General features: G+C 41.7%; 1 long non-coding RNA gene and 1 other non-coding gene across 2 annotated transcripts; one reads left to right on the top strand and one right to left on the bottom strand.

Moving 5' to 3' along the window:
* The first annotated feature begins 34,870 nt into the window (after positions 1 to 34,870).
* Trnam-cau (transfer RNA methionine (anticodon CAU)) lies at positions 34,871 to 34,943 on the top strand. The gene has a single exon. It is a non-coding gene; the product is annotated as a tRNA-Met (tRNA).
* Positions 34,944 to 57,730: 22,787 nt separating this feature from the next.
* Positions 57,731 to 118,849, bottom strand: LOC139706011 (uncharacterized). The gene is made up of 3 exons (XR_011707686.1): positions 118,650 to 118,849; positions 115,405 to 115,635; positions 57,731 to 58,222 (listed from the first exon to the last, which is right to left on the bottom strand). It is a non-coding gene; the product is annotated as an uncharacterized lncRNA (long non-coding RNA).
* Positions 118,850 to 144,179: the final 25,330 nt, after the last annotated feature.

The following is a 144,179-nucleotide window of genomic DNA, read 5'->3' as shown; positions in this document are numbered from 1 at the left end:
TTGTTCTAGATACAAAGGTAAGGCAGGATCACTCTCTGATCCTGAGAATTTTGGTTCTATTACAAGCTACAAATAAAGCAGCACTTAGGGCAAGGGAGGTAAGAGATAGCTTCTGGGCTAAGTGGAATTGCTATAAAAAGAAGTTCTAGAAGAAGTGGGTGCCATAGTCTTGCAGCATCAAAAAGGCTCTCCTGAAGAAGTGACATCTGAGAGAGCATCTGATGGTTGAGTAGAGGTCCAGGAAATGAGATTGTGGGAGGAAGGGAGACAGAAGGAGTGACCCAGGTGGGGGGCGGGGAGGTAGGACTCAATGTGGCTGCAGTATCTAGAGTACAAGAGCAAAACTAAGGCCCAAGAAGCCAGTAGAGATCCCTTAATCTCTAAATTGAGTTGGAGAAATGCAGATATGTACAGAGAGATGATCAAAGCAAATATAAACAATCGTGTCCAATGCAAGAAAGACCCATGGAGGAGGCTCTGCGGGAGCACCAAGGTCGGAGACTGGCTTTCCTGGGAAGAAGCCACTCTGGAGGTGGGAGTTCGGTCGTGTTTTGGAGGAGAGGTGTTGACCACACAGAGTTGCCCTGTGAAGCTGCCATGAGCGATTGGTCACTGGTGTAGTACGTGGTGTGAGGAGAGAAAGATGGGAGATGAGGCCACAGGGCAGAGACATCCTGGTGTTGAAAGGGTGGCTGGATGTGGAGAGGGATTTTAACTTCATTCTGGGGAAATTAGAGACCAACAAAGGATTTTAAGCTCACACACAACATTTCTGCTTTCTATTCCTGCATAACAAAACACTTCAAAATTCAGGAGCTAAAAATAACAGCAATGTCTAATCTATAATGATTTCATGGTCAACAAAGAAGTTCTCCCCGGGGGTTCGGCTGGGGTCTCTCATGCAGCTGCATCCAACTGGGAAATCAGGAGGGGCTGGAAATCCAAGAGGCCTCACTGGAGCTTGGGGCCTGCATGCTGACTGTTGGCCACAGTGTCTGTTCCCCACATGACCCCTCTTCCTCCAACTGTGAACTCTAGGCCGTCCTCTTTACAGTATGGTGGCAGGATTCCAAAAGGGAAGTTTCTAGGAGAGAAACCCAGATGTGCTAGCACTTAATCTCCGGCTGCTCCGTGATTGCTGATATATGCCTGGTCAATCCCAGAGTCGATGTCAGTCATGAAGATTCAAGGCATGAATACCGGGGGACATGACATATTGAGCTGCCGACGTGAAGCCTACAAGATACCTTACCACACTGTGGAGGGCCTTATGGAAGGGTCAAGAAGGATATTATTTAATAACTGTTATTATATTCCAGGAAAAGGGTAAAGAGGAAGCATATTCAAACATAGAATAATATGGACTAGAACCATTGCCACGGTCAAATAAATAAAACTTGGCGAGGGGTTAGGGAGCACCAGACAGATTGAGGATAAACAGGGATAGAAAAATTATACATATCAGTCTAGGGCATTTCAAAAATAGAGGTGATGTTTGGGGAATGACAGATAAAGGCAGGGTGATACATTAGATTAGTAAAACAAAAGCAAAATAATCATCCAAATCGGTTAGTGTGAATAATTAGAAACATAAAAACCAAATGAAATAGTCTCATTTGGGAACTCTGAATATGATCAAGAAACTGAAAAACCAGTATTGTTAAATTTGAGGTCAAGTAAAATAAAGATGAAGATTTGCCATTGAGATTGGTAATCGGGAGGTCAATGATAGTCTTTGGATTTGAGTTTTGGGGGATGGTAACAAATTACAAGGAACTGGAATGACTGGGATGTAATGAAGTAGAAATGCTGCTTCTCTGACTTTTTTTTAAGATTCTCCGACCCCAGCAGCCTCTGGTATACAAGTTATTACTGTCCATGTGGCTCTGTGAACACTGAGACGGATGGAGCTACCCACCTAGAACTGGTGTCCTGCTGGTTAGGATGCTGTCCCAAGGTCACATGCCCAGCCAGGCATCTGGGAGCTGGAGGATAAGCTTCCATGCTGGTTATAACCCCTATCCCAAGAAACCACTTATTATTCTAGACAGCTATAGTTCAAGGGGGAGTTGTGGGGAGGAGAAGAGAGAGTGAGAAATAGGGTTGTTTTTTTTTTTTAAGAAAAAGTCAAGGACTCTGCAAGATGGATGGATTTTATAAATTACTTGTGCCATTTATATTATATGTTCTATATTATGTTGCCATTTACAGCTAAAATCCAGGTTGATCATTATGAAACAATGTTTAGTTTAGAAACTGACTCTATATTAGGGTTATATCATAAGGAAGACATATTGCCATATTTAAAAAAAACAAATTTCCAGTCACCTAAAAAGTTATTCCAAATGAGACCAATATTCTGCTCAGGAGTCGAGTGTGCTATGTTTTATGTTACACACAGAAGTCATAAAGTCACACAAACTCAGACCCCAGGCCATGAAACAAGGAGTCCTTTTTCCTCCTCCTTTTATCTTAAACATTGCCAACCCCTAAACAAAATGAGCTCAGGGATGTGATTCCAGCGTCTCTGGGGCCTCCCCACCCTCTGATCCAGGCAGTCTGGCCTCTAGGTTTCCCACTCGGGCACGGACTCCACTGCCTGAGGCCTCCCTTGTATTTCCCAGAATCCACCAAGCAAGGAGACGGGAAGGTAGACCCTCTATGAATCCTGTGCCCCGCTGGGCTTCTGCTGCTTCTGTGATCTGCTCTGCTCTGATTGACACCAGGGTTTCATTCAGCCACTTGGTAGTTCTCAAGTCCCTCAACTCACACAAAGCCCAGTAAGAAGATGCCTTCGTTAAGAGTACCAGGGCAAGACAGGAAGGACTGTTCTCAGGGTTTCTTTACTTGGTTCTCTGTCTTCTTCCCTCATGCTCGTCTTCTCCCTTTGTTCTGGGAGGTGACACCAATCTATTTCATGCAGGAGCCGCTTCCCTGATGTCTCAGTTTTTTCTCACCTCCTCGGGGACGATCCATGCTAAAAGTTTCCCAAGAAAGATGCAAAGGCGAAGGCTGATGCCAGCTACTAACGTACCCCAGTCCTATTACATAATGAAGAATACTCATTCAAGGTCTGGTGGTTTATCCAGGGCAACTGTAAATGTTATGCCATATTATTATTTTTAATAAATATGATTCATTCAAATATTAAAAATAATTAAATGTAATATCCTTCTATAACATTCTATAACTATATGATGTAAAATTAAGAGACTTATAGTCACATATGTAGACATGTCTGTATATATAACTTTAAAAATCTGAAAACATAATTTATTAGATTATGCATTCAGTTTTTGTTATTTGGAAAAACTGGACATTGTGTTGGTAGGAACCATGCCTTGAATATGTGTGAAAAACAGATTAGAAGTCTATTCAATTACATATACCCATTTCAATTTTTGCAGAGAGAAACTAGGAAGATAGAGATAGGGTTTCTACAACCAGTAGCCATAACGTGCCTGGTCTCCAGATGGACACCTGTCTAGAGCCACAGAGCCAATGTCAATGGTCCCTAATTTATGATGGTCTCACCTAATGACTTTTCAACTTTTTGATGGTGGCAGAAGCACACCTACACAATGACCCAGTCCTGTTTTTCACTGTCAGTTCAGTATTCAAATTTAGGAGATATTCGACACTTGATTATCAAATAGGCTTGTGTTAGATAATTTTGCCCAACTTTAGGCTAACGTAAGTTTCCTAAGCATTTTAAAGGTGGGCTCAGTTAAACATAATGTTTGGAAGGCAAGGTTTATTAAATGCATTTACGACTTAGTATTTTCAATTTACGAAGGGTTTATCAGGATGTGACCTTGACATAAGTCAAGGAGCACCTCTGCTGCTTTGGATGTTTACCAAGATAAGCCTTCACGGTTCCACACACAAAGGTACCAAAGAATCTCAGAAAGACTGTCAAAGGCACTTCTCTACAATTTCTGGAATCCAGTGCAGTTCAAGGGGTCTGGATTAAGAAGGGAAAGGCATCAGGGCTGACTCTTGTATTTATGTGATGCATCTAACTTTGGGGAAATATGTTGACTTTCATGTGCCCCAGTCCTCCTATCTGGGGAATAACAAAATCATCTCCCTTCTCTGCTCATTGTGGTTCTAAATGAGTCAGTACATGTGAAGGTCCTGGAAGAATGTTTGGCAATAATAAGCACTCATTGAACTCCAACTGTTGGAATCATTTGCAGACTTCAAGGAAGGGAATTTTTAAAAAGCAACATCTGAAAATACTTTTTGGTCTCTCACAGTAAAGTATAGATAAGATTCTATGTAGTAACATCCATTTGATTAACATTTGATCATTCCTTTGATATTTCATTTATTACTTTCTGCCAGCAGCATAAGACCTCATAACCAAAGGGTTCTGAGGTCTCTGCCCTAGTCCTCCCCAGCCCTTTCCAGGTGTCCTGAACCTGAAGAGCAGCCATGGTCACCTGCAGCCATGGTCTCCTCCCTGAGGGCATTTGTTTTCTGGTCATCAAAGGGTACATCAGATTGGAGGGTTTTGCTGACAACCTCAGAATTGAAATCGAGTATCACCTCAGAGCAATATTTCAGCATGTTTTCCCCCGAAGTAGTATTCAGAATAAACCAAGTTTTCACACTGGTTTTGAAAAAATGTTGCTCACTCGGCCCTCTAAAGTGAATTATTCTTTGTGATAGAGTACCTTATAATTGGGATTATATTTGTATATTCTTGTTTTTAATAGATATTACAAAGTTCTTGATGTTAATTATAAAATGTAACTTACAATGAACAGCAAAACTAAAGATAAAAATGACCAAACCAACCAAAGATAATCGCAGTTGAATTTGGGACAAGAATTAAGTCTTGTACCATCTGCATTCACAAATACATACTCTCACAAACATGAAATTATATAAAAGTAATATTTTGTCACTGGATGTCTTAATTAGCACACTTCCATGACCACAAGTAGGGGTCTTCATTATTTGCTGTATATTCTGAGTGATAAAAACAAATCCCTTCTTGAACACTTAGATTTCTTTCCACACAGGATTATAAAAACTGCTAACATATTACTCTGAACATAGATACCGAAGTAAATAGGAGGAAAGAAAAGACTTAAAAGAATAGACTGAAAATTACAAACATTTATATGTTGAGGTTTGCTCCTAAAATTATACACATGGGTGTGTCTTTTGCTCTAAGTGAGAAGTTATATATATGGGTCCAATTCAGCCATACATTTAATTTATGCAATCAATACACATGAATCCCTTAAGCTTTGTAAACTCTCTGTAGAGTAGGTTGTTCCTTTTCAGAGTTTAATAATGGAGCATTTGGGAAGTTTCACTGAATTCTACAATAATCCATCTCCACAACTCCCTCCGCATAATATTAAAGCATCTTCAGTCGTATTTTTTTTTTCTTGCTCTAAAAAAACAACCTTCTGAAAGGTGCCAAGCTCATGTACCACCTCTAACACCAACATTTCCCTGGCCAGGTCAGCATGAAACTCTTAATCCAAACCTAACAGGGACCCAGAGAGGTTGCTAGAATATCTATGATGAAAAGGGTTGCATGTATAAAGGAATTTATTCTCAGCCCTGTGTGTGTATCCCAACATACTCATGCACATGTACGAGCACACACACACTCACACACACACACTACCCAAAATCCCAAGACTTTAACCAGCTTCTTCATTATTTTGACAATTGTTTGTTGAGAAATTTAACTAAATTCATCAAAGACATATAGCCTAGAACAACAACAAATTCTTTTTTTTTTTTTTGAGACTCAACTAATAATAGCTTATATTCAGTGCAGCAACTTCACCCAGAAAGATCCCCAAGCGCTCGATAGAATATATACATAGAATTAGCATCACTCACCCAGTGGAGGGAAGCAGTGGGATCCAGTAGCCATTCTTCACCTGCCACGGTACAAAGCCCAGCACAGTAGGATTTAAGAGCATGATCAAAGAGTAACTTTTCTAACTGAATCTCCAGGGGAACATAGGGTGACAGTATAATTATCCCAGTTAGAATTTAACCAGCCACAGAATTAATACTACCACTACTCTTGTAGGAAACAAAGAGACAGGAGAGGACTCAAAGGTCTTTAATGGCCCAAAGAGGTCAAGCCCTCAGTTTTATATCTCACCCCAGAGACACATGAAATATTTCCCCCATGACCAGGATGCTGTCCAAATCTGTCCCTTCTATTTTTTTTTTTAACTAGACTAAAGAAAATAGTCATTATTTTAATAGCTTTTCTGTTGCTAAGGTTACCTGGAGACCCTAAAGCCCAAGGCCTCTGCAGGTGCCGCAGTCCGGCTGCAGCAAAATAACCCGGCGGGTGACGAGCAACTTGTGTAGATTGATACAGCAGGAGTGGGAGCCCTTTATTGTAGGACAACAGAGGTATTTATACATTCCACACAGCTTATCTTAACTAACATAAACTAGATACAGCAGTCAACCAATAAGGAATCTCCACACTTAATGGCTCGCTGGCGTTACTTCACAAACCACTCCCTCTGGCAAAATGCCAGGCGCCATCCAGACTTGTTTACAGACTCTAACATTTGCCAGGTGCCATCCTGACTTGTTTACAGACTCTAACATGCAGGTAATCACAGTGGAAGACAGCTTGGTCCCCCTGTCATGGTCATGGGAAGAGCCCATGGGAAGCATTGGTCCGCAGAAGGGCTGCCATGTTTAAAGCAGAAAGACATACAGGATACAGGAATGTCCTTGGAAGGTGAGGACTTGACTCCTCTGGTTGCTATTCCATCAACTAAAACCTTTGGCAGGGGGAGTCTTGGTATGTTGTGATGGGATAGTCCCCGAGATCATCCTTAGTCTCAGTCACAACAGCAGCAGTCACTGGAGGGCAGGCCGGGCATTTCTTCCTGCTTTGCACATTCTTGTCCTAGATACTCCCACATCTTGGGTTCCCGAAAATCACTGTGAGGGTCTGAAGGCCAGAGAAGCTATGAAGACAGCCCCACGCCTCCCTCAGAGGAGCAGCTCCAGGCCCACAGGAAATGCCCCGCTACAACTATTTTGTAAGCTGCTTTATGAAAGTTGATCAAAAGTTTTCAAGTATTCGCACATCCTTAATTAGTAGCTTAGTGGGTACTTCCACCAAGATGCAGGAGGCACCCATGCCCTCAAGAGAAGCAGGCTAGATCTGGGCATTTTCTTCCTTTATGCCGGGAAGGTTGGAAGAATAATTTTACAATTAGATGACATTAAGGATGATGAAAGCCAGAGAGCGGAAAGCAGCCAGAATTAATTACTTACTTGAGGGTCTGCTCAGGCCTCTTTGGCAGTGTTCATGCTGATTTTATGATGGCAAATTAACCCGTGGTGTCCAGCTTGGAGAGAGCTCAGAGCTGCTGGAGGCTCCAAGACACCTTGGGGGTGGAGGGCTGAGGGTCCCCATGCCCCCTCCTCCTCCGCCCCAGCCCGGCTTCCCTCTGCATCCTTTGTACCCTCTCGCTAACTTCATGTGTTTGGTCACTAAGTGGACATGAATTTCTAGAAATAAAACTCCCTTTGAAGAATAGTATGGTTATACCCTCCAGCTCTCCAGCCCACCTCAGCTGCCTGAGGCCAGCTCACATGTCTACTTACAATGGACAGATGAGCATCAGAATAAATGAATAAATGACATACAAAAATCAAGCTCCTGGGGCTAGGGCTGTAGCTCAGTGGCAGAGCGCTTGCCAATGTGTAAGGCACTGGGTTCAATCCTTAGCACCACATTAAAAATAAACACATAAAATAAAGGCAGGCTGTCCATCTACAACTACAAAAACATTTTTTTTTAAAGTCAAGCTCCTGTGACTCCTTTGCCCAACACATATTTAACCAATGTTGACTAAATGCTTTACGATAGACACAGGGAGCTCCTTAGGGAATAGGAGAAATATAAAGAAGTGCAATATGTGGCTATGACATGAAAACACACAAATGTGAATTTAAACAAGAACATAAATGCCATGCCTTCAGAAATAGCGTAAAACTATACACCATATTGAAAAATTCTGCTCCAAGTATAAATACTGCCATATAGTCAAGGTAAAAAGTAATTATTTAGAGAAACACAGGAGAATAATTACTTCAGTGCCTGTGTTTTGTATAAAAGTCATTTTGGGATTAAATCCATCCAATAAGACTAAATGTGTTTTAACGATGCCAGGACACTAATGAAATTTCTAGCATCCTCATGAGTTGGGTCAGAAGCAGCATTAACCATATTCAAATAGAAAGAAGCTGAGAAAAGTGCCATTTATTTTCAAAACAAATTTGAAGCTTCTTAAATTGAAGTAAGTATACAATAAAACCATAATTATTTAATAGAAAAACAGAAAAGCGTATAGTAACACATATATCAGAAATATAGGAAAAAACATGATTTCTGTGATTAAGCATTAAATAAAGCACTTAATTCTCTCTGTCCAAAGCAAAATTGGAAATGTGATAAGAATACAATTCCCTTTTCATAATGGAATGTCTCGTATTAATTATTTAGGTGTGATAAAATTTCCTTCTACAAGAAACTGTATTTGAACAATATAAAGGATATAGTTTAAATGATTTTTTGAAGTGTGTAGGAATTTTCATATAGTTTTTCCTACCTCAAGTCTTAATCAACATTTGGAAAGTGGCAACAATTCAATAACAATGGGCAAAACACATGAACAGAGATTTCCTCAAAGAACATGTACAAATGTAAATAAGCTCCTGAGAAGACATTTAACATCATTAGTAATCAAGGAAGCGCAAATGTAAGCCTCAGTGAAATCCTGCTATACATCCATCCCAAAGGTTTAAAGTAAAGACTGAAGTTCCAAAGATAGGCAGGAATGCGACAACTTGAACTCTCATGCCTTGCTAGTAGGAATGCAAAATGGTAGAAGAACTTTGGAAAACAGTTTGATGCTTCCTTATAATTTTAAATACCCTTACCATGTGACAGAGAAATTCCATTCCTGGGTATTTACCCAAGAGAAATGAAAAATTAGGCCTATGTAAAGACCTGTTCATAAACGTTGTTACTAACTTTGTAACAGAACCCAAAAATGGATAAAATGAAACTGTCCATCAACTGTTAAAGGGATAAATAAATGGTTCAACATCTATCCAATGGTAGGCAGAATTAATATTGTCAAAATGACCATACTACCAAAAGCACTATCCAGATTTAATACAATTCCAATCAAAATCCTAATGACATTTCTCATAGAAAAAAAAGGCAGTCAGAAAATTCATCTGGAAAAATAAGAGACCCAGAATAGCCAAAGCAATCCTTAGTAAGAAGAGTGAAGCAGGTGACTCACTATACCAGACCTTAAACTATAATACAGCGCAATAGTAACAAAAACAGCATGGTATTGGCACCAAAATAGACTGGTAGGCCAATGGTACAGAATAGAGGACACAGAGACTAATCTACATAATTACAGTTATATTATATTAGACAAAGGTGCCAAAAACATACATTGGAGAAAAGATAGCCTCTTCAACAAATGATACTAGAAAAACTGGAAATCCATATGCAACAAAATGAAATTTATCTCTCACCATGCACAAAACTCAACTCAAAGTGGATCAAAGACCTAGGAATTAAACCAGAGCTACTGTGTCTATTAGAAGAAAAAGTAGGTCCAAATCTCCATCATGTCAGAATAGGTCCCAAATTCCTTAGTAAGACTCCTGTAGCACAAGAATTAATATCAAGAATCAATAAATGAGATGGATTCAAACTATAAAGCTTCTTCTCATCAAAAGAAACAATCAGTGAGGTAAATAGAGAGTCTACAGCTTGGGAGCAAATTTTTACTACACACACATCAGATAGAACATTAATCTCTAGGGTATATAAAAACTCAAAAATCTTAACCCCAAAAAGCAAATAACCCAATCAATAAATGGGTCAAGGGACTGAACAGACACTCCTCAGAAGATGATATACAATCAATCAACAAATATATGAAAAAATGTTCAACATCTCTAGTAATTAGAGAAATGCAAATCAAAACTACTCTAAGATTTCATCTCACTTCAGTCAGAATGTCAGCTATTATGAAGACAAACAACAATAAGTGCTGGCGAGGATGTGGGGAAAAAGGTACACGCATACATTGCCGGTGGGACTACAAAATGGTGCAGCCAGTATGGAAAGCAGTGTGGAGAATCCTTGGAAAATTGGGAATGGAAACAATATTTGACCCAGCTATCCCCCTCCTCCATCTATACCCAAAGGACTTAAAAACAGCATACTACAGGGACACAGCTACATCAATGTTTATAGCAACACAATTCACAATAGCTAAACTGTGGAACCAACCTAGATGCCCTTCAGTAGATGAATGAATAAAGAAAATGTGCTATATGTACACAATGGGATATTATTCAGCATTAAAAGAGAATAAAATCATGGTATTTGCAGGTAAATGGATGAAGTTTGAGAATATAATCCTAAGTGAAGATAGCCAATCCCAAAAAGACAAATGCCGAATGTTTTCTCTAATTTAAGGCTGCTGATTTATAATATGGTGGTGGTGGAGGGGGCATGGGAGGATTAGATGAACTCTAGATAGGGCAAAAGCAAAAAGGGAAGGGAGGAGAGGGAAGGGGACATAAGGGTAGGAAAGATGGTGGAATGAGATGGACACGTATGAAGACACGAATGGTGTGACTCTACTTTGTGTTGAACTAGAAATATGAAAAATCGTGCTCTATGTGTGTAATATGAATTGTAATGCATTCTGCTGTCATATGTAACAAATTAAAATAAATTTTTTTTAAAGAATCTATCCAGTGGAACATTATTCATAAATAGTTGACAAAAATCATCTCTACCTGCTTGAAGTTCATGTTTTCAAGAGTGAGACAGTGCCGGGCGTGCTGGTGCACATCTGTAATTCCAGCGGCTGGGGAGGCTGAGAGAGGAGGGTCGAGAATTCAAAGCCAGCCTCATCAAAGGCCAGGCACTAAGCAACTCAGTGAGACCCTGTCTCTAAATAAAATACAAAAAAAAAAAGGACTAGGGATGTGGCTCAGTGGTTGAGTGCAGCTGAGCTCAATCCCTGGTACCCACCCACCCCTCAAAAAAAGAGTGAGACAAGTAACTAATAAACATATATGAATATTGGTAGGCAGTAAACTGTATTATAATGATCGTGGCATGGAAAGTTTAGGGTGCAGGCAGGTAAGACATCTTAGGGTGGCTGGTCAGAGGTGACCTGTGAGAAAGTGCTACTGAGCAGGAACATGGAAGAAGAAAAGGAGTAAGTAAACCCAGCAATTTTCTGTGTGTATCTGGGAGAGGAAACAGAAAGTTCAAAGACCCCAAGGAGAGAGCAGCGGGGTGTGCTAGGTGATCAGACAGTCCTCCCGTGTAGAAGCAGGTCGACAGGTCGGGCTAGGCAGGGCTTAGTGAGAAGTAAGGTAGCACATGGACAGACACAAGGTCATCCTCTCTGTGGCGCGCTATAAGTCTCAACCTCCCAATCTTAATTCGATGGCACTAGAATTTATAACAACAATTTATATTTGGACACGATTGCATATAAATGGCAATGTCCTCTTTACTCTTCCCTCAGAGGAACGAGGCGCAAAAGCAGTTTTTGCACCACATTTAGTTTGCTGCTAACAATTAGCAAGTGGTTAGAAAAGCAGCATATATTTTTGAATCTCCAGGAAAACTTTAGAACTGGCTACCACATCTGCAGCAAGCCGGGAGATTTCACATAGGCTGTGCTGTTGCCATGGCAACACGGCACCACTCCCTCCAGCAACTGTAAGAGCAAGGTGTCGACATAACATGCTTTAGTGATTTTACCATCTTCTGATGGAAGGGGGAGTCCAGGGAGATGTTATCTCAAGTAACTGCCGCTTATTCTTAGAAAAACATTCTCAGAGGAATTGTAGTTCCTAAATCAGTCCTTTGTTTTCTCTTACTTAAGGAGCACCCTGGCTATGGAGGTCCCTATCTGGGATCTACCTTGCTTCCTTACTGCTTTCCTCCAATTCATCATTTCCCTGTTATTTATTGACCATCTACTATGTGTTAGAAGGGTGGAAAGTCTTAAGTGCTGGAGATAGCGTGGTGGGTGAAGCCGACTCAATCCCTGATTCATGGGGCTCATGTTCCAATAAGGAAGACCGATAATAAGTTTAAATGAATAAAGAATATAAGTGGAAGTAGTGATGACTGCTATAAAAATATGTTATTATGTTACCAGAGAAAGAGAGAGAGTATAGGTCCCTGTGGTTTTAGCAGGGATGATCAAGGGAGAGTATGAATTGAAGGAATTAAGGAGGTGAGGAATCTCACACTGGGAAGGGAGAACCAGGGCAAGGACTCTGATGTTAAAACGGGTTTGGATAGTTTAAGGAACTAGGGAAATGGAAGTGAGAGGTTCAGTTTAGGGAGGGCCTAGTCATGCATGGAAAGGACCTTGGGTGTTATTTTAATATGACCAGAGGGTGTGAGTAGAGGACTGGACTGCTAACTGGAGAATGTTAAGAACCTTGTATATATTTTTAAAGCATTATTCTTCCTGTGGAGTAGATACTACATAATGAAAATATTGGTGAGAAGAGCCGAGCAGGAAGATTTAGAGGTTTCCTCTCTATTCTAAATTAGAGATGTTGATGACTAGGCTAGGGTGGCTGTCTTCATAAATTATGTAGCATTTGAACACAGCCTTGAAGGATGGGGTGTCTGGGTTATATTCATCTGAATGTAGAAATGAGATTACAAGGACTTAAGTAACCCACCACACAAGAAATGGGATTATTTTTCTGTGAAGTTACAAGTCTGAAGCTCTATAGTGCAGGATTCAAAGAAGTCTCCAAAGACACAGGCTCCTTTTTGTTTCCTACACCCCCGCCTTCAGCACGTGCCTCTCATCCTCTTGGTTGCAAGATGGCAGATCCACCTTCTGACATAGCAACCACGTTCCAGGTGGACAGAATAAGGAAACAATTCAGAAGAAGGAGTGTTGCTTATTGTATTGGAAAAGCAAAATTTCACAGAAATCCCCAAGGATCTTTTGCACCTGAATGATACAACATCACTAATCCAGAGGGCAAGAGATTCTGAGGATGGACATATCTCTAACTGGTCCATTTTTACTACAAAGAAAGTGGGGGCTGTGTTTTAAGAAAGAAGGAAAATAGAAATGATATTTGGTTGATATATGGTTGACCCATGCCAACTATAGATGGGTAGGGCTTACACAGGCATGAATGGGTGGAAAGCAAAATCACTCCAAAGAACAAAGAGAAGACACAAAGGAAACATCAACAAAAACAAAACCACAGGTATTTAAAAAGGAACTGGGGTAGTCAGAGAAGTCTCCCTCATCCAACTGGGTTCAGATCTAGGAGTGGGTCACTGTTAGAAAAATTGAGAAGTGTAGTTGAAGTCAGACTATGTGGGAGTTACAGGCATTTGGATTTTACGCACTAGACAAACTAACACTACTGAAAATTCAAAAGAATTAAAGGAAAATCAATAAATTGTCAGCATAGTAACAATCTCTAACCTCAGGGCCCTCGTGAAGACACACTGAGATAATTTGTGCAAAGTGCTTAGCCCAGTTCCTGGCACAGAGGCGCGAATGCCATTATTATATGATACACTGAGAGGGAGAAGGAATGCAGGTAGGGAGCCCAATTAGGAGGCTTTTGCTGAGTGCAGAGAGGAAAAGCAGGCCGGAAGCAAGCTGGATGAAAGGAAGGTTTTCATCATCTTAACAGCAAACATGTAAGAGCCACCAGACGAGTAAAAGAACGGGCTGCTTTGCACACATGGGAAGGGAGGGGATGGCAGAGCCAATGATGCTCGTTCTGATCATGTCACAGAGAAACGCTGATGTCAGGGTGGCAGGAAACTTCATGAATATATTAATTTGTGTTTTGTTCTAACTTTGGCAGAAACAAGTGAGAGGTGTGTTCCAGCCACCAAAGCAAGAATTCTTTGTGCTCTGAGTCTGGCCTCTCTGAACTTTCATGGGGCAAGTTCACAGCGTTTTGTTGTAGGGCCAAAAGCACAGATTTAGAACACACGGCAGTCTCCCATTCAGGCTGTGGCTTGGGGGAGTTAGGTTTAGGTTGGGTATGGAATGAGATAAAAGGCCAAGAAGAGGAAAAAGGACAGAGGCGGGTTTCCAAGGCCAACTGGGTACTGGTGGTTCTAGGAGGGGTGGCACCTGAGTCCTCCTCCCATAGCCCCAAAAGCTAAAGGGTTTTCTTCTGGGTTGACACAAAATCAGAGACCAAATTGCCCAAACTTGGAGGTGGGGTGCAGAACACAGAGGCCAGGCAGTAGGCTTGGTCCTGGCAGAGAGAGGAGCCATGGGGGAACCCCAATATGACAGATCAGGAAAGACTGTCTAATCCCTGGATCTCCTACACCCCAAGAGTGGGGCCTGGTAGCGGTGCTGTCCCTCCAATTCAGTCCCAATATCCTGGAAACCGCACAGACCCTGGGGAGCGGGAGTAGGGGGTCCCTTTACTGAAAGCCTCATCTCACTGCCTCTGAAGATGGAGAAACCACCTTTACTCGTACATGTCTTGGGAGCCTAAGAGCAACCATTTGCCATTCTTGGAAGTGTCGAAGAGTCCAACAATACAGTGCTGAATGTTAAAGGCTTGATGATTTCCTACCACCAGCAGAACGGAGAAATTAACCATTCTAGCTCCTCACCTTGTGACCCCTCCAAACTTTAAAGATGACGAGAGTGAATGGCCGCCCAATGTCAGGGGCCTGGGGGTCATGTCTGCTTCAATCAACAAAAGCAGATCCATGTTACAGAGTCTAGATTTAAAATGTCATTTTAAGGTTTTATGGTCAGACCATAAAACAAAACAGATTTATGATATAAATAAAAGACAGCTCCTTTCCTTGGAGCCTGATCACAAAAAGCCTTCCTTTTTTTATCCTAGGTGCTTTACTCTTTGGGGCCAGTGCCCTTTGTCGAGGAGGAAAGTGTGTCCCCTCTTGCCCAATGGGAAAAAGCAATAGACTGCCTGCTGGCTCCTCTTTTTTCTATGGAGGTCATCTTAATTGGTCCCAAGCTGATTTAGAGAGAAAGAGACTGGGATCCTCACCTGGAGAATTGACTTCCATTATGATTGAAGAGCTGAGAAATGCTTCAGGGAGGGGAGACGCCTCCCACTCACTGCAGGGAAGAGCTCCCCTTTAACCTGCTTGCCCGGTGCAAGGAACATGCGCTGGAGCAAGGCATTTCTCCTGCAAATCAAAGCGCAGGAGCTGCCACCAGCTGCCCCTCCACTTTGCTCAGTCCATTTTTGGTTAACTAATTGAATTTTCCTTTTATATCCTCCATCCTCGTTTCAGGCTGGCAGACAGCGGTGCCACTGGCAGCTGACTTCCATGTCTGAATTGGCTGCCAGACCTGCCGCAGTCAACTCCTTCTTGAACTCTCTGTGTGCTAGTTCAGAGAGCGCTGTTCTACCATCGTCCCACCATGGCACTTCCAAATGGCTGGATATAATTGGGTTCAGAGGAGTTCAAAGCCATGCTCCAGCATCCTTGTATCAAAGCTCATTGAGCAACAGGGGAACCGTGCACTGAAATGCAGGCATGGGGTGAGGAGAGTTATTAGTGGAATACATTCAAATCTGTCACGCTAGATTCCTGGGTACACAACTGGTTTTTGGTTCAGCTTTTAAGAGTTCAGGTGTGGTCCCCAGGAGATGGCTTCTATAATCGCTGTAAAAATATCTCATTTGTACTAATGCACTTTGCCTATTTCATAGCAGATCCTTTTGAGACTAATTTACATTTTTTTTTAAATGTCAAGCCTTTCTCCAGAGATTGTTCATTCATTATATTTATTTTCTTGGACACGATTTTAACAAACCTTCCCCTGAAGAGCGTGTAGCTATTAACTTTACCGAACGGTCGCTCAAGAGAGAGTTCAAGGAAAATGGTCTGAGGGAGAGGACGGGGCCACAGCACCTCCAGGGCCTTCATCTGCCCCCAAACTCATTTCATTAGCTCTTCATTCAAGGACCAAGAGCCAGGGATAGGAAGGGCCTTCTATCATCCAGTGGGATGGCAGACTACAGCCAGGGCTACATGCTGGCACATTCTGATCCTAGTAGGCCATGCTTTGGGACCCCAAGAACAGAAATCACGTGAAGAGAGTGACATCCAAGGATTCAGGAAAGGAATGAGGGAAACATGAATTATGTGGATGCCAGATGGCCACATTGAACACTCTAATTTATTTCTCATCTTTGCAATAATAAGATCCCTAGACCGCCCTGGGGGAAGTTCCACCTTCCAGAATACATGCTGCCCACCTTCAATAATAGCAATTAAAGTGATCCTAAATATTTCCGGAAAGTACCATGTTCATTGGAGGACTGCCCTCTAGTACTCAACTGATACAGGTCATCCTCCATTTGAATACCTTCAGTGCCTGGAAGTCAGCCTTCTCCTTTGTCAACAGTTATTACACAATTCTTGCTTCCTAGAGTTAAATTCTGTTCCTAGGACTTCATCATTTCAGCATATCATTTAAAGCAAAAGACAATTACTCACTCCTCACAAAAATAGCTCTTCCACTTAGAAAACCAGGCATTTTTATTGCTTACTCATCACACGTACATTCCGCAAATATTTATTGAGCGTTTACATTCGGCCAGATCTAGGCTGGGAGCCGAGCCACAGTGATCGAGATGATGGTGTCCCTATCCTCACAGACCTCAGAATTCAGGGAGGAGAAATGACAACGATGCTAAATATCATATTTCCCTTTATTTGCTCCTCTTGAGATCAACCGTTTCATGTCCTTCAAAGCTTCCTAAATTAAAAAAAAAAGAAAAAAATCCTCCTCGTACCCTCTGCACGACTCTTCTATCATGGTGCCAGTGACAGGCACTACAGAGAGAGAGAGAGCCGGGATCTTTGACATTGTGCCCTGTTGTGCTTCTTCTAGCATTTGCAGGGCACACTATGTCTTCAGATTTCATTTGTGTTTAAGGAAACCCATTTCTTCTTGTTCCTAAATACTAAGAAAGGGAAGGACACAGCCAGGATAGAGGAAGGGCTGGATTTGATTAATACAGTCAATCCCTTTTGCCAATACCACTGGAGGGGGCTAAACTCAGGCACCAGGCAGTTTTGGTGAGAGATCTTTTCAGAAATACTGCTCTCGGCAGGCCTTCGACAAGCCCACTTTGATCTCCTAGGCAATGCTGGCGATATCTGGAAATGGCAGCAGTTGTTTTGTGTTTTGTTTTGTTTTTTCATGCACCTAATTGAGAACATGTTTTATTCAAAATTAAGGGTCCTTGACACATTTACCTAAGTGATTTCAAAGCAGATTTAGCAAGAAAGGAAATAATACAAGTCCCAAAAGTGTCTGGAGCTCCCTTGTATTCACCTTTCTCTTGGGGCCAGCACTACTGAGCCTCTCAGACACATGAGGAACTTCTCCATCTTCAGTCAGGGCTTGTCCTGTTGTCACTGTGAATATCCTTCTGGAATACCTCATCTAAAGTAGTATCTGCCATTAGCATCTTTTCCCTTACCCTGCTTTATTTCTTTTTCTTATTAAAACTAAAGTTATATTGTTAAATATGTATGTATTTGTTTATTGTCCATCTCCTCCAGTGGACCATAAGCTCAAGGAGGCCAACAACTTTGTACCCCCCAAAACCACGCCTTGGATATGTCAGGCACTACATAGATGTTTGTTGAAGGACTGAATGGATGGACAGATGAATGGATGAACTTGTTAAGGGGAAGAAGAAATCCCTACACTGTCTGATCTCAGAACATAGGAGTCTAAGGCAGAAAACTTCTAGATGTCCTGCAGAGCTCTATGCCTCGTGGAAACCAAAATTTGTGACTGCTATGCTTCTTCAGACCAGGCCAGATTGCAACAAATCCTTAAGTGTAGCTCTTCTCTCCTTTCTCTACTCCATCTATTTCTCATTTGACAGTTCTTCCCTACCTTTTTAGGAGCAAAGAAATAAATTCTGCTTTCTGATGCAGAACAAGTAAGAAGTTTCTATCTACTACCGTCTGCCTCCAAATATAGCTGCAGGCCCTTCTTTGTACATGAAGACCAGTCAAAGGTTGAGCCTCCTCCATCATTTCGGCAGCAAAGTCCACACACGCTTCCCCAAGATACCTGTCCTCTGTTATCCAGTCAACCACTCGTGATGGTACTGATGGGAAGAGGTTTTACAGATGTAGATAAAGCCCTGAGTCAGTTGGCCTTACAATGTGGAGGTCATCTGGGGTGTAGGGACCCTGACCTGATGAGGTGAGTCCTTTCAAATCAGAATCGTCTCTCTGGCTCGGAGCAGGAGAGGAAGCCAGTGATTCCAGCACAGAGGAGAGATGACACACTGTTGCTGGCTTGCAGGTGGAATCTCACACATGAGAAGGCGTGCACATGACCTTGAACTGAGAGAGGGCCACTCACAACACACAAGTGGTGTTCATCCTACTAAAACTAAACCAAATCTGGCTGGCACCTGAATGAGCTCATGTGCCAAGACTTCCCTGCAGCCTACAGATAAGAGCTCCGACAGTCCACACCCAGATTTCCACCTTCCAAGACCTTTAGCAGAGAACTCAGCTGAGCCCCACCATATATGTGACCCACACCAGGTGTCTGAGCCACAGAATAGTGAGTAATACATTCATGTGGCTTTAAGTTACTTCATTTGTGATAACTGTTACACAGCAAGAGAAAACTAATACAATTGCCATCACTTTCATCATTACTAAATTCCACACATTGTGTTGAGCCCTTTACATGATCCTCTCATCTAATCCTGGCACCAGCCACAAGTTGGATAATACAAATATTCTGATTCTATAGGCCATGGGGTGAAGTTAATAGAGGATAGATGATACACACACATACACACATCATCATCATCATCATCATCATCTTCTTCTTCTTCTTCTTCTTGATATATATATATATATATATATATATATATATATATATATATATATATCTTGAACAACAACAACAACAACAAAAAACTAAGCAAGAGTTGATCTGGGACAGGCCATGATCCAATTAGGCAATTGGAGGAAAGAAAGAACACTCCCAATACTCTATAGGCCCAGAGATTACAGAGATTGTGTGTGTTTGTGCGTGTGTGTAAAAGATTAATTCAAATCCAGGCAGCCTGACTCTAGGCCAGTCTGGACCCAGATTCTGCCTCCTTCAATCACCCTGCCCCAGGTCCCCCCAGGGATTCTCACACAGCTCCTCCTCTTCGGGTTCTAGCTGGGAGTGTTCTTTCTTTGCTCCAGTTGCCTAATGGGATCATGGCCTTTTCCAGATCAACTCTTGCTTAGTTCTTTCTTGTCCAAGAGCTATAGTCACAATAAACTAGAAAAGAAAGAAAATGTCTGGTGGGAGTGACATCCCTTGATGTGACAGACATTTCTGTATGTCACTCAAAGTCCAGCTTCTCACCTGCTGCCTCACCAGGGAATACCTCTTCCCAGGGATTCGGACATTGACACATTTCAGTCGTATTCAGATCGTGGGCTCACAAGCCTGAGGATCCACTTTCCAGTCTTCAAATTGAAGACCTGACCTCAGCGTGAGGTGCCCACATAGTAGCCATAGGGGAAGCCTGGCTTTAGCTGCCTCTTGAGAAATCTCTCTCTCTCTCTCTCGTGTGTGTGTGTGTGTGTGTGTTAATTAGGAAGACACTATTGCTTTCTGAAGGCTTCCTTCATCCTGGTCTTCACAACCCACACGTAGCCTTCATATTTCAATATCTTAACCTAGAGCTAACCAGAAAGGCTGAGTGCAAAGGGATTTTAAAAGTGCATGCTGTGCTGTCCCTTGAGAATAGAAGTCCCTTAGCTTTTAGATAGTGAATATCCCAGATAGGAAGATACTCTATGGAAAATATGCAAGATTTTGAGAAAAATAGCAGCATTTTTCACTGATAAATTTTTAATAGTAAAAATAAAATATCCTTGTGACTTTAGAAGTTCCTTACCCTTCCTTGATTCAAATAAAGTCAACAGATCACACAGTTTCTTGGAAGTAGGATAACACTCTGAGCAGAGAGCGGGCAAATGCATACAGATGTGGGTTTGGGCAATTCCTTAGTAATGGGAGTGTGGCCCACACCTGCCGCTATCAGGCTCCCCATCAGGGTCGACTTGGGGTCAATTTGAAGTTGTGTTTATAAAACAGAGAAAAGTATTTTCCTTTGGACTTTGGTAGAATTACAACAGAATACCATTTACCTTAGGAACATTCCAGACTTACATGATCTGTCTCAGCAGGCTCCAAACTTAGGTCTGATCCTCAAGAATTTTATGAATCCTATGGATGGGGGGGCGTCATTTTCTTGGGAAAGGGGGTTCATTTCAGTTACATATGATAATACCTGACAATGAGGAGACAACAGTTCATACTCTCACAGGTGTGAGGTATGAGTGAAGGATTCTGGGGACACTGCTAGGTCAAGGAGTCAGATATGTATAGTGGGAAATGTTTGTGACAGAAATCAAGGAATAACAGATCTCACAGTGGGGTCTCTCTTGCCTGGACTTCCAAACCTAGAGTGCAGTTGATTTTTTTTTTAAACTCCAAACATAAAGAAGTGTTGTAAGTAGTTTAAATATCTAGTAATTCTTAACCCTCTTAGAATCTATTCATGTGGAGGGAAATACAGCATGATGTTCAAGCAGGACTGCCATAACAGAATTGGGTTCAAATTTCGACTTCACCACATTGGTATACATCGGCACAAGTAATTTAACTTTTGTGCATCTACTTCTTTTTCTGTACCATGAAGATAAAAGTGTTACAAGACTGAAATGAGGTCATGCATATCCACTTAGAGACACTGAATCACTTCTGACTAGCACTCTTACTATTAAAAGGGGAACAGTCTCTGACATCAAGAAAACAGAGAATTAGCAAGTGATACATGAATCACATACATGGAACACACTGAAAATGAATAAAGAAATAATGAATAAAGAAATAAAATAAAATGAATAAAGAAAGATAATTAGACTGTGATGACTTAAAGGAAATATGGCAACAGAAGAGGTCAGAGGAATGAGAAAGATTGAAAAGAATCATCCTCAGAGTCTCCCACTGAGGCCCAGGTTCTCCTTTCCTGATTCCTCACACACAGGAAATAGAACTGCAGAATCGGCATCCTTCTTCCCAGTTACGAGCATGGCTGGTCAGGAGAAGCCACAAGTCACCCAAACTAGTATCACGTGCTATGTCATTGCACTCTGGCCCTCTTTGGCAACTTACATAATGCTCCCCCACCTTTTCTCCAGAAGTAGGAGCCAGATAGGAATTTCCGGGGTAAAACCTATACCAGAGACCCGTCAGAGACTATATTCAGATTGGAAACTCAGAACTGGAGAAGTCTCCAGTCTATCCAGGCAATACCAGTAAGAGAAAAATGACAGACGAAAACCAAAAGGCAACAAGAGCCTTAAAAATATAAGTTGCAAGACTAAGAACATAAAACATGAAAACTTTAGGTCCACACAGATGTGAGAAAAAAATGCTAAATAAGTTAACAGAAGACCAGGCTAACTTTAGCACTCCAGTCTCAAGAGATGAACAAGAACCAGAGGTGGAAAGCTAGGTTGTCTGGAGTTAGCAGTCCCAGATCTAGCAAATAAAAACACATGACTCAGAGTTAAACATGAATTTCACATCAACTGAAAATATTTTTTAATATCAATATGTCCTGTGCAGTGTTTGGGAAGTATTTATACTGAAAAGATATCTGTAGTACACCTGAAATTCAATTTAATTGGATAGCTTATATTTTACCAGTGACCCTGTCTGGTTAATCCACTAGCCATTTGGTAGTTTGTGGCAACACTAGATTCCTATCAATCAGATGTTAGAAAAAGCAGGGGCTGGGAGGAGTTTGCAGCACCAAAGAAAAAAGTTAAGATTCACTGTGGTTGGACATGCCAAGAGCAAATACCCATGTTAGAGTTGTGAATGTGAAGTGAAAACGAAGACCCAGGAAAAGAAGTTAGAGAACAGGAGATGTTTTCCATCACAAAGTGCCAGAAGGATGTCTCACCCTAAAGCCAGCCAGAGGGTGGCTTTATCTGGAGTTTCTCTTGAAGTTCTGGAACTTTCCACCTTGATTCTCAGCAATCCCCATCCTCCCTCTCCTCCTAACAGGAAATGGACACTTTGATATTTAGATAGTTTTCCCAGTTGGTAAGCTTTGGTGCAACCTACTCTGCAGGTAGCCTTTCTTGATATGGATAGACTAGGTCATGATTTATGCACTGATTCAATAAATATATATGGAGTGCCTGCTATGCATCAGTGTTCTCAGGGCAGACATGCTTATGCTTATCAAATGTATGTTGGACGCAGCCCCCCTGCATCAAATACATTAAAATGGCTTCTTAAAATGCAGACTTCTGGGCACTATACCCGTTATAAGAACCTATAAGGGGCCAGGCACTATGGCATCAGCCTGTAAGCCCAGCAGCTCAGGAGGCTGAGGCAGAAGAATCTCAAGTTTGAAGCTAGCCTTAGCAACTTAGTGAGACCTTGTCTCAAAATAAAAAATGAAAAGAGCTCGGGATATGGCTCAGTGATAGAGCACCCCTGGGTTCAATTCAGGGGCAGGGGGATGGGTGGACCCATAAGGGAATCTGGACATTTGCATTTTCCTAAGTGCTTCAGATGATCCTTAGATTCAGAATCACTGATCTATCAACTGTGTAATGTGAGTAGATATGTCAGTGTCCTTGACTTATGACAAGTAGGAGAAAAGCAACAGGTGACCATGACGTGTAGAACGCTAAATGTGGTTAGGCTGGTACCAGGGAAGGTGAAGGACTTGCCTAAGCCACGTGGCTTGTGGAAGTCTAAGATGGGACATGCATCAGTTTTCTATTTCAAAGTGCAGCTCTCATCCCACTGTAACTTGGTCATTCCAGAACCTCGACCCCCCCCAAACATGAGTGTATGAGTGTACACAGATGTCCGCTTGTGGACACGTGTTTGCTCCACGTACATATGCGCCTGCGCACGTATCCTTCAGCGCTGGGCACCTAGCAGAGACCCTGTGACCACGCAGCTGTGTGATGATGGGCTGAACCTTTCCAGCAGAAAAGAATGCCTATCCATAAGCACGGGTGCTTTATTCTCAGTCTTCTGCGAGCTTGATCTAATGCTGGTGTGTGCCTCTATTTTAAGGCTCATGAGACCTCGCTGCCAACAGAAGGTGCTCTTGATGCCCTGAAGTCGGTGGCACGGTTCCACCCTGACACACCTTGCCACTACACACGGAAGGAAAATCACGCTCCCTTCAACAGCACCTGCGCTGGGAGCTGCTGCCGGCTCTTCACTGGCAACATTTGCTTTTCCCCATCATAACAGAAGCCAGGAGAGGGCTTTATTCCCATTTTGCAGGTAGAAAGACTGAAACAGAGAAAGGATGAGTAAGTTTTCTTTTGAGACACTAGAGATAAACATTAGTCCCAACTGAGAGCAAATCCCCACCTCCTGGCTAACTCCAAGAGTGGAATTCCTGGAATTCATGGGACTCCTTCCTCATTCCCAGCTTTCTCCTTCCTGTGTGAAGCACATTGGACCCTCCTTCCTAACTTCCTCACTTGAGCTCTCAAATCAAGGATGGCAGCAGAATGGAAATCCCAAAGGAAAACATTCAGAAGGAGGTTAGAATGAAGAATGGTCTAATATCTATTTAGTGCTCTGTAGCTTTCAAGGGCCAAGTAGAAAGACAACCCCTGATTGGACTAATCTCTACAATAATCTTACACAATAAATATCTCCAGTATCATCTGTCCCATTTCATCAAAGAGGTCAGGGATGCCCTTGAGATCCAGCAGATGAGAGGGGCCAAACTCTGCTTGATCCCAGAGTTCCCCTCCTGGAATAAGCTTCCCAGTGGTTCTGGAAAAGGTTCTCAGGTTGGAGGGTCCTTCTCTCTTAGTCTCTCAATTATATGAGTTGGATGCTTCTTTTGCAAAACAGCATTTGTCCCTCACCCCCACTGCAGAAGCTTAGCAGGGCCTCACATTTTTTTCATTTAAAATCCCAAATTCCCCCAGTCTGACAGCTACTAAAAAAGTAAAAGAATTATAGTTGAACAGGAACATGAAACACAGCCTATCAAAGATGCCCAGATTATTATAAACCTAGATTATTATAGCTTCCTCAGGTTTTTTATAAGTAGAGCATTTTTAACTCATGAGAAATATTCTTATATATACATATATGTATTTATAGACACTCCCTTATAATAAACACAGAAGCAAGCACACTGTTCCCAGAATCTTTGGCTTGGCTAAAATATGATGATATTCTTAGTTCTTAGTATGGGGGGTGGAAAAAGCCTCTGAACACTCTGGGCTTTTTATAGCTCTGGCTCCTGGGCAGCATTCCCTGCAGTAGCAGCCCCGGATAGCAAAGGAGCCAAATAACGCTAATGGGGCAAACAGAATGTAATTGCTTATGTGTGCTGGTTATATCCTGAAACAAATTGTTTCTTAATGCTGAGGTCAGACAGGGTTTAATTAGGAGAAATACAATTGGTGTAAAATTCTGCAGCAGGCTGCTTGTTTGGTGTCATGCCAAGTCAACATCTAGTCTCTCCAAATGGAAATTTTCATTAGAGGCCATTGGCAGCCCTAGTTAGGCTGAGTTTCAACTTTTCCGAGTCTCCTGGTAGTGCAAACCTGAAACTCAGCATATCCACTGCCTAATAAAGGGCTGTCCCCCTTGCATTCGCAAACATTTGAACATGTGCACACTGTCTTTCTCTGTTTTTCACATATCCAGCTGCCCCAGTTTCCCCATTAGCAAAACACGCATTTCCCACGGGAGCCGGATGAACCGAAGCAATCTTCTGCTTTTTTTGACCATTCTTCCTCCTCCCCTATTCCCATGTTAATTATACTTAATCTTGGATCAGCATATTATTGCTTCAAAAATATTTTCATAGGCATCAATTCATCCAATCTTACCAAGAAACAGAGCGGTGAGTGGTTTGTATATTTACAAGTAGCAGACTCATCGAAGGTCACATCTAGGATTGGCTAAGAATAGATCTCAGACCTCCGGATGGTTGGCCCTGGGTGTGAGCTGAACCACAGAACCTAGTGCTTACACACGCTGAAAAATCTGTATTTGCTCATGTCAGTGAAACACATGCAAACTCGACTCTGTTTCTCCTTTCTTTTTGCAAGAGTGAACGGTGCTATTATTCAAAGCTGCACAAATTTCCCCAAGATTTTGCAAACATTCTTTATTAGATGTGACCTTTCCTTTGTTGTCCCCCGTTTCATGCGTGTCTTCTCGTACACTCAAAGATCTCGATTAATGCCTTCGGCAGTCATACTGCTATTTACATTAATTTTAAGAGCCTAGACCTTCACACCTTCAAGGATAAGCTTTTATCAGTGTTTCTAATATAAATCTTGTGTCTCAAAAGTGTTTAATTTATTTGGAAAATTTTGCTTCCAGGCTGTAGTGGTTTTTTCTCTCTTTCTCACTCTCTTCTTTCTTCCTTCCAGCTGAAGGCAGTTTTCATTATAGTGACAAAGACCCCACTATGTTAAAGAAAATTGCACAGAGAGACCCCAAAAATCCATCTACCCAACAAAAATCTAAGTCATTTTCCCCTGCAGTATCATATCAGCAGTAACCGTCATGGGTTTAAAGACATATGGGACCAAGTTTTCATTTTTATATGTGATTCTGATTTGCAGAGACTCAGGTTCCTTGTGAGTTGAGCTACCTTTCATTGTGGTGCTGGGCCTCTGGGTCCATGGTAATGTGTCTGGTTAGGGTCAAGGGAAAGCTCTGCACAGGGCAAGCAATTATTAAGCAATCCCTTGTCCTCAGCCTTGCTGAGCCGGAAGGCCATGAGATCTCACTGGAAGGAGGGGTCAGGGGTTTCCCAGCTGCCCAGGACTCTGTTCCAGAGTCTGTGAGACGGAGAGTTATGGAGCTCTCTTGCCATAGACATATGACATAGATGCAGATTCCTTGCAACCCTGCCTTCCCACAAACTGACAACCCACTAGAGTCACCTTGGGCTTTAGACCACAGATGCCACCACTACTGTACATCAACCTTATACCAGAGATGCAAAGCACTCTTGAATTTGCATCTACAGGATAGAATTTTCTAGTATTTTAAATTTTTCTTGTGTTACCCTGTGTACCATTGAGCCTTGCATGAATTTGTCCTGAAATGGTAGATTCGTTCCAGCGCAATTGATACACTAGGGAACAAGTTGGGGTCCAATGTGAATTTTCATTTGCTGATGCTCAATTTTGTCTCTAAGAAACAGAAAACTGCATGCAGCTGAGCTGAGCTGCATAAAATACTGATGCCTGATGCAGTGGCGCTTGCCTGTAATCCCAGCGGCTTGGGAGGCCGAGGCATGAGGATGGCAAGTTCAAAGCCAGTCTCAGCCACTTAGCAAAGACCCTAAGCAACTCAGTGAGACCCTGTCTCTAAATAAAAATATCAAAAAAAAAAAAAAAAAAAAAAAGAATATGCACACGCATCCCTCAAATACCCTACTGGCCATTCTGTCTCACAGTATATGCTATACCCGCAATCCTTTCACATTTGTGAACTTTATTATTTAGAAAAAAAAACACAAAAGCAGGACACAACAAATAAACGTACACTCATTCCACATCCCAAAGCTTTCGGTGTGTCCTGGTTCAAGGTGCCAAGCAATGCATGCAAGAAAGAAAGCACTCTGTTCAAAGACCTTCAGTGGATATTGCTATATCCAGCAGCGGTCCCTTTTGATGCTAGTGATGGCTGGTTTGGTGGTTTCAGAAACCCTGCTACAACTTCAAATCCATAAAAGAATTTCCAGCGGTGATACAGAAGTTAATTAAAGAAAGGACATACACAGCATCAAATTTCCAATTTTGATGAAACAGGTATCTGTTATAAAGGCATGCCTTAAAGGACTTTCATCTGAAAGGCAGAAAAATATGCCCCGGGATTTAAGGTTGCAATAGATGGCTCAACTGTGATGTTCAGTGCCAATTCTGAACATAGAACACTGAACCACACTCCAGCACATCTGGTCCTACAATTTTCCAATCAGTTTCAGATAATCCCCTTCCACCCCTTCACGAGAACTCCCAGAAGCAGTGCTTCTGCAGCCCACTCCCACAGGTGAACTACTGGTTATTTCCAGGGCAAAGAGCCATGTTTATTACATGACTGAATTATGTATTCCATAAGCTTTTAACACAAGTTCAACTGTACTTGTAGTTTTGATGTATCCATGAAAACTTTTTTGAGTGTTATCCTTTCCTTAAGCCCTGTGATTTTTATTGTGCAGTTTCACATAGCACAATGATTTTTTTTCTCAGGACACGTATGTTCATTAAAGCAGAATTGACTAGACTTGATTATTATCTAGGGATGGCCATGGTCTTCAAATATTTGGAATACCATAGATTGAGGATTTTACATCTGATGCTCCCAGAACTAAATTTCTAATTATTTCACCATGATTTGTTTCACCACAATTCTTGTCACCTGTGTTCATTGGTGTCTCCATCCTTCCATTTTCTCAGCCTGAAAACCCTGCAATTATCCTCCATTCCTCCTCATCTGACCTCATCTCCTGATGATTACCTTCAAAACACATCCACCTGCCAACGTCTCCACCAGTCCCAAGTCCTGGATTATTCCAATGGCCTCTAAACTCATCCTCTTCCTCTGCTTATCCTGGCCTAAGGCTACTTTAAAACCAGGAGCCTATAACAGCTCCTGTAACAGATCATAGCACTTCTCCTTGCCCCTCCAGTGGCTTCCCACCCATTCTGAGTAAGAGGGACACAGTCTACACAGCCCTCTGCCGACATACCCACCACTCTTCCTCTGGCTCAGGCCACCCAACAGCACTGCCAGGGCCCTGGCCATCCCTCACCTGTGCCACATATTTTCTTTTCTCCCAAAGGTTCTGCTTGAACTGACCCCTTCCCCAAATGGGATTCACCCAGGCACCTGCATGGCTGGCTTATTCTGTCACTCACCCTGGGTCTTTGCTTACATGTCACCTTCTTAGCACACTATTTAAATTTGAGCACCTTCCTCCAGTATTGCCAATCCCCTTGCCTGCCTTATTTTTCTCAATAGCATCATAATGTGTCTTCCTACGTGTTTCTTGCTTTGTTTACCAGCTTCCTCCACTGGAATATGGTCCCTTGAAGACATGGATTTTTTTCCCTTTCCTATTCACTGCTGTAACCCTAGATCCTAGGACAATGCCTGGGATAGAACTTATTGAGTAATAAATATTTGTTGAATAAGTGAAGTAAGGGTTTGGTCTCTTTGTCAAACAGAGGAATAAGAAGTCACAAGGAGGCTCCACTTGAGAAATAGTCAACCAGTCATGCAAGGTGTTTGGGGAGACAGGAAAATTCTCTGTAACTGGAAGTGTTTTGGGGGAGGGGAGTTGCCAACCACAAACAGGTGTTGTGGTGGGGGTACTGGCACATGGTAAAGCACCAAGGATAAATAATACCCAAGGTCCCGTCCTACAATGGAAGTCCACGCTTCCCACTATTTATGTTAGATTTCTCACCATTTGCATTCATTTCTCAGAAAGGACTAGAATGAACCCCATTTTCTTTTGATCACTTAGTAGTACAGGTAATAGGTTATGTTATGATGAAAATGTCCTCTACCACATGAGCTACCTCCTACCTATCCCCCTTGCTTCAAAGGCTGTGGGAACCATCAAGTAAGATACTTATGAAAGCACTTTGAAAGAATAACACGCTCAGCAGAAATGTAACATAGATATGGCATGAAAACCCTCCTATGCAAGGAGCCCTCTGCTCAGCACCTTTTTAAAAAATACACAACCTCTTTATAGCAATACCACAGAATGAGGCCTCCATTTATGAGGCACCAGGGCACAATTGCACTTTTTTTTTATACCAAAGCTATGCTAAAAACAAAGGTTCTGATTTGTTCCCTGGGATGAGGAAAGGGTACAATAGTAGTTCATTGCTGTGGTCATAAACATTGTGACAGTTGAATTAATGTTCCTCAATATCAGATTAATACCAATATACTATCCGTATCAATCTTGAGAAACTATATCAAGATTTTCAAACTTAATTTTACATGGGGGGTGGAATATCTCTCTCTATCTCTCTCTCTCTCTCTCTCTCTCTCTATATATATATATATATATATATATATACACACACACACACATATATATATACACACATATATATATACACATCCACACACACACACATATATATGTATATATGTATATTTTTTCCCCACTGAAATAAACTTCGAGGAGGCAGAATAGCTATTCTGAGACGCACATGCCACCAAATGTAACCAAACCAGGAAACTCTGAGAAACTCTAAGACACAAGTCTGCAAACGCTCTCTCTTCCATCTTGGCCTGCATGGTTTGAAGGAAAAACTCACTCCTGACATTCTATTGCTCTTTGCTGCTTTCTTGTCTTTCTTGTCTACTCTCAGAGACAACTGAGCAGCCAGAGGTGCAGAAAAGCCCCGAGTCTCCAGCTACTTCCAACTGCCTTCACTGGGGTGGGTTCTCCCAGGGGAGGGGCTCCAAGAAAGAAACCACAAATGAGTGCTCACGAGTTGTGGGAACTTTCAACCTCACTTTCCTAATTTTCTAAGGTACAGAGAGCTCATCCTCAGACTTCAGGGTTTTTGAAGACCAGCCTTTGTGGGGGCTGCCCAGACACTTGCTCTTGGCTGGAAGAGGAAATAGGTTTCCCTCTTACAGATGATGCAGAACTAATGAGCGAGGGCATTGTCATGGTGCTGTCCGTTACCAGCCCGCGTGGACAAACCAGGGCATCTGGTGTTCAGCCAGAGGAGGAAGGCCTTCCCTCCTGCATGGACAGAACACAGAGACCCACCAGAGACCACTGCGACTGGACTCTGAGGGCAGCCTGCGGTCATCCCTGGGCCAGTGGCTGAGGACTGACTGTCCTTCAAAAGCCTTCCAGGGAGTGATGAGAAAATCCCCAGGAAGCCTGGGTGAGCCATGGAGCCCTGAGCTGCCTCCTATTTGCATGCAGTTCAGGAGAAGGAGAAGCTGTTAAAGGCAAAGATTTGAGCTGCACTGGGAGCTTTGGCCTTTTCAGTGGAGGGACCCAAGAGACTGCCTGTCAAACAGAAGTCTGTTGCTAAAACCACCTCGCTGAGAAAGCTGAGGGAGTCAGGGGGGCTGAGGCTGGAGAAAGGGGGAGTCGCAGGAAGGTTTGACTCACCTCCACCAAAATACAGCAAGGGGGAGGCAGATGAGGGCAGAGAGGGAAGGAATAAAGGAATTCACGTGGCTCTGTGTCTCCAAAAGCATTTCCCCCTGGACAGCGTGCTGTGGAGATGCATATATATATTTTAAATTCATTAATTCAGTTTTACAAATAAGAAAGTGGGTTTCTTTCATTTCCCCTGATTCCATCTTCCCTGTTCTCCATTCTCCCCGATTCTCTCCATGGTGATCCCGCTGCGAGGCAGGCGTGGGGGAGCAGAGCTGAGAAACGGTGGGGTACGCTGCTACTTCTTTGCTCTCTCTCTCTCTCTCTCTCTCTCCTTTTTAAAAATCGCGTCAAAGCCCCTTTCCTTCAGTAATCCTTGATATTCCCTGAGGAGCTGAGTTAAGATTTAATTGTGAAATTTGCATAGTAACTCAGCAAATAAATTCTCCCGTCTCTCATAGACCTTTCACTGCAGAGGGCCGTTTTAGTTATAAATCACTTATTTCGAGATCTCAACTGCATCAGCATTTTGTGCCCCTGAGGAATGTGGAAAGGGGAAGAAAATCCAATGACATGCAGAGTTAGCGTTTGGCTTTCATTTCTTGGTGTAGGGCAGTGGGAGGCAGAGGCTGGATGGGGACAGAATAACAAGTGCCATCTTTGGACCTGTGGCTCCTCCAAGGAAAACCTGTGTGGGAACAGCCTGGCTCCCCAACACGTCCATCCGAGTCACCCTTCAGCCCACGGCAAGCTGGGAAACCCGAAAAGATTTGCAGAAAGGGCACAAAGGTAGGACAGTGTGCTGGTTCCCTGCCGTTGACCCCTGCTGAAATCACGGACAGCCAGTTGACCCTGGTAAAATGTGTGGTGCTGGATCTGCAAGTACTCCTCCAGGGAGGGTCAGGAAGATCACAGAGGACAGTGTGTCCCAGCCTTGTCTAAGGACAGCTGAGGTCTTGGCTCCCATTTGGGACTCACTCTAGCAATGAGGTTTGTTTTGTTTTGTTTTCTTCCCCCTTTTCTCGGGCTGAAAATATTCTGGATCATTTCAGAATGTTCCAGAATGTAAATATGGTTGTTTGGTTGAATCAAATAAAAACAATTTCACCAGAGCCCAGAAATCTCTTCTATAGCATCTCTGCCTATTTTATGTTGGCATCACAAGGAGCTTCCTCTCTCTGGCATGCATCCAACACAAGCAGGCTTTAGGTTATCGAGGGCGGTCGCAGAGCAAGCCCGGGTTATAACAATGGAGAAGGAAACCCAAGGAAGGTACAAGAAAGTTTAAAGACAGGGGAAGGAGAAGCGGCTTTGATTATTCACCCTGGGAATCCAAACTCTCTGTCCAGAGATAACAAACGTGAGTGGTGCTGAATGGAGATGGCTACTGGACCTGTCTTGTATCTCTTGTCCCTTAGGAAACCCTAGCAATCCTCTTGAGACAAGATCTTGTGTGGATTATCAGAGGTTAAGCTGCTAATCAACCAAGATGTGATCATCTCCCTTTAAAGAATATTGCTACTCTTGAAGAAAAAAAAATTTAAAAAGAGCAAACAGGAATTTTATGCAGATAACTTACATTCACCTAAAAACTTGAAGATTGCTGATCAAACGCAAGCCTGGTAGTCATATTTCCTTCAAACAACTGATTTCAGTTCCTTATTTATTCTGTAGCTGATCAAAACATGGTGCCCTAATTTTCAAGTTATGCTTGTCAGCCCCAGGAGATCAGTGAAAATTTAAATTCCATAGATGAATCAACAAGTCGACGTATCTCTGCAGATGCATATCTTCCCACTGACATGCACCAAGTGGTCCTTCAATATAAGAGTTGCCTTTTCGTCTCCAATTGGAGTCAATGAAGGATTCAATCTAAGCTGCTTTTTTCTCCTGACTCTATAATCACATCAACAATAATGTTCCCCAAGAAAATGTTATCGCAGAAATTATAATGAACATAATGTAGGTGGTTAGATAAACAATACTTATTTTAAACCAACACCTGACTAATGAGTGAAATACTAGTAATGTTACATTACAATCAGGAATAAGAAAGGTACCTAATCTACTGCTAATAATTATTGTTTTGGAAATTATAGCTAATATAATGAAACAGAAAAACTCAAGTAGGTATAAACATCAATAACGGGAGATAATGTCTATAAGTTACAGTTGTACAATTATTAAATGGGAGATTCCAGAAATAAACAATTTATACATTTTCAGTTGCATGCAGTTCTGAGTGGGGTGATGAAATCCTGGGCCTTCCTGCTCCATCCGCCTAGGTTGAGAACCGTCCACCTGTCCCCACCATATACACTATCCTTTCATTAGACAGTCACCACATGTGCTGCTGTTGTATCACAGGGCTTGTGTTCAAGGAGCCTTATTTTTCTGAATAATAACCCCCAAACACAACAGTAGTGTTGCTGGCAACTTGGACACGCCCAGGAAAAATCATGGAGTGCTTAAAGTGAAAACCTGGAAGCTCTTGACTTAAAAAACGACAACAACAACAACAACAACAACAAAAAAAAAACAGTATAAGCTGAAGTTGCTAAGACCTACAGTAAGAACAAATCTTCTAACAGCAATATCGTGAAGAAGCAAAAAGAAATGTATGACAGCATGGTTGACACACCCCATGCCACAAAAATGATGGCCACAGCGTGTGGTAAGTGCTCCGTGTAAAAGGGAAAGGCATTAAGTGGTAGGCTATGGTGCTGCCCACAGTTTCTGGCATCCATTTGCATCTAGATTGTTCCCAGCTGATAAGGGCATACTGTATGTGACTGTACACCAAGGAAATCAAAATGATTCACCCCAAAGCAGTAAAACTAGTGTCACGATGACAAGAAAGTATGATAAAATAAAGCATTCCATTAATTTAGCAGTGAAAGTAAAAGCCTCAGAAAAATAAGATGAAATAGACATAGGCTGGAATAGCAGACAGAGGACAATCTTGCAAAACCCCAGAGCGCCCCACAGTCCCGAACCCCGAGAACAGACTGGGAGATTAGATAAAAGACGATACACAAAACTGGATTTTCTTACCCCTTACTGGTACTCTGGCAAGTGGAATGTCGGACAGCCAGCCATTGAAGTCCACACCTTTGTAAAACCAGAAGACAGAGCTGTAGAAAAGACAGAGGTTTCCAGATAGAAGGAGCCCAGGAGGAGCCCCAACACAATGAATCTCCACAGTCACAGGTAGCCTCGTCTGAACACCAAGGACAAGGAGACCATTCCCGCACCTTCCACGGGGAGAAACACGGGTCACAGAAATGGGAATTAGATGAGTATCTGTTGTCTCACCAGGAACTCTGTGTTCTAAAAGAGTTGTATTTAACCTAGAAGACTATGCCTAAGCACTCAGCCCTTAGCCTTGAGACCTTGTAGAGGGCTGAAGACACACTCTTAGAAGGGGTTTGGAACAATGTTCTCTGGGCTCAGGGACACCAAACACCTCTTGGACCAGGTTTGGGGATCATCTCAGAAATGGGGTTCAAGTGGAAGTTGTACACCAACAACAAGGGTCCCTGCCCCTTCTCTAGATGCCTTCCAGAATACTGGTAGAGAAACTTACTTTGTGCAGGAAGATGACTGGAACGTTCTTCTACAAGGGACTGATGGACCCAAGAAAAAAGACAAGCTAACATTTAGAGTGGCATCCATAGAAAGTTCAGGTCTCTACTCCAGTTCCCCAGGGCCCACCAATCAGCAATTCTGCATTTTTCTGTGCCTCACACTTATAGATAAACAGACACACAGGATAACCTGACATTTGAAGGAAACTACAACAGGAAAGAAAGACAGACACAAAGCCAAACAAGCTGAGAGGGTCTGGACATAAAGACATAATGACTACAGAGAGGAAGAGGGAAAATCTTCCAAAAATATTCTTACCAAGATAAGATATTCACCCATCAAATAAGAATGGGAAGCTCTGAAGTTATTATTCAGTGAGTAAGAAAAATGCATGTGATGTTAAATTATGTTAGAAAATTAGAAAACACATCAATTAGAAGTATGAAAAATTAGCTAAGAAAATCTCACAAAAAGTAAGACAAAAAGACAAGGAAATTACCAACATGAAGAGATATAAAATTAGAAGTCCACAAATCTAAATATTAGAAATTTTAGAAAGAAAGGATAAAGAAAAATCAGGGAAGACATCATAAAAGATCTTGGTATTCATTTCTCCCTTTAGAAATACCATCAGTGTCCATTCCACTAAATTTAAAATAGCCCCACTAATTCATATATTTTAAAATTATTTTAAAAAGAAATCTTAGCAATTTGGTAGGGAGGAGGGAACAAAATAAAAACAGACCAGGAAAAGGCACCTGGAATGTAAAGAGACTGCTGGAAGACCTTGAAGATCTTCCTTCAAACTTCTATGAGAAAGTATTCCTAATGTAGAATTCTGATGCATCCAAAATACCCATCAAGAGGAGTGTAGCATAAACAGATTTTTAGATGATACAAATTTATTAGTAGGATCTTAGTGTGTTCCTAGAACTTGTGCTTTACCAAACAAGAAGTAAAACAAAGGGCTGGGGATATAGCTCAGTTGGTAGAGTGCTTGCCTCATATGTACAAGGCCCTGGGTTCAAACCCCAGCACCACCACCACCTCCAAAAAAAAGAAAGAAAGGAGGACACTGGTGAGATTCAGTCAATGATCAACAGAGGTACCAGGAATTTCCAGACGATATGTTCAAGGAAGACTCAAAAGGACAGCCACACGTCAGGCCCAGGGAACCCTCAGTCCAGACAGACAGGAAGACTTTCTGAGACAGATTGAGGTTTTGAGAAGAGTTCACAGTTGTGTGGATGGTTTAGTGATTAATTGATTAAAAGTTTACAGATAAATACATGAAATAATGTGTAAGATTCAATAGAACAGGAAACCCCAAGTAGAAATTTACCAGGAATTTCGAATCTGGTATTCAATATGAACAATGTTTTACATGAACTCTGATCAACTCCAGGGCCAAAGGCGTGAGTTGTGATTCCATCAGACTCCTCTGAAAGATGTGATGTGTGCTGGAGGGGACAGATTCCTGGAAAAATCATGGATCTCCAGCATAGGAAGATGACCTCAGCATTCAATGTAGAAGAGGCAACTAGCTGCCCCTTTGGTAAGAATGGAGAGGGTGGCTGTTTGTTTACCCTGGTAGAGTGACAGGTGCTACTGAACATAGGTGCCTCCGATTTGTAAACCAAGCATCTATGAATATGACTCTAACTCTGTTTAATAGGTGTCTTCTCAGGTATCTCTGATCTCCCTTCATGAAATAGCAATCCCTCATTCCCCATGCCTCTTTCTCAGCGTGGTTCTGACTTACAAACTGATTGTCCCTGATTGAGAGATCGTTCTGTTCAGTCACTGTCTGAGCCCCTCCATTCCAATCAGGAGTGAATATCTGGAGGTCCAAGACTTGGCTTTTATTTGTGGAGGAACTGCTGGCACTTAGACTCACACCTAGAATAAATAGCAATTAAACAAGGAATCCAAAACATATTCTAAATTGGACATTTTATTATTTATGGGGTTGATATTTGTTTATTTTAGGGTAACTTTTTCCACCTTGACTGAGATACAATTGATAAATTTTGTGAATGATCGAGGTATCTGATGTCATGTAATATGTCCACATCATGAAGGATTGCCACAATCAAATTAATTAACACATGCATCAGCTTACATGGGTTCCAACATTTTGTGTGGTGGGAATACCTCAGATCTGCTTCCTTAGTAAATTTCAAGTAGACAATATAATATTTTTAACAAGAATCCCCACACTGCAAATCCCAGAACCTATTCATCTTATACTCAAAAGTTTGTATTCTTTGTCTGACATCTATTTCCCATCCCCATTCCCTGGCAACCACCATTCTACTCTGCTGCTTCTTCTGTAAGTCCCATTACTGTACATTCTATATTCTGTAAAAGTGACATAATACAGTCTTTGTCCTTCTGTGCCTGCCTCATTTCCCTTAGCATGGTAGGATTTTCTTTTCTTTTTATGGTTGAATAGATTGGATTATATCTAGATACCACTTTTCTTCATCCATTCATCTGTCGATGGACACATTCCTCATTTCCATAATTTGGTGATTGTGAACATGCTGGAATGAAGGTAGAATTGTAGATAGCTCTTGGAGATACTGATTTCACTTCCTCCGGATACACACCCAGAGGTGGGATTGCTGGGTCATATTGCAGTTCATGTTTAATAGGTTGAGTAACCTTCATTCTGTTTTCCATAGATGCTACACCATTTCTCACTCCTACCAAGGGTACACAGGTTTCCTTTTCTCCATATTCTGGATAGAGCTTGCTATCTCTTGTTTTTTTGATCATAGCCACCCCAATGTGTGAAGTGATTTTCATTGTGGTTTTGATTTGCATTTCCCTGATAATTAGTGTTGTTGGGTATTACTTGTTGGCTATTTATGTGTCTCCTTTCTTTTTTTGTTTTGTTGGTGCATTATATGTCTTCTTTTGAGAAATGTCCATTCAGAACTTTTGCCTGTTTTTAAATTAATTATTTGTTCTTAATATTTTTGAGATTTCTTTAACATATATTTGATTATTAACCCCCATAAGACACAGGATGTGGTTTGTGATTTTTTTCTCCCATTCCATAGGTTGCTTTTTCATTTTATTATTTCTTTTGCTGTTCAGAAGTTTTTCAGTTAGATATATATATATATTTTTTAAATCTTTGCTTTTGTTGTCTGTGGTTTTAGTGTCATAATCAAAAACATCATTGCCAAGACCAATGTCAAGAATCTTTATTCCTATCTTTTCGTCTAGGAGTTCTACAGTTTCAGGTCTTACATGTAAATCTTTCATCCATTTTGAGTTCATTTTTGTGTATAGTACAATATAAAAATCCAATTTCATTTTTTTCCTTGTGGATACCCATTTTCCCATTGAAGAGATTGTCCTTTCTCTGTTGTGTATTTTTGGCATCCTTCTCAAAGACTATTTGACCACATATGTGTATTTCTGGGCTCTGTGCTGTATTTTGGTCTATTGGTTTATGTGTCTGTTTTTATACCAGTACTGGAACAGTGTTAATTACAATAGCTTTGAAATATATATGTAATCAGGAAGCCTGGTTTCTCCCACTTGGTTCTTCTCTCTCAAGGTTACTTTGACTATTAAGAATAGTCAAAGTTAGCTTTTGGTTATATATGAATTTTAGGACTTTTTTCCTATTCCCATGAATATGTTATTGGAATTGTAATAGTGATAGCATTTAATCTGCAAATTACTTTGGGAACTTTGGATATTTAAACAATCTTAATCCTTCCAACCCATAAAAACGGGATATTTCCATTTACATATGTCTTTTTCTAATTCTTTTCATCAATATTATAATTTTCAGTATACAACTATTTTATCTCCTTGATTAAATTTATTGCTACATATTTTACTCTTTTTGATATTATTGGAAATGAGACCATGTTTGTAAGTTCTTTTGGGGATAGTTTATTGTTAATGATAGAAACATGGCTAATTTTTGAATGTGTTATTTTATCCTGCAACTTTACTAAATTAGTTTATTTGTTCTAACAGATTTTTATAGAGGTTTTAGTGTTTTCTATACATTAGATCATGTGATCTGCAAACAGAAAAAAGTTAACTATTTCCTGTCTAATGTGAATGCCTTTTATTTCTTTTTCTTGACTAATTGCTAGGTCCTAATGGCTAGGACTTTTTGTACTATGTTAAATAGAAGTGGTAAAAATGGGCATCCTTCTTCCCTTGTTCCTGATCTTAGAGCAAAACTTTAGCTTTTCACTGTTGTATATAGTGTTAGCTGTGGGCTGGTCATATATTGCCCTGTTATGTTGAAGTACATTCCTTCTACGCATTCTTCATTAAAAATTTTTGTGATAAAGGATAATGAGTTCATTCAAATGCTTTTTCTCTATCTATTGAGATACATGAATTTTATTGTTCATCCTATTAATATGGCATATCACATTTATTAATTTTCTTACGTTAAGCTATCTTTGTATCCCAGAGATAAATCCAACTTGATCAGTGCATATGATACTTTTAATGTGCCATTGAACTCAGTTTTCTAGCATTTCATTAAAGATTTTTGTATCTATGATCATTAAGGATTTGGACTCTTAATTTTCTTTTCTCCTGATATCCTTCTCTGATCTTAAATGGGTAAATCTGGCCTTATAAAATAAGTTTGGAAATGCTCTCTCCTCTTCATTATCTTTTTCAGAGTTTGAAGGAACGGTGTTGATTCTTCTTTAAATGTTCGGCAGAATTTACCCATAAAGCCACCTGATCCTGGGCTTTCCATTATTGGGAGGCTTTTGATTGCCAGTTCCATCTTCTTACTCATTACTTTTCTGTTCTGATTTTCTATTTCTTCATTATTCAGTCTTGGAAAGTTGTACTTTTCTAGAAATTTATGTATTTCTTCTAGGTCATCTAATTTGTTGGCTTATAGCTGTTCATAGCAGTTTTATGATTCTTTGTAATTCTGTGTAATCAATTGTAATGTTTCCTCTTTCATTTCTGATTTTAGTCTTCTCTTTTTCTTAGTCTAGCTGAGATTTTATCAATTTTGTTTTGCTTTGCAAAAGCCAACCCTTAGTTTTGCTAATTTCTTCTTTTTATTTCTTGTCTTCATATCATTTTCATCTGCTCTAATATTTATTATTTCCTTCCTTCTGCTTGATTTGGGCTTAGTTCCTATTTTTCTACTTACTTGAAGTATACTATTAGTTGGTTCATTTGAGATCTTTCTTTTTTCTTAATATACATACTTATCACTGTTAAGTTCCCTCTATGAACTGCTTTTGCTATATCCTGTAAGTTTTTGTATATTGGATTTCCATTTTTATTTGTCTCAAGATATATTTTGATTTTCCTGTGGATTTCTTCTCTGACTCATTGGTTGTAAAAGACGTACATTGTTTAAGTTCCATATATTTGTGAATTTCCCAATTATCCCCTTGTTACTGATTTTTAGTTTCCTAACATTGGGAGCAAAAGCAGCTTCATATGATTTTCAATCTTATTAACTTTATTAAGCCTTATTAAGTCTTGTTTGTGATATAATATATTCATATTAGGTCTTAAAGTATACTTTATAAGTTATTACATAAAATTACATTACTATTTTTATTTCTATTGCACTTTTTATTTTTGTCTGTCTTGATGATTTTTGCTTCTAAAACCAGAAGCACTGTGAAATTACAATTTGACAAACTTTGTGCAGCTCTATGTTGTGGAAGAAAGTCATTCAATTCAAAATCTCATAGGACTCCACTATCATGAGATATCTGTCTTTCTAACCAAAACAACAGTGTGTGAACATTGAGAACATGCTCAGACTGTACTCAAACTACAGATTTCTATCGTGAATAATAAATTATGTCAAGGGGCAAAAAATTATTTATGTCTTCTTATGTCAGATTTGTATGTTAAAAAAAATTCTAAATTTATGAGATCCTAGCTCTTGCTTTAAAGATTAAGCTAAGAAAACAAACAAAAGGATTTTGATGAAAGCATTTTGGATTGATGTTGAGGAAAAGATAAGACCCCAAAGAGCACAAATTTGCTCCGCTAACTAATGTGGCATGAGGACTGCTCGCAAATTTCTTGGGGAGGGCAATTCTTTTTGAAATAATTTTCACCCCAAGACCCCAGAATAAATTAAGAACAAAAAGACTGGTTCAGAATGCATGCAAATTTGGGGTGCACATTTGATTATGAATGTGAGCTTAGTTGACTTAAGCAATTCTGCTTTCATATTTCACTAATTAGGTAGGGGACAGTTCTGATTGTGATGAGATTGTCCCACTCAAGCTCAGATTTCCTAGGAGACACATTAATTAAAGCAATTCTCCTTCCTCCTGAACTGAAACTTTACGGAGGCTAAGTGTTCCTCCCCGACCCCCATCCTGTCACATACTCTACACCGTACCTTCCTCTTGAGAAAAAGAGTGACAGCATAAGATAAATAAACAAATAAATAAATAAGAGGCAGAAATAGCATTGCAACCCTGGTAAGTCTGTCTGAACATTTTTAGAATATTTCAAACAGAACAAATACAATCTAAAAGCAATGGCACAGAAAGATGTGACAGGACAGATCTTGTTATAACCACAGGGAGATGAATACCATTAAACCAACACTTTCTAAAGCAAACGTATAAATCTATGCATATGCTTGAGCTAAGTGCCCTATGATAAATGGGCAGAAGAACTGAAACTAGATATATATTATCCCTTACATGTCTACTCACTCATCACTCAAAATAAGGTGCTCCAGTATATCCACATGGAGAATACTAACAAATGTTAGAGAAATCTCTATGGCAATTGGTTGAGAGTCTGATGTAGATAACAACACAGGAAACGCCATGTAGGTCCTATAATCAACTCCTGCAGGTGGTGGGAAAAAACATAGAATCGAAATGGGGAAGAAAGAACTATTCTCTCCTCTCCTTGACTTCCTCTCTTAACTTCCTCCCTGTTCCCACCATTGGCATCACCACCCTTATGGAAATGCATACATATACGTGAGATGTTGGGGTTAGACCAGTAGAGGGACGGCCACCAAGTTGGAGGAGAAGGGACCCTGGAATGATACCAATTTAGACTTGAATCACATTTCCATGGCTTCTTATCTATAATTTCTCAAGTGGTTTCTGACCACACTTCGTTATCTTTAAAACATGAATAATAACATAGACGTCACAGACTTTTGAGCCAATAAGTCCACGGTGTCTACTGTGGCAGCCATTCACTCCCACCAACAACACAGATCAAGAGAGAGTGTTTCCAGGACTGGGGATGTGGCTCAGTGGTAGAGCACTGGCCTTGCATGTGTGAGGCACTGGATTTGATCCTAAGCACCACTTATAAATAAAGGAATTGTGTCCATAAAATTAAAAAAATGCTTCCCTTGATCTACAAATCTGATGATTTAGGAATAAGGATGTATATAGAATGAACAACAACAAAAAAAAAAAAACCCAGAAACTTCCAAATATACCTATTGATCTATCAAAACTGAGCATTTTCAATTAATTTTACAAATATGTATTATCTACTACATGCTAGAAATCATCTCTGTCATTCCTAACCTTATCTAACAAGACTGACATAATAGAGGGCTGACAATTTGCAAGGCTCGTCATCATTTGAATTATTTTGATGTACTTATTAACAGTGTATGTTGAATCGATGTCCATTTAGTTTCTCACTTAGAGAGATATAAAAAGGGAGGGGTGGGAAGAGAGAGTGAAGGAGAGAGGCCAGCCTGTCTATTTAGGGATCTGGAAGCCAAAGCAGCAACAATTCTTCATCTCTGATATGCATCCCCAAGTCCCTAAGAGCATATCTGATTATTAAAAATGAACGTGCAGAAGGCTCTGATAGTCATAAGGGAGTGCAGAATTGTTACAGTTCAGATGAGAACCTCCAAAGAAATCTTTTTGATGGAAGTTGCACATAAAGGAAAAGAAATAAAATAGGTTCTAGGGCCTCACTACCTACTTTCCAGAAATGAGACTTGTGCAGATCCTACTGAGGATCTCCCTGGCTCTTAGTAAGTCCCTCTGAAGCCTCGTTACCCTGCCAATCATGTTGGATCATCACAGTTCTAGAGCTGCCAAGGGACAGTCACCACAAATCCTTCAGAGGGAAACCCAGGGAGACCCATGGTAGGCTCCTAAGGCTCGACGGAGAGGACAGAGTTCTACTCCTCACTATGTTTCTGCAGTGATTTGTGGAGTAAATCCCTTAATTCTCCTAGCCTTGCTTTCTTTTCTTACCTCAATAAAATAAAATTAATTATTCCCATAGACTTGCCTCAGGGAAAATCCCAGGCCTACCATTGCAATCTCACAAGGAGGGTTATTAGCTCGGAAGAAGTAAAGACTGATGGGTGGACAAGGTGTCATCATTGCCATCCCACCTGCGGGGATGGAGGTCCACAGTCAGTCACAGAGGGTCCCAAACCTGTAGGCTACGAGAAAAGGCACACACATCAGTTCATGAATGTTCTGTAGTAAAACCAGGTAAGGATCCAGGACCCCCACACACAGCAGACAGGGCAAGGATCCAGGACCCCCACACATGGCAGACAAGAGGGCAGCTGCTCTTACCAGGACTGTGGGGGTTCCTCTGACTGGAGAAAATGGGAGTCAGAATTGGGGGGGGGGGTTCTCTTGGCATGCCTTAAACAAGGACTGACCAGAGACACTGTACCCAGTTCACTCAGAATCCAGGGAGAACAATGACTCCAGAGAAGCCTTGACAGCAGGTCGAAGGGGTTTCTTATCACATCCTAACCAATTTCCCCACCCCTGCTGCTGACCAGGACCAGTGGGCCACACTTGGTCTCTGTCCCTGGGTTGATCTCTCACTGGAATTGTCTTTTGGCTCCAATTTGAAATCACATTGATGCCTAGAAAGAGGTAATTACTTGTCAGAAAGCCACACGGAGATTGCTTCCAACCTGAATACTTCTTTTTCTAAACCCAGGGACCTGGGTTTGGGTTTGGGTCTTTACATAAAGAGTGACAGAGAGTAGAGATTTACAGACGGACCTGATGCTGCAGAATTTGAAATTATGTAGACGAGGCTTTTCAGAAACCATTTTGAAAGTCTAGTATATCCAACAGTCTAAATACCCTAGATTGCATTTATTTCTAAAGATCTTTGAGAAAAGTGTGGGGCCTGTTAACTGTCTTGTCTCCTTCCTTAGCTCACAATTCAGTAAGGCTTAAATTACCCCCTTAGATGATTGTCACAAAACAGGCCTGTCTTTGCCTTAATTTCTACAATGGGAGGGTCTAGGAATGGAGGGATAATAACTTAGATCCTATAGCACACCTGTGTGAAGTAAGTTCCCAAAATAAAGATGTACTCATTTTTGTATTAGGAAGATTGTGATTGCTTAGGTTGGTGAATTTTCTACCAAGGCCTATTTTTAAAAATTGATAAAGAAAAAATAAGTGTACAAAATAATTTTGGGCCTATCAAGGATTTTAGTGAACTGTTAGGAGAACTAAGCTATTTCATAAAGCAAAGTGTAAAACCCCATTGTGGATCTTTTTGAACTGGTCAAAAAACATAAAATAAAGAGCAGAAGTCAACAGTCATTTCTCAACCTCGGACAAAGTTAATAGTCACTGCCTTAAGAATCTGATTGTAGCAAATCCTCTGATGTTAATTTCCTTCAGTATATTTATTAACAACCCAAGAGTGTAAAATGTGCTGATAAAATATAATTTGCATAGTTTGTCAAAGGTAGGAGAAATTATGAGGAGGGTAGAAATAAGTCACAAATGTGACATAGAACTTAGCTAAGGAGAGAGGGATGCTGCTCTGGGACTCAATTTCAATAATTATCCCCAAATTCTTTAAAGTGAATATGAGTTGTTGGGTAGGTGTCATTATATGTAGGAAAACCACGGTCCACCTTGGTTCCAAGGGCTAAGTTTTAGCTAGTCCAATTTGTATAATACATGGCAGAATTCAGAATTAGCCTGAAAAGGATGACTCATGTAATCATAGAAATAGATGTGCTGTCCTAGGCCGGGGGGAACTGAGCACATCATAAACTCAATACAAAATACCTGACTCCAAAGCAGAGACACTGTGCGTTGCACCTGGAAAGACTCTTCCCAGGTAGAGCTGTTCAGAGGTGATGTCTTCCTGGACTGTGCCTGCAAAATGTTTGCATTGGCTCCAGCCTCTCAGTCAGCAATCAATGGAAAACTCCTGTTCATTAAAAATCAGCCATCAACAGAAGGGACAAAGGGGCACAAGTTGACCAAGGCAGCATTTCCCCCATGTGTTCATCTTATCATTCCTCTACTTACACCTTCTGGTGATTCATATGAGCTCTCAAACAGGACCAAGTTCAAGTGCTCTGCTTTCCTACCAGCCACATATTAATTCCTATAAAATTGAGTTTTCGATCCTCTGACTTTCCAATTAACAAGACTGGGTTGTGGTTTGGGCTTTAGAAAAGAGGAAAAAGAAACAATACATAGAGCTGATCATTTTGCCCCCACATTTGTAGTAAAAAGACAATCAGGGTAAAAAAAAAACCACATGAACCAGTGAATTTCTTTCAAATTTGAATATAGAAATAAGGCCTGAGTAATTGGCTATTTCTGAGAGCACACAGTTCTTCCGTGCATCTTCCGATAGGTTGAAACCCAAAACAATACATCACTACTGATGGAAATATCAAAATAGCACTTAAAGTACTTCAACCACCAGAACCATACATTCCACATTCGCCACAACCATGTATTCCTGTGTTTTTATTTAAGAAAAACAAAACTCTCCACTTGGGAAAATTATTCCAAACTAGAATAGTTCATTTTCTAAAAATATTCTAAGTCTCAAAACAAATACTTAAAGGGAATAGAATTTTAATTGCAAAACAAGTCAGCACTTTCCTATCATATTAAAAAATAGACTCTTCAGTGTTCCCTCTCAAGCCATACCACACTTAGCCAATCTTTTGCTAATTCTGTAAAGGGCCTTCCACGGACCCTCAAAGATTCATGGAGAGGAGACAAGAGGGCAGTGCCGTGTCTCTCAACTCCTAGAAGAGTCAAAACTCTACAAGGGTCAGAGTGTGTTCATGAGTAAGTATGGACTGAGTACCTGTCTGATGAGTTACCATGCCTCAGAACAGAAGCTCATGGCAACAGCCAAAGATAACCTAAGGACATGTGTAGTGGTCAGAAATGAAGAGAAGGAGGCGGAGAAGTTACCAGACAGAGCAGCACAAACAACAACAGCCAGAGCCAGTATAGGTACAAAGCCAGAGTCCTGGAGGTACCCAAGGCATTGGCCCAAGGCTCACACACAAAATGTGGAAGATGCAGGATTCAAATCTATATTGGTCAACCCCCAAAAGAATGTTTGCATATGACAAGATGCTCTGTGCTGTGGAAGGCTGAGGCCCTTTTTTTAAAAAAATTTATTTTTTAGTTGTACACAACATCTTTAGTTTGTTAATTTATTTTTATGTGGTGCTGAGGATCGAACCCAGGGCCTCTCATGTGCTAAGCATGTGCTCTACTGCTGAGCTACAACCCCAGCCCTGAGGCCCTTTTTTGTATGAGAACTTGCTCAGGATATGGAGTTATAATAGCTGTGTCGCTCCTGTTGCAAAGAAAGGGACCAGATGGTTGAAAGTCAACAGCCATCACCTGATGACTTTCCACTGTTGAGCTTAGTACCATAGTAAGTTCTGGGCAGAAACAGAAAAACCAAGAGAAAACTCATCCTCAAGAACAACGTGCTGTACACAGTTGTGCCCAGTAAATATTTGTTGAATTAATGCATAAATGGATAGGTGAATGCCCAAATAAATACGGTGAGTCTTAGACTATCAACACATCTATGGATGGGATCACTAGCATCACTGTTAAAGAAGCAAGCTCTGGTCTCCTTACTAGAGGGTCTCTTCCATTTCTCTCTCTCTCTCTCTCTCTCTCTCTCTCTCTCTCTCTCTCTCTCTCTCTCACACACACACACACACACACACACACACACCCCAAGAGCAAGGTGCTCATCAGTTCCCTTAGACACAAGTCCTACCCCAGACTTGGCAAACTGCCTTTTCTGCCCAACCCACAGGATTGAGAATCTGAAGTGAAGTGGAAAATCAGGGCTGAAATAAAGCCATATTTGGGCACAAACCTTGAGAGATGAAAGAGGAGAGGAAGCACGAGTGCAATTAGAGGGTATTAAATAGGAAGCGTTAGTTATCAGAGGGGAGCTGAGGAGCAGGCTGCAACCTGTCAGCCCAAGTGCGCAGATCCCAGGTGTTCAGTGCCTCCCACCCTCCTCGCCCCCTCCCTCCCTCTCTCTCTCTCTGCTAGATTAATGAGCCTGAGGAGACACCTCCAGATCTTTTCCATGTGTTTGGGTGGGATCACTTGCGACTTTCCGCCTCTGACAGGCTTGCTGCTGCTCAGCAGTGTCGTGCAGGAGATCCGGGACACTCAGATCCATCCCCCTCCACTGCCAGGGTTCTGCCTGTGTGCACATTTTCCTGCACAATAACCACAACCCAGGGAGCCGGAGAATGAGGCCTCCTCATTCAGGGCAGGAAAGATGTTCCAGGGGGTCCACTGAAGGAGTTCTAGGCTGTTGAGGCAAGTGTTGTATTTAACCTTGGCATTCCCTCGTCAAAGATCCGCCAGCCGGGAGGAGGGTCAGAAGAAATGGAGAGAGAAAGGGGAATCAGAAATTCCTCCTGGCACAGGCTCTTGGTGAGAGAGAAGTGAGCGTGCCTTGCACAGAACGAGATCTGGAGGAAAGGCTTCTTATAATTCTGCTGCCCAGTGCTGACAGCCCTTGGCATATTTTCAGCACGAGGTACATTAACAAATAAGGAAAAGCACCCCCCTGGGCCTCTAATAACATTTATTTCATGCATCATTTCCTCGGAGGAATAGTAGGCTGTGTGTTTTTTATTCCTGGTGTGTCCCGTCTCAGAAATAATGGCCATGCTCACCTGTTTACTTCTGCGTGTTTTACAACCCTCCTTAAGCTTTGTTTGTCTTCCTCCAGCTCTTCTTTTTCTTTCTATGTGCCCTGCACCTTGCAGATCTAAGTGAAAGGGATACAACCGCTAATATACAAGGTGGAATATCAGAGTCTGTGGCGTCTTGGGCAAGACATTGCAAATCTTTTATGGAAGGAGGCAGAGTAAGAATCCAGAATAAATAAACCGAATGGCCTAGGCAGTGTAAACTGAGATCAGGATAAATAAGCAAAAACTGGAATGATTCCCAAGCTTCTTCAAGCCTATCAATTCTTGACACAGGCCAGGCCCTCAGGGCTCCTGTGTTGAGCAGGGCTAGCCAGCCTGTGCTATCACAGTTGGCTGCATAGATCACCGGCCATTCAGACGAATTTCCTGGGCCTGGGACGAGGCTGTGTACTCCCAAGGCCCATGCCTGGTGATTCAGGAGCAGCCCCAGGTTTGCAGGGCCTGCCCGCCTCGTGCCCACCAGACCCACCAGCACCACTATCCCTACAAACCCCAGCGAGGCTGTGGCTGGAAAGAAAACGAAGGGGTTGACCTTTCTGCACAATCTCAGTGACCCTCTTCTCCCAGCCCATGATCATACAAGGACCCACCAAGCTCTCCGCCAGAGTGGACTCTATTGACCCCCAACGACAGACTTCACCAGCTCCCACCAGAACCTCCTCAAGGGAAATGACAAAGTCGGGTGCAACCCACACTCCAGCCTGCAAAGCGATGAGCTCTCATAACAACAGAGAAAAATGGATGGAATAAAAATGTTCAACAAAAACCAGAAAGCGGAACTGTGCCGACATGACAGCTATAACCACACAGAAGGTTGTTCATTTGGGTAAAAGAACATAGAACATGAAAGAATGAAAACGGCCATTTATTTCTGTGGTGAATCCGGGGTGAGGTTTTTCTTTCATTTCGATTTTCATTAACATAGAATGTTATTTGTGCAACATGGAAAAACAAATGAGGTGTCCGGTCACGCCGGGCTGCATATTAAAGTGACCAGGGCTGTAAGCTGAACCTGAACTGAAATTTCCTCAAACCCACAGTAATAACCTCTGGAGCACACCGCCAGGCCTGCAGCTGCGCCTGCAGATGTAACTGAATTCAGACCCTCTCCTTCTCTCACGGTCTCTCACCTTGTCCCCAAATTTGTACCAGAACACTTTGTTTGTTGTTTCCCGCAGCCTTTTCAAGCCACCCAGGGAAAGGTCAAGCCTTGGGCAAATGACCGTGTAGTTATGGAGCCACATCTTCATCATTTATTAATCACCTGGCTTACTTAACAGCATATTAAGTTCCATACTGGCAGTTTCCCATCATTCCAGGAGTCCTTGACTATCTTACCAGGTGCTCAGAAGGCTCGGGTACTGCAGGAGACCTGAGAGATAGAAGGAGATGAGTCCCTGCCCTTGGCGATATTCGTCCACTAAGGGGCAGCTCATTGCTGGGAGTGGGGATGGAGAAGCAGCTTTAGAAGATTCAAGGAGGTGAGCTGAGCTGCCAGGACCCAGGTCCTTTCCCATATTGGGTCTCTGTACGCTGAGTCACTTCCGTAATGTAGGAGCCATTCCTTTATGTCATCATTTTTAAGAAGTCTCCAGAACCGGGCTGTAAATCATCCACTGGGCCCCTATTGTGTGGCGAGAAGGGAGAAGGGGGAGGAGAGTAGATGGCAGTATAATATTTATGAAAGGATTTTAAAAAATAAGTAAAACAGAAAGTGAGTAATTAGGTTGAGAGAGATTTTGTATAAAGACAGCCCTGGAAAGATTTACAGTCGTAATCTCTAATTTTTCTCGCCACCGAGGGCCACCTTTATTACGGCTCCCAGTAGGAAGCACATTGTCACAGATTTCTGTCTGCAAACCACACAACATTGATTGCTTGCTGATGAATGTGCTTCGTCGTCTGTGTTCACCGGCAACATACAGGGTGGCCAGAGTTTTTCATCTTGTCGTGAACTAACTTAAATTAGCATAACTGATTTTAAATGATTCCCACTGCCAAAGATGGGGTCTTTGTATTTTGTCCTCATAGCCTCGCTGCGGGCTCCCGTTAAGCTTTGAAAAGTGTTGGAAATAGCGCAAGAGTCCAATCACTACCCAAGTCCCCAGGGGTGCAGGGACACTAGGACAGAAATGCTGGGATGCTCCTAGCAGAGACTGTAGCAGCCACAAATACCCGAGGCGGAGGCCATTGAACGCAGCCTCAGGCCACACCATGCTGGTCTTGAAGGAGGTCATTTTGCTCAGAGGAAGATACTTATGGGTCCCCTGGAAATTCTCACAGTCCCTGTGGGTGTTGGTGGACATGCAGGGGGGCTGAGAAGGTCTACCTGGTTAGAGTAGAGGACCTACCTCTGGGTGCCTGAGCTTCATTTCCAAATTACCACCCACATCTACCGTTCGTGCCTTTCCTACTGTCACTTTAGCCATTCACATTTTAAAGGATGGTGTTTTGATTTCAAAGAAAAGGTGACTTAGCATTTCTCTGGGGATTTAATACAAGATTGTCATTGCTACTTTCTCAGTTTGGACCCTCTCTCTTCCTACCCTGAATTTGATCATACCCTGTGTGCACTATGATGAGAAGAAAATAAGAATGTTTCCTGTCTTCAACCCCCAATAGCCTCACAGACCGGACTGTGGACTCCAGTGGAAGTTAGAATTTGGCGTGGAAAAGAATGGAGACCGCTCCTTGCAGGACCACACCACAGTCCATAGTCTTCGGCCAGCATGGTGAGGAAAGGAAGAGCTCTGCAGAGGACAGGGACAGAGAAGTATGGAGGGGGACAGGCTTCTCCAGGAAAAGCCTGGGTGTGCAGGCTTTTAGGACAGGAACTGGGGTTTCATCTGCATTGCGTCACTGCCCTAGGAGCCAGTGCCCAGGAGAATTCCATGATGTGCTGCAGGGGAAGGCCTGCGGTCAAGGACTGACATCCTCTCACTGTGTTCAACCGAGCAACTCCAAAGGGAACTCAGTCAGTGGAAACCAGAAGCACAGGGTTTAGAATATGGAAGATCCACATGCTGGCCCACTGGCAACCAGAGATTTGGCTTAGGAACTGAGTGTTCATGACTCCACACTGCATCAGGGTACCCAGGATGAAACATAGATACTAAGAAAATGTAGAAGAAAAATTGGATGAGATCAGGAAGTTGAATTCTCATTGCCTTTTGGGTGTCCTCACAAAGAAAGAAGAGAAAAATGGAGAAAAGGAACTGTCCGAGTGTGTATTAGTTTCCTGTGGCTGCTGTAACAAATGACCATAAATTGGATGGCTTAAAAGAAAATAAGAATGTTTCATACCCTTGTGTAGCCAACACCATGTCAGGTGGGGACATTCCAGCTCTCTGCAAGCTCCCCAGGCTGTGCTCCTCCTAACCCAGGCCCTGCCACCCCAGCTATGGGTGAGGTGACGACCATATGCTTTCTATCAGTATTGATTCCATTGATCTTTTCCATCTGTTGTGTGAATGAAATTGTACAGATTGTAGTGCACCTTCAAGCCTGGTTTCTCCCACTTAGCATAATGCTTTGGAGGTCCATCCATGCTGGACGTACGGGTCGGGTCGTCTGCTCTCTAGCTGCGTTGTTGTGCAGCATATAAATGCACCTTGTTTGTTCATCCATTCACCAGCTGATGGGCATTTGAGTGGTTTACGATTTGGGCTATGAATAAAAGCTGCTGTGAATGCGTATTTTAAAGACACATAACTTTTAAGTTTCACCATAAACTCTTTTTTTTTTTCTATTTCAAAATAATCAGGATTCTGAAGCCTCAACCTCTTGGATCCCCTAGGGTATTTCTGAGATGAGACAAATTAGACTATACTACATCACTGAGTTTTCATTTTATCTAAGAGCAAATATTTAAGCCATGTATAGGAGAAAAAAACAACAAACGTGTTTTTGAGAAGAAGCCTACAAATATTATTTTGATCATTTTATTTCTAGCTAACTCTGTCATGTTTTTTATAAATTTGATAATACGTAGATATCTGTGATTGATGTGAAATAGTTTTGAAACTATTTTCTTCTGATTTCTGACTGATTTATTCCTTCCAACAAAAGTTTAAGAAGGTTTCTCTCAGTCTTGGAAACTCCCTCCTCCCTGGCTTCATGACTCTTGCTTGGCTGTGCTTAGATGAGGGCTATGCCTCAGTGCTCCTCATCGGGAGGCAAATGACAGGCTGGATGTGGGGAAGGAGGCCAGGTGTGCTGAAGGAGGCAGGGTGTGCTGAAGGAGGCAGGGTGTGCTGAAGGAGGCAGGGTGTGCTGAAGGAGGCCGGGTGTAGAGGAGAACACTGAACAGAATGTGAGAGACAGAAAGGACGAAGGCAGGGCTTTGTGACTCAGGGAAATGAGCCCAAATCAGAGGACATGTAGAAAGCTTTCTTGCCTACTGAGGGCAGTAGGCCTGGGGAAATATAATCAGATACTCGCAAGTAAAGAAGAAGCATAAATCTAGTCCAATGGATTGTCTCTTTTTTATATTAAAAAGGCTACATGAAATCTATTATAGATGCAAGGCTACATGCATGAAATATAACTTGGGTCATCATTAAGTCATAGAAAGGGAATTTGAAAGGGGGTCCTTCTCTTTCCACTTCCTCTTCACCTCTCAACATGCTCAAGTGGGGCTCCCACCAGCAGTAACTCACAGAAGTGCTCTGACCATGTCCCTAGGGGCCTCCCAACTGTTCAGAATGTGGTCCACTTGACCTTTTCCTCGTTCTCGTTATCTCTATAGGCTTTGATAACCTTGATCATGCTTCCGAGAAGCTTCTCAAAAGCTTCCTCTCTCTCGTTTAAAATCATCTAAATCACCCTCCATGACAGGCCAAAAATGTCTCCCTGAAATATTCACATCCTAATTCCTATAATCTGTAAAAAGCTCTTTATATGGGGAGGACTGGGGGGAGAGATGGAGCACTGTCTCTGAAGATAGATTAACTTAAGGATGGTGAGATGGCAAGATTTTCCTGGGTCACTCAGATGGGCCCCAAATGCACAATAAGCAAACTCAAGAGAGAGAGAGTGAAGTGGGGGGAATGAGAGACATTTGACAACATACACAGAGGATAGACCATGTGAGGGCAGAGCTCTGAGAGATTTGAAGATGCTGGCTTGAAGACTGGACTGGTACAGCCACCAACCAGTGAATGCCAACAGGAGCAGGAAGGGATGAGGAATAGATCTTCTTGGGCCTCCAGAACCAACGTGGCCCTATTGATGCTTGATTTTAGCTCAGTGGTACTGGTTTTAGATGTCGCCTCCAAAACTTTATCAGGGGCTTTATCAGCCAGGCTAAGACAGAAACTATGGTCGTATGATGTGGGAAGTGTAACCAGAGACACCTGCAATAATCCAGACCCAGATGGATGACAAGGTCAAGGGAGGATGGCACGCAGGTTGTCACAGGTTGCTCTCCATGAAAATCAGAAAGAGACACCACTTAGCATGCAGGATGGCTTATCCGTGCAAGTTCTTAGGATCCATGCCTGTGGGGAGAGGGTTGAAAGCAGGATGGGGCAGAGGGAAAACTGAAGTGCCACATAGTCACAGCAAGTCTTGGCCACTCCACAGGGAATTCTGAGGATGGACAGCTGTCCTCAGTAGGGCCACAGGGGGCCCAGCTTTTTGTTTTGTATCATATTAGGGGCAGGCTGCCCCTGGGAAAGGGGCATGAACCTGCACTGAGGACAATTCCTCGGCTGTCCATGGATAGAACTCCCAGTGGCTGGAAGAATTAATCCCTTGGGCCCAAAGGTGGACATGTAAGTGGAGAAATCTGAATCAACTTCATGGTTTCTATCAATGTCAATTTCCTGGGGTGGTAGGGCACATGCAGCATGTATTATACTGTTACAGTCTGTCTCTCTCAGCCTGGGTGAACCAAAAAATAAAAATACATCCCCAGAATTATTAACAAGAAGGTCTGACTTCACATGGGGTTCAGGCTTGAATTCATACTATTTAATTGGTCTGGGAACTCCCAAGCAAAGGAATCGGTACAAAAGCAGTCTCAAAGTAGCAATGCCCTGGGGAATCTGGCTTCAGCAAACAGAAGATCTCTCGGGAAGGATACCTCTTCAATCCAGGCAGCAAAGGAGTCCAGAGATAAGGCCCCCCAAAGCCTGAGCTCAAGCTGACAGAGACTTGGGAAAGTCATCCTCCACAAGCAAAAACAACAAATAGGAGAATCAGATGCTTAAGCAACCCACATCATCAAGTTATTAAAAATAGACAAAGAAGGACGGATCTTTTGTTACTTAAGAAGACAACAGGAAGAATTTACAAAATTAAAAATATGAGTAAGTCAAGAGAAACTAATACAGGGATCAACATATATGAAAACAACTTTCAAAATATACAGATTAAGTAGGAGTTTGGATACAGGGAATGAGAAAATTTGGAAACTATAAAATGTAACTTATGAAGTAACCCAAAATGAATGAGAAGTTGAAAAATTCGAAAGAGAAATTAAAGGACCTAGGAAAGAAAAGTTCATAATTTATCAAGTAGGAGAGACTACGAGAAAATGGGGAAGGAAAACTGAAAGGGATAATGACAGAGGATTTTTGAGAAATGATGAAACATATTAATCCTGTGATTCATGGAATTAAAATTCCCAAAAGGGAAAAAGTCTCTCTTTCTTTTTCTTTTTTTGTACCCAGGGATTCAATCCCTGATACCAAAATCAGGATGAACCGCTAAGCCACATCCTCATCCTCAGCCCTTTTTGATTTTTTTGTTTTGAGACAGGGTCTATCACTAAGTTGCTGAGGTTGGCCTCAAATTTGTGATCCTCCTGTCTCAGCCTCCTATGGGATTTTAAGCATGTGCCACAGCATCATCCAAGAATAACTATCTTGAGATTACCAAAGCAAAATGTTCCTAAAAACAGCCAGAGGAAAAACACTCTACTTAAAACAGAAAGGTACTTCAAAGAAAAATGATTTCTCAACAGCAACAATGAAGATAAAGACAAAAAAAAAATCTAAATTTTACATTCAAAAAATAACAGTTAAACTACATATCTTTTTTTAAAAAAATCAAGTGTGAACATGACCTAGCAATGAAATTTTGGAGCATCTATCCTAGAGCATCATGTGAATGTTCTGTCATGCACGGGAACCCAGACTGTTAACTCACACACCTTCTTCAGAGTGTGAGTGGTTAAACTCGTACACATCCAGGCCACAGGATGCTGCTGAGCAACAAGAAGAAATGCAGCACTGTTACACACAAAAGCCCGGATGACTCTCCAGAGAAACGTGCCGAGTAGAAAAAGGCAACCGTGAAAAATTACATATTTCATGGTTTCGTTTATATAATGTTGTTGAAATGAGAAAATCATGGAAACAAAAGGAAAAACAGATTAGTGGCTGGCCATTAGGGTTTAAGGAGGGAGGGAGAATGGGGCAGGGTTTCTATAAAAAGTAGCACAGGAAGAACTCGGGCAGTGGTCCAGTTAAGTATCTTCACCGGGTGTTGCTCAAAGCGATACATGTGACTGGAGAGAGGGAGATGAATGTAGGTGTGAGGAGAAATCTGAATGAATTCTGGTCTGTACCAATGCCCATTTCTGATGTTGATACTGTACTATACCTGGCAAGATGTTCCCCTTGGGGAAGGCTGAGGGTCGGGGTGAACAGACCCACATCTTTGCAACTTTCTGCAAATCCATAATTGTTTAAAAAACTTAAAAATAGCATTGAAAAAAAATCAAAAGTGGACTGAGTTATGTCTAAAATAGGAAAAAAAAATTTACCCCCAGGAAGAAATTTATCCTCACTGAAGGAACTCCTAGTGAATATATTTAAAGAAAAATGAAAATTATCTCATAGAAAAGAGCAACTTTGAACAAAGAAAGTGACATACATGTAGATAAATTTTAGTAAAGATTGACTAAAATAAAAACAGTATCTAATTTTGAGTGGTATCAAAAGGTAGACACAAAACACTTTAATAGCATGCAGGATGGAAAGGGTTTATTCAAAAGAAAATATGTCAAGGTGCACATGACTCAGGAAAAGCTAGAGATACTGTTTGAGACCTTCTTAGCTCTGTGATTCATGTTAACATTTAGAGAGTAACCACCAGAAAAAAAACACAGATCAAAAAAAGACAGAAAAAAAGAAGGAAAGAAAGAATAAAAAGAACAAAATAAGTTGGTAGAAATAAATTAAAAAACTCACAATCATAATAAATATAAATGGAATAAACTCTGTAGCTAAAGATTAGTGATATCACACAGATTATTATAGAAACAAAACCAAAAACTAGGAAAATAAATTCTAGTTATGCTCTCTTTATAGAAATGTCCACTAAAACATAAAGACACAGGAAGTTGGAAAATAAAAGAAAAAAAAACAAGCAAAATAAAACTGGTCCAGTCATATTAATATCAGACAATAGGAAAAAAATTTTTTTTGACCAGGGATTGAACCCAGGGGTGCTAAACCACTGAGCCACATCCTCAACACCCCCCACCTTTTTAAAAATTTTTTTTGTTTTGGAGACAGGATCTCACAAAGTTGCTTAGGGCCTTGCTGAGTTGTCGAGGCTGGCTTTAAAGTGGCAACCCTTCTGCCTTAGCCTCTCAAGCCGCTGGGATCACAGGCATGTGCCACCAGGCTCGGTTCAGACAATAGAAATTTTAAGGTGAAACTTAAAACATTCAGTATTGTTTGTATTTGTAAAAAACTTGAAACAAACTAACCACCAAGAAGATAAATAAGTATTGATTATGTACATGTATATGTGTATGCATATATATACATACCCATGTATACACACACACACACATATGTCTGTATGTATATGCACATATATAATCAAGATACTTACAATGTAGGAAGCCACCCATTCTAGGGCATTCTGTCTCAGCAGCCCAGCCTTGGGCCATTCATGCCCACCTCCACAGATGAAACCATTAAACCTTATGAAATAATCTATGAATATATACATAATTTTTTTTTTTAACGAGGGAGAAGAGGTATACACCTGACCGTGACAGTTCTGTGTCCCATGTTACCTCTAAATGCCAAAGAAACTTCTGTGGAGCCCACTGTGCTTGTGTACTGTGGTGTTCCCCAGCCGCCCCTGGTCAAGACCTTTGTGCACAGAGCAGTCATTCACATTCACTGACGCTGCCTGACGTGGTGGCGGCTACACAGAAAGCTGGCATGTTTAAGGCAAATGTGAAAGCAAGGATGTAAATCTGATTGCTGTCAAAGGAAACAGAACTTTGGTTCCCAGGGCCAGGAGAAGTGATCTGTCCCTAGTGGGGCAGCCAGGACCTTCTCCCCTGGTCCCACTTGTCACCAGCCCTCCTGTCATCAGAAGCAGGAAGCAGCGCTGTCGTAGGGGCTGGTGGCAGAGCTTGACCGTGCGCATCAGATCTTTCAGGATGATCCCTTTCCTGTAGCTAATTCCGCCTACTCCACCTTAAACGTCAGCTGTGCCCCACAGTTAGAAGCACAGGGGAGGGTGAACCGGGGAGCTGAGATGAACCATGACGTTATCGGTTGATTCTTTGGCTGTTACTGTCAGACATTTAAGTGGAGAAGGCTCAGAAGGTCTGGCCCCATCCCTTCTCCATACCCATTCTCTACTCTAGAAAATCACTATGGAAATTCCTATAGTCCTATATGGGAGTTTGTTTGGCAACGTAGATTCTATAAGGGATCCTCCCCAAACCCTGTCTTTAGGGAATTATTAAGGAATTGCTTTATTTAACCAATAGCCTTCTGGACAGAGACACCTAACACTTAACCAGTACAAAGCAGAATTCGTTTCTTTCCTTCCTCCCTCCCTCTTTTGTGCTCTTTGGTTTCTGTGAAGGCTCCCGCCATAGGCTCTGCCTCAAATCTGGCTGACCTGACCACCATCCTTCCCGCCCTCCTACCCACTCCTAATCCAGGGCCAAGGGCCAAACTACTCTCACGCTGTCTCTCCCACCAAATTCCTCCTCCCCTGCTTAATTCCCTAGTCTTTCTTGTGAACTATTACAAAAGCATCTTCAGTTGCTTCTCTGTCCTGGTGCCATGTGACCAAATACTATACGACTGAAAAGTGACATCCTGATTACATGTCATCCCTTGTCAAATCCCTCAGTGTCTGCCATTACTCACAGGATAAAGTCAGAGACATGAATAGGCCGCTACAGTCTGGCCCTACCAATTGCTCCAACCCCTCTCCTAACCGTTCATTGATGACTTCAAATACATGGCCACAGAACCAAGCTGCTTGCAACGGTACCAGCCTGACCTGGTCTTTGTTCACAGCAGACCTGCTCCTCACCCTCTGGGCTTTCAAGACATGGTTCAGGCCTCCTCCCCTCCAAGATGCTTTCAGGTTTGGAAGCATTTCTGTCCCATAGCATGGAAGGGGATGTGCCTGTGGCTTGTGCAGGGTTCTTCCCCAGCCTCTGCCATATTGAATTGAAACAATCTATTTAAATGATTTTCCATAGCGTATGCTCCTTTTCACCTTGTCCTAGCCAGCAATAGCAGGACTAGGAAGCATAACGGATTTTGAATCCATGTATGTGCAGCACTTTGGGGCCTTTACACATATGCTTTATTTACTTAACGCGTTAATCACCTGCTAAGCAGGTTCTTCCATTGGGAGCCTGGGAAGGAATCGGGCAGGAAGGCAAATGGTTCCCAGCCGCCTTCTGCATGCAAGAAGATCCCAATGCCTCTCCCATTTCAGAATCTCAAAGCAAGTTGAGGTGGAGAAGGGAAGAAAACAGTCGAAATGAAAATGGTTAAGTTAATTAATTGCAAGCTCGCTTGTAGGACCAGCACGTTTATTTAATCAGTTGCCTAGTAACCCTGCCTGTGTATGATGTGAATCTGATCAGCGTGCCTCGGGAACAAATGATGGGCCATTCTTTCTCCCAGCCACCCTCGCTCCCAGCCCACTCTCATGTGCTCTGGGGTTTGGAAAGCCCGAATTCCCCCCCATGCCCACTATCAGGGAGGTTGTGAGGTGGAAACAGATGCGTGTCTTCTTCCTCTTGTCCTCTCTGTCTCCTGGACAAGGTCGGCCTGGACACGGGCTTTCAGCTGATGCATGCTAAGACAAGAAAAATGACCCACATCCTTTGCCTTTACGGAATGGTCTGCACACCAGGCGCTGGGAAGAGACACTTGGCTCTCAAAACGGTTATCATGTATGGACCCACATCAATAGACAAGAAATGCGTCCACAAAACACTGCAGGCCAGGTCCTCTGCCGGTGGCAGAATGCAGAGGGGAAAATGAAGAGGGGGACTTCAGGCTGCTGGTGTTGTGTCGCATGAGCTTTTGCGGTGACCTTAAACAGGGGGCAAGAATAGATGATGAGTTTAATTACGTAAGACCAGCTCAAGATAAACCGTGCAGTTTTGTTTCCTCTTTGAAAAGAAGGAAAAAAAAAAAAAAAAAAAAACTCAGGCTGTATCAGGCAACTGAACACTGAGCACCCCTTTGGTGCAGGATTTATTGGAGGATTTGATGACAAGATTTGCTTGTAGATTTCCACCTCCCTTATGTGATTTTCCTAGCTGGTCGTTTCGAACACCCCTCCCCCATCTTTATCCCCAACCATCCTGTTCTGAAGCCAAATAAAAAGGAAACATCAATGAAATAAAGACCCGTGTTTCTGCTTTGACACGCCGTGACCACAGTTTTATACTATTATGAGGTGGGGTGTCTTTTTTTCCTTCTTCTCCATTCGTCAGTCTCTGTGGATAAAAGACTCCATCTTCCATAAAGAATTCCCACCAGAAATCTTTATAAGCCCTCCATCAGAGAGACATTCAGCCGTCGTGCTGTGCAAAAGCTAATCTAATTAAGACAGGATCTGCTAAATTTAATAGCCTGCTATGAATTTTTACAGACATCTGGTAGCTGGGAGTTGGAACAGCTCTAACAGAAAATTCACATTGTCCAGATGACCAATATCAGGGTCAAATATTTTCTTTCTTTGGGGAATTGATATTGTCTTGGTATAGATGCTATTTCCAAACCATGATATCCTACAGGTAAATGCTCTGGAAAGAAGATTAAGGATGGAAACTCCTACATCTCAGCTCTCCATCTGCCTAGCAAAAGCGATGACATTTCCATTGTTTCATGGATGAATTTGACAACACACACAGAGGGCTGGCTTCATGGGTATGCACCCTGAATTGTTGCACCTTATACTAAAAAGCCTTTGCTCTGCTGTTTTGTCTTAAAATTCTTACTCTTGAACAGGAAGACCTATATTTTTACTTTTATATTGAGTCGTCCAAATTTTGCAGTAGGTTCTGTGTTCACAAAATTCTTTGCATGATGCTTTTGCACTGTAGACACAATTACTACCCCCTCCTACCCTTCAGGGTAATAGTATAAAATCCAAGCCAGTAGATTTTTGTCTTGATTTTAGTAAGCCAACTTCCTGACCAGTGGTCCTATGTAAGGTTACCTCTCAGCACCTCCCCAACAAGGTTCATATCCATTTGCACAAAATAAACACTCACACTAATATAAATGAGTTAAATTTCATATATGCCTATGTGTTTATAGTTGCAAAAAGGATCGATTATACACAAAATGATTATCTCTGAGGCATAATAGATATTAGGACTTATTTTCTGGAAGGAAAGCTGTTTTCACTTTATTTTGTCTTTCTTGTTTTTTAAAAAATGATATATATATTCTGTCCATTAGAAAATAAAACATAAAAACAAAATCTAATTTTTGTTTTTTACTTAGGCTCCACTAATCTTTTCTTACACACAAATGTGAGCATACATTCATTCCGACATTTTAATTTGTTTTCTGAAAAGGTAAAATGGAGCAAGTTGGAGCTTCTTCAGAAGTCAACCAGTTGTTCTGCTTCCAAAAGCAAAGCTCACATTCTAGGGTCCAGCACCTAATGGGGCTGATGGAGGTTTCCCTCCTTCACCTCATGTCCACAGGCAGAAAGGCTCTGTCAGCAGAGACCCCCTCTCCCAACACTTCCTGCTCCGAGAAGGCACGTGCACGCACAGGCAACTTTCTGTAGCACAGGAAATCAAGGAGGAGAAGAGCAACCCATTAAAAACCTATGTTCTGACAATATTTTGCTCTCAGCTGCTGAAAAACATAGCATCTAATAGGCTTTGAAGTGAGAAGCAGAATTCCTATGAAATGAGATTTTTTTTCCCCCAAAGTATCTGATGGAGCAGTGCCCCTCCACCAGAGCACAGCATGAATGACCTTGGGCAATGACAAACAATATAACACCCCCTCCCAGTCAGCCTGGATAATTGCCATGTTTAATAATTAAGCATGTGGTCTCAACTTGTGCTCAGCATTTCTGTAAAGTTCTGTGGGGCACCCAGGGGTGACTAGTGGACAAGGGTCAGGCTGCCAAGCCAGTTCTCAAAATGTGAATGGTTAAGAAATTCTTTGCTTCTTTTCATCCAAAGAGTTCCCGTCTCCCATGATAAAGCCCAAGGTATCTCCTGCATGGAAGAGCAAATTCCTCCAGTATTGTTTTAATCCATATCCCTGGGGCAGCTGAGTATTTAAAACAACAGAAAGAAGGGCCTCTGGTCCTCCTGCAGAGGTGTTGAGTCTGTTTTCTGACTCTTCTGTTTGACCATAAGTGCTACATGGGATACTCGCCTCTTGAGCTGCTTAGTCTTGTGCTGACTCTCGATTCTGGTCTTTGGGGGATCAGACCCATTTGTGTGCCTAGGAAAGAGCTGAAAGAGGCAGAGAGGCCTCTTGCATAAAGATGTCCCCACGACAAGTCAACTGATGCTTGAAGATGAAGGTATTGGTCACCTTCCGAATGTCCCAGTCCCTCCCACAGCAGGGCCAGGACTTTCCCAATTCTGTTTTCCCCAAAACTCCTTCCCAGGCGTGTGGTGCATGTGGTGGTGGCTGCAGGTCAGGACAAGCTCAGCTCTCTCACACACACTCTAGTTTGTGTGTCTGGGTGAGACCTGGTGCTATGTAACTGATTGGAGCTCTGTTTGGCTTAGCACTTGCTTTTTCCTCCCAGTAGTGCCCGGAACACAGAAAGGACAAAGTAGATATTTGTTAAATAAATCAAGAGCATGATCGGTATCATTCCCGTGTGTGCAAAGAGGCCCAAGGTGCTTTTAACTCCAAGCCCATCTGTTCCTGCCTGTCCCTTACTGCTGCCTGTCAGAAAGGAGGCGTTAACGATTTTCTCAGCTTCTTCTAAACAGACACATCTTAGTTGGCTTACGCCTTGGAGGAAGCACAGTGCTAACAACGAGAGCATGGATGTGGGAGCAGGATGCCCGAGGGAAGACATCCCCGCACACCATTTAGCAGCTGTGTAATGAAGGACAAGTTACTTAACTTCTCTGTTTCAATTTTCTCATGTTTAAAATGGAGATAATGCAAGTTTATATAGTATATGATTGTAATAATAAAGTAGTTATTATTTTGAGGTACTGAGAATGGTGGCAGCAAACAACAAATATCACATAAATGTTTCCAGAAGAAGTAAAAATGCCGTCTCCAAGAAAGGGTACTACTAATGAAGTTTCAGCTTAGGAGTGAACTTTACATTCATCCTCAGGTGATACCAGAAACTGTGCTAGGAAATAGTTGAAAGCCACACGAGAATTCAGGTGAAAAGTTGAAAACGGGTGATTGGTGATGTCTGGCTTGGGCTCCGATAAGGGAAACGGCGAGACTTGTGCCCCTTTTCTACCGTTCCTTGGTATGCGTATGAGTTTGCAACGTAATATGTCCCAATGGCCCAAGCAAAGGGATGGGAAGACCAGAAATGTTGCAAAACCATTTTTGAGCATATTTGTGAGCCGGGTATTATTCCAAGTGCTGAAATACAAAGATGAATAAGACGGCCGCTACTCTCACGGTGCTTACAGACCAGAAGGAGACATGGGCCTGCAGACTGTAAGCTAGTCGACAGGTGCAATGGCAGAGCTGGGAGAGCATTAGGAGTATGCCAGCTGGAAGGGAGAACAGAGTCTGGGGGAGTCCACTTCCTTCGGCAAAAGACCATGTGCTACCCAAGTTGCCCACGGGTCTTAGACAGCTGTACAAATGGACCAAATCTATGAAACAGGGATTCTCAAACACCAGATAACCACCCACACTGACCTGTGATCTCAAAGAGAAAGAAAGCAAGATAATCCTGTGACTGCCCTAGTCTGCCTAATGCTCCACGGCAGATTCAGGTCAAAGCAGAGGAAGAGACAACTCCGAGCTCAGTGGCCTCTCTGAGTGAAGGCCACGGAGGATGGCGTCAGCACACACCAAGGCAGGTGTGGACTTGGAGGACTGAGGGCCAGAGAGAAGGATGCGCCACAGAGAGAAAGCGGGTGTCGGGATGGGAGGACCCAGCGCCTGGTTGAGATCTGCTCAGCTCACAAATGGTAAGACATGTTCAAGGCTATCAAAGAGAACATGACCAAAAAGAGAAGATGCACAGAAAGTACACAGACCCAGGTTTTGGCACAAGGCAAAATCTCTTAACTAAAAATGCTCAGGACTGGTCCACAATACACCTTTAATTTACCAGAGTTTAACCTTCAAAAGGGTTGATACTGCACCCCTTCACTCATGGCCTAGCTCCCAATAGCGTACCTTGAAGCCCCTCTCTTCCCTCTTTGTTATTAGATGGTTTACATAGCTGACAGTCCCACAGTACATTCTTGTTGCTTTTCTTTCAACAATCTATTATCTTTTAAATAAATCTAAAAACAGGGAAGGAAAGGTCTTATATTCACATACGTATTTACTATTGGGGGCAATATCATTCCTTTTGTAGATTCCTATATCTTTCTGACATTCTTAGTTTTAGCATTGCTTTTCTTCTGTTTACGTTGGGTTTCAATTGTCTTTCTTGTTCCAATGTCTATATGTGTAAATTCAAATAATTGATTTCAGAGATTTTCGTTGTTGTTTTTGTGCATGTGTATGAAAGAGCAATAAAATTGATAGCCCTCCAATGAGTAATTAAGAAAAAATAAAAATTATCAATACCAACGGAAAGAAAATTACTACAACAATTTCTACTGTAACAATTTTGCTGATTTTGTAAAAAAAAAAAAATAAGAGAATGCCATACATAATTTAATGCCGATAGATTTGACAACCTGGGTGAAATGGCAACAAATTCCAGAAAAACACAAATTACCAGAGCTCATTCAAAAAGAAATAGATAAAGTAGATAGTCCTACATCTATTGAATGAATTGAATTTATTGTTAAAAAAACTTCTCACAAAGCAAACTCCAGATCTAAATGACTTCATTGGTGAGTTCTACCGAACATATATCTACACAGTGTCTTCTGGAAAATAGTCAACAGGTAAGAACACTTACCAACCCATTTCATGAAGCCTACTGGCTTTTTTTTTTTTTTTTTTAATTTATATATGACAGTGGAATGCATTACAATTCTTATTACACGTATAGAGCACAGTTTTTCATATCTCTGGTTGTTTATTCACACCAATTCCTGTCTTCATTCCTGTACTTTGGATAATCATCACATTCCAACATCATTAATAACCCCCTGCCCCCTCCTTTCCCCTCCAACCCCTCTGCCCTATCTAGAGTTCATCTATTCCTCCCATGCTCCTGCTCCCTATCCCACTATGAATCAGCCTCCTTATATCAAAGAAAACATCCAGCATTTGGTTTTTTGGGATTGGCTAACTTCATTTAGCATTATCTTCTCTAATTCCATCCATTTACCTGCAAATGCTGAGTAATATTCCCATTGTGTATATATGCCACATTTTTTTTATCCATTCGTTTATTGAAGTACACCTAGTTTGGTTCCACAGTTTAGCTATTGTGAATTGTGCTTCTATAAACATTGATGTGGCTGTGTCCAAAAATTGGGAATAGAACCACCATTTGACCCAGCTATCCCTCTCCTCGGTCTATACCTGCTGGCTTCTATCAGAACTAGATGAAGATATTAAAAGAAATCAAAACTCTAGGCAAATATTATAGCAAAAATAATGATAAAAAATTCTTAATGAATTTCTAAAACTTTCAATTCAGCAATAAATGAAAATTCCAATATCAGTTGAGGTTTATTTGAGGTGTTGAAGGTTGATTAACATTTTTAAAAAGTTAACTTCATTTACTACATCAAGAGACTACAAAAAGAAGAAAATATATGTTTATTTCAATCTATGTAATAAAAGAATTCAATAAAAGTCAGTAAGCTAGGAACAGAGAGAAACTTCCTAAATCTGAAAAAAAAGAGTATTTTTGAAAATCCTATACCTACAGTCATACTAAATGGTAAAAGGCTGAAGGCTTTCCCCTTGAGGATAGGAACAAGGTGAATTGCACTTACCTCTTGTATTCAACATTGTGCTAGAGGACCTAGTCAGTGCAATAAGGCAAGAAAAAGAAATAAAAAGCATCAAATTGGAAAGAAAGAAGTAAAACTGTCTTAACTTGTAGATATGATTGTACAAACTCACAATCTTTTTTAAAAAAAAGTCTAAAAAAGAAGCTAAAAGAACAAATAGATGAATTTAGCAAGCTCACAAGATAAAGTGTCAGTAAAAAAAATTAATCATATTTCCATATGTAGGCAACACAAAATTGAAATGAAGAAAAATCTAGAGTAAAGTCAAAACCATAAAATACTTATAAATAAACTTAACAAAGCATGAGAAAAGACCTTTGCTTATAAATTACAAATCATGGCTCAGAGACATTTAAAAGATCTAAACAAATACATCATGTTTATGGATCAGAAGGCTCAACAGTATTAAGATGTGAATTCTCCCCAATTGATCTGTAGGCTCAATACGCTCTCAATCAAAATTCTAATGGGCACTTTTGTTGTTGAAATTGACAAGCTGATTCTAAATTATAAATATATAAATGCAAAGAACCTAAACTAACCTCCAAATTTTAAAAAGTAAGAATGAAGTTATAGGTTTTGTGCTACTTTATTTTATAACTTTGTTCAGGACAGTGTGATATTGGCATCATTTAGACATATAGATGTATATTACAGAATAGAAAGTCCAGCAGTAAACTTACAAGTATATGGCTAATTAACTTTGACAAGAGTGAGTATGTAATTCAGTGGAGGAAAGGATAGTTTTTAATCAACGAAAGGTGCTGAGACAATAATAAACCCAGGTACTAGCCAGCCTTCAAGATAATCCCAGTAATTTTTTTTCTTTTTGGTACTGAGTTCTTTATGTAGATCCCTCCCCTTGAGTTGGAACTGGTTTATGTGATCAACAGTACATAGCAGAAGAGAGGTGTGTTCGTCAGCTTTTCTTTGTTGTGAACAAAATATCCAAGAAGCAAAACTTAGAAGAGGAAAAGTTTATTTTGGCCCACGGGTTCAGAGCTTTAGTCCCCGGCTGCCCATCTCCGTTGCTCTGAGCCTACAGGGAGACAGCACATTATGGCAGAAGGATGTGACGGAGGAGCACTGCTCGCCTCATGGTGGCCTGGGAGCAGAGAGAGAGAGAGAGGGAAAGGAAGAGGCAAAGAAAAGATCAACCCTTCCAGAGCCTGCCCCCAGTGACCCACCTCCTCCAGCCGTACTCCACCTGCCTAGTCACCGCCCAGTGAGTCCATTCAAACTCAGATGGACTTGTTAGGTGACAGCTCTCACAATCCAATCATTTCCTCCTAACTTTCCTGCAGTGACACAGGAGCTTTTGGGGAACACCTCATATCCCAACCAAAACGAGAGAGAATATGATGTCCAGGTAAGAGTGATCCTCATAGTTTGGAGATCAGATCATTTGAAAAGCTTCCTGGCTCACTCAATAAGATCCACAGTCCTTACCTTGGCTTAGTAACATCCTTGATGAATGTCATTTTGAACTCACCTTCTACCCACCTTGTGGGCACATTGATTTCTTATTCCTTGAATCTGCCTTGATCTTGAAATCAGCATGGTTTGCCCCTTTACCTCACCGGTCGCATATTGTCACTTGAACAAAGTCTGTCCTGACTACTTGTTTAAACACCCAACCCCACAACGCTGAAGACTATCCCTTACCTTGCTTCTCTTATAACACATGTTACCAAGTGGCACACAGTGTTTATGTCCTGCCACCTCCCACCCCACCCCACCCCCGCCAATGCCCAACACACTTGAAGGTAAACTCTATGAATGTAGTGATTTGTTCTAGTCATAAAAATGCTGAATCCCCAGTGCCTGGAAAAGTGCCTGGCATGTGCTATGTGCTCATTAAATATGTTGAATTAACAAAAATCCCTGTACTTTATCAGACTGGAAAGACAGAAAGCCAAGAAGAGCTAAAATGATACTGAAATTTGAAACAAAAGAAATACAAGAAGAAAAGGAAAATGGTGCAAAAAAATAGGGGATTATCACAAGGCCCTGGGGACTCCTCCGTGGCCCAAGGGCACAGTCTGGGTGAGAAATAAAGAGTCTCTCACAGCTGAGGGCTGAGAACTGATGAGATATCCCATGAGATATCCCAAGGTACAAGGTCTAGAGCTGTCCATGAAGCCTTGACTCCAGATGTGTGGCTCTGCTGAGAAGAACCCAGATAGAAAACAAGGGAAAGAGTCTAGGGACAGCATTGGTACCACCTGTGGGCACCCTGATGACACCAAAGCTGACTAATTTGGGGGGTGACCTTGCAGAGCAGTTGAGTCGTGTGAAAGAATGAAGTATTTCATCTGAAATGAGAAACTGGGGGCCAATATGTTATATCCTGACTGTGCAGCTGTCATTAAAATTGAAATGACATTAAAATCCTGGATGCCGGAAGCCATCCTCAGCTCTGATTTCCCCACCACCTTTCTTCCTGAAGCCCCAACTATCCCTCTACTGACTCCGCCCTAATCTAGAAGGCAGAGGCGCCAAGCAGGTGCCTTGGTTGAGGGGGGCAGTTGTCTCCCAATGTCCCTCTCACTGGAAAGTTTCTCTCTGGGTTTCCCTTTGGTGAGAGACCACCCAGCTGCAGAGAGCAGTGCTGCCCCCTCCCCCCCATGGTAGGGATGCCTGATGACTGGGTTCAGGCCCCAGGGGATTCCAGCGTGGCTGCTCTGTTCACCTCCTTGGTCATCTCAGTTTTGCTTGCTGTGGACAGGCTCCTGTCTGCTGCGTGGAGCACGGCAAAGTCCCCGAGCCAGACTGGATCCCTATGACCCACTCTGCCCAGTCCATGAGAGAGATGGGCTTCCTCCTTAGTGTCTCCGTCACAGCTGTGTGCTGGTGTCCTGCATGCTGTGATGCACAATGGTATAGAGGAAAAGTACAGACTGGAGTCAGAAAACCCCAAGTTCACGGCCTGGACTGACCACTCAGCAGGCCTGTGTGGTCCAGTTGTGTTTCCTTAAAGTGAAAACCATATTAAGATCTTCCTTTGTTGCAGAGCTGGGTCCTTCAAACTTGACATACCCTTCACATGTCACTCAGAGTAACAGGCATGAGTTTATTGAAGGGAGAGGATAAGAGAAAGGGGATATTCTCAAGGGAGGTCCTCTCAGAGAGGAGAGGGACAATGTGCCTCTCCAGCACTGCAGTTTTATTCGGATCCCAGAGATGTTTCCAGAGAGTCCTGCCCAGGTCCACCTCTTAACTTTTGATTGACAGCAAGATGATATCAGACTTCCAAGTATCCATTGCCATGACAACTCTAGGTCACTTTGGCTCATGCTGACCAGTTCTAATTGGATACTTAACCATACATTCTTATAAACCTTATTGTTAAGAGAAATTATTCTTGTCTCCCTGAATTCCAGGATCTGGTCACAAAAGTCTCCTGGGCTCCTCCCATCAACATTATCTTGGGCCTGAATTTCTCCTGCAGATAACAGGTAGTTTGCTGAGGAATAGGACCTTTCCTGTCCACTTAGGCCAGGCAGGGCTGTGGGTAAATAGCTTTTTGGCAAAGAAAGCATGTGGGGGTCAGCACAGGGGACCTGTTTTATAGAATTATTCTCTTACTCTCATGTTCCCACCATCCTTGTCTGTCTGTCCCTCACACCTTGAAGGCTGTGTGTTTACAGTTTGGGGAGCATTGCAGTGGCTGATCCTTGGCATCTACTCAGCCAATGGGATACGCTTATTATTGATTTTATTGGCCACATACGAATGCCTATCAGAAGCGATAGGACTTGGGCAATTCAGGAAGCAATAAAGTCCCTGGGTCAACTTGCCCCATTGTCACACCCTTCTTCCTCAGTTCCTGCCACCAAGCATTCATGCCAAGCTGGGAGGACTGTCTGCAGAGGTCAGGAGGGACAGTCTCCATGGCTCCCCTGGGCCTCTTCCAGCCTTCTTAATCTTACCTAAATGAAGTTATTTTCCACCCCCACCATGCATTGCTTCACAGGCGCCTCGGTGACAAGACGCTGCCTCCTGCTCTCAAGTCAGGCACTTTCCCTTTAGATCAAGAAGCTACACACTGAAGACAAAGCAATGCCTCCATGATCCTCCAAATCGGATTTCTGTGGCTTGAAAACCCTCAGTGAGGAAATGCCTGAAAATAACTTCTCAACAGGAACAAGACCAGTGACGGGCCACATCCTCCCCAAATCCCCAGGGATGTTTTCCTCCCCCTTCCTTCTCTCCCCTTTAAAGAAATCTGTGCTTCCCCTTTGCAGCTTTCACATCAACTGCAGAAATCTCAGATAAACACACAGGGAAAAAAAAAAATCTTTCCAGATATGATGTACTGTAATGTTTACCATTTTAAAAGGATCAGTTCTTAGTCTGCTGCACAGTAAATCACCCATTTGTTTCACTCAAATCACTTCCCATAATAAAGGATTCATGTAAATGCAGCAGGAGCTCTGTCATCCCCAGGTGATAGGCTGGCATGGTAGGATTTATCTCCACATCCACCAGTATGAAAAGCTGGTGCTATGCTTTTTACCTACGACCAAAAGAAAAGAAAAAAAAAAAAAAAAAACAGGGAGAAAGTTGCAGTTTCGGCTTGTGAATTCATCAGGAGCTGACTTCATGAAATCTTAATGAGCAGATTCAAGTGAAGGCTGAGGATAACTCACTCAGGCAAACAAAAATGCATTAAGGCAACATTAAACCCAAGAAGAGCCAAACTTATAGCCTAAAAATTTAGTCCTTATAGGTGAAATAAATAGCGCTTTTTTGGTGTATGAATATTTAAACATGGAGGGACAGACAGGCAGACAGCCACAGGGATTGGAGCACAAATAACCATAACTCAGATCCCATGATCTAACACTGTACAATGAATCTTTCAGTAATGATGAGTTAATAGCATCAGGTCCAAAGCTGCCCTTGGGTTTGCTCAGAAAAAGGCAGTCAGCAAGGGAGAACTTGACCTAGCTTTATGGTAAGAATCCCTGAAAACAGAATGCATTCCAATATGTGGAGGCGCAGATTCACAACAGGTTGGAGGTACCCAGTGTGTGTGTGTGTGTGTGTGTGTGTGTGTGTGTGTGTGTGTGTGTGTTTCCTACCCAAAGATGCTTCTTCTATGCAAATAAACCTAACCCCATGGGCTTTCTCTGCTGGTATCCGTGGGCGGTGCTCCGTGGACTTTCATGGGCCTTCCAGGGACCCACCCTTCTGCAGGAATTCACAGGCAGGTTCAGCTGAAGTCTGGGTGAGGTTTCAAAAAAACAACAGCAGAGGGAGAGAAGCATTGTGAGGAGGCCACTCATCCCAGTAACAGAGAGGACCCCAGCAGGCTCCGAGTCCCACAAACATCTGTGGAGCACACTTTCCTATGCCAGATGCCCACTTGTTCACCAGGACACTGTGGAGGGAAACGTCACTGTCCTTATCTGTCTCCCAGAAGAGGGAGCCCAGACCTGGTGGGATGAGGGCTTGCTCCTACAGAGCCAGGGAGGTGGTGAATCAGGGCCCCAAACCAGGCCACCCCCCCCCCTCCTGGGGAATCTCCTGCATTCCCTCTCCTCCACGCTGTATCAGTCCAATTCTGCTGCCCACTTGAAAATCCCTGCCCTGTCTGCATGCAATGGCTCCTTCCTTCAGCATTACCTGCAAGCAGTAAAGACCCAGCATGGAGAGGGAGCTGCTGAGCCCTGAGGGATTGACTACAATGCAGGAGGACGGCACCAGGTTCCAGTCCTGTGTCCCCTGGGCTGCCACATGGCCTTGCCCTGGTGGAAATCCCTGTGCTGGTGGCTAGCACGGCCTTCTTTTTAAATAAAAGTCCTTCACACTCAGAAGGTAGAAGAGAGACACAGAGCTGTAAAGATGTCAGTTGGACTATTCGAACTAATGGTTACTTTATCTTTCTATAAACATTTCATTATTAATTCTGTAAGTGGTTAATATGAAGCCCTTAACCATGCTTTCATTTAGAAGGACTTGGTAAAATCACCCACTTGTTAGGTGTATAAACTGGGGGAACTGTAATACAAATATAAGCCATCATATTTTGGTCACATGTGGTTAATTTTTCTTCGATAAAACACCGAGGAACCCAATATGGAAATGTCAAAATTGCCTCAGAGTGAAAAAACTCAATTTGAATATTTATGTCCATGCTCCAAGTTGAGGCAATCCAGCAAACTGTTTAATAAAGACAAAGGAGTCAGCTGTTTGTGCATTTTAATTTGCAAAACAAAGAGCATCACATAAATGTGATTTCGTTATATGATTACACACTTTAATTTATTATTCATGCATCTTATTTTCTATAACCAAAACAACAAGACATGTGTTACAAAATATCAACATTGCCACAATTTAGACCACTTACAGTAAAAGGTGGGTTAACTGAGCGCAGCCCAAATGTAACAAGGGCGAGTGTGTGCACATATGTACGTGTGTGTGAAAGAGACGAAGAGGATATTTTTATCAGGAAAAGTAAAAATCACAAGAAACCAGCGAGAATGTGGGGTACAGTTAACTTTCTGAGCCCTGAGCCACTATTTTCTGGTTGAGGTGTTGTTGATGGGTGAGAAGGCATGTTCTGGAAATGGAGGCCTGGCCTCTCCTGCCTCTGCTGCTTGGCTGGCCTCCGCGGCTGCCTGCCTCTTCACAGCGGCTCAGAACCCAGCTGTGTGTCTCCAGAGCTCGGTGCCTCCCACTGAACTGGAAAACCACCCCTAGTGAGAAACGTCACTAGGCGCCAGCTGCCCCTCAGACACGTGTGTTCTTTGTGCTTGTTTTTCTTAATACGCATATCATAAAAGTCACCATTTTAATCATTTCTAGCACACAGCTCAGTGGCATCAAGTGTAATCACATCATTGTGTGACCACCATCCACCTCCAGAACTTTCTTCATCTTGCAAAACTGAAACTCTGTGCCCATTAGACACCTGCTTCCCATTTCCCCCAGGCCTGGCCACCACCATTCTGTCTCTGTCTCTATGATCTTGTCTACTCTGTGTACCTCCCTTGAGTGAAGTCAAGCAGATTTCACATGTGAATGAGCTCAGACAGTGTTTGTCTTCCTGTGACTAATTGCCTCAAATTCTACCTATGCTGAATCGTGTCAGAATTTCCTCCCTTTTTAAGGCTGAATAATATTCCATTGTAGGTGCATAGCACATTTTATCTATTCATCTGTCCATGGATATTTGGGTCATGTTTGTTTTGATGGTTTGTACTGTTCTTGGATCTTTTGCTTATTTGTTTCATTTTGATTCACTTTGATGTCTTTAGATGGGATAGATCTTCACCTCTTCAGTCCTCACCCCCTTTTTGATTCCTCCCCCCGCATTACCATTCTGCCCACCTGTCCATGCCTTTCAATGAAGATTAGATTAAGAAGATCATATTCTCCTTGCTAAGGCAAGGACAAGGATAATCCATATTAGAAATCAAGGATGAAATCAGAGAAGGAGTTTCTACCTAACCTCTAGTTACTTTTAGTAAACATTTAAGAAAAACATCTATTCTTCAAAGCGCTCAAGCCTTTGAGGTTTTAATAGGTGGAGTTGAGGGGCTTTCTCCTCTGATTTCTAAATCCTGCATTATTCTATACACATCAAATGTGGTCAAACTGGCAAGTTGCGTACCTCCCATACCCTGACAGAAACTAAAGTAATTCATTCAACACATTTTTATCAAGTATCTATAACTTGTAAGGCTTTGGAACAGCTTTGTGGATACAAACGTGATCAAAAACTTTTATGATTTTGGCCTTGTGATGCTCAAAAATTCTAACAGGTCAGATATTAAGTGAATAGTATTTAAAGTAATGTAAAATTGCAACATGAAAGTAGGCCAGGTGAAATCAAAGTGGTGACCAGAGTATGAAGGCCCAGGAGCAAATAGCAGGGGGCCTGACGTAGTGGGGGTTGGGGTGGGCAGTAATGAGCAAGGAGGGAGGGGAATGCAGCACCATATGGAGGGAGATGGTATAGGTATCCCCATTTTCTTCCTTTACGTTCATTAATTTAGACATTCAGAGTAAGTCAGTCAATAAATTTTACTTTACATTCACTGTGTTCCTGGCACAGTGTTAGTCACTAACAATGTAATGATAGACGAGATAAACCTGGCCCTTACCTGTATGACACTTAAATCCTATTGGAGAAATGCAGTAAAACACCAATAAAGAATCAAAAAAATAAGTAAAACAAAGAAAATAATGGTAAATGCTGTAGGTGCTACAGAGGAACCTACTAGGGCTAAAATAGTGAATTACAATTTGAGAGGAACCACTTTAAGAACCTCCTACAGAGGAACCACTGCCCACTAGGGCAGTCAGGTAAAACTTCTTTGAGAAAGAAACATCAAAGAGGAATCAGAAAAGATGAAAATGAGCTGATAGTCTAATAAGATGAAAGGAAAAGTATTGTGACCAAAAGGAACAGTACGAGCAAAGTCAAGGATGACTTCAGAAGTGCCGTTGTCCGGCCTCGCAAAATAACTGGGAGATGACAAGCAACTTGAAGGTTGAAGGGGGAACTACTTTATTGCGAGTGGACTCAGAGGGAACTCAGTGGGAACTCAAAGTAGCGGGAACTCAAAGTAGCGGGTACCCGAGGTAGCAGGCACCGCCTCTCTGCTGGACTGCAGAGGTACATATACCCAACTAATTACACACAGCTTAACTTAATTAACATAAACTAGATACAGCAGTCAGTCATTAAGGAATCCTTATCCTCTTAATGGCTCCCTGGCGTTGGCTCAGAAACCTCTCCTCCTAGCAAACTGCCAGGAGCCATCTTAACTTGGTTGTGGCCCTCATCACAGAAGGTCACTGGCTGGAGGAGTTTGATTGAAAGGTGAGGTTTGTGACATGGACAGGAGACTTCTAGGTTTTGGCAATGAGTTTCAGGGTTCTTATTAGTTGCATGTGTGTGTGTGTGTGTGTGTTTCATATAATCAGAAAAGTAACCAGATCTGATCTGCATCTTTGGAAGAATGTTCTTGCTGCTGAGAAGAGTGTGGCCCAGAGATGCCATTTGGGAGCTGCCGAGGGGAGAGAGGCTGTGTCCTGGACCCTGTGTGTTCATGGCCTGGTTTTCTTTGGCGCCCCTCCCACTAGAATGTAAGCTCCACCAGGAAAGTCCTCTGTCTGCTGTCGCTCACCGCTGTGTTCCCAGGGCCCTGGCAGTGCCTGGAATGCAGGAGACACACTCAACAAATATTTGTTGTTTTTGTTCTGTCAGATCCTCAGCTCCCTGGCTAATGCTCTTGAAGTGTTTACTTTAACACACCAAGATAATGACCAGGGTAAATTTACTGAAACAGTATCTGTGGTGGGGGTTCTGATCATTTTCACATGGCCTGTGAATTCTCACGAATGTGTCTGCAATCTCACTCTACTCTCAAGCAAAGATTTAATATCTGGAAGCAGCAGTAAGATTGCAGATCACTAAGGCTTCATTACCTTTACAAAACAGACTACAGGGCATTTACTTGTGTGCTCTGAAATATTATCATAAAACTAAACCTTACTTGTCAAAACAAACAAGCAAAGTAAATTCCAGGCGGCATTATAGCTTCAATAGCAATCGCATTATTTTTACAAGCTAATTCATAAAGCAGATAATTCATAATGGCACACCCCTTCATAAATGTGAATGTGCGAGGCTCTATAGCATTAATACATCAATGCAGATGTGTAAATAACTATACTGATCCTTCAATAAAAGTGTTTTATTCTCATCACTATGGGGCAAATATGCTGCCTGAATAATTTACTTCTTTTTTCTCCTCCTGAAATAATATTTTGAAAGGTAAAAATTTAGATTCAGAAAAATGAGGAAAACTAAGTTTGATTAGAGTCTGCCAAACTTTAAAACAGGAATATGAATGATAACTCATAATTGTAACAGTAAAAATAATAAAGTGGCTGGTCTGAAAAGCTCACTATTTCACACACTGGAGCCAATTAGTCTCCCAACCACTTCCCCGCATTCAGTCATCTTGGCATTGTAAAAATAAAGCATCTGGATGACCAGCTACATTTTTCTTTTCTAATTTAAATGTTTTTACTCAAAGTTATAGCAACATTTAAAGGAGAGGCAGGGCTTTTAAAAGATACTTACACACAGCATGCTTTGATTTGATCTATCATCACAGTAAAAACACCTCTCTGTCATTTAACTAATCTCTCTCTCCAACTCTGAGTTCCCATTCTATAGAGGGCACAGGACAGGCAAATCTCATCAATGCTAACATAAAATAACCCTTAATATGCATGTGATCATTTCAGTTCCAAATACCCTTTCATATTCCAAACTGAGTCAATATAGAAAGAGCCAAACTTGTTTGAGCTCCAGCTGGAGTCTTCTAGAAAATCATACTTTGTACATACATTACGTGGAAAAGCAAACTCATTGTAAGACAAATGTATATCTATCCTGATTGTTATTAAGACCCATTGGATCATATCCAGTTTCCACTGACCGCAAGTGCCTACCTAAAATCACTCATTGGAATTATAAGGGCTTCTATAATTAAAGATTCCAGTTAAAACTAACAGCAACTTGGTGTCTGAGACTTGATCAAATTGCAGGTTTGCATCCAGTGTGTGTATTGGGCCTTATTTTTCAATCCCTGTGCAGTATTTGCTTCATTTGGAAGGTAAATTGGCATTTCCAACTGAAATGATCAAGTGCTTATTAAGAGCGATTTCAAGGTCATGTCTGCTAGGAAGCAATTGACCAGCCTATACAGCGTCATGTACACTGAGTACAGCCGTCGGGGAGCGTAATTCCTGGAAAGGGAAAAGGTTATTCAATTGAACTGTGGAAAGAAGCAACAGGAAGCTTTAAAATAAATGAAACAGGAAAGAATGAACAATGTCCGCGAGCATTCTTGAAATAAGACTCAAGTATAATATGCATTTGTTCCTGAAAATACCTTGACTCGAAGGCTTTTGAAATTCTCTGATTGAAATTGCCCTATGAGTACAAAGCACCAACATTTTTAGTAATTATTGTCATAAAACATTAGCAGCACAAACATTTGTAATAAGTTTCGTAAGTGTAAATATCACATATCCTGCTAACACTTTGGTAAAATAAACAAACATATACACTGATTATTATTTTTTATTCTTTTGCACCTGGAAAACAAACAGCCAGGTGAGTAAAACCATCAAATGTACCAAGTGGCATTCAATAGTCTAAAATAGGATTCCAAAACAAGGGTTTCCTTTCCCACTGTGATTTCACTTAACGCGTTTTTTATTCAACAGTCGTATTTTAAGCACTAACTTCAAAGCACTATGTTAGGAACTGCAGTCCAACAGGGTACCTGAAGAAAGCCCTACCTTTCAGGAGCCAGGAGCTCAGTGGAATATCCACAGGTTTTACTAGTTTATCAATAGTGGTTCTAGTAAGAGAAATATCATCACTCATAGTGGTTGAGTCTCAACTTAGTATGGGTGTAAACATGAAATGTTTAATTTCTGTGTTTCTTCATATGCAGCCCAAGAGACTTCTGGGGTCCTTTTATGTGGTTGGATTAGGTGTGAGGCTGGTTCTCTGTCTTTTTTCCAAATGTAGAGGCTATTCATCATGACTAACAATGGAACAGGTCATTTCAAAAGACCTCTTCATTTAACAGTCTCTAAACCAAAATCTGGCTTCAGTGCATGCTATGATTTAAATATGAGATGACCCATTAAAAAAAACTCATGCTAGCAATGTTGCATGAATGTTCAGAGGTGAATGATTAGATTTTGAGAGCTATAATCCAACCTGTGGCTGAATCTATTTGATGGATTCCTAATGTGAACGGATTACTGGGCAGTAACTAGGCAGGTGTGGCATAGCTGGAAGAAATCAGTCACTGGGGGTGTGTCTTTGGGGACTAGATCTCGTAACCCTGGCTTTTCTCTCTCACTCTGCTTCCTGGATGCCCTGAGCTGAGCATCTTTCCTCCTCCACACCCTTCCACCATGATGTTCTGCCTTAAGTCAGGTCCAGAGCGATGGAGTCGCCTGTCTGGGAGCTGAACCTCTGAAACCATGAGACCAAAATAAGAAATAAGCTCTTTCTCCTCTAAGTGGTTCTTCTCGGGTATTTTGGTCAGTGATGAAAAGGTGACTAACACCAAGTACCTTTTGGGTATGTCCCAAGCCCCAGAAGAAAATATGGTAAACAGTCAATTAAGATTTGGTACTTAAAGGTCAAGAAGGAGAGCGCCATTGAGTAGCTGTCCCTCCCCTCCCCCTAGAAAAGTTCCTACCCAACCTCATGCTCAAGTCCTTCACAAGTTTTGCTCAAGTTGGGGCAGCTCTCTCTAATCTGAATAGTTATCCAGGGCCTCTCTCAAAATCCAATTCCAATTTTGGTCAGGTTGGAAGTTTTAAGGAGTGAGGGACAATTCAAGGAAGGACGATTAGTCTTATTTCTGCCAGGTGAGTCAGTTATCCTACGAACAGAGGAACTCTGGTTTTGAAGGTTTCTGAATATAATATGGGAGTAGGTGTTGGAGTACAATGCGGCTATGTGGGGAAAAATAACAAAGCGAGGCAGTGCCCTGAAATACAAATGAGGGTTCAGACTGTGGGAACTCTGAGTAGTCCTGGACTCCACCAGTTAGATGACACTGCTGGCTTTTTGCACCAAAATGAGGTGCGGAGAAACTAGAAAAGGCCCTGGTGACACAAGGCTGGGGTTCTGAAGCTTCCAGCAACTGGGGATGTTTATGCTGCATGGAGAAAGCTAAGAGACAGTTGTAAGTCCAGGTGTCAGCTTCATAAAGAGGAGCCAGGAGGGACGGACAAATGGACAGGCTGAAAGGGTCCGGCAACAGCACAGGAATTTGGCTCATGTTGGTTCAGAAGTTATCATGTGTTCTTGGGGGAACCCATCAACTAGGTAGAGATGATCTGATTGCTGTCTGGGGGGAGGAGGGCAAGACCCTGGCCCTAGAGAGAACTGCCCAACCCCCTCAGCAACCACTACCCCCAGTCACAGTCCCACAGGTAAGGAGGGCATTCTGCTCTATGGCTGGCCCCACCTGAGGCAGCCTCTGCCAGTCAGTGCAGTGATTATCATCCCAGAGCAGGAAGAGAAAAAGCTCCGCTTTGGGCAGAGGGCGGGCCCAAGATGTGTGCTGCAGGAACTTATTCTTCTTTTCCTTAGGAATAGTTTAAAGGCTGATTCTTTGCATTTGTTTGATTTTTTTTTTTTGAGGGGGGGAGTCTTTTTTTAATACCTTTATTTGTTTTTATGTGGTGCTGAGGATCAAACCCAGGGCGAGCGCGAGGCCACTGAGCCACAATACCAGCCCGGGGGGAATATTTTTAATAATAAAATAAATGCAAAAATAAATCATCAATAATGAAAAATATAGGCATAAGTACATAAATTATAGAATGGTACTAGCTAAGACTCTGACCTCCAGCTACAGGTGGCTTTTGAGCACATGGAATGTGGCTATTCTGAGTTGAGCAGTGCTATAAGTCTAAAATACACCTGGATTTCAAAGTCTCTGAATTAAAAAAAAAAAGAAAGAAAGAAAAGAAAAGCAAGAAAGACACCAGATTACAAAATATCAACAATCATTTTACATGGTTTATATGTTCAAATGATATGTAGTGTATATTAGACTAAGAATATATACTATTGACATTAATGCCACCTTCTATTTCCTTTTTTAAATGTGCTATGTGAAAAATTTTAAATTAAATATGTGGCTCAGATTTGTGGCTTTCATTGCATTTCCTTTGAGCAGCATCAAAACGGAAGGCAAAATAAAATTCCCCTTCACTTTCAGCATTCCTGTTCTAAAAAGCGCTCACAATATTTCATTGATTCACGGAGACTTTCTCTGATACGCATACAAATAAAGGCAAAGACATGTTATACCTATTTCACTGAAGTTGGCTTTGTTTTTAACCTAGCGCTTTGTCTAGGAGAAAGTCCAGTGTTGGCACGCGTGTGTCACTGCTGTATGGATGCTGCATGAGCAACCCCAGATGCACTTAGCATTCCCTTATTTGGAGAATTTAAGGGTTATTTTTTTCCACAGTTTTTCTTTGTATGACATGGCTGCAGTGTTTGCTGGGCCAAAGGGAATGAGGACTTTTAATTTTGATGAAGACTACCAAATTGCCATCCAAGAAGTATTCATCAAACTATATTACCACCTAATATGAAAATCATTCATTTGCCACCCCTTTGCCAAGCTTCTAAGGCCAGCTTCCTGGATAAATTATGTATCATTTAAATTTGTTTTTCCTAGTAACTGCTGAAGTTGAGAGGGTTTTTGTTGTTGTTGTTTTCACTAGGTTAGAACTACTACAATTGCTAAGCAGTAGACACCTTATCCATTCTCAAATCTTTCATTCAAAACCCAGACATGGTGGCATCTGTGGTCCCAGTAACTTGGTAGGCTGAGTTGAGAGGCACCCATGGGTCCAGGAGTTCTAGGGCAGCCTGGCCATATTGCAGACCCCATCTCAAAAAATTAAGCCAAACCCAAACAACTGGAACTCTAATTTTTTTCCCCACATTTTCTTCATGTCTTCACTTTCAGATGAAATCCCAGAATATCCCTTTGTGTTTCCAATGACTGACAGAAAGTGCAAGTTATCCAATCTCTTTCAGTCACAGGAACAATCTTGTTTCAAGAACTAAAACATCAAGTCCAGACTCATAAGCACAAAATGCTTTTCTTCATTCCATTAAAGCTGGTTTGTCTTCCAGCCCTGCCTCTGGCGCTACAGCATCTTCCCTCCCCTCCTCCCCAGCCCCCTGGAGAAGCTGGTACCTTCCTCCCCATCTCTTTAACACTTGGGATTTTGTTTTCAGTGCTTATAGAAGCTCTCTACATATTCTAGATATTAATTCTTTGTCTGATATATGCATATATATGTATATGAATATATATATACCCACACATATATGCATATTTCAAAGAATTAATATCGAGAATATGTAGAGAGCATACACACACACACACACACACACACACACACATATATGTATATATAGCAAATATTTTCTCCCAGCCTTTCACTTTTCTTTGACTTTATATCTTTTACCAAATGTAGATTTTGGAATGTTGATTTATCAAGCTGTTCTTAACTTCTGTAGTTTGTGTGCTTAGCAAAGCTTTCTATACTTCGAGATGACAGAAATAGACTCCCATTTTTATTTTTGTTAAACCATTATTGAGATATAACTCACATATGTTACAATTCTCTCAACAAAGCATACAAGTCAATGGTTTTAATATGAGTTAAGCATATCTAACCCCCAAATCTGATATGCTCTAAAATCTGAAGACCCCTGACTTGGTGTGACAGGGCACAGTCAAGATTCAGGCACTCCAAAAATTTTGTATAAAAATTACCTTCTGCCTACATGTATATGTCATATCTGAAACATAAATGAATTTTATATTTAGACTTGGAGCCTATCCCCAAAACATCATATTACATATGTGCAAATATTATAAAATTTTTTTAAAAAATCTGAAATATTTCTGATCCCAAACATTTTGCATAAGGGATATTCAAACTATATAGTCACACAGGGTGCAATCATTGACACAATAAATTTTTAATCACCTTAAAAATAAACCCTTCAGGAATATCCCCAATTCTCCCATGCCTGCTAGTCCTGGACAGCCCCTGCTCTAATTTCTATCTCTATGGATTTGTTTGATGTAGACAATTAATGCAAACAGAGCCTTAGGATATAAATGTTTGGCAACTGGCTTCTTCCACGTAGCATGATGTTTTCAGGGCTTACCCAAGTGCAGGGCCTGGCGGTCCTTTATCACTCTCTAGGCTGGTTGATATTTTATTGTGTGGATGGCCACATTCCATCTGGGCAATCAGCAATTGAAGAACATTTGGGTTGTTTCTGGCTTTTTGCTCTTATGAATAATGCTACTATGAAATTTGTGCACAAGTATTTACATGGATAGATACCTGTTTGCAATTTTCTTGCATGTATTTGAGGAATTGCTGGGTCAAATTCTAACTCTAGGTTTAAGAGTTAGGCCTGGCCAGTTTATGTCTTCCAAAGTAACTGCAAATGTAACCTTCCCATAAACAGTGTATGAGGTTTGCAGTTTCACCATGTTCCCACTAATCCTTCTTATGATTTGGCTTTTGGATTCTGGCTGTCCAAGTGGTTGTGAGGTGGTATCTCATTGCAGTTTTTCACTTACCTACCCATGATGAGTAATGGTGTCAAGAATTTTTGTCATGTGCTTATTAATCGTTTATGTATCTTCTTTGGAGAAGAGTCTATTTGAGTCCTTTGCCCATTTTTAATTGTTTTTTATTGAGTTTTAATAGTTCTTTGTACATTCTAAGCACAGGTCCCTTATTAGATACATGATTTGCAAATACTGTCTCCCATTCACTGAGTTGTCTTTTCACTTTCTTATATAGTGTCCTTTGATGCACAAAAGTTTTTAATTTTTATTCAGTTCAGCATATCTGGGGTTTGGATTGGTTTAGTTTGGTTTTGTCACTTGCGTTTTTGGTATCACGGTAAGAAACCATTATTAAATCCAGGGTTGTGAAGATTTATGATCTCCTCCAAGAGTTTTGTCATTGTAGCTTTTATGTCTTTGATCCATTTTGAATAAATTTTTGTAAGTTTGTTGAAGTAAGGGTCTAAATTCATTCTCCACACGTAAATGCCCATTTGCCCCAGTACCATTTGTTGAAAAGGTTATCCTTACTTCATAGAATTGTTTTAGCAGCCTCGTAGGAAACAACTAAACATTAAAGTGACACAAGACCCCTATGTTTTTTCATGTTTTATACATTTAAAAAATTTTTACTTAGATTTATGTTGAGTATGATGTGGGGTAGTTCTGCTTTATTATTTTCTAAATAGATAGTTAATTGCTACAGTACCATGGCTGAATAATAGCTGTCTCTGGATTTCACTTTGTCATATACGTTTTTCTCCTACGTGATCCTGTTTAGGAATCCCATTAGGAAAATTTTCTTCCAAGAGTTTGTCTTTGCAACATCATCCATGTCAACAGGTAATATGACATATTGGTCTAGGAACTTGGTCCCTTTTCAACAATAAAATTTTTATCTCTTATTTTCTCTCCCCCATTATCTCTATTCTCTTCTCCTAGAAGAGATGGGTATTGGAACTTTGGGATCTAACCCTTAAACCTCAATTTTCATTTCATGCTTTCTAACTCTTTGAGATTTCCCATTATTTTCTGGGAAAAGAGCTTCAATTTAATCTTTACACTAATTTACTGTTCGTTTGTGCTTTTTTCTTCTAATTCCAAATCCTTTACTTGATTGTTTTTTATTTTTATTTTTTTACAAGTGAGTGACTGTAATGTCTTCTCACATCTTTCTGAGGACATTAATTCATTGTAAAAGTCACGGGCATGCCTCTGCACCATGCCCTGTCCCTGTGCCCATCTCGCTCCTCATTCTTGGCATGGACCCAAGCCAGTCATCAGTACCTGCATATCTTTGCCTAAGGGCTTTCTCTTGCTCTGAAGCCCACATTGCTACCAAAATAGAGGGTGGAAGTAATGAGGAATTATTCTCTGGCAGCGGCCCTGGTGACTAATGGGAGTGGGTTCTCCCTCCCTCACCCTCAGGCCGGATATCTCTGACTCATTCGTTCCTTCTTGGTTCCCAGTAGGACTGGGGTCCAGTGGCCCCTGTGGCTAACACTCTTTACTGGCTGTGGTTCCTTCCCTTTATCCCTTTCTCACCTTCCAAATGAACTCAAATCCCTGTCCCAGGGTCTGTTTCTGGGGAGCCCAACTGAGACACCCACTCTCCCTGAATTCCGTTTCCCTGGGCTGCTTCTTCCGTTCATTGTGTTCTATGCCTCTGCTTTAGTGATTGTAATTCTTGTTTGTCTGTTTATCTCATATTTGAAATTCCCTGCTACCTCATCTGTGAAGATGGGCAAGTTCATCTTAGAGGAAAAGAGGTATGCGATTAGCATTTCTTTTTCAATCTCAACCCCTCCTAGGCACCCACTGCCAGGTTTCCTAGTCTGGTTCCAACACCTTTGTTGGAGGCTTGGGGGCGGGGCAGAAGAGAATAAATATTAAAAGCAAGAGTTTAATTTCATCAGCACAAATGTGATCTGGTGACGGTGCCCTCTGGATGAGGTATATTCCCACTGTGAGTTTTTAATGCACGGGCACTTTGTAGGGTCCTCTGGGAGTTCCTACTGCAAGCCTCTGCCTGTAATTCCTTTGATGCAGAAAGACAGCTGAAGACTCCAACCCCCAGACCTGGGGCATTCACATAGGTTTTCTTTCTTCGGACCCTTGCTATCTAGGGGGACTTCCAGGGCAAAGTCCCTTTTAAGCTCCAGATCAGCCAGCAGATCTAATTGACCCACAGGTAAAAGAATGTACAAAGCAACCAATGAAACAAACAATATAATCAATAATAAATAAAACAGATAAATCAATGCATTCTTCATGCCCCTTTCTCTGCTTTGGAAAAGGCCGTGCTTCCTCTCAATGAACCCACCTCTCCTCACTCCTACAGGAATCTTTTAAAATCTTTCTACTTCTCAGACATAATTCAAACAGCAACCACTTGGGTTCCCCCACATTTCAAGGGGAACATGCCAGACTATTCAAGTGGCTCCATTAGTTGGCTGAAAGTCAGAAAGCCAGGGCTTGTGCGTTTGTCCTCCTACTTTGGCCTCTTTATAACCCTCAGATTTCCTCTTAGTGTGATTTTGGGGATGTTGGATAAGAAAGTCTACCTTACCCCAATCTGATGTTATATTAATTGCTCTAGTTCAGATGTTGAATATCGCCCAAAGGTTCCTGTACTAAGACCAGGTCCCCAGTAATACTGTTGGGAGGTGCCGTAGATCTTTAGGAGGAGGGCCCTGTGGGGGGTACTTAGGCCATAGAGGATATGTCCCCAGAGAGGATTATGGAATCCCAGATCCTTCCTTTTTCTCTTTTGCTTCCTGGCCATAAAGCGATCACTTTGCTCTGTTACGTGCTACATGCCTTGGCCATCCTGGATGCCCCCAGAGGCACAAAGTGGAGCTCTCTGATGTTGAACTAGAACCTCCAAAACTGGAAGCCAAAATTAACCTTTCCTCTTCATATTTTAATTACCTCAGGTATTTTGCTATAGTGACCAAAATTGTTCACTGTAGAATAATGTACAAAATAATATCTTTTTATATTTTCTTATGTAAGTTTCACTGTGTTTTTCACATTAAGGACTAAAATAACTCAAGGCATCCTTCGTTCCCCTTAAAATCACAATGCCCTAAAGTGCCCAGGTAGTCAACTGCTGTTCTTCCCAGGTTCAGGAAAAGGGCAGACTCCGGGAATGGGTAACTCCCGTTAGAACAAGCACAATTAGAGAAATGCAAATCAAAACCACTCTTAGATTTCATCTCACTCCAGTCAGAATGGCAGCTATTATGCATACAAACAACAATAAGTGTTGGCGAGGATGTGGGGGGAAAAGGCACACTCATACACTGCTGGTGGGACTGCAAATTGGTACAGCCAATATGGAAAGCAGTATGGAGATTCCTTGGAAAATTGGGAATGGAACCACCATTTGACCCAGCTATCCCTCTCCTCTGTCTATACCCAAAGGACTTAAAACAGCATACTACATGGACACAGCCACATCAATGTTTATAGCAGCACAATTCACAATAGCTAAATTATGGAACTAACCTAGATACCCTTCAATAGATGAATGAATAAAAAAGTATGGCATATATATACAATGGAATATTACTCAGCAATAAAAGAGAATAAAATCATGGTTTTTGCAGGTAAATGGATGGAGTTAGAGAAGATAATGCTAAGTGAAGTTAGCCAATCCCAAAAAACCAAATGCCGAATATTTTCTTTGATATATGGAGGCTGATTCTTAGTGGGATAGAGAGAGGGAGCAAGGGAGGAATAGACGAACTCTAGATAGGGCAGAGGGGTTGGAGGGGAAGGGAGGGGTTATAGAGTAATTAATGATGGTGGAATGTGTTGATTATTATTATCCAAAGTACAGGAATAAAGACACGAATTGGTGTGAATATACTATATTGTGTATACAACCGAGATATGAAAAATTGTGCTCTATATATGTAAGAATAGTAATGCATTCTGCTGACATATATAAATTTTAAAAACCCTGAATGCAGTACAAAAATAAAGGCAATATTAAAAAAAAAAAAAAAAAAGAACAAGCAGTTATTGCTCAGCTTTGGCTTTAAAATAGATCTTTAAGTGCAAAATGAGTTAATCATCTTGGGAACTGAGTTTGTAAATAGAGGAGTTAGTATCTAGATCCCCATATCTCCCTTTTGCTTGTCTAGAGGACACCTGACTCACTTAGATGAAAGAACTTGATGCCCAGAAGTTTCCATCCTACCTGGGAAAGAAGAGTTTTCCTAGCTTTGGATGTGGAAAAAGGATAAGAAAGGAAGAACTGGAGGAAAGGTAAAAGACCAGTGTCTGGTTTTTGTGGCTGGAGGAATTAAAGATGGAGCAGTGGGAGATACTCAGAGTTGCATATCACTTCCTGGGCACAGACTTTGACATTAAGTGTCCTTTGATGAGTAGGACATGTAGGACATGGCACCATCCACACAGTAGCCAAACAGCCTAAGAGAGGAATCTTGTCAAAGCAAGGACCTGAGATAGGTTCCCCTGTGTTTCCCAGTTCCCATGCAGAATGGAAGGGATCTGGTTCTTTGGGCCAAAGACACTTGCCGTGTTTTTCAGTGTGAAAGCTTCCCTAGGACTTGATGTGCAGACTGAAAACTCTTAGTGTATATGACACAAAACTGTATTTGTATGAAGCTACAAATGGCTTATTCTAAGACATTTGTGCCTTGAGGAATTGCTCCTGGTTTGAAATTCTTGTTCTGGACTTAATGATTCTCTCCAATACTCCTGTCACCCTCCATTCTTAAATTGCACTAAGAGTTCCGAGTAGAAAAAGAGAAAAGATACAGAGATGAGGTGCAAGGGATCTGCCAGTATGAGCCCTGCCAATTACAAGGCAAGCCCCTGGGGAGGTCCTAGTCTAGGAACTGCAAGGAGTACTTGGCTGTGATTCAGAGGAGAACTGACCAAGCCAAGGTCAAGGGTGCTGTAAGCCTGAGGTTCATGTTGTTTTCCCAGCAGAGATGCCAACATGGGAGCTTCTCTGTGGCAAGGTCAGTGGGGCATGGCTCTCCTGTGAGGACACTATGCTGTGAGAACAGGTACCACCCGGGCAAGGAAAAGCGAAGAGGAGAGGGACCCGCAAAGCCTGCACATTTACCCGAGAGAAACCAAATGAACTCTGAAGATATCTTTTTCCAGGAACAAAATTGATTCACCTTTCAGGGGCAGTTTTTCCTCCAACCACAGAAGGATGGGGACCCACATAGAAGAGGAAATGAATTATAGAAAGTTAGAGAAACTACATTTTCTTTGCAATGAAAGCTCATTTCCATGTAACATCAGTCCCACCACGTATAATAGAACCACGATAAATACCTGTAGACACTGCATGTCTCTGGCCGGATTTTTTTTCTAAGTTTAAATGCCAGATTTTATTAACAATACTGACGATGAAATGTCCTGTATCTTTAGTGACATAAAAGTCAGAGAAATAGGATGTGCTCGGCTTTGCACTTATTTCCAACATCTGCCGCGATTACAAGACCATGGATGGAAACCTGTGAGTGGAAGGCCCACCACTTCTGCAGACAATCAATTACTTTACTGCAATTACAGTGGGAGACCAAAGCGTTTATCCTTCTCTTAGCTCCCCTATTTGTTCTTTCTTGGGAGGCATCGGATGGACGGGCACTTTTAGATGCTGCTGTAGATGGTTTCCCTACAGTAAAAGGCTATTAGTGGATTGCAAGACAGCCAAAGTTACAGCAAAGTGCATCTTCCCTGGTACAAAGGACACGGAGTTCTCTAATGGAATGACATTAGGGACACACACTCAGTGCAGGACTCTGAGTGCTCACCAATATCAAAACGAAAGGCCCTCAATTAAGCTGGACCTTGACTCTCTGGGTCAGGAAGGGCTGAGGCACCTGCTCAGCCTGCAAGGGAAAGAGCTGTTCAGGCCAAAGAAGAGGTATAGGGAGAAGCTGAAATGACAGAAAGAAGTAATAACAGGTAAACTTGGAATCACAAAAGTAGGTGAAAGAAAAGAACCTGACAGGAATAGAAGAGAAAATACCATTAGGGAAAATATAGTAGTTAAGAGAGCCAGGCAATGAAAGCAATAGAAAATAAAAGGGAAATGTGCCCCCCCCCTCATTTCCCCTCACGGGACTATGGCTAGGCCCTCCGGCCAGAAGGGGACACAAGCCGGGTTTCACCCAAGGGATGGCCCTTCTTAGCTCCTGTCCCACCCCTGGGCTCCCTGGTTCCTTCATGCAATTACAATGACTTGTTCATGACTTCTCGAGAATTGATTCTGTCCTCAGGCCAACTCAACAACCTGTGGAACACCAAGGGCCATATTTCTACTGATTGTTCCCTTGGTCTCTAAAGTCGCGGGATGAACTATTTTGTAAATCCTTAAGCAGCCCACAAGATTCAGTCCTGAGAAAAGCAAGAGAAGGGACCATCCCATCAGGCCTGTGAAAATCCTCAGGGATGCGCTGTCAGTTCAGGACCAACGGTGCTGCCTTTGACTTCTGTTCGTTAAATGCAAGGGGACCTTCTGAAGGGCCAGTAATGCTTAAAGACTTTAGCCGACACCAAGTAGAAAAAATACCACATGTACCCTAAAATTGGCATTAGAGTTAAAGAAAGAATGGGTTTTGAAATATTGAACACTGAGTTCAAAATGAGGATTTCAAACTAGGCCTTTTCCCAGAGAGACATAAATGTGCCCTTAGAATGTGCCTCTCCGGCAGCTTTGTAGCAGGTGTGCTGAGAGTCCCAGCTTCGCACACCTCGTCCAGGGAAACTTTGGGATTATCAGGGCCTCCTTCACCTCAAATGCCAACCACGACAGGTGTCTTTGGCTTAAAGAAACAAAAAGGACACAAGAGACTGCAATAGCTATGGAGGCCAGCCAGAAGGGGAGGTGGCGCCAGCTCACTAGACCTGCAACTCACCTGTTATTCAACACCAACTTCGTGCCAAGAACAATGCAGAACATTTAGATGAATTATTTAATTTAATATTTCAACACTGCTATGTTGTGATTATTATTTTCAGTTTTCAGAAGAAAATGAAATGTAAGGAGAAAAAGAGACACCTCCATGACCACACTGATAGGATAGGTAGAGCAGTGTTTCAAATCCAGTCTGGCTCTGAAGCCCCAGGACCATAAAACCTGTCCCTTGTAGTAGTGAACAGACACTGGCTCAGTGATTGGCTGACACAGCTGCTATCCTTGACCTTACCCTTGGGGTAACTAAGATGAGCCCTAAGGACACACCCACATTGGAAATCCAAACCTCTCTGCAAACCTTATACTGTGCCTGACACTACAATGAAAGAATAAAAAGAAGCAAGTACACAGCTTTAGAGTTTTATTTATTTATACCTTTTCTAAATTACAATATACACCCATAGTTAATATTCACATTTTTTTAGGTACTAACTTGTTTTTGTTTTTCCAAATCAAAAATGGATCTTCCATTGTAGCCTAGTCACTAAAGCTATTTGTTGACCCTGTTTCTACATGATCCCCAACTGACAAATAGCACTTATACTCTTCTATGGTCTTGTTGGATTATTAATTAAGCCACCCTGTCTGCTTTAGCATGGTTGATTCACAGGTTTTCCCTGGTCTGTATATTTAAAAAGCTTCACCTTTCAGTGTACAAGTAGAAAGTACATGTGCAACCAGGTGTGGTGGTGCCCTCCTGCAATCCCAGTCACTCAAGACACTGAGGCAGGAGGATCGCAAGTTTGAGGCCAGCCTCAACAACTTAGCAAGGCCCTAAGCAACTTCATGAGACCTTTCTCAAATCAAATTTTAAAAGAAAAAAAAAGGCTCTGAGGATGTAGTTCAGTGGTAAAGCACTCCTGGGTTCAATCCCTGGTATCTTCGAAAGAAAGAAAGGAAGGAAGGAAGGAAGGAAGGAAGGGAGGAAGGAAGGACATGTGCAAACATTCTTTCTTCTTTTATTTTTGAATATTTACTGCTATATCTGGCCAGCAAGTGCTCCACAGGTTTCTGTTGCTATAAGAGGAAGAAAATGTACTATGAGTTGAGTATATACTTTGCACTTGATGGGGGAAAATATTGTCAAAGACAGGGAAAAAAATGCACAGATCCCTTTTGTGGACCTTAGTTTGGAAAACAGGGAGTGTGGAGTCTGGAATTTTCTTAGTTTTTCAGGATTTAAAATTTTGCAAGATGTTAGACTCGTGATTCTTAAAATAAGAACATCTCTGGGTGTTCTACCTGAGAAACATAATCCTGAAGAGAAATAAGGAGATACTGTAATGCAATCAAGAAAAATAACAATGATAATAACAACAACTACCTTTTGAGGAGTAAAGTTAGATCATAGTAACATAATGAATACTCAGATGTTACAGTACCCAGGGTTCTAAGAAGAGAAAGAACCAACCGGATAGATAGATAGATATTTGGACAGGTAGATATATAGATATATCGATATATAGATAGAGTAAGTAGGTAGATGGATGAGCGATTTAGGGGAATTGGCTCACATAACTATGGAAGCCAAAAAGTCCCACACCAGGCTGTCTGCAAGCTGGAGACCCTGAGATTCCAACAGAGTAGCTCAGACTAAGTCTGAGGCCTCAAAACAAGGGAAGAAATGGTGTAACTCTCAATCTGAGACTCAAAAACATGGGGTGCTGCTAGTCTGAGTTCTGAAGTCCAAGTGCCAGGGAGCCTGGAGACCTAAGGGCAGGAAAAGGAGGGTATCCCAGCTCCAGGAGGCAGAGAAAGAGAGAGAAGAAGTCCTTTTTTTCCTCTTTTAGTGCTATCCTATCTGGGTTCCTGTCCCAGCTGGTGCCCACCCACACTGAGGACAGACCTTCCCTCACCATCCACCAACCCAGACACCAGTCTCCTCTGAAGAGACCCTCACAGACATACCCAAAAGGAACACTTGACCAGTTCTCTGGGTGTTAATGGAGTCACATTGGCACCAAAAATTAACCATCACAGAGGATAAACTGAGTTAATAGAGTGCCAACCTGGTATGACACTGTTTCAGCCAGTGTCTCAACGGTGAAATAGGTCACAACAGGTCACACCCTAGGTGTGCCAAACACGGGGAATGGAACACAGAGACTGAGCTGCTTAGATGATGGAAGAACCACAAAGCCAAACCAGGGACATTGATGCACCTCGGACATGGACAAGGACAGGTAGTTCATGTCTCTTCTAGAAGCAGAAGGCCAAAGAAAATATGGTGCCCACCAAGGGAGAGGCTGGTCAGCATATGCCAGGCCTCCAAGGGAGCAGAGCTGTGCCTGGAGAAGCTGCCAAAGATGAAAGAAGCCAGGAGGGGCTACCTGGCTCTCCCAGATCTCACCCGTCAATCTCCCACCAGTGCCACTCATTGGCTGAACCTCCCCAGCCTTCAGAAGGCAGGAGAGACCTGGGACACAGGGCTCCCTACAATCCAGAGCAGGGAAGGGGAGGGGAGGGGACGGGAGGGGCAGGCCAGAGAGCAGCACAGAGCCTGCCAGCTTTCTTCACTCAGGGGGAAATAGTTATAATACTTTGCGCTCATGAGAACTGCAGGAGTAAAAGTTAGATCATAGTAACATAATGAATACTCAGATGTTACAGTACCCAGGGTTCTAAGAAGAGAAAGAACCAACAGGATAGATAGATAGATAGATATTTGGACAGGTAGATATATAGATAGATGATAGATAGATAGAGAAAGTGTAGGTAGATGGATGAGTGATTTAGGGAAATTGGCTCACATAACTATGGAAGCTGAAAAGTCCCACACTAGGCTGTCTACACATTAAGATTTTGAGATGTAATGTTTTATATTGTAATGTGTTACATTACCAACAATGTGACTAAGGAGTCATACATGTGACTACTAATATGTACTGGTATATTACACCAATGTGACTAAATAATATAAAATGGCCTGAATACTAAGTAGCGATATACACAGTCTTGCTTCTTTCAAGAAAAACGTGAAAGTTAGACTTCATGATTAGGCTAAATTATATTCCTTTATTCTGCTTTATTTTTCACTTATTTTAATCTGATACTATCCTAGCCTCCAGAGGATGTCATAAAGTGGTCAAAAATTGACTCAGGTTCCTCAGGTACTCCCTTGGATTGGAGCTAACATGGGTCAGTCCTTAGTGAATTTTTCTCTCTGGAAAATGCTTGAGTAAGAGACAAATTTATTTTTAAATAAGAATTTAATCAATGACATTCAAAAAAAAAAAAATGGAAGACAGCGTTGCCCATGTTAGATGCATCCCCAAACTTGTGTTGGAGAGATAGCAATGGATACCTTCCATCTGAGTGGTCAATGGTTCGTCAGCTTGAATTATTTATCTTCAGAAAGAAAAAGGAATTTATGGCCCAGGCATATGCCCCCAGTGGCTGGCTGGTCACCAGCTCCTCCTGGGTTCCGCTCTTTGATCTGTCTCTCCCAGGCTTGGGGAGCAGTCTCTGTCTGAGGAAAGGGGTCAACAGGAACACTTTCAGTAACTTTCTCTCCCCCAGAGACGAAACTGATTATTATAACAAACACTTATAGGCTTTATTAGTGGTTAAAAATAGGAATTATTACTGATCAGGAAATCTCAAACTTATTTTTAATTGTCAGGTAGCATTGCAAAATCAACTGCTTTGTTAGCTTTTCGTTAAATCCTTTCATAAGCACAACTGAAAATACATCAGACAAAAATCTTTAATGTGGATTTCCTGGGACCCCGCGTCTGCTCAGCATTTCCCTTTATTCCAGTTGTACTGGGTCACCTGCTGCTTCAGCAGTGAGTCCCGTATGCCTTTGATCACTACACCGATGGGGCTTTTGTAACACTTGATATTTATAATCAGAGAGCTGCATGCAGGTTATTGTTACATATTCAGAATGTGCTTTTCTTTTCAATGAGATTGAGAATTATTCCCCCAATAACAATAGAAGTGATGGAGGTATTCAGTAGAAAAAAGAGCGGTTCCAATAGGACCACCTTGAATTTAAGTGCCCAGGACAGGATCATGCTTTGCCAAGAATGATGGACACAGGCTGGAATCTACTGAAGAGGAAAATGAAATGAGATCACATGAAATGCAGGCAAACTTTTATCTACTACAGAGAAAGAACCTCCTGGGAAAATATGGGCCTGCTAGGAAATAGTGCAGGGTATCAAAGGTGATTTATGTTTCCTGTAGTCAGTTCTGAACTAATTCCCAGAATGGCATGAAGGGATGCCAATTTGAACAGGAGACAAACTGTGCTCTCTGTCCATTTGAAATCATATCACCTACAAGGGTAATACAAATGGCTTGGATTTTTTTATAGTCACTTACTTCTAAGAAGGTCCAAGGGCTTCCTCCCCACGATCTCATTTACTAGCATGCTGTGAACTCTGTTCTCCCACGTGCAACAGAAGTGCAACTTCCCTGGGTAGAAGAGAGAGAGGAACTTCCTCTATTGCCCTCTCTGTTTAACCATCTCTGTACAAGCTCAGAAGAAAAGATGCTGGCTGGGCCCAAAGGTGTCCTAAAATCATCAGGGTCTCTCAAGCCAGCAGACATCTTGTTAGATCTGGGTTTACTCTGCCACTTTTCATCTAGGTAAATTTGGCCAAGTCATGGAAACTTTGGGGGCCTCAGTTCCTTTGTTTATCAAGTGGTTACAGTGGCTGGGCATGGTGCACACCTGTAATCCCAGTGACTTGGGAGGCTGAGACAGGAGGATCCCAAGTTCAGCCTCAGCAATTTAGTGAGCCCTGAGGAATTTACTGAGATCCTATCTCAAAATAAAACATAAAAGGGGTTGGGGGGTGTAGCTCAGTGGTAAAGTACCTTTGGGTTAAATTACCAGTACCCAAAATATAAAATAAAATGGGTCCATTGACACCCACCTGGAAGGATTATATGGAATAGAAAACAGGTAAGATGACTTACATTACTCAGCACCTGCATAATGCTCGATAAATTGCATTATTTGTTGCTTCATATTTAGTTGGCCCTAAGCCCAACATCAGGCCTACTTCTCTTCTCCTATCCCCACCCCACCATTTCCTCTCTTCCAAGCCCACTTTACTGGATGACTTTAGAAAGAGGGCGGAACAGGGGTGTGGACATGGAGAAGAGAAGCCCAGGATGGGAATTTTCTTACATTGTCATAAACATGCTCAGGGGCCAGGGTCCCTCCACCCCACCCTCTGCTCTCACATGGGAAAGGCTGTGCTCACCCACTAAAGGTCATTCAGCTGCTAATCCCTGCCCATGATTGTGGGGGAAGTACTGAGATTTCCAGGGGGAAAAACGTCAGTCCTTAAAAACTCCCTTCTGCTGGGATTGGGGAACATTCATCTTTGAACATTACTGTAGCTCCTTTAACCACATCTCAGACTACGAACTCAGGCATCTCACTTCATTCCAATAAGCAAGGTGCTATCCTAGACCCTTGCAGCTAAGGCCCTGCTCTCCAGAACCTTACAGTACTACGGGGGAAATGGTATTTTGAGGCATTTATAGCATGGAGTGAGCAGCAGGCGCCTGGCCCTGCAGGAGTGTCACGTGTTTTCTTGTCTTCTCTAGTCTACCAGAGCTTGCTGCAGAACTGTGCTGGGGGAGGCGAGGGGTGGTATTTAAAACCCTGTTTTGTCATCCAGCATTTCAAAATGAGATCTGAAGATGGTTCGGAGGAGAGGGACTATTAGCTTTGCAAGAAAATCATGCATAAATCATCATTATTTTGTTTCCCCCCGCCCTGAACTTTTCCTGGGCATTACAGATGAGCTCTCACATGACTGACTAAAGTAGTCTGAACTTATAAACACAGCAGAATTTCATTGTCCCTTTCTAAAGTGGTTTCCACAATTTAAGGAGTCTTTGAATGAAAGTGTATTTCCACACCTATAGATCTACATAGAAAAGAGCTATTTTTCATCATAGGTCTCATAGCATGTCTTTTGGTATCCAATACATTCATTTTCTAGAAGATAAAAATTTAAATCCCGTTGTTTTTGTGTGCCTCTGCTGTACGTGGAACACCAGTGTTGCAAATCAGTTTGTAAAAATGGGTCCTAATAAGCACAGCTGTCTCCTGCGTTTGTTCAGGAGCATCCCCAAACCCTGCTAGAAGATTCCATGATAAACTAAACATCAGGGGGCCCATACTCCCTTCCCTGTGCGGATGCCATTCTGCAGGATCTACCCTGACATTTTCTAAACAGACTGCGTGAAAGGGATGTCTTGTCTGCTTTGGCTGGTTATCATTCTTGTTTCAGAACGATTTCAGAAAAGACCATAAGCTGGTGACAGAGTGAATTTGTGATCTTATCCAATCATCTGGGCTGTTTGCAAAACTTCAGTAGGTGGCAGCGTTTTGTTGATAAATGTTTTGTTAGCCAAGTGATCTCATTTAGTGCAACTGTTGCAATATTAATAAACTGAACTTATGATCGTGTTTGCCAGGACTGAAAATATTGCCATTCTATCCAGCGGGTGCTCTTATCTGAACTGACAGCAACATTCATTGTATTAGAGAGGGGAGGTGTCTCTGTGTGACTGTGTGTGCGCTACTGCAAAAGGAAGCATGGAAGCGAAGGAAGGGGTTGGCAGGGGAGGCTGGAGGGGAAGAAAGAGAATATAAAAGAACTCAGAAAGGATGTCGTGGCCATATCCGGCTGGTTGGGACAAAACCCTGGGCGGGTTCAATCATTCACCCCTTCTTGAATGCCCAGTGTGGTTCACAGTGACCCTGAACCTGACGCCTGAGATCCTCAGGCAACTGGCTGAAGGTCTTTGGCTAAGGAAACAACTCAGCAAGACAGGAGATTGCAGGGGGTTGAATCTCCCTAACACCCATTTCAGGAACCAAGTAAAAAAAGCCCCAGGTATGCACCCAAGCTTCCCAGAGCTGGGCAATGTTCTATTACCTCTCCAAATTAAGTCAATGTTGGTCCAGCCCATCATGACCAGCCGGAAGGACAGGCTCAGTCAGGCCTCTGGAAAGAGGGATCAGCAACTTCTTTACCTAAATCTTCAGGCTATTCCCAAGGCTCTTCAAACCTGCCCCAGTTGGTCTCTGTCGTCTCACTTTCTTCAGTCCCCTACGAAACACCTCCTTTAAGGGTTCTGGAGGCCTGGGAAGCAGGGCTGAGAATACTTGCAAAAATGCCCACTTGTTCTGAGGATCCAAGGAACCTACCCACTCATACTCTATAACTGTGCACAGTCAGCTTGGCCAGCAATGAGGGGGTCCTTGTGGGAACAGAGACACTGAGCCCAGCATATGCTGCTGTTGCCTCCACTCTGCTTAAGATGCACCCCTTTTTCTGTTACCTTCACATATGAAAAAGATAAACTTTATGAATCAACTCAAGTCTTTCTCAGTGACAAAGTCTTCTCTCATCACCCCAGATGGAAGGGACATTTTTCTCTGGGGAATGCCCACTGTGATTACTGTTATGCCAGCTGCATGACCTTTGCTGCTCAAAAACAGAATATCAATTTGTCATTTCTTCCACTGGATTTTAATTTTTGAAAGCAAGAGGACCATGGCCTACATGGACCTCTGGGCACTCAATTAGAACAGTGCGGTTTTTTTTTTTTTTTTTTTTTTGCATGTATATCACTTACTTTTGCATTATATAAAAATACCCCACATGCAAGGCCCACTTTGCTCTCCAGACTACAAGCTCCTTGCATGCAAAGGTCTAACCATGGTTATCTTTGTCCACCCCTAGCACCTAGAACAATGGCCTGACAAAAATGACATCCAAATCAATTAGCAATGTAATTGGTGCCTTTATATTAAAATTAACATGCTAGTCAGTCTCATTGCTGCCAAAGAGGAACTCCTTTAATTCTTTTTCTGTAAATTCATTTTTCTAAGGTATCATGATCAAATTCCTCACCAAAGAGAGGCCCATACAGACCATTTCAGCCACCCTAGCAGGAAGCCTGAGTCTCTAACAGCTACTATAATGACTAACTGAACAGATCATGTTGACATAAACCTTTATCTCAACACCAATGAGTAATTTCTCTTATTTCTAGTTATAAAATCTTATCAAGGCAAAAAGATAACCATTTACGGGGAGATCATCTCTCCTTCCTTGCCAAGTCTTCCTCCTAATATCATTCAAAAGTTTCAAAAAATTCCAGATGAACATATTGTGTTCCCCAAGAGCACCCCAAGTTACTACTTGGCATAAATTTGAACTGAATCCCATTTTCTCCTCCCAGTGTCTACTGCACCATTTGAAATGCTTTACTGATTTATTAGTTAGCTCATCGTGTCAGAGAGAGGGGAATTTTAGAGTTTTCAATATTCCATCAACAGTGAACACTATTAGCAAATAAATATCTTCCAGAACCCACAGGGAGCACAGTGACGTCTATGCTAAGGATTTTATACAGAGTTGGAAAAGATGACGTGGTTTGGAGAAAGGGTTTGGACACAGTGTATGTGGGCAGCCCATAGTTATAAAACGACCATTACTTCAAGCCATTCTCTTAGACAGTGTGAGACAGAAAGGAAAAATGAGGAATGCTGGTGGCATTAAGTTTTCCAAATATGTCCTTCAGATAATTGAGACATCTATTATGACGTACTTCACAAAAGCCTCCCAGAGGTTTGGGATGGGAAAACAACCATTCTTCATCTTCTGTCCCATAATCTAAGCATTGCATTCTTTGATTTAAAATTGTAGTTCAAATGATCACCTTTTCTCCATCTTGCTCTCTCCCCACCAAGCCAACCGATGCCACATGTGTGCATGCACACCACACACACACACATCTCACTGTCATACTAGAGGTTCATGATATAGCTGACAGTAGGGCTGTGCTCTAAAAAAGATGAACCCTGTAACAACAACAAAAAAAAATACCTCAATTAATTAGTAAGAGCACTCCCTCCCCAGACTTAGATTCATGACCAGAATCTTGAGACCAAACCATCATTGGTGTTTCCAATGTCTACACTAACCAACAAAGTCCTACTCATTCCTTCTGCTCAGAATTTCCAAGGCACACTTCTCTGGAAACTTTGCTATCAAGTTGACCTGTCCCTGGATCTTCAGTATGGTCAATCCCATCAGATGATTGGCCATCACATTCGGGGAACAACCGGTGGCTCCATTCTTCCCTGATTCATCCTACACAAATCCCAAGCTGGTGAAGTAACTAAATGACTTCTACAGACTGAAGAAAAACACCACAGAAAATGTTAATCCCTTTCAGTGATGACATAAATGGGCTACATGACTATAACACCAAACAGGAGTATTTTTCATTTCTTGTCCCTATAATTGTTTCTCCCTCATATTGTCATCTCCCATGTAGTAGCACCATTATTATTGGGGAATTAAAGTTAATCTATAGTGGATAATAGTCTTCTCTCCTATTTTTCACATCTAACAATAATCACCTTAATGGAAGATCTAGAATTCATCTGACATGAATGGGCACTAGATATGATAGAAGTATGACCTTTAATTTTAGAATGCAATGTTAGAACACAACCCCCGTATAAAGGAGAAGAAGATTTTGAATTCTCAATATAGTACTCTTGATCAGTGATGGATCTTGGCCATCTTGGCTAGTGTCATTATTTAAATCACTTGTTATTAGAATATTGGCAATCAAATTAAATTAATTGCATATCAGTGTGGCCTGTTTGTCTGACATGAAGTGACATTGCAAAATTCATTGCAAGAACCACTTTTGTTTCACATTTGAGGGTGGTTGCCTGGTTTTCTTGAGTCCAAGAAACCAGCCGAGAGATGTCCAGAAGCAGTGGGAAGGAGATTCAAATCTGGGTACTGTTTCTATTCCAAATTAGATGGCTTTATGTAAATCACTCTCTTCTCTGGGCTTCTGTTGTCTTACAGACATTTGCAGTTCCAGTTTTAACATTCTAAGATGCTCTTAACACTTCATGATGCTGCTACAGGAAGACATAAAGATTATGGTTGACCACGGGAGCTCACAGAAATTTCTGGTATCTTTTCCAAAGTTGGCTTCATATCTTTTTGCAAAGATATGTCAGATCAGAGTCCCTACAGGGGCTACTTGAGTTATGCCCACAAAGGGCTCCATTTGAGCAGGTGAGAGTAGGGAGGAACAAAGTAGGATTCTTGAAAATGACTGTTCATAGAACAGTGCTTCTGCATGTGTGTGTAGCACCAGCTCTGGAGATCATTTTTCAGTGAAGATATCTTGATTTTGATCAACCATCTCTTCCTCACTTTGCACCTCTTCCAAGTTTTCAAGACCTTTAGGGTTGTAAGGTATCTGGGGCAGAGTGGAATTGCCACATGATGTTGTTTACATTAACTTTCACTCACTATTTTCATTTCAAATTCATGATTCCCAGTCTCAAGTAGCCCCTGAATACTGCCCTAGAGTCATTATACATGACTATTCCATTGATTGGCTCTCTACTCCTCTAGAAAATTCTTTCATATCCCCCAAAGCTCTATCACTTCCTCCCTTACCTTCACCCTCATCTGATAACTTTGCTTCCTACACCATTGGAAAATGGAAGCCATCAGTTGGGTGGCTTCAGTGAACTGTCACCATCATATCTACCTGTCTATCAGCAGGGGTCCCCATTCACTCTGCTTCCTCTCCTAGGGACTCTCTAATAGACTCACTGAAGTCTACTTTATCCTCAGCTATAAAGGCAACATTTGCAGTCTTATCCTTTGGTCCTCTTTCTTTCATCCCCACACAATCCATCAATAAATCCCAACACTTCATTTCCAATAGATCCCAACACTTCTCACCTACACAAGGGTGTTTCTCTGGTATTCCCCCATCTCCCACCCAGTTTTGTCTACTTTTTCATAGACCATTGTCATAGCACACAAATATGCTATGATTTCTACCATCTTATCACTCCCTGGGGGAAAAAAATTTGGTTTTTTCCACTCTATTACTTCTTTATTCTCCTTTATAGCAAAATTCCTTGAAGAGCTGTCTATACTTACTATCAGCAATTCCTATTTTCTCATTCTTTCTTAAAAGTATCCTAACTAGTATTTCACCTATACCCATGTATTCCATTCTAAAAATTGCTCTTATTAAGGCCAACAATGACCTCCACATTGCTAAATCCAAGTATTACTTCTTAGTTTTCCTCTTACTTGATTCATCAGCCCACCTCCTCCTCCTGACATTGTTTCTACTTAGTTTCCATGACATAGGACTCTTGGCTTGTCTATTACCCCACTGTTCATCTATATTTCTCTCACATACACCCAACCATCTCTTCAACTTCTTATTTTTGGTCTCTTCCAGGGTTTAGTCCATGAATTTTTTTTATCTACATGATTACATTATTTTCATACATAAACAAACACACACACACACACACACACACACACACACACACACATGCCACACTAGTGAACCCCCAATTATTCTATTACCCACTGAGAGATTTACTTTAAACTCCAGACTCAGGTATTCAACCATTTATTAATATTTGGATATCTGGCAGAATTACAAATTTAGCATGTTCAAAATTAAATTCTTGCTGTCCTACTTAAATCTGTACCATGTCACTAAAGCCTACTTTAGGCTTTCCAGATATTAAGGCAAAAATCAAAGACTTATCCTTGAGAGTGCCTCTCATCAATAAATCCTATTGGTCTTACCTTCAAAATACATCAAGAATTAAATCACTCCTCACTACCTATACCACACACACCCTGATCTGAGTTAGCATCGTGTCTCAGCTAAGTGAGTGCAAGCACTTCTGGTCAGTAGAGCAACATGAGTAGTAACTCAGATGAGATTATTTCTCTGTTTGAAATTCAATGAATTTCTATCTCCCCCAAATTGGAAACTAAAACCTTCTTTATGGCCTACAAACAACTGTGGAATCTCCCCCTTCACCATTAATCCATTGGTCTGATCTTGTATTGTCTCTTGCCCTCTGCTTGTTCAGCTCTGAGAACCTGCCAGGCTGGCCTCCTTGCTCCTGGAACACGGTCAATACACTGCTGCCTTCAACTTTGGTACCAATTATTCCCTTTGCCTGGGATTCGGTTCATGGCTCTTCCTATGTATTCTTCACGGATTGCTCAACTTTCCATTTCTCATGGCCTCTACAATTATATTTTATCACCCTCCTTTCTTCCCTAGCCCATTTCTGATTTATTTTTTCTAATAGACTAGTAACCTTCTAATATACTAAGTACTATCTTATACAGGCATATGCTATTTGCCCTCACTAGAGTATAAACCTTACAGAGAGTTTGAATCTTTGTTTCATTAACTGTCATATCCTCAGAAACTAGAAAATTTCCAGCACATAGTAGGCACTCAATTTTATTGAATGACTGAATCTCTCCTTTCTTTTTCCCCAATAATATTTAAGTATTATAGCTTATGACAATCTGCTACAATATAAATTCAGGGGCATCCTGTATGAAGGGACTAATATTCTTTATCTAAGTATTTTATATATAGTGATTATGGTTTTATTTCATTTTGTCTAGTGGGAAAGGCCTTAAATTTGAAGCCAGGCAAGACTGATGTCAAATTCTGGTCATGTCACTTGTCACCTAAAGAGTCTTCAGAAATTTTTTGAGCCAACTATGAAATTGATGTAATGAGGGAGCCTTCTAGTCAAGGTTTTGGAGAAAATGATATGCATCGATTTATATAAAACATGTAGCACAGTGTCAGGTACAGACTAGCTTCTCAATACACGTTGTTTTGAATGTTGGAACTGCATGAATTAATCAGGGGTGCTAAGACTCATGTAAGATTTAGAATTTAACCCCTCCCTCCCCAAGACAGCACTTTGATCAGAGGAGAAAATCTTACAGGAGAAAATTCCTAGTATCAGCAGATCCTAGAAGATTTTCATTGGTGATGGAAGGAAAGACAAAAGAAGAGCGATGGGGTGGGGAGAGCATCCCTGGGCCTCCTCACACTCCATGGGAATCCACTCTCATTAGAACGCTCTGTGTCCCTGTACCTAGTGCCTTAATAGAGTGAGAGACTGACTCAGGAGCCCATCCGTGACTTTGTAACAGAGACAGACTGTCTTTGAAGATTAAAATCCTAACAGCATGTCTCCCACAGAGATAAATGCCGAAAAAGAGAAAAGACAAGCGTGCAGGGGAAGGGTAGGGTGAAAACAGAGAGATGAAACAAAAACTAGAAATCATTTCTGGTGCAATAATTGCTGTATTAATACCTGACTAGCTAACATGCATGCCCCGTGACATACTGAATGAGAAATCTCAAAGACTGTAAATATAAGAAAAATGAGAATACTTGACCCTAACAGTTGGCATTCACAGTCAGATAGCAGTTGGCATATAGAGACTCCTATTCCCAGCCCACACATGTGGGGACACACTGGTGCCCAACATCCCCCTGCCTTTAATAAGCCAATAAATATTGATTCTGACCTGGTTGCCACTTGTTCTCCTAACATCTTCTTTCATTCCAAGGCTTCTTGAAACTATAAAAGCTAATTTCCAGAATCCCAGTCTGACTAGAAGGACTCAGTTTTCAATCAGATCTCCCAGAGGTCTGAAAGCAATCATTATGAATGAGAAAAAGCATTTTGTATTCTTCCCCATTCGCTAGCAGACAGAGGGAGCAGGGCTAGGCACCCACGGAGGCAATGTTGAAATTAAAACACTTGTACCCGCTACTCACCTTGGAGATCACAGAGGATGTGGGGCAGCAATAGCCTGACATCCAGAAGGAGGGTCAGCAGACCCTGAGACGTGCAGCTTTCACACAAAACTTATGATCAGAGCATTAAAAAATGATCCTCATTTCTCCTCACCAGGCTTCTCTCTCAGGCAACACAGCTCTTTGAGGAACAGGATTTTGAAAACACGTACGATGAGTTTTAGAAAACCATGTGACTGTAAGAACAAACTTGACCAGCACGTTGAAGCAAACTTTTTATTTCTCAGAGTCTCAGTAACTGCTAAGAATGTAGTGAGGACCTACCTACTATGTGCTCAGCACTATTGGGATAGGCCATCTGGGTGATGGATGAGAATAGTATGACTTAGTTCCCTAATTCCAAGAGATTTCACTAATAAGAAAGACAGAGATGCCTGTGAATTCAAGTACATCTTGAGGTCATGGACTTCTTAGGGATGCTAATAATCATCATGGAGGCCTTACATAGCCCTTTGTTGGAAAAATTCAAATATGCACAAAACTGGGCATTTGTACAGAGATTTGTATCTGCATGGACCTCTTGATGTCAACAATGAGGCTTGAGCTCCCAGCACTGTAACTCCTTTTAGGAAACACATATTGCATATTTAAAGTGGGATGCTTAAAGTTCTGCCCCATCATCACCATTTTAAACCAATTAATCAATCAGGGAGATTAAGAACGCCTGCACTGGGGAGTGGAAGGGGCAGAGCATCAATAACAAGTGTCTCTAATAAATTATGGTCACAAAAGGTCCATGTGGATTCACTGGGGAAGGCATCATGAGTGGATCTGAGTTGGAACTTGACAAATGGACAGGATTTCTATAGAGGTGCCAAGAAATGAGCAAGTGATAGCACCAAATCAGAGCTGAGGAGGAGAACCTCTTGGTGGAAGGACAAGGTGATGCCCTGGACTAAAGACCCAGGAATCAGTTTCCTCTGGAGATGTTAGGAAAGGGACCTTTTTATAAAGAATAACTGAGATGTCCAGAATCAATGAAAGCTATAAAGACTGGGGTTGGGATACAAGCAGCCACCAGGGGCATCCCAGCAGCTGGCAGAGTGGACAACGGACAAACCCTCTGGCTGGGGTGATGGGCGTGTTCTCCCGACAGGCTTTGCATTGAGTGACTGGGACTCGAATCCTGAGTAGACAGCACTGATAGAATGAACTCAGGTGACACGCCTGTCCTGGGTGGAGGGGACAGGGATAGGTAGGCATGAGAAGAGGCACTGAGAATTGCTGTCCTGCATACTCATCGATCTGTTCCTTTATTTAGCTAGACAGCAGGTGTGAACAGGAAGCAGAGGATCAGGGATGGATATCAGAAAGCGGAAACCAACAAAGGTATGAATGATCTTGAGCACAAAACCAAACCACCTTCCCTAGACTGTTGCATCAGATGTAAAAATAGGCCCAGTAATAGTAATTAAGTGTTTGGGGGAAATGAAATGAGAAAATTCGTGGAAACCTTTCAATTTGGTGCCTGATGTATGTTCAAAAATGTCTATCATCAGTGCTACTACAGTATTGTTGCAATTATCTAATTTAGCTAGATATGTAGGACAAGACTTGGACACCCAAATGTACTCAACTTTAGACTCCAGATGTATCCCATATTTAGTCCTACATCCCGAAGACACAGAGAGGAAAGAAGAAAGCAAATGTTGGTCAATCAGTGAACACTTTATATAAAGAGCTGCATATTCATTTTCTAAAAAAGTAAAATTAAAAAAAAAAAAGAGAGAGAGAGAGAGAGTGGACCTTCATTTCCTTCTGGAAGAAATTACTGTTTCTGCCTTCCTGGTCTCCCTGCTCCTTTAGCTACTTAGCAGCCTAACACCAAAGACTTCTCTCAATCTTACTAATCTTCCAAGGCCTGGAATTTCCTTTTTCTTACTCTTTTCTCATCTCTTCAAATTCCAGGCCAGTGATTCGCCCTCCAGATGGCTCTCCCATGCAGGAGGGGACTCAACTTCACACGGGGTTACCACAACTACCTCACTCTCCAACCTGCCAATACCCAGCCCAGCATGACTCAGACAAGGTGCACTCCTAGTGAGGTAGACACCTACGTGGATTTGGTTAGGAACTTTAGAGCTTATTTTTCCTGATTCTTCTAAAGGCTTCCGAGCTCTACCCCGTGCATGATACACTCACCCATTTCCCCCCATGCTTCTCCAGGGCAGGACCTCCACATTCAAGAATCAGCTTAACCCCATGCCATGATTGGAGAGGTGTGATTAAGGCTTTTCCACAGATACTTTACCTGGCCATCACCATTTCTGATGGATGCAACTCACTCCAGAGAGAGATTTCCAGCATCTTCTTTCCTATATTCCGCCCCACCTCCAACACTGAGAGAGCAAGGGTGATCATGAGGATGAGGAATAACACTTGAGAGTGAAATCAAAACTAGGAAGAAGCAAGAGAACCTTACACCGCTGCCGTTTCCCTTTTTCTTCTCACACTCATTACAAACAAACACGCCGAATGTCACATCACAGCCATTCTCCTAACCACATGTCACCCATCAGCCAATTTTATAATTATAAAATAGTCACATATTCTCCTTATTCAGTGAAACCCTGCATATGGGCTCAAAGATGCTTTGTTGAAAGTAGGTCCCATCCAACACATAAGGTGAGGATACCCATCTTATTATTTATGGCGAAAAAGAAACAAAGATTCAAGCTCAGATGCATGTTAATAATGATTTTTTTTTGTCATGTTGATCTGCTTGTATACAGCTTTTTTGAAAACCAGCAAAGATGGACACTATCAAAAACATATGGAACGTCAAGGAAGACATAATCGATAAACCAGGGGATATTCTCAATTGTACAGGCTGATGATCACTCACAGAGATGTTGATGTCCTTATGTCTATTCATTTATCTGCTTGAATCAAAGGGTTAGTGAAGGGGGAGGTGGGAGGCAGGGGGAAGCCTCGGCATGATTAACAATAGGTGCAAGGCAGGATGAACTAGATTAAACTGCTCCATATGCAAATTATACAAGTCTGATTGCATCAAACCATGCACAGTTTAATGAGTAGAGTAAGATGCCTTTATCTCTGCTTGGATATGTTCCTAAAAGGAAGACTGTTCCCAGATAAAGCACAGTTTAATAAGGAGATTTTTCATTACAGAGTCGATGAGCATTTGCATATCTCCCCTCAGCTCCTACCTTCTCTCTGCTTTGCCCTCTCAGTCTCTTTCCATCTCTCCTGCTCCCTCTCTTTCTATCGAATTCCCTCCCCTTGCATCTACAAGCCCTGCTCTGATCCACATGGCTATTCTGATTCCTCTCTCTTTTTTTTTTTTTTTGTAAATTAAAGTCAGTAAACATTTGCATGTTGTTGGCATATATTTTAGGAATGCATATACTCAGTGCAAATTAAAGAGTCCTACATAGATGAGATTAAAATCTTTAAAATATGATTTGAGCAGTTATTTCTCTCAGAGGATTTTCCATTTGTTTAACATTGCCATGTTTTAAAAATTCTTTAAATGGTAATTTAAATGTGTTTTGGTAATTTACTATTTATATATTTTTTAGTTTTACTTTTTATTTTCATCTTACTGAATTACTGTGTAAGTTTAGAGAACACATTAAAAACACAGGCTTTGGAATCTGAAACCCACTTCTTTCTCTTACCATCTAATCCTGTACAGTTCACTTAACCTGTCTTCCCATTTTTCTTCACTATACAATGGTGACAGTAATACCTATTCTTAGAATTATCTAAGGATAAAATTATGTACAGCAATCAGCACAGAACTTGGCACATTGAGCATGCTCAGTAGGGTCATTATTCTGAATCACATAGTTTCTATAAAAGTCTCAAATCTATTAAATATATAACTACATGTCTGATATGTACTATATAGATGTACAAAATGCGCATACATACATATACATGTATGTGTTTTGTATGTGATATAAATTATATTGACACAGCTGCACTGAACTTTAGGTCCCTGGAATTCCCTTTCTGACTTACAAGGGTATTTGGCATTAGATTGGGAAGGTAAAAGTGCAGCAGTGGCTGTGTTGCTTTTAACTGTGGGAAGCACAGGGCAGAGCTCAGCACAGAACATGCAACTCCTATGTCATCTCCTGTGTTTTGCCTCAGTGGGTCGGTGTGTGGCTGCCTTCCAGCTCGCTCAGGTCCTAGATCACATGTGTGTTTAGTTCCATAGTGAGGGCCACTCTATCATTGAAGGCATAGAGGCGGTAAGAGGCCATCTCAGGTCCAGGCTAGCCCTATTTCATGTTCACAGACGTCGTCCCTTCCTGAGTACATGGACCTGGACTTCCAACTCCTATACCACATGAGCCAACAGTCTCATATAGACTGTGCAGGATGCTTCCAACATTGTACGTAAGATCAAACCCTTATTCTATTCTTATACTTGTGTCCCTTTGAAACTTAACTAGTGCCTTGGAATAGAAGCAGTCACTCTCGAATTGGCTAATACTATGAAAAGCAATATGTTACAGATTACCAAGCCCTTTATAGACGTTGCTTCTGTATTCCTCAAATCTGAAAGCTCACGGAGGGGGAAAAAAAAAAGAGGTCTGCTTTGTTTGCATTTCCTATTCCTAACATTGAGCCTAGCTACTAAGATTTTGATATGAAAACATTGTACATTACAATTGATATTTTAGAAAGATTACAGTGGTTGAATTTTGTGGAGGGTGCAGGTTAGGTCAAATTGACAATGAACTACATATTTTAAATATAAAATCTTATACTTTCTTTTAATACACAATACAATCATGAAATCATCATTACAATCAACAGTGAACATATCCATTATACCAGAGTCCCTCATGCCCCTTGGAAATCCCCTCCTTCTCTCTTCTTTCCCTGTGTTCTCCAGAAACCACTGATCTGCTTTCTGTGCCTATAGATTCACACCTTATTTCTAGAGCTTCATATAGATGAAGTAATAAAACTAAGTACTTTTTTTTTGGGGGGGGGGGGGGGTTCTGGAATTTTTTACTGTACATGTTTATTTTGACATTCATCTCTATTATTGTGTGAATCACTAATTTATCTTTTTATTCGTAACATTCCATTATGCACTGTATTGGTTTATTCATTTACCAGTTCATAATCTTCATTATTTACAAATAAAGCTCTGTGAAAAATTTCTGCCCAAGTCTTCTATGAACATAAATATGCTCCTTTTTCTCTTAGGTCAATACCTTTGGTTAGAATGGCTGGGTCTTATTATGAGTTCAAGGTTTCATGAAACCCAAGTGGTTGCACCATTTGGATCAGTAGCAGCTCATGAGAGTCATAGTTTTCCTACACCCTCATCAAGTTATCACTGTCAGTTTTTCTAAATTTAGTAAATTCTAAAACAACACATGTCTGGTGGTTCATTATATCAGTCAAGGTTCTCCAGAGAGATATACAAGAGGGGATTTACTAGGGGAATTGGCTCATGCATCGTGGAGGCGGAGGAGTCCCATGACAGGCTGTCTAAAAGCTGGAGACCCCAGGATGCTGGTAGCCTGGCTCAGTTCAAGTTCAAAGGCCCCCAGAACCAGAGAAGCCAAAAGGTGTGACTCTTGGTCCATGGATGAAGGCCCCAGAACCCAGAGAGTGACTGTTACAACTCCTAGAGTCCAAAGGCCAGAGATCCTGGAGGTTGATGTCCTAGGGCAGGAGAAAAAGGGTATCCCAGGAGGTTGGGGGGGATCACCTTCCTTCTGCATCCTCTGTTTTGTCTGGGTCCCCAGCTGACTGGATGGTGCCCACCCACTTGAGGGCAGATCTTCCCCACTCAGTCCATGAACCTACATGTTTGTTGCCCAGAAGTAATTCTTTACCATTTCTCTAGATACTACTTAATCTAATCAAGTTAACTGTGATTATCCATCACACTCTTTTCTCTCATCACTTAAGATGGAAACTGAAGTTATTGATAAGAGATTTTCTTTTCTAACAGAAGTATTTATCTTGATAACCTTTGCCATAAATACAACTTTGCATCCCACAAATGGGGATATTGTTTTTATATTTTCCATAGCAAACCATTTTCCAATTTCTTCTTTGATGCATGGGTTACTTAGAAGATTATTATTTGGTTTCCAAATATCCCAGGATTTTCCAGAGATCTTCCTATTTGTTGTTTCTTATTTTGATTCAATTGTGCTCAGAAAACCTACTCTGCATTACTTGAATCCTTTTAAATGTATTAAGACTTGTTTCATAGCCCGGAATATAGTATCTCTTGATAAATACTCAGTGTAGACTTGAAAATAATTAACATAATGTTGCTATTGGTCAGAGTTTTATAAATATCAATTTGGTGAAGTTGATAGTGTTATCTACATCTTCTGTGGTTTACTAATTTTCTATCTACTTGTTCTGTCAATTATTCAGAGAAGGAATATTGAAGCTACTGATGATAGTGATGGACTTGCTTGAAACTATAAGTTTCACTTCATGTATTCTGAAGTTCTGCTTTGGGTAAACTTGCATTCAGCACTTCACATCATCTTGATACAACAACCCATTCATGATTATGAAATGATCTTCTTCTTTGGCCCTTGTAATGGTTTTGCTTTGAAATAGATTTTGTCTCATAATAATATGCTCACTCCAGATTTCCTTTTATTGTTATATTGTTTATGATATTTACCTTATTTTTATCTTGGTAATCTATTGGGTCCTTATATTCAAAATGTTCCATGCAAGCAGCATCCCGTTGTATCCAGTCTGATAATACCCATGTGGTGTTCAGACCATTAACACTTAATATGATTTTTAATATTAAGTAAATAGTCTACCACTTTGGATTTGTTTTCTATTTGTTCTATGTGTTCCTTGTTCTCTGTCTCTCTTTGGATTATTTTTACAACCTTATTTGATGTCCTTCTTTCACTTATTGGCCATAGGTATAGTTTTAGCTTAGTGTTGGTTGCAGGGTTTATTGAAGATATTTTAATTTACCACAGTCTACCTAAAGCAATATTTCCCCATCCATGTATTTCATAAAAATCTCTCAATAAGCACACTTCAGTTTTTACCCTCATGCCTTTTTGCTAGTGTAGTGGAAGATTTCTTTTTATATACATTGTTATTACTTTTGCTTAAATGTTTCATTACATTTAAAGAGGTTTAAATAATAAGCAAAAGCATATGCTTACCCGGTCACTATTTCTGATGCTCTTCATTCCTTTGTAGGAATCCATATATTCGTCTGGTATTCTTCTGACTATAGGACTACCTTTAATATTTTTTACATGGTTCTGCCAGTGGTAAATTCCATCAGCTATTGTACATGCAAAGAGGGCTCTACCTTGCTTTTGTTTTTTAAAGATATTGTCAGTTTGGAAAGATGGTGCTCTACCGTCTTCATACCAGGTATCTAGGCCCCACAAAGCAGGACCTGAATCCAGAACAAGCCTCCAGTCGCGGGAAACAACGCAAGAATGAGACAATGGACATAAACACAGCCCAGCTGGGCAAACAGTGAGGGTTCAGGCTACAGGGACTTCCAGGGCAACCCCAGCACAGGCTCACCAAATCTATTGGCACTAAGGCAAAAAATGGAGATTGAGTCCCACGTGGAAATTGGAAAACAATTTCTGCCCTGTTGGACTCAGTCCTGGGCCTGTGAATGGAAACTATCTCCAAGTGGGAGGCATTTGGGGAACTGGAGGAAACACAGGGAACATGGCATGAGACTATTTCAGGACATGATGTGTACTTGAATGTTAAATTAAACAGAGTGTTAATGCCTTTCTTGGTACATTTCCAGCTCTCCATTGTATACGTGAAGTTTTTCCTGTGTAAGTAGAAGATGAATTTGCCCCCTACAATTTCTAATCAAGACCTCAGTATACTGAAAGAATAAATAAGAATATACTACACTGTCTGGTGTTATTTACCTGATTTATGCCTCAGTTCAGCTCTACTTAGTTACAGGCAATTCAACCTACAAGATATAAGCCAATATTTGAATTAAGTGAACAAAGCTGGTATCTCTATCAAACACTTCCTCCATCCAAGATGGTAAATAAATACTATAGATTTGCGGAGCGAAATTTCATGTATTTGAATGGTGTTGGACTATTCAACACCATCCTTTCATTTTTATTGGTGAGGATCTTGGTAATAATTTGCTGCCTGAGGTTCAAAAGAACTGAGCAAATCAATTTCATTTCTTTGGAAGTTGTTCTTGAGTTATTAAATTATTTTAAAGTTTAATTGTGTTCCAAAGAGCTATTTCTGTGCTATGATCCTATCAGAGTTCACAAGCATGTGGAAGGTTATCAGTCAGTCAGGAAATAGGTAAGGAAGAACAATGTTTCTTAGCAAGAGCAACTCAGGTTTTTGGGTGAATCCTAACCCTTAGCTTTAGGCCCAAGGCCAAGTAGAGAGGAGCTCTAGAGAGGGACTCTAAACAATACATAATATCTTATATATCTGTGCATGGCACATTTATATTTATGATACAGGATGCTAAGTTCTCTTCTTTTTTTTTTTTTTTATTTTTTTTAATTGCAGTACTGGGAATTGAACCCAGGGATTTACACATGTGGGGCAAGGGCTTTACCACTGACTTACATTCCCAGCCCTTTTTAAAATTTTAAGACAGAGTCTAAGTTTCCCAGATGGGCCTCAAATTGTCATCAGCTCAGCTGGGATTACAGGCATGTACTACTTCATCCAGCTCCTTATTCCTGTTCTTTCTCTTTTCTGCCTCTCCATGTTGTCTGAACTAGGGAGAGAGTAAGCCCTCATTGGATAAGAATCATGTCACAATTCTTCTAAGTCTATTCAAGTAACTAGGTACCTCTTAATTTACAACGTGAAACTTAAACCTTTTAAAAATTAGTGTTTGTCTTGAGAACAGAGGACTCAAATGAGGAACCCAACCAGGACCACTGAACTCTTCCATCCATAAACCAAAACAAAGACCCAAGCCCACTCAGGAGAACTGGACCATCCTAACCATCCAAGCCTAAAGCCCAAGTGCTAATTAAGCTATACTTTTGGCAACTCTAGTTTCTGTGAGTTTTCTTTTTTTTTTCTTTGTTAATGTCCATGAAATAGTCATTCCAAGTTATCTAGAGGAGAGTAAGTAAAAATAAAATATGTTGCTTGTGCATCTGATGTGATTTCTTTTATGATCATTTAGATAACAAATCTGACTAATAAATAACTAATAAATCTGAAGCCTCCCACAGCCTGGCCTCTGCATGGAATCTTAACAAAGACACAGAGCCCAGCGGCCAAAAAATAAACATTAAAAGGGAACTCTAGTCTTTTACTTATGTTTCTAGAACATCAAAAGCATCCTAATTAATAATATACAACACCACTACTCCACATTCCTTTCCCCTTCCCTCCATTCTCTTCTATGCAGCTTCCCATGGTCTACAATCCAAAACTAACCCCACAGTCCCTGCCACAGCCATCTGCGCCACACGCCGTCTTCTCATCCACACTCTTTACGAGCAGGTCAGCTTTGTCCTTCCTCCAACCTATGGGTCTCTGCAGCCCTCTCAGAAAAGATCCAAGAACCAGCCTAGGAAGGGTGTTGGGAAAGGGATACAGTTTAACAAAAATTAAAGACCATAAAAAAAAAAATTAATTTCCCTACCTGGTAGAGTTCAAATGTGTCCCCACAAATTTTTCTATTGGAAACTTAATCCCCAGGGCAACACTGTTGGGGAGACCGTGCTTTAAGAGGCCACAATGAATGGAATAAGGCCACTATTACAGGAGCTGGCTCAGGACTGGGGAGTGGGTTTGTTATCAATGCCTGTGATCTCCAAGCCCATTTTAGGATATGGCAAGAGGCTCCAAGGTGCCGAGCAGAGGCTGGTGTTGGGCCCTCGGACTTCCCAGTCTCCAGAACTGTGGGCCAAATAAGTTTCTTTTGCTTCTAAATTACCCAATCTGTGGTATTCTGTTCAAGCAACATGAGATAAACTAAGACACTCCCACACAGAATAAATAGAAGTCTAATCCCAGAGACGCAGGCATTTTGTAGAATTAGAATACCCCTGGCAGAGAATTACCTAGATATTTCAGTGTTATTGATATTTTGGTGGAATCACTACCTTAATTCCCCAATTCAAATCAATAATGGAACATGTCCCTCTGTGCCATAATTCACCTACTGATGCCTCTTTTGTCCCAGGAGACAGCAAACAAGAATGCACAATTCGCAAGCAAGTACTATTTTAAATATTTTTAATGGTTGGAAAAAAGTGGAAAGGAGAGTAGTATCCTGTGACCTATGGAAATTGTGTGCAGCTTGAATTTCAGTGTTCAAAACAAAAGTCACATTGGAACACAGCCACACCCCTTCATTCCCAGGCCGTCCCAGCCGCCTTTGCACTTGGATAGTGGGGGTGAGTGAAGATAGACCACAAGATCCCCAAATCCTGAGATGTTTACCATCTGGCCTTTTCTAGAAAAAGCTAGCTGACCCCTGCTGGTCTCATAACATCCTGTCTTATTTGGTTCAGGAATTTAGATTAGCATCTGCTTAATATTTAGACAGCAAAAGGTCACTGTAGGTAGCTAACATGAACTTTTCCATCCCATAAAAAGAAAGACACCACAGAATAATTTACCCTAAAAACCTTCAGGCCTCAAACTAGCAAGGTCTATGAGAAATGTAGTCCTGTGTGCTCACGGTACTATTTTTGTTTTTATTAAAACAGAAGCAAGGACATTTATAAATTACTATTACAACATATTTAGTTAACAGCTAGGCCAGAATTCATCTGCATGAATCACAGCCTCTACTACTTCAGTATCTTTCTTTCTGTTCATCACCACAGGTGTACAATTATTTTCTACTGAATAGTGTTTCTCTTCTACCCTTGAGGTGGCTGCCTGTGTGCAGAGCTGGTTCTTCTAGGACAGAAAAGGACCTGTAAGAAGTCGTCTGCTCTTCTTGCAGAAGAAAAGCACAATGGAGCTACTGAATACACTAGAAAAGTAAGAGATTCTGTTTACATTATGACACAGGAATGCTACATTATTTGCATCTTAAATTATAATTTTATTTCCTTCCTCACTTCAACTTACTTCTTCTGAGCTCTGAATGAATATCCCAGGGTCTGGTATTATTTCATGTGAAAGCCAGGGTTACTTCCCACACACCCCCCTTCCACTTCCTCTTGTCTCCTTAAGTCACTTGAAAACATTCAGTTACCCTGCCTTGGAGGAAAAAGTACTCTAAGAACTTCAAGGTTACCAAACGCAAAAGCTGTCTTTTATTTATTTCAGTCAGTAGACAGAGAGCACAGAACAGGAATTTCAGTTGTACAATCTGCCCGTGCTTAGAAGAAACATTGAAGGAAATAGCAATAGGATTTCTTAAGACATTAAAAAAAAAAAAATATTACTCAGTTAATAGCCCTATTTATACCAGCATAGCAGGCAGAAATGCACAGTTAAACTGATTTTTTAAAAAGGTAAACACAGCACATTGTTATTAATGCATTTGCAAAGCTAAAGCAATGGCGAGCACTAAGTGCCTGGTGGAGAGGGGAAGCATTTGAAGTTATCAAAGAAAAAAATCCCAAAGTAAAAGAAAAAGAAGCTCTAGTTTAAAGTATAGTTGAAGCTACTACTTTTAAATGGTGTGAGTTTTGACATCTTCGAAAGAGATAAAGAAAAAACCAAATGTTCAAGAGCTGAGAGCAGAAGGGGAAAGAATAATTGGTGTGATCTGAAGGATGAGTTGGAAAGTTCCAGGCGCCCAGCTTGGAGAGAGCAGTTACCCTAAACTGTTACCCAAGCCCCGAAGTACAAACCCTCCTTATCTCCAAGGTTGGCCATAACAGCTGGCACGTGCGTGTGCGCGCACACACACGCATATACACACACACACGCACACCCCTCTTGTCCTAACAATGCAAGTTAGTGTGGTAGATAAGAGATGGCAACGAGATCTGATGGGCAGGTGAGAAAAGCAGAAGTCAGGCCCTGACCTGACTGCCCACCACTCGGGTGATTTTAGCAGGCGCTGTGGACTGAATAGTGACCCCCCCCCAATTCTCATGTTGAAGCCCTGGACACCGTTGCTTAGACTGTGGCTCTATTTGGAGACAGGGCCTTTAAAGAATTTGAAGTTACAATGAGCCCTTTAGAGTAGACCTCAAACCAACCTGACCAGTGTCCTTGTAAGAGAAAATCTGGACACGCAAAAAGGCACAAGGGATGTGCACACATGGAGGGAAGACCCTTGAGGGCCCAGGGAGAAGGCAGCTGTGCTCAGAGGAGCCTGAGGAGAAGCCAAGGCCTGACACCTCCATCTTGGAATTCCAGCCTCCAGCACTGAGAGAAAACACACGTCTGCTGTGTCAGAACCCAGTCCTGCCTTGGCAGCTTTGAAAGACTAATGTCACGGTAACCTGGAGACATGCTCCCTAAAGGGGGGCATTGTTGTGACCAGCTGTATCCTCAGGTACTTGGACAGTCTCTGGCTTGCACTAAGCAGTCACAGAATGCCCGCGTGACGTAGGGAATAGACTCGCATCCTGGGCCTCTGCTTCCTGGTCCGGGACCTGGTCGGTATCACAGGGAACTCACATGCTTGTGTGCCTTTTATCCACCAAGAACCACACCAGGTCTTCCTCATTATCACCCATCACCACACAATGGTGTAAGGCTCACAATCACCCCAAACCTGTTTCATCATGATATGAAGAGAGGAAACCTGTTTGTCCCCATGAGGAAAATCAATTACCAATTATCATCTGGAAGGAATGCAGAATTCTGGGGTGGTAGGTATTTTAGAATGATCATGACTTTGTGTACTCTGAGTCTCAAGGGACACGCACTTTCAGGACACATAGTTGTCAACACACCTTAAAGCTGTCACCTGTGCTTTTTGACATGAGCATCTGAATGAACAATTACAGAACTGAGGCCATTGGAAATCTCCATAAGATAGGGGTTGTTGTCACAAATACTATTGTACCCAACTGTGTTTTTGTATAACTCTGGTAATAATGCAAAATTAATCTCTGTGTTATAGGTAACACTTCCTGTTGTGCTAAGAGGAAAGAAATCTCAATTCGGTAAGATAGGCATTTGTCACCATTCAAAATATGACCACAAAGAAAGGTGATGACAATCTAGTTGCTTCAGTGTTCTGAGACATACCGTTCATCATTTTAAAGAATTCATCTGTGTTCAATTCTGCATGAATAGCCCACCAATTCTTGGATTCTTCACATTTTTGTTGCTGAAAATTACTAAGGGTAACTGGAATTTAGGTCAAGGTTTAGAGGCAGTTCCATTTAGGTGAGGGCTCTTTGGTTGGGACCCGGCAAGAGATTCTGCCAACCACCAGGTGGCAGGAGGCCGTCTTCCACAGGAGGAGGGAGTTCAGTTGTGGGCTTTCTGTGACCAAAGGACTCACCTTAGAGCCTTGGGATGTGCAGCAAGGGAGCCTCTGGAGAGACCTCCCGGGGAAGCTTCTCCTGCTGAGAAAGCACTGAAAACCTTAAGTCAGAAGAGGGATTACAAATTCAAGGCCACGGCACATAGTGAACTGCATAGTGCACCTTTCATGTTGACAGCACTCTCTGGAGTTGTGAGGTACACAACATGTATAGTTGTACAGGGTGGCCTAGAATCCCATTTCCTAAGAAAACTGGTCCTGGGGGGTAGGGAAATGAAGCATGAGCACTGTGACATTGTGGTGGTACACTGGGTGGTACTTCCCCTCGTATGCATGGATTGAGGGAAATTTAAGTCACTTGGGTGCAGGGTTTTCAGAAGCTGCTTAGGCTGAGCAACATTCTCAGCTCCAATATCTCTGAAATGAACTGTCCATGGTCAGGATGCTTTCCTGCAGGAGACTGACCTGGCATCTGATGTCAACCCAGGGCAGACACTAAGAACATCCAAGAGGACTGAGCAGGAAAGCCAATGTTTGAAAACCAAGAAAGTCTGGAAGCTTTCTCCAGTGTTACAAGAAGTTGGAACAGACCTTGCTAACTGCTGTATTGTTTTCCCTCCCTGCATCCTGCGTGCTAAGTCTTCCCATTGCAATCACACAGATGAAGAAGCCAGGGCTGAGCTTTGCTGAGCGGGTGCTTTTGTATCATTTGCCCAAAACCACACAGTGAAGAAATCATGAAGTCTACTTTGGACCTTGAGCTCTCTGGCTCCGTTTTCCTCTTCCTTTCCATCCTGCTATTCCACTTCCTCGTGTATATCAAACTAGATTTTGATTCATTTAACGGTGACTTTGATTTTGATGCATTAATAAGAGCTGAGATTAACTGGGCCCAAAGCTTACCTTTATCTCTTTCTGGTTTATTCACCATCTGCTGGTAAGTTAGGTCTCCCCTGTCTCCACCACCATCCCTTCTAGTGCAGCCAAGCTCCATTGGGTTTTCAACCAGAGTGCATCTGAAGTTTGTCCTCAATCCCATTAAAAGTTCCTGTTCTGTCTTCTGACTTCAGCAACGTCTAAGACTGGAATATTAGCAGCTCCAATTGCTTTTCTTCTCCTTCCAGGTCACAGTAACTATCACAACAACAATAATAACAGTGTTTTTGACATGAACCCTTTTTACCTGTAAGTATTCAAAACCACTTTGACTTAAGTGGTTGAAAGAACTCTGAATTGCCAAGGTTTAAATAAAATTTAGAAGAAAAAAAATAGCAGAAGAAACCATCTTAATTTAACATACAAAGAGCTATATTTCAGTTCTGCCCAATTAGCAGTGTTCAATATTATTAAAATCTGTTGACAAAAAAGTAGCAGATGCTCCATTTTCCTTGATGTTAATTAATGAAGTTTTTACCTCCAAAAAATTCAGAGAAACCGGATCTTTTATAATCAAATAGCTTTCGCCTACACAAAATCTACGTCTGGAAAAACATGCAAGTGTGTCAATATTCAAAAAAGGATAATTACCCTTTGAGTTCCCTAGATCTCATTTCTCTCTTAGTGTTCCAACCGCAATATGCACCAGTTTCTACCAAGATAAACAGTGATAATAATTACATGGTGGAAATTATTAGATCTCTCTGGCTGACTCTTTACAGCAGGAATGGCTCATTGACACCACCATAAAATTAGATTATAATGATCCTGACAAGGTACTCCACCAATTTTCAACCTATAGAGAATAGTTTTTGGAAATGTTGATTTTCTAAATTCTTTATTTTATATATATTTTTGAACATATACAAAAATAGAATAATGTAGTGAACAATCAATTGTCTATTATGCAGTTTCCACAATGATCACCCCTTGGACATTCTTACCCCACCTACTACCCTATCCTCACACTGTATCACTTCATGCGTAAAGTATTTCAGTGTGGATCATTAAAGAGGATTCTTTATTAAACATGAACAAAACAGTTCCATTGTACCATGCAAAAAAAGACACCAATTTATTAATATTAATATATGAATTTCCCTGATTAGCCCTTATTTGGGGAGGGCTATTTGGTTCCTTTGAATCAACTGCCAAACAACATTTATAGATTACATTTGGTTGACATAAACTATGCCCAAATCTTCCTAGTCTACAATAAACATTTATTTCTTGCTCATATTGTATCACTGCTGACCTGGCTCAGCTGAGCATGACTAGGCTGGGCTCCATGTGACCTCTATTCCTAGAAGCCTGGCTGACAGGGCAAGAGTAACCATTGTTCTCAGGGTAGAGGGAGGAGCAAGGAGATAGAGCCAAACCAGGCAAGGTCACTGGAAAATTCTGCTGGGACTTCATGCATGAATCTTGGACTTAATGACCAGAGTGATTCCATGACTAAGTCCAAATTCATTTTGGCTCCCAAATCAATGCCAAGGTTTTCTGCTCTGTTGAAAGTGGGGAGAGGAGGTTTCTGTGGCCCATTAAAGATTATACTATGACCTAATGCATGAGATACAGAACAAAGGTTCCCAGTTCATTTACATCAATAGAGGTGCATCTCCATCAGCCTCTTGTACCCCATCCATTTAAAACTAAAGTATAAAAACTGGAAGTATGAGACCTGGATTTCTCCACCCCAATATATAATAGAGAGGAGCTTCAGCCTCATGTCGCCACTCACAGGCTTCCAGTACTCATCCATTTGACCTTGACTCATTACTGGAGCTGATCAGGATGCTAGCAAATGCTATGAAAATAAACAGTGGTTTCTGCAGAAAACCCTCAGATTAAACCAAGTGAAAAGTTGTTGGTCACAGATCTACTCAGACACAGCAATTGGTAGCATGCACATAGGTCTCAAAGATAGACACAGAAGCAGCATTTCTCAAATTTACTTGCTCACAGAATTCTGTTTTCAGAGCATCTTAAGGAAGCAGGGTTCTGAGGAAAGTCTTTGGGAAACATTAGTCAGTGCGGTGATGTTCTATCTCTGCAGTTTGTGATGATTCCTGAAGAGTCCAGTGCCTTCCTGAATGTGATATTAGTACCACCAACAATCTGCTGCACTATTTGAGCTGCTTTTCAAAGCCTTCTGATGCCTGAGCCCTCCTCAGAGTCAAGATTCAGATTTAATTGGTAAGCATGGGTTCAGGGTTCAGGCATGGTCTAAAAGTCCTCCAGGTTATTCAAATTGTGCCTTGACCTAAAAACAATATCTATTCCTTCTACATTTGCTGCATGCTATAGGTGTGATTCTATATTTTATCCACTCTGGTGTCCTCATGCCCACACTCAGAAGATAACTTCTCCATGTTTGCATTCCTTACTTAAACCAAATGGCTTTCAACCCCCTCAGGGCTTATAATATTGCTTCTAAAAACAGCTGATCATCAAAATTAGATCAATTTGAAAAAAATTTATATTCCTGGACCTCAATTCCAAACATTCTGATTCAATTGGTTTATGGTAAGACACCAGGAAATCTGTTTTGTTTTGTTCTGGTTTTTTCTGATTCATTTTTTTGCAAAGTTCTCCAAGCAATTTATCGTGATTGGATAGTTTTGGGAACCACCCAACAGGATTCCATCCTGGCCTGGCTGAGATTACTAAAAGGCAAAATAACTCCAACCCTGGTCATTTCAGACACGGAAGCATCACAGTTTTAAGCCTATGGACTCCATCCGCATGAATCTGAAGTTCTAAAAATTCCAAGTGCTACCCTTGTCAGGATAATATCATGTCCATCATGAGCTCTGGTACTTCAGGATAACTTTTAACATCAAAGGCCTGATATTTTGTGAAATTTAAGGGGGAAAAAATAAAGGCACAGAGGTGATACCCTTCCTATCTCCTTTTTCTTGTTAATAATTATACAAATGTTAAACCAGTTCTGACTTAGAAGATATTTAATTCAGGGAACTAATTGATTTGGGGAATTTATGGGCCCCGGTCCATACATAAGAACAGACATAACACCAATAGTTGCAGTTTCTTTAGGAAGAGTGACCCAACTGATAAGAACCAAATTCCTAAGAGGATTGAGGTCAAACTGGGGAACAGGTCAGGAAGAGTTTCCCCGAGCAATTGATATTTGAGGTGAGTTGAAACACGTGCAAGAACTAGCTGGATGAGGGAATAACAGGGGTGCTTACCTGATAGAGGAGCTGTGAAGATTCAACTGTGTGTTTAGGATAGAACTTAAAACAGTGCAGGTCACAGGCGAAGTCCTCGAGTCATGCTGGCTAGTGCATCCATATTTGTCCTGTGTGATATTAGAATGAATGGGGAAAGATGCAAATGTATGATCCAAACATCATTTTCATGAAGGTCTCCAATCAAAACTCCAGAGAATGATGCTATTAAAAATAAAAACAAAGTGTGCCACACTGAAAATCAGGACAGGAAAGTCACCGTCTATGCAGTTTTGTTTTGTTTTTTTTTTTAAATTGAACTTTTTAAATTTTTTTTCCCACAGAATGACATGTCTGTGTGAGTTCAGATCTGATGCGTGGCATGAAAATGACATTTGATGTGCCTGTGATCTCCTCGGCCCGGAGAATGCGAGTTAGTGTTGGAGCCAGCGTGCAGTTGGGTCTTTTCCTGCCTGATTCAGGAGGGGAAAGAGGAAAGAGGCTAGGGCTGTTTGTGCACAGGCAGCAATTATCCTCTGAAACCCAGGGCCTGACAGTCGCTGCTCCTGGGCAATCGACACTGCTTCCTGCCGCTGGCTGCTTAATGCTGCAGAGGTGATGGGACCTGAAGGGAGCGCGCGAACAGGTGGTAATTATGACTGACACAGTGTCGGCTCGCGCAGACATGCAGCCGCGGAACAAAACACCGCAGTTAGCTAACAAGAGATCGGGGAAGGCTTTCTCGCTGGCACTGTGTCTCCTGTCTGACACTTCTGAAATTGGAGGGAGGGAGGGAGGCATTGTCAGCCTGGGTATTCAGAGGTATAATAGGCCAGCTGAGTTGAAGGGAGAATGTTTAACATTTGTTCCTTTAGCCGCGATTATATCAGCCACTGTTTTCATGTTGATTTGTCCACCGGCGCTCTGGGCTGGCAATTTTTCCCTTTTGAAAACGTGTCCTTTGGATTCTGTCTTTGATACAGTGCAGCTTTCATGCACACCCTACATTCTGAGCAATTTTCAAACTGTTGGTGGATTTCTCGATATTGCAGCTCAGCCTATATACAAAAGAGGTTTCACAATATAGACCATCTTTTTCTGCCTCGGCCTCAAAGGTCTTGTGGATAGACGTTGTCCCTTTCTAAAGATAAGCCAAAGAAATATGGGGGCATGTTCTCCCATCAATACTGCAGTCGGTTCCTATGAAGTTAGTGGGTGTCGCCTCAAAGCACGTGGACAAGCATGTCTGTTTAAAAAAAAAATCTACAATTCTACAATATTGGATAAATGCATTTGAAGATATTTTACCAGATTTCCCCCTCTCAAAAACATCTCGTTCACCTCATGTCCCCATTTAGTTTTCTGGCCCTGCCAACGTGGGGCCTTCTCTGGTCTTGGAGCCGTGTGACGGCATGTCTACTTCAATGTCAGGGTCCTGTTGTGTCATTTCCATGTGCTGCTTGCTGAAGAAAATGGTTTGGGTTTCTTCTTTGAAGAACTAGACGTAGCCCCATCAATGTGGCAAAATGACATCAAATACCAATTTGGAGACGTGTCTATGGTCTTGGGCATGGACAATAGTTTATCAACGCCTTTATCACTTATTTTTGTCCTGCCCTAGGAATAATCCATTAAAAATCTACTCAAAATAATTAGCATACTTTTGTCTCTATAACTGCAAAGGTTAGAAGATAATTTAAGGCCTGCGTGATAGTGATAGCTCTTTGCAGGGCAGTGGTAACAAAGGAGGTCACACTAATCCATGGGGTGGTGAATAGTTTGTAGATCCAGTCAAATTTAGACCTCAGTTTCTGACTTAAACTGGAAGCACTAGATCATTGGGTTCTGCAAAACATCCTGGGAATTACATGTTGTCTTCAGGTCCTTACAGGATGATGCTTCTCTGAGTCACTCCCTGCCCTTGTTTCTCCTTTTTATAGAAAGATTCTTTCCACCAACATGCAGACCCACAGTGTATCTTCAAACCCTTTCTTTAATACTCTGCTTTCTTCTCTCAAAGCAACCTCACGTTCAACTTCTATCACGTGCACAAAGGTAACTCCCAAGCTTCCAACTTGAACCTGACATACACAATCCTTCACTCAATATATTCTCCTCATGGCAGATAAATGTGTTTCAGAAAAGCTATTCTCAAGTGTCCCAACTGTCACTCCTTACTGACATCAGCTCTCCCCATGAGTTCCACTCCTTTTCTATACTCAATGGTGTATACAACTCTTGGCATCTGATTCTTTTTGTTGCTTGATTCTTCTTTTCTTGCACTTACTGAATTAGAGCGGTAGTTTGAAAGAAAATTAGGAATTGAGTCCAATCCTTCTACACTGGAGAAAACTGCAGCCCAAATAAAGTCAATTATCAAAGAATTCCAGGCCTTCCCAAAATCCTAGTGGCAGAATTGTGACTCATCCATCATGTAACAACCTTTTTCCAGAGCACATGTGTTGGGACAGGAGCTGTCCTGGTGCCATAACTACCAAAGCGAAGATGGGTCCCTGGCCTCTGAGTGCTGAGGATCTGTTTCAGGTGATGTCAAGCTCAGGTAAATAAGGAATAACTTTTGTACAGCACCGAAGCATGTGGGATTATCCTGGAAACTCCACAGGGGACATCTGAGCATGGAAGAAGTCAAGGGAGAGGCCAGAGAGGGGCAGGAAGTCACTGATCCGTCCCTTATACCTCTGCTGGACAAATCTTCCTAGTACCATACAATTGATGTGACAGCTTTTGAAAGTTCTTAGGGACAGCTAATTTAGGTAAAGCCAGAGTGCTTACATAACTATGTCCTCACTTTCATGGAGTCTGTTCTTTGGGGTAAACTGAAGCTGTATTCTATGTAGCCATGCTACTAGGCCACTTCAATTCTGTACGATGCCGACAGAAGCCAACCTTGCATTTCCTGTCACATTGCTTTCAAATAAGTTCTCTGAGCCCAGTCTTTCCTGGCCTTGAAGGAAATATTTGTCCCTCTGTTGGGTAAAATTACCCCTTCAGGTGGTCTGGTGGGTAAGACACTTTCTAAGAAGACCACAGCCTGGCTCCTCAGATGGACCCTCATCTTGTGTTTCTCCTTCCCCAGGAATTCAGGCCTCACTCCGTGCCGCTCCAGCCAGCGGCACCCTAGCGTCCTTGACTGCCCCCACATCAGAAGACATGGAGAGCTCTCTGCTGGATTTCCTTGAAGCTCCATCTTTGATTTGGTTTTAGGGAAAGGGAGATGGGCCATTCCTCATTGAGGGGCATCAGGGGAACCAACGTACAGCACACCAACCACTGTCCCTAGAGGTCCTTGGGACCAGCCTTGCGTGAGCCTCTTTCTAAAGGTCTAGAGATGGTGGCCTGATGCTGACAGGGTTTCACTCACAACCTCCCAGTGCTGTTGATAGTCTCCTACATGAATACACATGGGGACACACCTGACATCCCCAGCTTTAGAGGCCTCAACTCAATAAAACTGAGAGACCTCAGGAGGACTCACATTCAGCATCTTATCCTGCAGAAGGAAATTTTGTCTTCCCTGAGGGATGGAGAGGACTTAGACCCAAAGCACACTGTTCTTCTGCTATTTGATGATTCAATGACACTGAAAAACATACCTTCTCCCCATCACCACTAAGCAGCCCTGGACGGCTGGCTCCACTCTAGTTCTCCAACTCACCTGATGAGAACATTGCTGTGTCCTTTTGTATCAAGAGCAGTTTGGGGAGCAAGTTCTTTTGCCTGATTCTGTGAGTTGCCCAATCCAACCAAACCTAGCTACCCACCTTCAGAAAGGGGCTGTTTTTCTCCACAACCCAAGGTCCCCTTTTTTATTTGTTATAATTAGTTATACTTGACAGTAAAATGCATTTTGACACATCATAGTAAACGGAGTATAACTTCTCATCTTCTGGTTGTACATGATGTAGAATCATTGTGAAATCATATATGAACACAGGTAATAATGCCTGATTCATTTGTCTATTCTTCCTATCCCCAAACCCTCTCCCCTCCTTTCAATCCCCTCTGCCTAATCCAAAGTAAATCTATTCTTCCCTAGTCACACATCTCCCCCTTTATTGTGAATTAGCATCCACATATCAGAGAAAGCATTTGGCCTTTGATTTGGGGGGATTGGCTTATTTTGCTTAGCATGATACTCTCCAGCTCCATCCATTTACTTGCAAATGCCACCATTTTATTCTTCTTTAAGGCTGAGTGATAGTCCATTGTGTATACATATCGCATTTTCTTTATCCATACATCTCTTGAAAGACATATAGGCTGATTTCATAGTTTGGCTATTGTGCATTGAACTGCTATAAACATCAGTGTGGCTGCATCACTGTGGTATGCTGATTTTAAGTCTTTGGGGTATAAACCAAGGAGTGGGATAACTGGGTCAAATGGTGATTCCATCTCAAGCTTTCTGAGGAATCTCCATACTGCTTTCCACAGTGATGGCACCAATTTGCAGTCCCACCAGCCATGTATGAGTGCAACAAGGTCCTCTTTTTTTGTTGAATTGAATCTAGTATAAATTGGCCAAATGTTCATACTAGTATCCACTAAAATTTCTTCTTTCCTGTCACTTCTTCAGATTCTCCATGAAGCCCATTTGCTAAAATTTAATAAAATGCCTTTATTCCAACCATCTGTCACAAATTTCAAGAATTAGGGACATGAATTTGAACAGAAATTTTTGTTTGTTTGCATTTTGGTTTTTTTGTTTGTTTTTATTGTTGTTGTTGTTGTTGTTATTTGCATCCAGCATTCAAAAATAGAAGCTTTCAAGGAAATACTCTGACTAAAGCTCTAGGCAGTGAGATTTCAACATGACTTTCATGGCCTACACAGCAAGGATACACACACAATAGGCTTGAGAAAGCTGATCTGACACCATTAATGTGAGAGAGGCCGAGGGCAGATCAATGAGAGACCGAGACTTCCACTTTGTCTTGTTTAATGATTTTGAAATACATGAAAAGTGGGCCAAGAAAACACTGTAGGTGAGACATTTGAATGTAATTACAATTCTTGGTTTCAAAGAGACATAATCAAGATTTAAAACTTAGTAAGAAGAAAAGAGTGAGTTGAGACAAAAGAGGGTTTATGTGTCTGGAGGTCTAAAATGCAAAACATGTATTAAATATCCCAACTTCCATACAACAGGACATCACAGAAGACCCCAGACAAACACATCAGCTAGGGAGAGTGCATACTAAATGGATGAGAGAATGAGGAGCAGTGGTACCCAGGGAGCCCAGGGCCCTCTGCCGGCCCTAGCAGCCAGGACTGCATTCACCAGCCCCATCCTGCCCTTCCTGATCCTGAGCTCCCTTGCAGGAAGTAGCCTGCAACTTCTCAGAACTGGAATCCAAAGCCTCAGTCAAAGTCAGAAAAGCATCTAGGTCATCCAGTGGACATCTTTATCAACTCAAAGAATCAAATACAAATGCTGACCCAGAGGAAATTCTCTTTAAACTAAAAAAGTAAGAGGAAACAGGCAGTCCCTTTTAATCATCTCGGGGTTTTGTTTGTTTGTTTTTTAACCAACCTCAAATGTTTGGAAATTTATCTAAATCCTCTATGGGAAAAAAAAAAAAGCCACTGATTCTATTTGCTTATACTAATGAAACTTAAGTTTCAGTTTTTCTCTAAAAGCGAGGAAACTGTGTTTAGTTGAACAAGTGGGCAAGGGAGAGCGTACTCCAGTCCTGGCTGGAGGACAGTGGAGCCAGAGCTAACCAAGTGACCCACAGGAGTGGGCAAGATGACACCTTAGGGTGGGTCTTGGAATCTGGTCTCCAGGGCAACTCGGGGACCAGTCCACTCGAGCCTCACTGATTGGCTGACAACTTGATCTTTCCTCATTGCCACTATACCTTCTGCAAAACAGCACCCATACCAGTCTCACAGCATTAGAAGAAGTAAATAGAATCCTCTTCCAGAAAGTGCCTGCCTTAGAGCTGCAGAGATCTTCTTGGTATTCGTGTTCCTACCTTTGCTAAGGGAATGTGCGACAGGCTATGTTCTAAGAAGTGTGTGGTTAGGTGACTTCATCATTCTGCAAATGTTGTAGAGTGTGCTTGCGCAAACTAAGATGGCTATGATGTCACTCGGTGACATAATCTTATGGGACCATTTTGTTTATGAGTGCTGCACTATTGTCCCAGTTGATCCTATAGGGCTTCCGTCTAACCCCGAGATTGGAAACCTAGCTGTATGTTAGAATTCCTTGGGAAGATTTTTAAACACACTATTGCCTATATCCCAAACCTATTCAATGAGATTCTCTGGGATTGGGACCTCAGCATGATTATGTTTTTAAAAGTCCCCAAGAGACTCTGATGTGCACCCAATATTGAGATTTCATAATCTCTAAGCATTTTCTTTGCAATGTAATTTTTTAGAATATTTGCTCCTCACTTTCTAATACAATAGCCAATGGTCATAAAGTGCTTAGACTGTGACTAGTCTTGACTGAGATATGCTGGAAGCGTAAAATATACTCCAGATTTTGAAAATTCACATAAAAATAATGTAAAATATTTTGTTAGTAATTTTATATGTTTAGTAAGAAAATGATAGTGTTTTAGATCTTTTAATGATAGCATTTGAATTTAGTATAAAATAGTTTTAAATGAAATATATACATATTTTAATTACAAAATATTATATGATAATATTTTAGATATTTTAGGTTAAGTAAAATATTGTTATAATTGATATCACTGTTCCTTTTTACTTTTTATGAAGCTACTAGAAAATTTTAAATGACTTATGTGCCTCATGTTGTATATTTACCGGACAATGCTGCTATAGATTGATGGTTCTCAATGTTGGGTCTGTAGACTGGAAGCAGCACATCACCTGGGAGCTCATTAGGAAGGCGTTTCTCACGTGCAACCTGAGGCCTTTTGACCAATTAGAGCCCCTGTACCTGCAGGCTCCATGTCCACAGATTCAACCAACTGTGGACCAAAAATATTTTTTAAAATTATTATCTATAATAAACATCTATGGACTTTTTTGGTCATTATTTCTTGAATAACAAGCATAACAACTATTTACACAGCATTTACATTGTATTAGTTGCTATAAGTGAACTAGAGATGATTTAAGTTCATGGAAGGATGTGCGTGGGCTATAGGCAAATACTGTGCCACTTTATAGAAGGGACTTGAACATCCATATGTTCGGGTATTCACAGGGGACTGGATGCCAGGGGACAGCTATGATATCTGCGAAACCAAGGGTGAGGATCAGCAGTCTGCTTTATAAACAAGCCTGGTGACTCAGAGACATGTTTCACCTGAGAGCCACTGGCCTGGATGACTGTCAAATCATGTATGTCTTTTGCTCTCTTGCTGTTGGTCTCCAATTTGAGAACAGCATACCAAGTGGCTTTCTTTGCTGACCTTCTGGTGACATTAGAGACAAGGGAAGAGTGTACCTGAGAGCAGCTTCTTCTGTATGGACAGAGGAAAAACTATCATTGAATTTAAAAATAAAAGATGTGCAACTATATTTTAAGTAAGATATTAGACTTTTGCCAGGCCGGTGGCGCACACCTATAATCCCAGCAGCTCAGGAGACTGAGGAAGGAGGATCACGTGTAAAAAGCCAGCCTTAGCAATGGCAAGGCACTAAGCAACTCAGTAAGACCCTGTCTCTAAATAAAATACAAAAAATAGGGCTGAGGATGTGACTCAGTGGTTGGTTGAGTGCCCCTGGGTTTAAATCCTGGTACCAATATATATATATATATATAGAGAGAGAGAGAGAGAGAGAGACTCTTGATATTCTAGAATTTCTGTGCATATTATTTTTACATGGCCTACCTAAATTTTGTTTAGAGTCTGTTAAATATCAAGAGATTTTGTCTCCATTAAAAAATAATACATACTGTGAAATTTGCATGGCACTAGACATTTCATGAAGGAAAAAAAATAAGTATGAACTGGTCCCGTTCTGAAGATGATCCCACCGTGTCTTCTTTATTTACTTGTCCCTGATCTATATATTTGCACTCATAAGCTCTTTCTGGTTTCTCCAGAGCATGCTAAATCATATCCGTCAACCCCTTTGTCATCTCTCTTTCAAATAGAAAAAGGGAAATGATTCAAGGTCAAGCAGCTCCCTTATCACAAGCAGTTTAACCTAATTTGCTTGAAAGGAGATTTGAATTCTCAAAAATAAGCTTAAATTGGAAGCTGGCAAATTAAACACTGACATTCAGTGAACACTAAAAGCCATGCCTCTCTAAACCCAATAACAGGTATCCCAGGCACCTCCAGAAGCTCTCAGGGGTCATGGGAGACCACCAGGCTTCAAGTGGCAGTCACTCTACCCTGGGCTACCTTGGGTGTTCTAGTAGGAACAGAAACATCTGGGCATGACCATGGTGGAGGGGAGGGCACAAGAGACCCAAAATAAACTCCCTCCAAGTAGAGGGATACCAATCCATAATTTTGTCTCAATCATATTGCCTGGAACATTTGTCCATGCAAATTAACAGCCTGAAAATAATAATTGCATATTCTTGGTTCTATACCATAGCAAGACATAAACATGGCAGAAATAGACCTAGAGGGAGATTAAAGACCATCGAAATGGGAAGGAGTCCCTGGTCAGTGCCCTATCCCTCAAACTTCTGGCCATGAAAAGACAACAGGTCATGAAAATCCAGCCACATGAAAATAGAAACATGACCAGCCAAGTCAAAGGGCAGTGAGAAGATGATCCACACTAAGTATAAAATGCTACTCATTCTTCTAGATCTGGGTCTGCAATTTGCAAGCCATCGGGCCTTGAAGACACTAACTTCTCAAAGCATCAGTTTCCTGACTTATGAAGCAGTCTTGCTGCCATGCGTTGCGTGGAGCTGTAGAGAGGATTAAAAGAGATGATGTGCTGCAGGTGCTTCAGACAGTACCCAGCCCGTAGGAAGCCCTGGATCACAGCAAGGGTATGACTTCACGGCTACTTCCATCTCAATACCATCCCCGCCATTGTTTCCAAATGCACAGGCTCACACAAAGAAAGAGTGAAACGTTTAAAATGCCCACTGTGTGCAAGGCATTCTGTTGACAATCCACCTAAGACGTAAGCCCCACATTGTCAGGTGGGATAAGAAGGTTCTTGGCTATTAAGCAACCTGCCCAACATCACACCAGTAGAAAAACAGCCAGAATTTATACCCGCATCTCATTGACTCTCACTCTTTCCACCACCCCATGCCGTATACTCAGAAGCCTTGTCATTGAGGGGGAAAAAAATTCCCACTATAACTTTCTGGGGGTAGGACATATTTTTCAGTTTTTATAGATAGAAAGTTTAATTTTAACCAGAATAAGTAGAAGTGTATTGCATGCAGAAATTAGTAAAGGTTTTTCAGTTTTATGTGGGCGCTCTGAGGCTTAAGGCCCCTAAACTCTGGGCTAATATTGGGTTCTATCCAATAGCGTTAAGAAAATTCTTTCTCGAGAGATCTAATGTATCAGAACAGATGCCCAGTTGCATATACATTTAATTTTAACAAATAGTTTTTCATAACTATAGGATTTTCTATATTTATTAAAAAAAATCTGGCACATGAGAAAATATCAAATTGTGCTATTCCACCTCCATATGTGCCAGTTATCTATAAATATAGAAATGCAATAATTATCACTAAAACTGTTACTTGTTAAATTTTCAAAAACAGATAAATTATGAATATGAATTTGAAAGATAGTTTAAGGAGTTAAGAAATGAATAAGGACCTAGAATCATTGACTCCTTAACTCGGATGGGACCGGAAGCCCTCCTACTCCAGAGGGATTGCGTGAATCCAAGTGGTTTTAAGCCTCTGCTTAACCACCCCCGGACAGCATGCTCACTACCTATAAAGATGCTTATTCAGGGCTGGGTCACTCTGTTGGTTGACAAAGCCTTCCTTATGTTTATGCATAAGGAAGTGTTATGTCTGCGAACACTCACGCCACCAGGTCTCAAGCCACCACTATCTATCAGACATCAAATCGGCAGCACTTGACTCCTTCTCTCGTGGAATTCACACAACCTTGTGAAATGCTCACGTATTCACACTAGACACACTAATGAAGGTGCCAACATGACACAGTAAGTGGCTAGACCCGCCTGTCTCCCAGGTTCCCACCTCTGCACAGCAGGCTTGCTGTCACAGGTGGTATTGGTGACACTTTGGCCTACCAGGGTAGCATAGGGCCTCCTCAGACACACAGTAGACACCTATCCTGCCTTTAGAAATATTCTCCAAGATCAATATTCTTGAGACTGCATCATTTTGTGTATATGATAAAATTTGGTTTCTTCCTATCTATCGAGAACTCTATTTCTAAGTTGTCAATGTTTGGCTTCGAGCAGAACCAGATATGATCCTCCAGGAGGAATCTGAAGAGCAGATTGGATACTCGAGCCCCATTGAGGCAAACTTGAAATTTTTACTGACAACCAACCCTACGTAACTATCAACTATAATCGTCTTTAGAGTCAGCAAAGGTCCAAGTCATTCTTGTTTTACACCCTCCATCAAAAACCTCCTCTCAGTCTAGAAAAATTGTCTGTGTGATGCACAGAGGAAGTGTTCACTTCGTATCCGCTCCCCTCCTTAGCTGTGGCATTTGGCCTGAAGTGTACTTGACCCAGACCAATTAAATTCCTGTCTAGCAATTTTGTTTGTTTGTTTGTTTCAGTGCTGAGGATTCCAGGCCTTGTGCATGCTAGGCAAGCCCTGTACCGCTGAGCTACACACACGCGCACACACACACACACACACCCTTTCTTAGATTTGACTTTGAAAAAGGATCTTGCTATATTGCCCAGGCTGACCTTGAACTTGACATCATCCTGCCTATTCCTATTCCAGTAGCTGGGATTACAGGATTGCACTACCATGCCCATCCCTGGAAATTTATTAACAGAGGCAAGAGAATTGTTTCCTTCATTTTGACTAACCTAGAAACATGTGAATCTGAGAATTGCTAAGAGGCCAGAGTTCTTCCCCTGTGAAGAAACCTAACAAACGCAAAAAAAAAAAAAAAAAGAATCAGAAATGAGACAAGTTGAGAGGGTCCCAGCAGCCCCCATTCTGCGGCACCCATGATTTGCATACAAGAGCCAAAAAACAGCTGAGCACCATGGTGCACGCCTGCAATCCCAGTGGCTTGAGAGGCTGAGGCAGGAGGATCGTGAGTTTAAAGCCAGTCTCAGCAAAAGCGAAGCACTAAGCAACTCCTGACTATTTACAATAAAAAATTGGGCTGGGGATGTGGCTCAGTGACTGAGGGCCCCTGAATTCAATCCCTGCTTAAAAAAAGAAGAGCCAACAACAACAACAAAAACTTCCTCTTTTTGTACCCAAACAATCAAAGTTAAGTTTCTGTCACTTGCAACACCATAAGTCCTGAAAAACTGATGCCACCAAGTCTCTGCTTAAGCAGTTAGGGGATTCAGGCATTCAAATTCTTGGCTTAACAATTCAAGTCATGTTTCCAGCTCATGGAAATATTTTGGGATCCTAAAATCATGCTATGTTGTTATGCTTTCCAGTTTTATGTTGTCCTCAGATTTGATCACCGAGTGAGATGACCAACATTCAGATCACTAACCAGAACTGCGTCATCGGGCCAGGCTGTAGCTTCTCTGTGGGAGTTGACTGGTCTGTCAGCAGCCTTCCCACAGTTTAGTGGCTCAGACAAGAGCTGGGCTCAAGTGCTGGTGTTACTGGTTAGTCTTGAGTTCAGCTCCTGGCACCCCAACATGATCCTTCTTCCCTGGGCTTCAGTATTCCCATCCCTGAAGTACCTTCCAGGATTGTAAAACATCATGGAAACAAATGACAATGTAATTCATATATGTCAAGCTGTGGGTTGAATAGAAAGAGAGGGGAAGTTTAAGACTTGGACAGATGTAGTTCTCATTTATAGATGAAGAATCTGAGCTTGAGAGACTTGGCTTTCATCATTCAGTTGGAGAAGTATTTGAGCTTTTTTATTTTTAAATAATGAATGTGAAGAATTAAAAAGCTTTTCAGTATCTATTGAAATGATCAGATGGTTTTCCTTATTCAGCTATGTGCTTTTTCAGTAAAGGAAAAGGATTCTGCTTTAATAATGCTAGACCTGGGCTGACTTAGATGATATAATACCTGGGCCTGGGGAAGGGGAATGGAGAGTAGGTGGATGGTACCACCCACCCACAATGAATAAACAAAGCTAAACTTTATACATTTCAGAATTGCACAGTGTCAACACTCTTGTTTTTTTCCTCTTATGCACAGGGGGGTGCGGGGGGGATGAATGAACTTTGCAGAGAGATAAACTCAAGCACAAATCATTCCACTTTCCTCACCTGAATGCTTGTATGACAATGTCTACTTCACAAGACTGTCATGAGACCTAAATAGTTACAGTGACTAACGAATATTGCCTATTATAGGCACGTAGCAATTTCTCAATAAACATGAGTCCCTTTACCTTCCTACTTTATTTCTTCTTCTGATAATATGTAAAAAAATATTTTGGAAAAGTAGGAATAATTAATTTAAGATTTTAAACTTTATGAATGGATCAACAGAATGTGACATATGTGTACAAGGGAAAATTATTCAGCCTCAAGAAGCAAGGAAATTCTGACACATGCTACCTCAAGGATAAACCTCAAAGACATTACGCTATATGAAATCAAACAGAAAAGGAGAAATGTTGTATGATTGCACTTACATGAGGCCCCTAGAGGAATCAAATTCATAAAGACAGACACCAGGATGGTGCTTTCCAGGGGCTGAGAGAAGGGGCCACTGAGAAGTTACAGTTTAATAGGTCCAGAATTCAGCTGAGCGGATGAAAACATCCTGGAGGTAGGTGGTGCATCGGGTATGCAATGTGAGTCTACTTAATGTCACTGCACTGTACACTTAGTAGCAGTTAAAGTAGTGAATTTTATGTTACATGTATTTCATTAAAAATCACCACATAAAAAAATTAAACTCAGTGGTGGTGCTGATTGTTGTCGATTCCAAATTAAAATTTTAACCTGAAGATTTCCAAGCCATATGCCCCACCCCATCTGCAAAATCCCAGAAAACCCAAGGTCAGGGTTGGTAGGGTCCCGGGAGCCTGCTCTTGGGTGGAGCATGAGTACGCAGGTGGCCACTCTGAGGAGGTGGTGGCTTCATCGGGGCCAGGAGCCTGCACCTTGCTGTGGCCTGCCGAGGCCTTGGCTTCCTGGGTTCAGCCATTCTGGGGCTGCAGCCTTCAGCTCCCACTGAAGTCTCCCTCCTGAAACTGAGCCTGAGCCCAAGAGACAATGGAAACAGCAAGTATCATCTTTTGAATTTTCTCATTCGATTTACTCAAATTTTACATTTGAAATAATATTTCTATCATCATAATAAAAAGTCACGTCAGCTTACACCTCAATGCCAAGGAAAAATCGTACTAGGCAAGCTGAGCGCTGAGGCTCCTGGTGATCGCCATGTCCTATCTGTCAACTCTGAGCGCTCCCTACCTATGCTATTCAGTCAGCATTTGTCATCTGGGGCTGTATGACATATCTTTTTTTGTTGTCATTGTTGTCTTGTATTGTCATCTGTCACTGAGTCAGATTCAGAGAATTCACTAACAAAATTTGACATCATCATTACCTGCAGGCTGATTGAGCACCCCTTGGCTACCGAAGAAAAACACATGCAGACTTCTTCAGTTCAGCATATTTTCTCTGGATTTGCTGTCTAAACAGTATGATCTAAATTGCCACTTATATTTGAAATCTCTAGCTCCTCTCTCCATACAATGGCCAGAAGTATCTACTTAAAATAACGTCTGGTCACACCACACCTGCGCTCAATCGACCACTCATATAGTTGTTTAGGACACATTTTCTGAGCAACTACTAGGTGGAATGTGTGCCAGGCCATGAGCTTGTGGTTGGAGACAGAGATGCAGGATGTATCTCCTCTTCTAGAAACTCATCATCTAGCATAGACACAAACACGACACCAATTGCGATATGATATGATCAAGGTGCAAATTGAAGCGAGCTCACAGCACTCCAAGACATAAAGGAACAGGTGTCAGGGCTTAGGGAAGACTTCACAGAAAAGGTCCCTTCCCACAGGAGATGCCTGACGCTGGGAATCTCCATTTCTTCCTTTGGACTTGAGTGTTAGACAGTTATAATCAGGTGTCACTTTCAGTGTCAACCAGAAAAACATCCTCAAAAGTCAACATTTTTGAGACAACTCATAATCTGGAAGAAGATATTTGCCATATACACTTGACTAAGGACTCTTGGAATAAATACATGCAGCATTGCTACAAATCCACAAGGAAACAACAAACAATCCAATTTTTCAAAACGAGCAAAACATTTGAATAGGCACTTCATAGAATAGTGTCTATCCAAAGAGTCAAAAAGCACATGAAAACATACTTAATACAAAACGTGTGTATTCATCAAAAAGTGCAAATTAAGGTCTGGGGCTGGGGCTTAGCAGTAGCGCACTTACCTAGCATGTGTGAGGCACTGGGTTCGATTCTCAGCACTGCATAAAAATACATGAAATAAAGGTCAATCAACAACTAGGAAAAATATTTTTTTAAAAAATGCAAATTAAAACCCTAAGCATGGCTAAAATTTAAAAGTGTAAAAACACTAAATATTGGTTTAAAAATATATGTATCTGGATCACAACTCCATTATTGAAAGAAATATAAATAATTACAAATGCTGGGAAATTTTTGGCTGTGTAAAAGACCATAAGAATGTTTGTAACAGTTTCTTCATAAAATCCAAGAAATGGAAACAACTGACATGTCTAGTAGTCAGATGGGTAAACACACTATGGTGTAGTCACACAATGGAATACACACTAAACAGCAGTAGGAAAGAGCAAATAAACCACACATGGCATCATGGATGAATCTTACAAATACAAAGTTGAATCAGAGAAAAAAAAAGCAAAATGCAAAATAATTTTAGAAAAGAGGCAAACAAATCTATGGTGAAAAGAGTGTGAAATACTGGTGAACTTTAGCAGGTACGTACTGGGAAAATCAGGTGGTTTAGTCAGCTTTTTCACGGCTGTGACTTAAAGACCTGACCAAAACAACTGTAGAGGAGTAAAAGTTGATTTAAGGGCTCACGGTTTCAGAGGTCTCAGTCCATAGACAGCCAGCTCCACTCCCCAGGGGCTCCGTGTCCGGATGAGGCAGAACATCATGGCGAGAGAGTACGGCAGAGGAAAGCAGTTCACAAGATGATCAGAAAGCAGAGAGAGAGGTTTCCACTCCCAGATACAAGTTATATACCCCATAGCCATGCCCCCATGAATCACTTCCTCCAGCCACACCCCACCTGCATCCAGTTACCACTCATTAATCACTAATTCACTGATTAGGGTAAGGCTATAACCCAATCATTTCTCCTCCAAACCTTCTTAAATTGTCTCACATGTGAGCTTTTAGGGGACACCTCACATCCAAACCATAACAGCAGGAGTGAGTGTTTCGAGATACTTGTGTGAGGGGTGGGAGGTATCCATCAAGATACACACTGAATACGTGTGCACTTTATTCTCTATATATTAGTCCTTATTAAAAACAATTTTTAAATGCTTACAACAATTGAGTCCCCGGTGTGTAAGTGGACCCTGTGCTCTTTGCCAGAGTCTCCACATCTGGTCCAGTGCCCCATCTGGGACTGGAAAGGCTCATCTGTTCATAGCGGGTTGTGAGAGTTTGTATCTAATAATCCACTTTATTTTCTACATTCACAATGAAATCCTTAAGCTACTCCAAAGGATGGCCTCGATGGCCAACTGTTTCCCGGATGGAAGCAAAATTGGAAGAGGGCAGCTTGGGCAGGGAGAGCGTCTTCCCAGCCCACAGGAAGGACACCCTGTTCTGTACCACACAGTTCCTTGCATATTTCAAACATTGGGCATCAAGACAGGGGACAAGGCCCAAATTTCCTCTTATAAAGTAATACTGCAGCCAAATGGAGTTGGACCAAAGTTTGTTACAGGAATTCTAGGTCTCTGACCAGCAATGGTTGAATGGTCTCCATCTTCTTAATTGAATGTGAAAATATCTGTAAATCTGAAATACTGTTGCAGTGTCTCCAAGAAGGGTTCCTCGCTTAAAAGTAGTCATTATTGATTGGGCTGTGTCAATTCCAAGGCCTTACAGATCCAATTAGAACAATAAGAGCTGAGGACAGAGTTTTGTGGTGACATTACTGCCTCAAGGGACTTTCTCATCTGCATTGACTGAGTCAATGTAAGATAAAAGCATTGAGTTCAAAGGATCTGAAAGCATCCGGACAGAAACATCACAGGAGAATTGAACGAGCCTGTATCCCATAAGGAAGTGTCTCCCTCCAGTCTCTGCTGAGCACCCGTAGGACAATGTGAATGTCCTGTGTCAGACATCTGTTTTCCATGGATGTCCTTAAATCTTCGAATTTGGATGTGGATAAAATATCAAAGACAGAAAGGAATCGTGTTTCCAATCATTCTATATTTTATCCTAGTTTGAATTGCCTTCCCATTGAGACAGGAAAGCCTGCACCTCAGAAGGACTCCAACACCCACCTCGGGCCAGGTGGACCACCCGGAGGTGGACCCTGGTTTTGATACAAAACCACGAGAAAGACAAATGTGAATACTAGCTATTTATACGTTTAAACATTATTGGACCTGATAGTACACAAAGCCAAAGGGAATGTGAAGATTTTAGTTGTTCAATTATGTTAAGCGCTAGTCTTATCCAATCAAATAAAACGTTGCTCTTGAGGTGAACAACGAATCTTATATCCTCTGATGCTCTCTTTGCTACTTAGGCCACCAAAACAAGAGGGGTCAGAATATTTGGTGTGGTGACCTTAGGAAAACCGTGCAATACAGTTTGTCTCTGTGTCCCTGAATGTCTTCTATTTTTTTCCCCTCTTTACTGACCCAGATTCATTTTCTTATGTATCATTCCAGTCCCTTCCCCAAAAGATTAATAAAAATTTTCCAAGTTTATCAACTAACCACTACCAAGGTGAATTTTTAATCTAAAAAGATAATAGCTTAAGATTTAACTTGCCTGATGGGAATATCTGAATTTCCCAAGAGCTTAGTGGACCCCCAGGGCTCTGACCCTCCAGACAACTATCCATCAGTCTGCTCTTTGGGGTCTTCTCTGATGAGGCTGGTCACACCCCGTCTCTGCCTCCCAAAATCTTGGGTGAAGTCTGAATTTTCAGTCTCTACCAGAAGGGATGATGAACCTGGACTAAAGTAACTTGAATAATAAATGTTACAACAAGAGGTTAATGGAGACAAGCTGAGACTCAGGACACTGCATACTTAGAATACTTCTGTAGCAAAATTCCAGAGTTAGAATTTCCAGAGTGTTCCTAATATCAGTTTGCAGGAAAATAACAAGAATAGATTAAGGTACAAAGAGAGAACATGAATGCACCTCGTGATTCTGTACTAGCCCAGAAGCTGGGCTGTCCGTGGCCTTCTGGTCCTCGTGCAAAACTGGCCAACCCATCTATGTATCCCAGGGTTGGAATTCATTCTTTTGTCTTCTCTAATTACAGAATTGGTGGTGGCTTGAAGATAATTTGGATGGGAAGTGCCAGTTCATCTCTGTCCGATTTTTGAATTCTCTAGAGGAAAGGGGAAACGCGCATCTCTCGTCTGGAAACTCCACCTTCTGGAGCTGTCCTCTGCTGCCTGCGAGGCTCTTGCATGCCAAGACCCAAGCCAGCTTCTGTGGAGAGTGAGTTCAGTTTGGGATAGCTGGAATTCAGAAGACCCGAAGACACAGGAAAATTCTAGCTAGAAGTTCAGGCTTGGGTGAAACTGTTTAGAGAAGCTGTAACCTGTAAAGAGAGTTGGCCTGAGGGTGGTTCCCAGGGAATCTTAAATGGAATATAAAGGAAAAGCCAGATAAAGGATAAGCCAGGTAATTAGGAGCTGATCATCCTTGACCTTTCCCAGAGCAATTTCCACAAAAAAGGGTGGGGTGGGGGCAGCGAAGCTGAATCAAACTGTAGTGATGAGCCATGTGTTTGCTAGAAGGAGTTTTGAAATGATAACAGTTGAGGGAGACACAGAAGTTTTTGTAGGATATATTTTTCTCCTAAGATAAAGGCATTCTAAGTGTATTTGTAGCCAGGAGGGGAAGGAGCCCGTGGAGGGAAAGTAATGGAAGATTTAAGAAAAAGTGAGAATAATTGATGTAGTGGACCCTTTGGAAAAACAAAAGAAAATAAGGTCAAGAATTCAAAAGTACCAGGGTTAGCCTGAAAAAAAATAAAAATTATAGGGAAGGATGGGGAAGAAAACCCAGTAAACCAATCTGATGAATCAGAGGGCAGGAGGAAGACAGAAACTCTCCTCATGGATTCAGTAGCAGAGGGGAAGCAAGAAGAGATCAGCAGGTTCACTGCTCAGACTTTCTCACTGGAAGGAAGAGCAAGTGTTTTGAATCAAGAGTTGAAAATTGGGCTGGGGACCTAAAGTGCTAGCATCTCTGTCCCATCCCCACTACCACAAAAATTAAATAAGTTTAAATTAAAATAAAAAATTTAAAAACAAATAGGGAATTGACTGGACATTAATATACGAATGAGCACACCACATGGTCCAGTTCCATCTTACCAATGGAAAGGTCAATGTCAATGGTAATTTAGCGAGTTTCTCCAAAGCCAGGCTCGGTGTATGGAATACACTATCAGAACACAGATCGGACCTTGGACAAAGTCATGGCGGGTTACTCGTCCTGATTATTTGGTGACTTTAATTAGAGTTTTTCCACTGCTGAGTATGTGTTTGCAACATCAAGCACTTTTTCTATTCTTTTTTATCTTGTGTTAATATTTTCCCCTTTTTAACATGCTGTTTTACATAGCTTTTCATTGACCATCTCTCTGCAAGCCGCAAACTCTAGGATTGCTGTTGAAAATCAATAGACTCAGGGAGAAAAGAGAAAAGTGGGGCCAGAAACAATCCTCTTATCTCAGATTTTCTGCCTTTCTCCATCCTTACCCTTGAAACCTCCCCTCCGACCCCCCCAGAGGTGAAGAAAATGGGAATGGTCTGAAGGGAAGGGAGTCTCCTGCCTGGTCTTTCCTCTCCATCTCTGTCTCCCACCTTTGAACCTGTCTGCTGTCTACTGAACACAGTGTTGTTTCCATGAGGTCTTGTTAAGGGGTGTAACGTAACACAGCAGCTTTGGGGCGGTGACACTGACCTTGCAAATATACAATCTCCAAAATCAAAATAATGATTTGGGCTCAAGAAATGAGACTGGGCAGTGCCAAGTTGCTGTCCTTCCCCATCCACAAGCTGAATCATTTAACTCCCCCATAGTGTGCTCCCCCCATCTGCAAGTGGCCCCTAGAAGGCCATGGCTTACAGTGCAACTGCTGACCTCCCAAGCCCACCTCCCCTCAGGCCTGGGTTGACATCTCTGGGACCTGCCATTTTTCTCTACAGGGTTAGTTGCCTTTTGTGACAACTAAATTCATGGGAAGAAGATTCAAAATCATTTCGGTGGCAGCCAGCTTCTGAAATTTTCCAAATGTACTTTTTTAGCTATTTCCCTTAAGCCATATGATATCATTTGCCTCTCAATCCCTGAGTGCCAAAAATTCTGCTTTCATATCTCTGAAATTTGCCAAACTATAAAAACCTCAGATCTCAGTTTGGGTTTTTATCCCCTCGCCAAAAAGGCAAAAATTACTTTCTACTCTTTTCAAAGTAAAAATATCAGCCACCAAAAAAAAAAAGAAAAGAAAATACTCAGTTCACAAATCTGTTAAATCTCTTACCATGTTTCCCCCTGTTCGGGCTAATGGGCTGCCCTAATTTTATTCAGAATTTTCATTTTAATAGCTTGTCATGTGTTGCTTCGGGACATACCGAAAAATCCTGAAGCACCTGACTTGACAGGTAACCGGGAGACAGATTCTTCAAATGCAGCTTTCCTTTGCTTTAGGACGTATTCATTAGCGATTTTTGAAGTTAGAACATTTTCCCACTGATTTGGAAGTTTTCATAGATTCTTGGTGTGTATTTACCGAAGCTTTTTAGTTCACCTAAGAAGGAAAGAGAGATAAAGAGAGAGAAAGCCTGCTTCCCTTTCTAATTACAGTCCCATTTCCTTAGCAAGTCCTTGAAAAAAGAACTCCCCAAGTCCCTAATCATCTCTCTTGTCGTAATCTCCATAACTGTGTCCCTTCCAGATTCCTTCTTGGCAGAGCTCAGAGACTGCTTTGCTCCATGTGGTTAAAAACCTTTTATTTCATGCCAGTCAGGACGCGTTCCCACAGCTGGCCTCCCCGGGCCTGGGTGCTCCTTTGGATGCGATCGATCACTGCAGGCTTCTTTCAGATCCCCAATGACTGACTGTCATCCTTGCTCCATCTTTTCAATCTCAGGACCGACTCAACTCCACCTGACAGGATTATGATGACAGGGCTCCACCAGGTCCCCTCCTCCCCTTACCATGTCAAATAAAAAATTGGGATTCAGTGATCATTATCCATCTGCCAACTGGGGGTTCTCCACCTTCAGCAAGTCCCACCCCCGCCCCACTTCCTCCAGCACCCCAGAGAATGCTTGGGGATGTCTGGAGACATTTTGGTCCTCATGACTTAGGGGGAGGGCTATGAATGGCACCTGGTGGCTAGAGACCAGGGATGCTACTTAGAACTCCGAAATACACAGGACAGACCCCACAAGAAAGAATTATCTGGCCTCGAATGTCAAAAGCCAGGAAGTTGAAATGAACCATGTGCTTAGATGAACCATCACCCAAACACCACAATGAGCCACCAGATTGTTCCTTGGATATCTTCAGGTCCCCATGCTCTAGAAAACGGTCTGGCCCATTATCATTGTCTGTTAGTAAGCCTTTGTTACTTAACTGAGAAACCCTTTCTTGGCAAACTAATGATCAGCAGTCTTTAACAGCAGAACTCTACCACCATGTCACCGACAGTGACACTGACTTCTTCCAGGGACAGATGATACCCCTTCTTCCTTGCTCTGTCCTTGCTGAAGGTAAGAAAATAGGGCAGGGGGGACACCTACTCTTCTATACCTGGTATCAAAGGCCTTGACACCCACCCTCCAAGCTCTGGGATGGGAAGCCAGCCCACGAGAGGGGCACTCACTTCCTGTGGACTCCTGGCTCCACTGGGGGATCCTACCAAAGACCTCTGGGATGGTAATGAGATCCCCTTACAACTAGATTAGGGTCCCAATAATGGGGGAGGCTGAATTCTAACTATCTGCTGAGCAGTGTCTCTAGGGAGATGGGAGCAGCTGGTGGGAATGGAAAGCCCAGGTCAGTGTCTGGGACAGAGGCTTAGGAATAGCCAGGCATGATGGCCACACCTGGGATCCCAGCCATTCCAGAGACTGAGGCAGGAGGGTTAGAAGTTCAAGGCCAGCCTCAGCAGTGAACCCTGTCTCAAAAAATAAAAAGGAGTGCGCTGTAGCTCAGTGGAAAAGCACCCCTGGTTCAATCCCTAAGACCAAAGAAAGAAAGAAAAGAAGAAGGAGAAGGAGAGGCAGAGAAAGAAGGAGGAGGAGGAAAAGGAGAAGAGGAGGAAGAGGAAGAAGAGGAGGAGGAGGAGGAAGGAGAAAAAGAAGAAGATGACAACGAGGATGATGGCGGCAGTGACGACGATGACCCCGACGTGGCCTTAGGAGAACAGACAACCAGACTCTGAGTCGTAAGACCTATGAAGCTCTTAGCAGAAAGCGGGAATTCAGGGCATAGGTGACATGGTGGTGGCAGCCACAGCAAGTAGAATTGGTGAGAAGGCCCCTGGGCTGCGGAGGAAAGTAGAGGTGAAGCAGGAAACAGGTCCTTATAGGAGGAGGGTGTAGAAGGGCCCAGCAGGGACACAGCACCTGGGACTCTCCAGATCATCACTCCTTGACAACTGGCCCTGGCCTTCCATGCTGGGGAGGCCACACCGAGCCTGTCCTGGAGTCCCCTGGGGAGTGCTCTGAGGAGAAGCAACTAGGCTGAGTGGTAAGGAGTGTGGCCCTCTGTGTGATGGAATTTGTCACCCACACTGCGGATTGGCACCTCTGACATGCTAAAAAGTTGCTATGTCCCCAAATGTCTCACTACCGGAGAACCTAGGTGTCTTTTGGAGACATATGATCAATAAACCTGTGAGGTCCATCTGTCCTTGGCTGCCCACCTGGAAGACAGGGCTTAGGAAAATAAACAACACAGATATGGCTCTGGGCCTAGCTGAGGTGGGGAAGAGTCCCCCAGCGGCCCATGTTCTAAGACTCCAGTCCCCAACCTGGGGCGCTATGGGAGGTGATAGAGACTTCAGGAAGTAGAACCTAGGGGGAGGTCATTTGGGTCATTGCCCTCAAAGAGCATCATGGGATACCAGGGTCTCTTGCACTCTCTCTTTGCTTCCTGGCCATCGTGAAGTGAGCAGCTTCCTTCACCATGTGTCCCCACCATGATGCACTGACCTATCCGAGGCCCAAAGGCAACGAGACCAACTGACCAGAAACTGGAACCTCTGAAACCATGAGCCTAAATAAACCTTTCCTCTTTTAAAGTTGATAATCTCATGGGATTTTGTTACAGTAAGGGAAAGCTAACAATGCATAGATATATGTGATTTCTGTACCATACACTTGAGCAGATCCGTCCGTCAATAACTAGGTCATTTGTTCTGGGATCCATGCCCTTTTATGGAACACAATCACTCTAAGTACTTCTGGTGAAAAATTAAAAAAAGATTAATAGTGGGCTCCCTGGCTCTTTTACCCCATTTGACACCACCCCTAGTTCTTAAGACATTTCTGGGTAATATGGGAGCTATCCCACACCCAACTTCCTGTCTGGCCAGGCTCCCAACTCATTCCTTGGCCATGCTTTTGTTCTGCTGCTGAGTGCTATGGGTCAGGCAGTAGCTTCTGGTTTGGACAGGACATTTTGTCCATCCTCTTTTCTTGAGCATAGGGATGGGACTGAGGGTGTCACCAAAAGCCCCGTCCAGCCATAGTATTTAATGGATGTGCCTGGTTGATGTGGTCTGTCTCACTAGACGAATGTTCAAGTGTTATTTCCCACAGAAGATGAATCCTCAGCCAACCGACCCCTCCCGTGGCTTGGACCTGTGTGCTGACAACACTCTGCACCATACATTGCTGTTGCTTTTGAGCCTAGCTATTTATTTTCTCTGTTCTTTTTTTTTCTTTTCATATATTAGCTAGCATTGCTGTGTACTTGGAAAAAGGATGCTCTGAAGCATGAATCCCTGTGCCGTCTTGAAAAGGAGACTTTCAGTAAAGGCTTAATTCTTTATTAATATTTTTTTCCTAATTATAAGGATGATGGATATTCATTGTGGAAAGTCTGAGAAGCTGAAAATTATAAATCCCATAGCTCTGAGATAACTACTGTTAATATTTTAGCATATTTCTTTTAATCCTTTGCCTTTAAAAATGCATACACACGCACACTTACAAAATTGATTCATCCTGTACCTTCAGTTTGGTTTCCTGCCTTTATCACCAATTATTGTTTTCTGTGTATTCTAAATACAATATCTACTAACTGTAGAAAATTCATCAAACACAGAAGAGAGGTCTACCTTTTCTCATTTCATTATCCAAAGGTAACCACTGAGAAAATTCGAGAATTTCATTTTGTATGTTTAAAAAATTTGTATCGTAAGGCATGTAAATTTTGTATAATTTTTCACGATCATCAAAATATGGTTTGCAGTGTCTATATGGCTCTAATTTTGTGGATTTTTCTTCTTAAATAAAATTCACAGTATATAACCTATGCATTTTATGATTTTTTTGGGGGGTAAGTCAGTTTTGAAAAGGTGCTCAACTCTCAAAAAAAATGTGTATTATATATTCTCACCTTAATATGTAGTCATTTTTCAATCTCATTAAGCACTGTACAAAACTGAAATTTTCTACATTTTAATTTTTTCATCTCCAATATCTTTAATGGCCTTTAGAGATTGTGTCAAAGGCTCTCACAACAGTCTTTCAACCAATTTATCTTTATTCTTCTAAGAAATTTTGGTTGATATATTTAGCTCAGTTAGCTCTTAAAAGAACATTTTCATAATTATATCTTTTTTAATGATTTTTTAAAATTTGTTCTAATTAGTTATCTGTGACAGTAGAATGCATTTTGACACATCACACTAACCGGAGTATAACTTCTCATTCTTCTGGTTGTACATGATGTAGAATCACACAGGTCATGTAGACATATATGCACGTAGGGTAATAATGTCTGATTCATCCTATTCTCCTTCTTACCCCCAAACCCCCTCCCCTCCTCTCACTCCCCTCTGCCTAATTCAAAGTACTCTATTCTTCCCTAGCTCTTCCCCCCTCATTGTGAATTAGCATCTGCATATCAGATTGTTTTGGGGGGATTGGCTTATTTCACTTAGCATGATATTTACCAGCTCTATTCATCAGCAAATGCCATCATTTCAGTCTTGTTTAAGGCTGAGTGATATTTCATTGTGTATACATTCCACATTTTCTTTATTCATTCATCTGTTGAAGGGCATCTAGGTTCCATAGTTTGGCTATTGTGCATTGAACTGCTATAAACATTGATGTGTCACTGTACTATGCTGATTTTAAGTCCTGTGGGTATAAACCAGGGAGTGGGATAGCGGGGTCAAACGGTGGTTCTATTCCAAGTTTTCTGAGGAATATCAAAATAAAAGTTCCTCTTTGATGTAGTGTTTCACCTTAATTTCTATTTTGTCTGATGTTAATTCTGCAACTATATATTGTTTTCTTGGTTCCTTAATAAACATCTGACAAACATTTGATTCTAACTTTTACTGTTGGCTCTGAGCAGTGACTCTTAAAATCACATGGATAGTGAAATTTTATTTTATTTTCGTCTTTCCTTCTATCATCCTATATAACACATGTGAACTTATTTTTATCAATTCATCATTTTTAATATGTTTTTCTGATATATACTTGGAGGTTTATTATATAGACAGCATTTTACTGTCTTTATCTTCCTTAGTAGTTTGGTAAGGATATATCTTATTTATCATTCCATTAATAGTTAGATTCATGGTTTCAAAAACATGGCTAGTTAGCAATTAGGCTCAGTTACCTGAAATAGAAAAATTTCTGCACTGTTTAGGAGTGCAGGGCTGCTGCTGCTCCCTTCCCAGGGTCATCTAGACCCCAAGCTCCTCTTCTCTGTTCTGTCTTCTACCTAAGGCTGGTACCCCAGGAGGCCTCAGTGTCCCATACTAGGCTTCCCCTTGCAGCCTCCACCAAACAGGAAACAGAGGGGGAGAGGGAGGGGCGTGACACAACAGGAAGCTGCAGTTGTTTGTGTTTGTGCAGTAAAACTAGCCCACATCCTCCAGCCAACTTTCTCTTACAGCCCTGTAGATACAGGGAGGGTGGAAACAGGATTTTTATCCTCTATTTTTATCCTGTGTAGTTTGCCACCATGAACAAAAAAATGAATTTTT

Source organism: Marmota flaviventris, chromosome 6 (genome assembly GCF_047511675.1).
Source record: "Marmota flaviventris isolate mMarFla1 chromosome 6, mMarFla1.hap1, whole genome shotgun sequence".
Lineage (NCBI taxonomy): Eukaryota > Metazoa > Chordata > Mammalia > Rodentia > Sciuridae > Marmota > Marmota flaviventris.
Note: the sequence above shows the minus strand (reverse complement) of the source record. Positions and strands in the feature narration are given on the sequence as shown.